The 144,179-nt window shown below is 36.2% G+C and overlaps 6 protein-coding genes across 10 annotated transcripts; 3 read left to right on the forward strand and 3 right to left on the reverse strand.

Moving 5' to 3' along the window:
- Positions 1 to 15,057: 15,057 nt before the first annotated feature.
- Positions 15,058 to 18,897, reverse strand: LOC130047346 (uncharacterized). The gene has a single exon (XM_056142034.1). The coding sequence runs from the start codon at positions 18,895 to 18,897 to the stop codon at positions 15,058 to 15,060; it is 3,840 nt and encodes a 1,279-aa protein (XP_055998009.1).
- A 4,236-nt stretch (positions 18,898 to 23,133) lies between these two features.
- LOC130046493 (interleukin enhancer-binding factor 3-like) lies at positions 23,134 to 28,163 on the reverse strand. Of its 2 annotated transcripts, none has more exons than XM_056142502.1 (4): positions 28,049 to 28,163; positions 26,017 to 26,223; positions 24,805 to 25,077; positions 23,134 to 23,729 (listed from the first exon to the last, which is right to left on the reverse strand). In XM_056142502.1, the coding sequence occupies exons 2-4, from the start codon at positions 26,213 to 26,215 to the stop codon at positions 23,413 to 23,415; spliced, it is 789 nt and encodes a 262-aa protein (XP_055998477.1). In that variant the 5' UTR covers positions 26,216 to 26,223; positions 28,049 to 28,163; the 3' UTR covers positions 23,134 to 23,412. The 2 variants fall into 2 exon arrangements, with proteins under 2 accessions (XP_055998477.1, XP_055998478.1); XM_056142503.1 differs by having other exon boundaries at positions 27,696 to 28,152.
- A 13,320-nt stretch (positions 28,164 to 41,483) lies between these two features.
- On the reverse strand, positions 41,484 to 48,420 carry LOC125647456 (uncharacterized). The gene is made up of 5 exons (XM_056142035.1): positions 47,682 to 48,420; positions 47,452 to 47,573; positions 43,594 to 46,268; positions 43,215 to 43,463; positions 41,484 to 41,556 (listed from the first exon to the last, which is right to left on the reverse strand). The coding sequence occupies exons 1-5, from the start codon at positions 48,418 to 48,420 to the stop codon at positions 41,484 to 41,486; spliced, it is 3,858 nt and encodes a 1,285-aa protein (XP_055998010.1).
- Positions 48,421 to 52,194: 3,774 nt separating this feature from the next.
- LOC125646369 (uncharacterized) lies at positions 52,195 to 88,464 on the forward strand. Of its 2 annotated transcripts, XM_048872614.2 has the most exons (29): positions 52,195 to 52,395; positions 53,360 to 53,514; positions 53,804 to 53,998; positions 54,247 to 54,671; positions 56,700 to 56,838; positions 63,734 to 63,832; positions 64,070 to 64,138; positions 64,350 to 66,330; positions 67,373 to 67,472; positions 68,312 to 68,433; positions 71,292 to 71,554; positions 72,886 to 73,056; positions 73,447 to 73,593; positions 74,990 to 75,143; positions 75,512 to 75,737; positions 76,371 to 76,530; positions 76,689 to 76,805; positions 76,934 to 77,047; positions 78,704 to 78,922; positions 79,729 to 79,865; positions 80,166 to 80,313; positions 80,759 to 80,848; positions 81,120 to 81,315; positions 82,004 to 82,186; positions 82,323 to 82,499; positions 82,592 to 83,761; positions 83,918 to 84,685; positions 84,811 to 84,907; positions 86,733 to 88,464. In XM_048872614.2, exons 2-29 carry the CDS (start codon positions 53,371 to 53,373, stop codon positions 87,277 to 87,279), a joined length of 8,358 nt encoding a protein of 2,785 aa, XP_048728571.2. In that variant the 5' UTR covers positions 52,195 to 52,395; positions 53,360 to 53,370; the 3' UTR covers positions 87,280 to 88,464. The 2 variants fall into 2 exon arrangements, with proteins under 2 accessions (XP_048728571.2, XP_055998480.1); XM_056142505.1 differs by lacking the exon at positions 82,323 to 82,499 and having other exon boundaries at positions 52,218 to 52,395.
- A 2,847-nt stretch (positions 88,465 to 91,311) lies between these two features.
- Positions 91,312 to 108,088, forward strand: LOC125646374 (phospholipid scramblase 3-like). Of its 2 annotated transcripts, XM_048872621.2 has the most exons (11): positions 91,315 to 91,569; positions 91,997 to 92,133; positions 92,460 to 92,671; positions 93,059 to 93,172; positions 97,534 to 97,611; positions 99,362 to 99,438; positions 99,654 to 99,784; positions 100,626 to 100,746; positions 102,591 to 102,690; positions 103,643 to 103,701; positions 107,231 to 108,084. In XM_048872621.2, exons 2-11 carry the CDS (start codon positions 92,054 to 92,056, stop codon positions 107,273 to 107,275), a joined length of 1,017 nt encoding a protein of 338 aa, XP_048728578.1. In that variant the 5' UTR covers positions 91,315 to 91,569; positions 91,997 to 92,053; the 3' UTR covers positions 107,276 to 108,084. The 2 variants fall into 2 exon arrangements, with proteins under 2 accessions (XP_048728579.1, XP_048728578.1); XM_048872622.2 differs by lacking the exon at positions 103,643 to 103,701 and having other exon boundaries at positions 91,312 to 91,569; positions 107,231 to 108,088.
- Positions 108,089 to 118,555: 10,467 nt separating this feature from the next.
- On the forward strand, positions 118,556 to 132,407 carry LOC125646370 (uncharacterized). 2 transcript variants are annotated; one of them, XM_056142506.1, is made up of 4 exons: positions 118,556 to 118,725; positions 124,670 to 124,855; positions 125,828 to 126,227; positions 126,332 to 132,407. In XM_056142506.1, the coding sequence occupies exons 2-4, from the start codon at positions 124,685 to 124,687 to the stop codon at positions 131,737 to 131,739; spliced, it is 5,979 nt and encodes a 1,992-aa protein (XP_055998481.1). In that variant the 5' UTR covers positions 118,556 to 118,725; positions 124,670 to 124,684; the 3' UTR covers positions 131,740 to 132,407. The 2 variants fall into 2 exon arrangements, with proteins under 2 accessions (XP_055998481.1, XP_055998482.1); XM_056142507.1 differs by lacking the exon at positions 118,556 to 118,725 and having other exon boundaries at positions 124,588 to 124,855.
- Positions 132,408 to 144,179: the final 11,772 nt, after the last annotated feature.

A 144,179-nucleotide genomic window follows, 5' to 3' on the forward strand; every position in this document is an offset into this window, starting at 1 on the left:
TTAGAAATAAACCTAGATAATTAATTATCGTAATTATCTCGAAACAATGAAACCCATAGTTACCAATAACAATGGATTTTCTCCCTTGATACAGGTGTACACGAGGAAAATTCTGGTTAGAAAATTATGATATTGGGTATAGTGGTGTTTTGTGTGTGGCTCTCAAAATTTACAATGTAATGTTATTTCTATTTACCATCATGATTTTTGGATTAGTCAAGAAATTCTTGTTTTCCCAGTGAGTGTTTTATTTACACAAACAAGTATCCCCGTAGCTACACATATATATGTATAATGAATGGCCGAAGTATTAAAGGCTGAGCTAGAACTTAGAAAAACAGTGGTAAACAGTACTTATAGTTCATGAAAATGATCAGTCTAGGTCACTGTGAGTTGTAATCAGGTAACTACAAGTTGTAATCACATGAGTTGTAACAAGGTCTCTGCAAAAGGTGAAGATAACGAACAGTGATCAATCTCATAACTCCTATAACCAATACAAAATAGAGAGTTGGGCAAACACGGACACCTGGATATACCAGAGGTGGGATCAGATGTCTAGTAGGAGTAGCCATCCACTGTTGACCGGTCACACCTGCCGTGAGCCCTATATCTTGATCAGGTAAACGGATTATCCGTAGTCGAAATCAGTGTGCCAAGAACGGCTCAACAATCGGTATGAGGCAGAATTTGGCCCAATAATAGATTGTATTGACAAACTAGATCTTTATAACGACCATAAAATTTGCGAAATGCCGACTTTCAACGAGGATTTTAAAACCCGTTGCATTAACTTATTTGTCAGTAGCCTGCCTCGATTTAAAAACTGGTCCGTTGCGATTAGTAAACCAGAAGCGATGATTAGATAGGTTACATGAGGGATATGTATTGATTCCAGCTGACAAAACTTGTAATAACGTTTTCTTCACTTATTACAAGTGCATTTCAAACGAACTTGCTTTAAATACACATTAGTTAATCCAACTTATGTAATTTGGGTTCCCTTTCCACAGACGAAATTCTTCAAAACCATGGTGACGTCTCCATATGAGTAAAAGATTATCAAGAGGGACACTAAACAATATACAATCGATCAAAACACGGCGGGTGTGACCGGTCGACAGGGGATGCTTACTCCTCCTAGGCACCTGATCCCACCTCTGGTGTGACCAGGGGTCCGTGTTTGCCCAACTATCTATTTTGTATTGCTTGTAGGAGTTTTGAGATTGATCGCTGTTCGTTATCATCATCTTTTCATATTGTTCATTGCTTAAATTTGTTTAACTTAAATTCCGACTCAGAACTAGGAACTATACTGTAAATGTATAACATTTGGCTGTGTATTCTATTTAGCGCCTTTGGCGGAACGCAGCTTCCGCTAAATCAAGTACGTCGCTAAATGCCATCCGTAAATCTAGATGATTAAAGTAATTCAGGAATGCGCTAAATCAAATCTACGCTAACTTGTTGAAAAAACGATTTCCGCCAAATATCGTACACGCCAAATATAATACGTTTACAGTATTTTACATGTCTGGTTTCGTCCAAATGTAAGACAATGTACATGATACCACTACACAAGAGGAAGCACCAGCATACTGTCCAGTAAAGGGTGACTGAATCACTACGAAAAGATATTTGAATTATCACTAATAAAGATCTTTCCAGCCAGTTCTCCAAGTATTTTCAGTAATCATTCAGTTTAACTTAATGGCAGGAGCATTTCTGTATTATCATTCAGTTACTGTTTACTCGTTTAGTGACCATTTACTAGTATTATCATACAGTTACTGTTTACTCGTTTAGTGACCATTTACTAGTATTATCATACAGTTACTGTTTACTCGTTTAGTGACCATTTACTAGTATTATCATACAGGTACTGTTTACTCGTTTAGTGACCATTTACTAGTATTATCATACAGTTACTGTTTACTCGTTTAGTGACCATTTACTAGTATTATCATACAGTTACTGTTTACTCGTTTAGTGACCATTTACTAGTATTATCATACAGTTACTGTTTACTCGTTTAGTGACCATTTACTAGTATTATCATACAGGTACTGTTTACTCGTTTAGTGACCATTTACTAGTATTATCATACAGTTACTGTTTACTCGTTTAGTGACCATTTACTAGTATTATCATACAGTTACTGTTTACTCGTTTAGTGACCATTTACTAGTATTATCATACAGTTACTGTTTACTCGTTTAGTGACCATTTACTAGTATTATCATACAGTTACTGTTTACTCGTTTAGTGACCATTTACTAGTATTATCATTCAGTTACTGTTTACTCGTTTAGTGACCTTTCAGTCACCTTTTCGTTTTCATTCAATCACAGGGTCTATAGTGAGCACTCTGTCAGATTTCATGACCATTCAGTCGAGTGATCATTGAGTCATCTTTTAACAATTATTCAAATTAATTGATTGTTCGATTACTTTTGAAACGCTATTCATCGACCTTTAATGCCTTTTTGAATGACCTTTTGCTGATACTTCAAACATATATTTATTCAATCAGTTGTCATTCAGAAACCTTTACATGGCTATCAGTAGTTAAAATATTTATGGACTAAATGCTACATAACCGTAATGTCATTACGTCACCTACGCATCATGAATCCCCTTGTTGAAATCTACTTTAAAAAGAAGATAGGCTGGGGCTATTAAAGACAGGCCAGACCCAAGTTCATAACAATGGATTTTTTTAATCGTAACGAAAGAGGGGGAAAATAAAGTATATTATAAGTAGCTCAACAATTTCTCGGCCCAACTATTTTATTTTTATTAAAGATAGCCAAAATATATTCTTTAGATATTGAAGTAATTATCAGACGCACCATTGTACACGTACAGTCTAACATACAAAAGGAGACAAACATGGTTCCGTGACAATTTCTTCAAAAATCAAATTTCACTTAAGTTTGTCAAACCAAAAAGCATGATTCTATAATTATTAATGCCACTCATGAATTGGATTTTAATTACCAAAGATATCACTATGTACATAACTATTAAACTTTCCGTTATGTTTCTAAATTAAGTGAATTCAACCAAAACATTAATAAATTAGAATAACGTTTGGTCATAAGTCGTGGGTTGCATTCTCTCAATATTTGAAATCAAAATTGATGAATTTGTAGTCAAGTTTATTAATTCAGTTTGAAAATTGGTGAATGTTTAGACGTTACCTTTGAAAGTTTTTTTTTTTTTTTCTAAACCAGTTGCTGTTAATTGCTAGGAACTGCTCCTCAAGTGAGCGATGTGGCCCATGGGCCTCTCGTTTGATCTGGCGGGTACTTTTAAGTTCGACCTCTCCAGAACTTTGAATTGAATGTAGTTTGACTATGGCATAATGTAAGTCAAATGAAAAGAGAAATTATAAGCATACAAACTCCCAACAAACTGCAATCATGTTTTCTTTCATTACAATGAAAAGATGAAGATGACGAACAATGATCAATTTCATAACTCCTGTAAGGAATAAAAAATTAAGAGAAGGTAAGCACAAATCCCTAGACATACCGGAGGAGGAATTGGGTACCTAGGAGGAGTAAGCATCCCCTGTCGACCGGTCACTCCAGTCGTGAGCCCTATATCTCGATCAGGTAAACGGAGTAATCCGTAGTCAATTAAAATCAGTCGGTAAAGAACGGCCTCATTTGGTATAAAACATATCAGACAGCAATTAAACAATGACAGGTTGTATTAGTAAACTAGATTGTTATAACGACCATATAATTTACGATTGCAATGCTGATTTTAAACGAGATTGTTGAAACTCCTTTACATCGATCAACTTATCTGTCAGTAGTCTGCCCCGATTCAAAATTGACCATATACAGAATAGGCTCTTGCATATCGAATCTTAAAATGCTGACCCAATAACGAAATAACAATAAGAAGTGAAGATAACAAAATTTACTGTAAGACATAAAGTCAAAATGTTCAAAGTAATAGAGACGTATCATAAATAGAATTGATCAAAGTAAATTAATTTATTAAAGTCTGTTATGCATTTCTTACAACAGCTTACACTCAGTCAAAACTTGCCCCCTGCACCCAATCACTCACTTATTCACAACTTCGATACCCCTTCCATTGGCTTCCATTCGAACTCAATCGGTCTCCACGAAACTCACTCACGCTTCATAAAATCTTCTCTCACAACAAACTTCGGACAGCCTTGTGGTGCTGGTGTCATCAACGGTACCTTCAATAATTAACTCTTAAAGGGAGGGTTCATTCATAACATCAAAATAGTTTTAAATGGATAAAGCGTAGCCAAACCACGACCTCCTATGAATGATTTGAATAGAAAAAAATATACGAACCCTCTTTCCCTGTGGAGCCCTGTCCTAGACCCTAAATCAATGACACAGAAGATTTTACAATTTTTGTAGAGGGCTACATGCTCTTTGTAATCATGCATATAGTAATCACATACAATAGAGAGAAGTAGGTAACCACTTTGCAAGATTAGATGCTTCGTCACTATATATCCATGTCGCCCTTGTCCTTAAGCTTGTACCCCCGGCCCAGGAGTAGTGAATTTTACAAGCTTGAAGCCCTGGCCCAGGGGTAGTGAATTATACAAGCTTGAAGCCCTGGCCCAGGGGTAGTGAATTTTACAAGCTTAAACCCCCGGCCCAGGAGTAGTGAATTTTACAAGCTTGAAGCCCTGGCCCAGGAGTAGTGAATTTTACAAGCTTGAAGCTCTGGCCCAGGGGTAGTGAATTTTACAAGCTTGAAGCCCTGGCCCAGGGCATTTTACAAGCTTGAAGCCCTGGTCCAGGGGTAGTGAATTTTACAAGCTTGAAGCCCTGGCCCAGGGGTAGTGAATTTTACAAGCTTGAAGCCCTGGCCCAGGGGTAGTGAATTATACAAGCTTGAAGCCCTGGCCCAGGGGTAGTGAATTTTACAAGCTTAAACCCCCGGCCCAGGAGTAGTGAATTTTACAAGCTTGAAGCCCTGGCCCAGGAGTAGTGAATTTTACAAGCTTGAAGCTCTGGCCCAGGGGTAGTGAATTTTACAAGCTTGAAGCCCTGGCCCAGGGCATTTTACAAGCTTGAAGCCCTGGTCCAGGGGTAGTGAATTTTACAAGCTTGAAGCCCCGACCCAGGGGTAGTGAATTTTACAAGCTTGAAGCCCCAACCCAGGGGTAGTGAATTTTACAAGCTTGAAACCCCGACCCAGGGGTTGTGAATTTTACAAGCTTGAAGCCCTGGCCCAGGAGTAGTGAAATTTACAAGCTTGAAGCCCTGGCCCAGGGGTAGTGAATTTTACAAGCTTGAAGCCCCGACCCAGGGGTAGTGAATTTTACAAGCTTGAAGCCCTGGCCCGGGAGTAGTGAATTTTACAAGCTTGAAGCCCTGGCCCAGGGGTAGTGAATTTTACAAGCTTGAAGCCCTGGCCCAGGAGTAGTGAATTTTACAAGCTTGAAACCCTGGCCCAGGGGTAGTGAATTTTACAAGCTTGAAGCCCCAACCCAGGGGTAGTGAAATTTACAAGCTTGAAGCCCTGGCCCAGGGGTAGTGAATTTTACAAGCTTGAAGCCCCGACCCAGGGGTAGTGAATTTTACAAGCTTGAAGCCCTGGCCCGGGAGTAGTGAATTTTACAAGCTTGAAGCCCTGGCCCAGGGGTAGTGAATTTTACAAGCTTGAAGCCCTGGCCCAGGAGTAGTGAATTTTACAAGCTTGAAACCCTGGCCCAGGGGTAGTGAATTTTACAAGCTTGAAGCCCCAACCCAGGGGTAGTGAATTTTACAAGCTTGAAGCCCTGGCCCGGGAGTAGTGAAATTTACAAGCTTGAAGCCATGGCCCAGGGGTAGTGAATTTTACAAGCTTGAAGCCCCGACCCAGGGGCAGTGAATTTTACAAGCTTGAAGCCCTGGCCCGGGAGTAGTGAAATTTACAAGCTTGAAGCCCTGGCCCAGGGGTAGTGATTTTTACAAGCTTGAAGCCCTGGCCCAGGGAATTTTACAAGCTTGAAGCCCTGGCCCAGGGAATTTTACAACTTTGATAAACAGCCACAGGCTTATTCTAACCACTTTTATAATACCATGTACGTTATGTTCATCCTGCACACAATGGACAGTGTAAAACGACAATTTTCAAAGTATTGATCTGTTTTCATTTATACCATTTCTCAAATAGTCAGATTAGCCGACCTAGCTCTATTGTGGTTTTTAAAAAAAATCTTAGAGTTTGTGTAGAATTTGTAAGTTCTTGCATGTATTTTAGCAATAGATAATTAAAAGTGAGTAATCTTATTTCGCGAGTGATGCATTTCGCGATATTAAGTGATAATAAATTCCTCGCGTATATTTAGGAATCTACAGTCTGCAAGATACACACTGGTAAAATCATTGTCCAGGTAGTCCCTAGGAATACATTCTGGTGCAGGTTTTGATATCATAAGCTGTTTCGCGAATTTTTCAAAATCCCGAACAATCTACGTCCAACTTTACCAGACGACAGAGCGAAATTGAAAGTTTCTAGCAGTTTACGCGGAACGTAAGACTGTTGGGGATTCAGTAGCACGCTTCAGGGTCCGAACAAGTCTAGTAAATATTGTAAAATCCGTCTTGGAATTTAGAAAGCTGCTTTCCCAGCACATATCTGTGTCATGTTGAAAGATGATAGAATAAGGAATGAAAAATAAATGAATGGTAAGCGCTAATCAAATTTGGACTAAATGGTCACTGGTATGTCCCTGCCTCTCAGTTCCATTCACTGAACGTAAGTTTTACACTTTTACTGAAAAGTCTGAGTCAGTTACTCCCGTGCATACCAATACATTTTATTGAATCATAACAAACCAATTGTTAGATCATTCTTTACATAATGATGTTGACCACGGATTACTCCGTTTACATGATAAAGTTATACGGCTCAGGGCGGGTGTAACCGATCAACGGGGAATGAATATTCCTCCTTGGCAACTGATCCCACCCCTGGTGTTTGCCTTCTCTTCATTTTGTATTTTTTATGTGAGATTGATTACTGTTCGTAATCTTCACTGTTGCATGAAAAACTTTAGAAAAACAAAGTTTATGAGCTATTGTGAGGTTATTTTAGAATGCAAAACAAAGATATATCATTAACTTCTAAATCACTTTATCGGAGTAAATACATCTGTATTAAAGCATATAATTATCGAGGACGTACAAATGGATTGTTACAGGGCCCCACAGCAGATGCAGTTTCAGTGAATCCCTAGCAAGTCTAAAGAGACGTGTTAATCATCATGAAAAATAATCATCATTTGTTTTCAAAAGTTTGCATAAAACACTTAATGTGAAAAATTCTGTAAAATAGCGTTGTCGAGACAAAATCATATTCCCAAAGGTGAGGATGGAATTGTTGTTGATTTATGATCTTTGAGTTTGTTTGAAGTAAATTGTATGACAGGGAAGCTCAATCTAACGGGTATTCTGGCACTTGGCGTCAAAAACAACATTTCATTCCAGAAATCTGAATCTCACCAGCATTTCAATTTACTACAAAGTCTAACGCATCATTAGCCAGCGCGGCACATACAATGCTAATAGCAACATTTTGGAGCTGGTCTTATTGACGATTTCCAATAGGGCAATGAATTGGAATATTTACATAAATTTGAGCGCTCATTTTACAGCATGTTTGGAAAAGCTTCACAACGTGCACCTTGCAATATTTTTATAAACATTATATGATTTTACCAGAAACCCTTAATAGACGTCATTTCCCATTTCAATAGAAGACAAAACAATCCATACTTTTGACTGATAATCAATCGATAGGTTTTAACACATTTTGTAATGTCAAAATTGATTCTTGAATAGAGTGCGAATTCCTGGGTCGGCTCGTGATTTATATAAAATTGGTACATGCAGCTATCACGTCACTGAAGCATGAACTAGGCTAAGTATGTTGTCATACCATCTTTCGAAACCAGTATGATCCAGTAGCAGTGAAGAGCTTGGGTCAAGTTAATAATGGCGTCAAAAAGAGTCACCGTCAGGAGTACAACGTTGAAAGGACGCCGATCTGCATGTATGCGCAGGCGCATGAAAATATATGCGGAATTTGTAAATGACGTTGATTTGAAGAATAGTAACGTTACTACCGCTTCCGCATCTGTAGCAAAATCAGCGGGCACGACGTAGAAGAATATACACGTACACGTTATCACAAACACCATGTATATATACACAAAAGGCCAGAATGTTAATTTGTTGACCAAAACAACGGATACAAACTGCAGGAAGTCCAGACAGTAGCCATAACTCAGTCGAACCAGGAAAAATCCTCCGCTGTTCCCGTCATACGGCACGTTGCTCCAGTAAGACATTGCCTGCATTGTCATGTCCATGATCCGAGCGCTCGGTATCTCATAAGACAGCCTATACAAGATTTACCACGTTCATTGTGTACTGGCGTGTCCTGTTCACGGAACAAATACAATGAACAGGAAAAGTATTTAATTGTAGACAGTCAATGTAAAATCCGCATTGTGGGTCATTCTCCGAATATATCGCTATTGTCTCAACTCTTTAAATTTTAGAAAATTAGAAAAAGATGTTTAACACTTTTTAAATCAGGGGATGAATGTCTAGTTAATAACTATCGGCCTGTATCCATTTTACCTTGTGTGAGCAAAATTTTAGAAAGGCATGTTTTTAATTCATTTTATGAGTATTTGTCAGTAAATTCTCTAATTACAGATTGTCAGTCTGGTTTTAGGCCAAAACACTCATGTGAAAGTACTCTTATTTCTCTAGTAGATAGATGGCTTAAAAATATTGATGAAGGTAAACTTACTGGTGTAATTTTTATAGACTTACGGAAAGCATTTGACACTATAAATCACAAGGTTTTATTACACAAACTCAAGTCATTTGGCATATGCAATGATACTTTTGAATGGTTTAAATCATATCTAACAAATCGTACACAGAGAGTTATTTGGAAAGGCAATTTATCGGAGGAAAGAAATGTAACCATTGGAGTTCCGCAAGGCTCTATTTTAGGCCCATTGTTTTTTATCCTGTATATTAATGACTATCCACAAGCACTGAAACATTCTCATGTAAATATGTATGCAGATGATACTTCACAAGATGTAACAGATAAGTCAGTGGAAAATATTGAGTCAAAGATGTATGAAGATCTTCAGCGCAGTATAATGTGGATTAAGGAAAATAAATTAAGCTTAAACCTGTCTAAAACTCAATGTATGCTTATTGGATCGGCACAAAAATTATCAAAGTATCGAAAATTAAATTTAGTGATAAATAACCATGTCATAGAATGTGTTCAGGAGTCAAAATTACTTGGTATTATTATTGATGAAACTTTGTCCTGGAAAAGTCATATAGAATCACTTATGAACAAGATTTCCAAGAGAATTGGCATTTTAAGAAGAATAAGATATTTTATGCCAAACGATGCGCTGCTGAAGATTTTTAATACTATGATTTTTCCACATTTTACATATTGTTGAACTATATGGAGCAATCCAAGAAATGCTGAAAATGTGAATAAGCTTTTTATATTGCAAAAACGAGCTGCAAGGGTAATTCTTAACATCAGAAATTTTGAAACACCATCTAATGTCATGTTTACAGAACTTAACTGGTTGCCTCTATCAGATTACTTTGTCTATAGAAAAGTCAATTTAGTGTATAAAGTTTTACATGGTTTAATGCCATATTATTTAAATGTTTTTAAATATGTATCAGAAGTCAGTCAGAGGCAAACTAGAAATTCTTATTCAAATATTTTGTATATACCCAGGGCAAAAACAGAATATTATAGAAGATCTTTCAGCATTTCAGGGAGCACAGTGTGGAATGCCTTGAGTCAAAACATAAGAAACTCAACGAGTGTTGCGTGTTTTAAGAGAAATTATCTTAGAGATTATCACCATACTTTTTAAGCTTCATTTTGTATTCTATTTATCTTACATTCATAATTATTTCTTAAGTTTATATGTATTCTACTTCTTTTAATCTCTGTTTATTTTACTAATATCTGTCTGTATGTATGTTATATGCAGGACCATATTGAAAACTAGCGTTATCGCTAAATATGTAATCCTGGTTAAATAAAGGTCTTATTATATATTATTATTATGAATTTGACGGCTATGATACTAGTGATTATTGGCCATGTGAGAAATTCATTGTAACATTTTATCCGTGTTTAATTGTTCACAATGGAAGCATTTTTTCTGAGGATCCTGATGCTCTTCATGGTCAATGGTCACGGAAGAAAAGTTTACCGCTTGATGTTAATGTTAGGGGATAACTGTATACGATAACAAAAGGTCCATAGGCCACATCGCTCTCCGGAGCATATACATTTCCCCGTGTTATACTTAAAATACCCCCACCCACCCCCGAGGCCTCACCATTGTCATTGAACAAACGCTAACCCTGTGGTCATTATGATATTTTAGATTTAAAAACAAACAATAACCTGTAAATTGCAAGGTAAGAATTCAAATCCTATTGTGTCACCGTATGACCTCAAGGATTGTGGTTTGAAAAAAGAATCACGCGGGGATGCTTAGAAATTCATTCAACCAGTGAAACACCATAAAAGGAAGATTTTGATTACGTTCTGACTCTCCTGGTACTTTACAAGTAGTTGTTTAGGTGGGTCAGACAATGCTGAAAATAAGTGCATGAGCTTTGGGGGAGCTAAAGTTTTAATAATTGTGATTTTGCCTATTGGAATTAAATCTCGTTTAGTCCACAAACCTGGCAATTTTTTTTTTAAAGCCATCGAATTTAGATTGATGTTTTGTAAATACTATTCCGAGAAGCTTAAAATTGCTATTTTCCCATTTTATTTTCATATCATTACACAAAGTTTCAGTCGAACCTGATTTGCTGCACAACCAAATTGCTTGTGATTTTGAAATATTTAAACGTAGTCCGGAAATCATTCTAAACATATCAATAACTCTCATAGATTCTCTCAGTGATTTTTCACTGCCATCTAACGTTAAAAAAGAGTCCTCCGTATTCTAGCCTAATTTGTTTTCTCTTCCAGACACAGTTATACCCGTAATATTTCGCTTTTTTAAAGTGCTATTGCCAACAGTTCTACTGTAATGATAAAGATACTGTATATAGTGCCAATGGATCTCCTTGTCTACAGCCTCCTTCAAGACTGAAGAATTGAGATAAATTTCCATTGTTAATGTAACTGGTACTAGAGGTGTAGAGAGTAAACCATTTTACAATAGATTCCCCAAAATTGATGCCTTTACAACTAGAGATTGTTTTTATGAAAAGCAAATGTCTCCCCAGCTCCCCAAATTGGAAGTGCTCCAAATGAAACCTCCTCCCCTTAATGTATTGCATGGTGTGGAGGACAAAGCATGAGCATGAACTCCGATAAACCACATAGGAGAAGTGTTCACAAACTATTTTACACCCTCCAGATCTACTATAACTTTAAGGATACCAATTGGACCCCCTGTCCTTACAATATGCACATCTACAAATGGCATTGAACTATTGTACAAAATGTCAGGTCTATCGGAAAAGCCATATAGGAGAAGCGTTCACAACCTATTTTAACATCCTCCACCCATCTTAGATCCACTATAACTTTTAGGAAAATAACTGGATTCTCCTGTCCCGACAATATGTACATCTAACAATGGCAATGAAGCATTGTACAAAGTTTCAAATCTACATGTATCTGATAAGCCACATAGGGGAAGTGTTCACAAGCTATTTTACATCCTTCACCCTCTTAGATCCACTATAAATTTTAGGTAAATAATTGGATCCTCCTGTCCCACCAATATGCATATCTACAAATGACAATGAAGCATTGTACAAAGTATCAAGTCTATCCAATAAGCCATATAGGAGAAGTGTTCACAAGATTTTGTGACTGACAGACAGACGGACGGAATTTTAGGAAAATAATTGGATCCTCCTTTCCTGACAGTAAGCACATCTACAAATGGCAATGAAGCATTGTACAAAGTTTCAAATCTATTCGACAAGCTATATAAGAAAAGAGTTCACAAGATATTGTGACAGACACACGGACGAAAAGTACAAAAACCAATATATCTCCCCCTGAAAGAGTGGAGACATAATAAAATCCCATTCAAATGAATCTAATGCTTTTCAAAATCTAATAATAACAGCCCTGGCTGATTTTGCTTTTTTAGATAATCAATCAAATCATACAAAACCCTAGTGTTTTCACCAATAAAATGTCCCTTTATAAAACCCTACTGAGCGTCACTTATAATAGTTGTTAGTTCTTTCTTTAAACCATTCGCTATGGCACTAGAACCAATTGTGTAGTCGACATTCAATAATGATATGGGTCGCCAATTGTTTACATAGTGTCTATCTTTTTCAACTGGCGCCCCCCCCCCCCTTCTAAAATTTTCAAATTTAAAGTAAATCGTGGTCTCTTGTTTAGAAAAATGTAAACGATAAAAGAAGCAATAATTTCTTCCACTCTCGGAGAAATAAATGACATTTTTTCCAAAAACCCTTAAAATTTGCGTCATTTTAATTATTTTACCTTATCAAAAATGTCAGAAAATAGTAAAAATTACTACATAAGAGAGATATTTCAAGCCTTATAAAATCCAGGAGCTTCCGAGGGCTTCTCCCCTGGACCCTCACCAGGGCTTTGCCATGGAGTCACTGCTTCATAAAAAGTTGCGCCCCCTAACTACAATTCCTGGATCCGACCCTGCTCATCAATATACATCTGCATACAAAAAATCAGTTAAATATCTCAAGGCTTTTAGAAAAAAAAAAGTCCGGAAAACTAGCTGCAACAGTAATTTTTCTACATTAAAGGGGCACAACACCATCAACAATCAATGAACCGGAACAAAATTCAATCACTATCTGTAACTCATCAATATACAACCGCATATCAAAACTCAATTCAATATCTCAAGGCGTTTAGAAAAAAAAGTCTGGAAAACATGGCGTTGCGGAAGAACAAAAAAAAATGGAAGCGACCACTTTCTGGCGGGGGCACAAGAAGTTAATGGATACTGCATGTTATCATATTGCCATACAAGCTCACAGAGCAAAAGTCTAAGGTGATCCTAAAACTACCTGTTCCAAGTTATAACAAGCTTCACTGCCATGTCACTAAATACATTTCCAAATTTAACCACAGCCATGTCACTAAATACAACATGTATAAATTTAACCACAGCCATGTCACTAAATACAACATGTCGAAACTTAACCACTGTCATGTCACTAAATACAACATGTTGAAACTTAACCACAGCCATGTCACTAAATACAACATGTCGAAACTTAACCACAGCCATGTCACTAAATACAACATGTCCAAACTTAATCACAGTCATGTCACTAAATAAAACATGTCCAAACTTAACCACAGCCATGTCACTAAATACAAAATGTATAAACTTAACCACAGCCATGTCACTAAATACAACATGTCCAAACTTAATCACAGCCATGTCACTAAATAAAACATGTTCAAACTTAACCACAGCCATGTCACTAAATACAAAATGTATAAACTTAATCACAGCTGTGTCACTAAATACGACATGTTAAACTTATAACCACAGCCATGTCACTACATACGACATGTCCAAATTTAACCACAGCCATGTCACTAAATACAACATGTCCAAACTTAACCACAGCCATGTGACTAAATACAACATGTCCAAAGTTAACCACAACCATGTCACTAAATACAACATGTTCAAACTTAACCACAGCCATGTCACTGAATACAATATGTTCAAACTTAACCACAGCCATGTCACTGAATACAATATGTTCAAACTTAACCACAGCCATGTCATTAAATACAACATGTTCAAAGTTAACCACAACCATGTCACTAAATACAAAATGTATAAACTTAACCACAGCCATGTCACTAAATACAACATGTCCAAAGTTAACCACAGCCATGTCATTAAATACAACATGTTCAAACTTAACCACAGCCATGTCACTGAATGCAATATGTTCAAACTTAACCACAGCCATGTCATTAAATACAACATGTTCAAACTTAACCAAAGCCATGTCACTAAATACAACATGTATAAACTTAACCACTGCCATGTCACTAAATACGACATGTTCAAACTTAACCACAGCCATGTCACTAAATACAACATGTATAAACTTAACCACAGACATGTCACTAAATACAACATGTTCAAACTTAACCACAGCCATGTCATTAAATACAACATATCCAAACTTAACCACAGCCATGTCACTAAATACAACATGTCCAAACTTAACCACAGCCATGTCACTAAATACAACATATCCAAATCATGTCACTAAATACAAAATGTATAAACTTAACCACAACCATGTCACTAAATACAACATGTATAAACTTAACCACAGCCATGTCACTGAATACAATATGTTGAAACTTAACCACAGCCACGTCACTAAATACAACATGTTCAAACTTAACCACACCATGTCACTAAATACAAAATGTATAAACTTAACCACAGCCATGTCACTAAATACAACATGTTCAAACTTAACCACAGCCATGTGACTAAATACAACATGTTCAAACTTACCCACAGCCATGTCACTGAATACAATATGTTCAAACTTAACCACAGCCATGTCATTAAATACAACATGTTCAAACTTAACCACAGCCATGTCACTAAATACAACATGTTCAAACTTAACGACAGCGATGTCACTAAATACGACATGTCCAAAGTTAACCACAACCATGTCACTAAATACAACATGTCCAAACTTAATCAGCCACGTCACTAAATACAACATGTTCAAACTTAACTAAACCCATGCCACTAAATACGACATGTTCAAACTTAACTAAACCCATGCCAATAAATACGACATGTTCAAACTTAACTAAACCCATGTCACTAAATACGACATGTTCAAACTTAACTAAACCCATGCCACTAAATATGACATGTTCAAACTTAACTAAACCCATGTCACTAAATACAACATGTTGAAACTTAACCACAGCCATGTCACTAAATACAACATGTCAAAACTTAACCACTGCCATGTCACTAAATACAACATGTTGAAACTTAACCACAGCCATGTCACTAAATACAACATGTTCAAACTTAACCACTGCCATGTCACTAAATACAACATGTTCAAACTTAACCACAGCCATGTGACTAAATACAACATGTCCAAACTTAACCACAGCCATGTCACTAAATACAACATGTTCAAACTTAACCACAGCCATGTCACTAAATACAACATGTCCAAACTTAACCACAGCCATGTCACTAACTACAACATGTTCAAACTTAACCACAGCCATGTCACTGAATACAACATGTTCAAACTTAACCACAGCGATGTCACTAAATATAACATGTTCAAACTTAACCACAGCCATATCACTAAATACAACATGTCCAAACTTAACCACAGCCATGTCACTAAATACGACATGTTCAAACTTAACTAAACCCATGTCACTAAATACAACATGTTCAAACTTAACCACAGCCATGTCACTAAATACAACATGTCCAAAGTTAACCACAGCCATATCACTAAATACAACATGTTCAAACTTAACCACAGCCATGTCACTAAATACAACATGTCCAAAGTTAACCACAGCCATGTCACTAAATACAACATGTTCAAACTTAACTAAACCCATGTCACTAAATACGACATGTTCAAACTTAACTAAACCCATGCCACTAAATACGACATGTTCAAACTTAACTAAACCCATGCCACTAAATACGACGTGTTCAAACTTAACTAAACCCATGCCACTAAATACGACATGTTCAAACTTAACTAAACCCATGTCACTAAATACGACATGTTCAAACTTAACTAAACCCATGCCACTAAATACGACATGTTCAAACTTAACTAAACCCATGTCACTAAATACAACATGTTGAAAGTTAACCACAGCCATGTCACTAAATACAACATGTCGAAACTTAACCACTGCCATGTCACTAAATACAACATGTTGAAACTTAACCACAGCCATGTCACTAAATACATGTTCAAACTTAACCACAGCCATGTCACTAAATACAACATGTTCAAACTTAACCACAGCCATGTGACTAAATACAACATGTCCAAACTTAACCACAGCCATGTCACTAAATACAACATGTTCAAACTTAACCACAGCCATGTCACTAAATACAACATGTCCAAACTTAACCACAGCCATGTCACTAAATACAACATGTTCAAACTTAACCACAGCCATGTCACTGAATACAACATGTTCAAACTTAACCACAGCCATGTCACTAAATATAACATGTTCAAACTTAACCACAGCCATATCACTAAATACAACATGTCCAAACTTAACCACAGCCATGTCACTAAATACGACATGTTCAAACTTAACTAAACCCATGTCACTAAATACAACATGTTCAAACTTAACCACAGCCATGTCACTAAATACAACATGTCCAAAGTTAACCACAGCCATGTCACTAAATACAACATGTTCAAACTTAACCACAGCCATGTGACTAAATACAACATGTCCAAAGTTAACCACAGCCATGTCACTAAATACAACATGTTCAAACTTAACTAAACCCATGTCACTAAATACGACATGTTCAAACTTAACCACAGCCATGTCACTAAATACAACATGTCCAAAGTTAACCACAGCCATGTCACTAAATACAACATGTTCAAACTTAACTAAACCCATGTCACTAAATACAACATGTTCAAACTTAACTAAACCCATGCCACTAAATACGACATGTTCAAACTTAACCACAGCCATGTTACTAAATACAACATGTCCAAAGTTAACCACAGCCATGTCACTAAATACAACATGTTCAAACTTAACTAAACCGATGCCACTAAATACAGCATGTCGAAACTTAACAACAGCCATGTCACTAAATACAACATGTTCAAACTTAACAACAGCCATGTCACTAAATACAACATGTCCAAACTTAATCACAGCCATGTCACTAAATATGACATGTCCAAACTTAACTAAACCGATGCCACTAAATACAGCATGTCCAAAGTTAACCACAGCCATGTCACTAAATACAACATGTTCAAACTTAACCACAGCCATGTCACTAAATATGACATGTCCAAACTTAACCACAGCCATGTCACTAAATACAACATGTCGAAATTTAACCACAGCCAGGTCACTAAATACGACGTGTTCAAACTTAACTAAACCCATGCCACTAAATACGACATGTTCAAACTTAACTAAACCCATGTCACTAAATATGACATGTTCAAACTTAACTAAACCCATGTCACTAAATACAACATGTTGAAACTTAACCACAGCCATGTCACTAAATACAACATGTTCAAACTTAACCACAGCCATGTCACTAAATACAACATGTTCAAACTTAACCACAGCCATGTGACTAAATACAACATGTCCAAACTTAACCACAGCCATGTCACTAAATACAACATGTTCAAACTTAACCACAGCCATGTCACTAAATACAACATGTCCAAACTTAACCACAGCCATGTCACTAAATACAACATGTTCAAACTTAACCACAGCCATGTCACTGAATACAACATGTTCAAACTTAACCACAGCCATGTCACTAAATATAACATGTTCAAACTTAACCACAGCCATATCACTAAATACAACATGTCCAAACTTAACCACAGCCATGTCACTAAATACGACATGTTCAAACTTAACTAAACCCATGTCACTAAATACAACATGTTCAAACTTAACCACAGCCATGTCACTAAATACAACATGTCCAAAGTTAACCACAGCCATGTCACTAAATACAACATGTTCAAACTTAACCACAACCATGTGACTAAATACAACATGTCCAAAGTTAACCACAGCCATGTCACTAAATACAACATGTTCAAACTTAACTAAACCCATGTCACTAAATACGACATGTTCAAACTTAACCACAGCCATGTCACTAAATACAACATGTCCAAAGTTAACCACAGCCATGTCACTAAATACAACATGTTCAAACTTAACTAAACCCATGTCACTAAATACAACATGTTCAAACTTAACTAAACCCATGCCACTAAATACGACATGTTCAAACTTAACCACAGCCATGTTACTAAATACAACATGTCCAAAGTTAACCACAGCCATGTCACTAAATACAACATGTTCAAACTTAACTAAACCGATGCCACTAAATACAGCATGTCGAAACTTAACAACAGCCATGTCACTAAATACAACATGTTCAAACTTAACAACAGCCATGTCACTAAATACAACATGTCCAAACTTAATCACAGCCATGTCACTAAATATGACATGTCCAAACTTAACTAAACCGATGCCACTAAATACAGCATGTCCAAAGTTAACCACAGCCATGTCACTAAATACAACATGTTCAAACTTAACCACAGCCATGTCACTAAATATGACATGTCCAAACTTAACCACAGCCATGTCACTAAATACAACATGTCGAAATTTAACCACAGCCAGGTCACTAAATACGACGTGTTCAAACTTAACTAAACCCATGCCACTAAATACGACATGTTCAAACTTAACTAAACCCATGTCACTAAATATGACATGTTCAAACTTAACTAAACCCATGTCACTAAATACAACATGTTGAAACTTAACCACAGCCATGTCACTAAATACAACATGTTCAAACTTAACCACAGCCATGTCACTAAATACAACATGTTCAAACTTAACCACAGCCATGTGACTAAATACAACATGTCCAAACTTAACAACAGCCATGTCACTAAATACAACATGTTCAAACTTAACCACAGCCATGTCACTAAATACAACATGTCCAAACTTAACCACAGCCATGTCACTAAATACAACATGTCCAAACTTAACCACTGTGAGCCATGTCACTGAATACAACATGTTCAAACTTAACCACAGCGATGTCACTAAATATAACATGTTCAAACTTAACCACAGCCATATCACTAAATACAACATGTCCAAACTTAACCACAGCCATGTCACTAAATACGACATGTTCAAACTTAACTAAACCCATGTCACTAAATACAACATGTTCAAACTTAACCACAGCCATGTCACTAAATACAACATGTCCAAAGTTAACCACAGCCATGTCACTAAATACAACATGTTCAAACTTAACCACAGCCATGTGACTAAATACAACATGTCCAAAGTAAACCACAGCCATGTCACTAAATACAACATGTTCAAACTTAACTAAACCCATGTCACTAAATACGACATGTTCAAACTTAACCACAGCCATGTCACTAAATACAACATGTCCAAAGTTAACCACAGCCATGTCACTAAATACAACATGTTCAAACTTAACTAAACCCATGTCATTAAATACAACATGTTCAAACTTAACTAAACCCATGCCACTAAATACGACATGTTCAAACTTAACCACAGCCATGTCACTAAATACAACATGTCCAAAGTTAACCACAGCCATGTCACTAAATACAACATGTTCAAACTTAACTGAACCCATGCCACTAAATACAGCATGTCGAAACTTAACAACAGCCATGTCACTAAATACAACATGTTCAAACTTAACAACAGCCATGTCACTAAATACAACATGTCCAAACTTAATCACAGCCATGTCACTAAATATGACATGTCCAAACTTAACTAAACCGATGCCACTAAATACAGCATGTCCAAAGTTAACCACAGCCATGTCACTAAATACAACATGTTCAAACTTAACCACAGCCATGTCACTAAATATGACATGTCCAAACTTAACCACAGCCATGTCACTAAATACAACATGTCGAAATTTAACCACAGCCAGGTCACTAAATACGACGTGTTCAAACTTAACTAAACCCATGCCACTAAATACGACATGTTCAAACTTAACTAAACCCATGTCACTAAATACGACATGTTCAAACTTAACTAAACCCATGTCACTAAATACGACATGTTCAAACTTAACCACAACCTTGTCACTAAATACGACATGTCCAAACTTAACCACAGCCATGTCACTAAATACATGTTCAAGCTTACATGTACAACTGTTGTGTCAAAACAAGAATTATCAGTAAAACTGAACTGCACCTAACCAATGAACTACTTGATATGACTAGCGACTAGCACACTGGTAAATAACTGTTAAAATGTTGAGTTTTTTTTTCATACACAAGGTGGTGAGTAACACTTATCTTTATAAAATGACTGACCTATTTACGCATTACTTATTTGTGTGATTAACATATACATATACCTGTTCAAAAACTGTTGAAATAAGGAACTTTTTCCTCATATAAGGTATATGTTCTGAGTGACCTTGACCTTTCTAGTCCCAGGGAATATTTGTGATCATTTACATCAATTTCTGATGAAAGGTTTACGAGATATGAGCTCGGGTGGACAGACAGGAATGACGGCGACTGTATGCTCCCCCCAAAAACTAGACCTAACAATATATTGCAAAATTAACTTTAAATTTCTCTCATTAGAAAAGTAGCAGTTGAAAGTTTTATGAAATACCAAGATGTCATTTGAGAATTGTGTAACAAATGAAATTCTGATACACCTTTATTTTGTCATACACCATGAACTAAAATTCATTTCAAGCTAATAGCAATTGTGATCCATTGAATCATACCTACTATCAATCTCTTGTGTACACAATTTGTCACAAACCATATAAAACTGCTTAATCTGTTCTGATCCTACTGTACATACATTATATACCACCAGCACTCCAAACTCAAAAGATATACATGTACACAAAATGAAACATTGTTTATCAAAATTTACATCAAGTAGTACATATGCTACAAACCTCATTGTGATTGATTAAATATTGTTTAACATCCCTCTCTAGAATATTTCACTTATATCGAGACATCACCATTGTCATTGAAGGGCTTGGTGCTTACAGACTGAGCAGGGAGGGAACTCTATCGTGCCACACCTACTGTAACACGAGACATCAGTTTTTGCCGTCTCATCCGAAACACCGCCCCATTTAGTCGCCTCTTACGACAAGCAAGGGGTTCTGAGGTTCCAACCTGGATCCCCAAGTTGTGTATATACATGTACATCTGACACTAATATATCAGTTAGAAATCTAACCTATCAGTGACAGAATTCAAATCAGGGTTGGCCGGTTAAAACCACCCCAAGTTTTAACCAGTGGTTTTAATTGTCCCGGTCAATACTCCCCAAGTGGTCACTTGTGATTTAACTGTCCACTTTCCTATTTTTGTACATTTCTTGCAGAGATAAAGATAAATTAAGTCTTTTCATTATATGGATCAATTACTGATTAATAATTTTCATTAGATTCACGAGTTTAATACATTTGGTTTGCTGAAACTGTGACCGAAATATCTTCAGTACTATACAAGGGTCACAGATAGCATAGCTTAACAATTGGAGACAGACCCGTTTTGCATGTACCTGGACAGAATGAGAATAAAAGGTAGCTGGACATTACCTGAGCATAGTTGACAGGTGTTAATTGGCATACTGGGGGACCACGGATGACCAGTGTGACAGTTAGTGTTATGAAAACATCACCAACCCACCTCCTCAAATGTTTATCTAACAGTTAAAATGAAGATTTGAAACAATAGGTAGTTCTAGTTAAACTAATGAATTTGAACACAAACCTTTACATCTTCCCCAATTCAACAGAGTCATTTACAATATTTAATATTACTCCATTTTTCCCAATGCCAAAAAAACCACAATGAAAACCTGATTATTTTCCGTTGAAAGCAGCGTCCTATTCACCTATGCTGTCGTCTGATAATAAACTCAATGTTGTGTTCTAAAAATAGATAAGCCTCTCTTTGGGTGAACTATCGGTTCAAGAGAACAGTATGGAAACGCATTATAGTTATATTACCATACGTTTTTAAAAAAAAAATCTGTTTTCAAATTTGTTTTTATTGATTTCTTGTTTATTTCTTTGCAGATATTTTCCATCCAGAGAGGAAATTATAAGAATGATGATCCAGAGGCCTTGGGCAATGCTTTCCAGTCGGTAAAATATGGAATGAGTGTCCATGGTGAATTGTTACTGCCAAATGTTTCCAAGTCCCCTAGACAAATTTAAAATATGATGAATGGGTGTAATAACATTGGGCGTGTGTCTTCAGGACCTTCACCACTATTTAAAATTGTTTGAAGTTGCTTTATTTGTTCATTATTTAATGTAATCAATTTGGTCGAAAAAATAAGAATAAAAGAATCATTCTATTTAATGTTGTTTTAACACTAACAGCGCGCCATACTTACTATCGAAAATAGGTGACGTCAGTCAAAACAAATTTGATTATGGCGGATCTAACGAAAGTTGAAATGCTACCTAGATTTTGATAGTTTTAAACAAAAATCAACATATATGTATTAGATAGAGTAAATTGATTAGAACAGATAAAATTCAGGTGAGAAATAAATTGCTGAATATATTAAATATGTAAAAATAGTACTGCACTATCGAAAACCGGTGACACCAGGATATATCATATAAAACTGATAGTGTATGTTATGAATCCCAGTATTTACCATAATTAAGATAATGGCCACTTAAATATTTAAAATAACCAATAACACAGACTATAATGACCAAATAATTTTCAATCGACCAGTATGGAATGGTTTTAACCAGTATTGACCACCGGACTGGTCAATACTCATATTGACCACTTTTTTGCCAACCCTGATTCAAGTATCAGAAATAGGGCACCACTAAACCAATACATGATACGCTGAATACATTATTGACCCAGGAATCTGAACAAGAAAGAATTATCCACAAAAGGATTTCGTCGGAACTGCTATAACAATGTATTTTGCATTAAATAAATCCAAGTCCAAGAGCTGTAACTCCTTCAAAAATAGTGGGACAGCATTCCCCGTTGTAATATGCACGTCTACACATTGTGATCTTTCTTTGTTCAAAGGGTTTAGGAGGAGTTGCGAAGACAAAGTTAAAGGGACAGATGGACAGACAGACGGACAAAAGCGCTGTAGCATAATACACCCAAATTTTTATGCAGGTGTATAAAAACACCAGACTAGCTTTCATAAAGTAATTTACTTTTTTATTCACTGTACTGTTGTTCATGACAAAGACAAAACAACAAATCTTGCTTAATATTTCGATACAAAATGTCTCCTTAACAACAAAGTAGCTAAACCACACCGCATCTGGATGAAATTGGAAAACACATTAAATTACGGGTAAAATCGCTACACTGTCTGTGCTACCGCAGGACCACATAATTCGAGATTCCAATGTATTAGACATGCATGTAGAATTCCTACAGACACAATGCCTTAAAAATATAAAATGTATCATTTTCATTATGACACAAACTCCAAGCTCAGAGCATTACATGCATTTTGTGCTGCTTCTAGTCTAGCTGCCTTTTTGGACGTGCCACTACCCGTAAAAGTCTGTCCTTCGATTTCCACGGAGATCACAAAGGTCGGGGCGTGCACGGGCCCTGACTGAGACGTCACATTGTAGCTGAGTCCCGGTTTCTTCTCATTCAGCACCATTAGCGCATTCTTGGGAATACTGGCTTTTTGTTTTTTGGGAGAAGGTCCATTGGGTTGTCCCTGCTTCTTCCTCTTTGTCCCGGAGAAGATGTTGGCATCATCACTGATGTTTTCATAACCTGTGCAATAAGGTAATGATGATTTAATACATACATCACACATGTATGTGAAGTTATACTGCATATAGCTTTGATTTCATTGGTGCTTAATTCATGGTCTCTGAAAAAAATTTCATTACCATGGTACATTAAGGTAACTCAACACACCCAAAGTTTATTTAATGGCTTGTAAAAGTTGCTAAAACATCTTTTAAGAAGTATGATTTCACCATTAAAAGAGTGATAAAAGCTCTCAATTATCTTATATGAATTTTTTGTGATTTTTTTTCTAGAATGATAAAAAGGGGGTATTTTGTTTGCAAATAAGAGATTTGAAATGAAGCCGTATACTGTATTTTGTGCAATAAAATCATTAACAATTATTCACATCACCATGATTGATTATATATTGTTTAACGTCCCTCTCGAGTATTTTTCACTCATATGGAGACGTCACCATTGTCGGTGAAGGGCTGCAAAATTTAGGCCTATGCTTGGCGCTTATGGACATTAAGCAGGGAGGGACCTTTATCGTGCCACACCTGCTGTGACACGAGATCTCAGTTTTTGCGGTCTCATCCAAAAGACCGCCCCATTAAGTCGCCTCTTACGACAAGCAATGGATATTGAGGACCTCTTCTTACCCGAATCCTCATGGGACAATATCATTATGAAAATCAGAATATTGCTTAAACCTCAAAAGTTATGCCAGCTAAATAACCAGTTGATCGGAACAAACACTAAAAATAATCATACGTGCACAAAGAATTGCTAGCATCTTTAAGAATCATGCCACAATTGCCATTCTCATACTGATCCAAGTGACAACCTGAATTTAAGGACTAAAGCATGTCACAGTAGCAGATAAGTCAATTAATTTGGTCGCCTGTTGTAAGTAACGTATGTGAATGGACTGGTCTATCTACATGGACCGGCTTTAAAGTAACCATATAAGGAAAACATGCATTGTGGACTGAATGAAATGACAAGTTGGCAATTGTGACATATTTTGACAGCCATCACTGGTTCAGACTAATCATGGTAGCCCTGAAATGATTCTATTTGAAATCAAGACGTAGACAGAAAATAAACATACCTGGTACATAGAGTATGTTAAACTTCTTTAACAGCGCATACTTGCAGGCCTCCTGTTTTGCAAGTTTTTGTGATCTGCCTGTTCCCATGAAGACTTCATCATCAACCTTCACATGACAGCTGTATGCTGTGTCCTGTCTCTTTTTCTTCTTGTTGGCATTCTCTGGTGTGATAGCCATCGTCTCTTCGGAACCGTTCCCTGACGGGGTCGTTTCTGTTTTCACCACCACATTTTCCTCTGTAGTAGTAACAGTGGTGATGTCGAAAACAAGGCCTAAATTGAAAGATTTCTATTAATACCCGCATGTTATTGAAACATATATGACAATGTATTAACTAGTTCTACTAACTCTGCTTGTTCTTCCTCTCCTGTAGTAGAGTTCATTAGAGAAGCCTCATTATGTCTTCACTGAATACTGTAGATTCCTTATTTTACGCGAGTAATTAATATGGCGAAATAACTCGTTTATGTCAAATCACATGAACATGAATTTGTGTGTCGTTTGTTAATCAAGCATTCTTACATGTATTTCAGCAACAGAAAATTAAAAGCGAGTAATTTCATTTTGTGATGCCTCTTGCGAAATTATGCGATAATTAATTTCTCGTGTATATTAAGGAATCCACAGTACTGAACATTATGCATGTTGCTTTGTCATCTAAATAAACACTGTCTGCATTAAATACCCATCAGATTTAAGAAAATGAAATTATAAGACAAGTTTTCAGTTCTCAGCGGTTTTCTTCTTTCTACCCACTGGTACTGGTACCATTCAATTGGGAAAAATAGCATCAAAATTGAACAAATTGGAAATTTTCTACCAATGTATCGGCAAATTATTTCAACTAAGAGAAAGAAAAAAAAAGAACCAAACAATTTTTTACGGTAATATTTGCTGTTGTCAGACATCAGGAATCGTCATAGGCTTGTTCTAGAGTCGTCGTAGCTCTACAATATTTGCACTGCCATGATCTGTACTTTCGATTTAATACTGGAAGTGAACATTTTAGTTAACTCGTACGTTTCAGACTAAGTAAATTACGATATCAGCGGTCTACTTTTCCGCAAGTGAATTGGGAATTTTTAGTCTCAAAATTGGGAAAAATCAATGGTTTTTTTGGAATTGGGAATGTACCGTTTATCGGTACCAGTTACATAAGGGGGGGGGGGGGGGGGGGGGGATAACGCTGGTTCTACATTTTGTCTCGTTACCTTTCCTGAGTTCATTCAGGTGCATGACTGGGTTTTTGTTGGACAGTTTGGGTTGGTTGGTGGGCGCTGCTTGCTGCTGACTGGGTATGTGACCTGTGGGGTACTGGACATACGACTGGTATACTGAGTTAATGTTCTCCGCTTTCACTTTGCTGGGGTCTGTCCAGGGTTGCTCAGTCTTAATGGCCTGTTCCATCATTCAAACACCTTGGAAATTTACAGCATTATAATTAAAACAGATCAACCTCTTGCTATTGACAATTATAAATAATATATATCAGAATGATCCACATCTCCTCTCCTTAAAACACTTGGCCTAAAGTTCAGGACTTTGAGTTGCACTCAATGAGTGGGATGGGAGGATTCCTTCTAACCCTTCACTCTCTCTCTCCCTCCTTTTTTCTCTCTTCTCTCTCCTACAATTCTTCTCAATCCTTTTTTTTTTCCCAACCAACCAACCCTTATTTTTGGGTGCATAGAATCACTGAAATTACCGCTAATCACCGAAATTACCAATGAAGGGGCCGAAATTACCTCATTATATGTTCATCTGTATACCATCTAGTCACACATCAAATTTCATGAAGATTAGTAATGATTTGAAGGAATTGTTTCCATAAAACCGATTATTGTGACGTGTGAATCTGAGTTAATTCCCTTTACCGATAGGTACTCAGTAAGCGAACTATGAATAACCAGTAAGTTCCAAATGGCAATATAAAATTCAGGGCAAATATTTTATTTTATCTATTTATCACACATTGTATAAATCAATACCATGAATATGATATATATAACATGAGAAATAACTCGTATAAATTTACGCTTCACATTAATCGGTTTAATGACCATAACTCCTTTAAATTGTTACCAATCTTCATAATATTTGATGTGTGACTAGATAGTATATAGATAAACATACATTGAGGTAATTTCGGCCCCTTTATTGGTAATTTCGGTCATTTCTTTGGTAATTTCGGTGATTAGCGGTAATTTCGGTGATTCTATGTACCGCTTATTTTTACTTTGCCTATTCCCACCCCACACATTTTTACACATAAAATGTTTCAGCTATCAATGTTAAACACTCACAACGGGATCTAGTGAAAAAAATAACACTAAAGTAAGGCTCCACTCGAAACATCAATAACTGAAATCTACAAATGTAGAATCACCATCATTTTCAGTAATTTAAACATATTATTTGCTCATTTCTCTATAATGATGAAAGACAAATCACAATGTTTTTAAAAATCTCCAAGAAACAAAATATTATGGACAACATAATAGTTTCCATTACAATACAAGGTACGTTTTAATACTAGTTTCAGAATTTGTAATTCTATGTACACACGAAAATCCCTATCTATCAAGAACATACTTCATGGATTTTAATTACTCTAAAATTGATTAGACTAACAAATTAGATTTCATAAAATCATAACCTTAATTAAAAAGCAATAGGTAAAAGGTATGTCTCAGAGAGTAAACTGTTAACTGCACCAAATAAAAAAAATAACACAATATTATTGATTTTGAGCCATTAATAATAAACCGCCGAGAACAGATTCTCATCTCTGTGGAGTATTTAGTAATCGAATGCTCAGCTTTGGTTATTACACTAACCATCACTTTAATTACACAAGTAATTTTTTTTCCCACTGCCATCTTTATGTTACCTTTGAGCAGATACCGATGCAAATCAGAACAACTTTACAAGCATTCCCCGAGTATCACGTCTCCACGATTCTACACGTGTGCATATTTAATGAGCCCCCGCCCTCCTAAAGACCAAATCAGGACTTAGCATCCGAATGTACTATCTCAAATTTACATAGTAACCACATGATTATCTCATTCTTGTTATGCATAATCATGTAGATACTTTGAAAATTGGAAACTACTTATGCGGCATGCGAAATCCTCAAATGGCCCACTGCACAAAAAATGCCTTCCACTCTTTGTACATTGGACAAATTCATGTGTGGCCATTCCAAAGTTTAATAATTGACAATTACAACAACAAGAATACCTAGTGGCACGAAGAAATTGTCAATTATTAGGTGCTTTGTTTCTTAAAAACCACCACGATTTGCAAACCGGCCTCCAGAATCCAACGCCAAATAAGATTACACTAATCAGAGCAAAGCATTGCTACATGTTCGAATACACCAAAGTTAATGAAATAAAAGGAAATTACTGTCACAAATATAAATTGTATTATACATCATTACTTGAAATCATAATTCAATCATAATTTTCAACACCGTAAGCAAATTATGATATTTATAATTTAAACACTATTCTGTACTGTCCCCACCCTTTCCGTTTAATAGTGCACCAAAAACATACCCTAAAATCTAGACCCAAAATTCCGGAATAACTGGAAATTACTGAGCAATAGCACGAGAAAAGGAAAATATTTTGGCCTAAATATATAAATGGCTCTGAAATGTATTTTGTGATAATGATGTAACAGGGTTTTTTCTGTAATATTTAGGAGAGAGGAGAAAAATCTGTAGCTGGACCGGGACGCCATTTACAAAACACGGACAAGTCACGGACGCACGGATGCACGGAAATAGAAAAAAATAGTACAAATCACGGATTCATTTTTTCATTTTGCACGGATAATAAAATTGTCCGTGCATTTTTTAATTTATAAAATCAGTTGATTTGTGACTTTGAATATACTTTGAATTGTTTTGTGTACACCCCAGGGAATATGTATAGTTAGAATCTATCAGTCACGGAAATTTTCAGTGCATTGTGACGTCACCGTAATTGTTTCGTCACAAACATTTGTCCGTGATTTGTATGCAATATTTCCGTGATTCCTTCATTACATTATAATAAACATGTAAAAACTATATATTTTTTTCATAATACAAGCATTTTATTATTATTTCATATAAATTCTTCAATTTACAGAATTTCCGTAAACTTTGGTATCCGTGACTGAAAAAAAAATATCTGTCCGTGATTTGATAATTGATACAAATCACGGATTCATTTTGCAAGATGAAGATAATTTCCATAAATTAAAAAAAAAAATGTCTTACATGTGTACTGACTTGTATTTGACTTCCTAATTTGTTTAGTACTAAGTGTTGAATTTTGACATCGTGGGTGAAACATGGAGGGAATTTACGGAAAATTTTGTTGTTTATGAAATCCATTAAATGGGGTCTCATTGCTTCTGTACTAAACGTAATGTGTTCTGGGAGTCCACCAAAATACAACTCCACTGCGATTGCAATTGCAAAAACACCACAGTCACTTCCATTTTTCTGAACATCTGAATTCATAAAGTGAACAGTAATATTTTGTTCCGGAGGATGCATTATATTTACAATGCTCATTTGAACAGCGGACGAAATCGAATTTGACATTGCACTGTCATAAAATTTTACAGATAAAGATATGAAATTGACATTCCGTTTTTAACAAAATTAAACTGAAAACTAGAAACACATTTATTATTATTTATTACATTCGTAAACACATAAAATCACGGAAATTGCATAAACAAAAACAAAAAGTCACGGACGATTTTTAAGTGACGGATTCACGGACGATTTTAAAGTCACGGACGGATTTTTTTAGTCACGGGTTCCAAAGTTACGGAAATTCTGTAAATTGTTCTTATTGAAGAATTATAAGAAATTACGATTAAAATAAAATATTATTCTTGTATTATGAAAGAAATATAGTCTTCTGTTGGTAATTTAGTGTAAATTTCGCATGTTTATAACAATTACAATGACGTCACAATGCACGGAAAATATCCGTGACTAGTAGATTCTACCTACATATATCCCCTACCTACATGCATAAAAAAAAATTCAATGTATGTTCGAAGTCACAAATCAATAGCATATTCTATATTTAAAAAATGCACGGAAATTTTTATCATCCGTGCAAAATGAATCCGTGATTTGTACTATTTTTATCTATTTCCGTGCATCCGTGCGTCCGTGACTGTCCGTGTTTTGTCAACCTCCGGACCGGGAATCGAACACAGGACCCCTGGCAGCATTATTACTAGTCAGGTGCTCTAACCACTGAGCTATCCAGGCCGATATCCCCTATCCATATAGCCCTAATTACTACCTCTTTAAATAGTCTTCGCCCCCGAAGACACACACAACGCAGGTTCTTTTCGCCCCTGGAGGCGCAACCTGCAAATTCAGGGATGATCAACAGCACAAGTGTAGTATATATAGGAGAGAGGAGAAAATCTTTGGCTGGACCGGAAATCGAACCCGGGACCTCTGCATTACTAGTCAGGTGCTCTAACAACTGAGCTATGCAGGCCGATATCCACGGTCCGTATAGCCCTAATCACTACACTTCCAACCAGAATAACTGATGAAACGCCTGCAGGGTTTATTTACACAGTGATGAAATAGACAATATATCTCTAAAGATAGCTCCTTCTATGGGAAGAAGCTTCCCTCAGAAAATTTACAGCTCGGACAATATATCAGGATTGACCCAGAAATCAAGGATTTTTCAGTCTGCTGTCAGTAGTAAAAGCTCTTTCTAACTGTCTAAAAATCACGTCAATTCAAATGGGTTGTGTCTACCTAGCTACTGAATAATATCAATACTGCTCAAAACTGGCGGTAAAACTATAGAACCGAGAAAACCAACCAAATGCAACTTGACAATTACTGAAATTTCATACAAAATGACCACACTCAGACCCATGATCAAAGCCCCCAAGGTATATAAATTGTAAGTGTACCTTTGTGTAGTGGTGTAAATAAAGGGGTGGATCTAAGACGTAAATTGTTGCACCAAAATGACACTACGGCTCATCTTGCGCAAAAATTTTAAAACGAGAATTTTATTGCAACTTTCTCATTTGTTGTATAGTTGAACTTTGCGAAAATATTTCACTTTTAAAGTTGAAAATTCTTTTTCTGTTAATCTCAAATTCATGTAGGCCTACATGTACAAATAAAATGATGAAATTCGAGAAATCATGATTTTTCAATGAATATTATAGATTAAGTACGTATTTGATTCTACATATTTCACTGGAGTTACGGGGCTTTTGTTCTTCAACTTTTTGCGGCGGTGGGGGACATAAAGCTATGCATAGCAATCTTGTCAACGTTGAAAATTTATCAAAATCCGTTGAAAAATGACCCCTGTGGTTGATTTTCAACGGGGTCACTAATTAATGTTACACCGGCAAACTGCTCACGAAACACTGCTTCTCTTGAAGCTCTAATGCGCCACTTAGCCATGTAATGATGTTAAATAGGAAATTGCTCAAAAGGAGTAATGTTTCATAAAGAAACCCCGATCAACCGAATAAACAAAATTAAAAGATAATAGAATTAAAACACCGTTACAATATATTTCTGAAGTACATACATGTATACGTTTGTCATTAAGTTACGGGAATGAGGACGTAGTAATCTCGGCAGAGATTTGGCTCGGCTGAATATTTCGACTGGCACCTTCCCCGAATCTCGGAGCAGTTCTTCACAATTCATGCCTGGAAATTTACATTCACTTTCGGCCGGTTCAATCAATTTTAAAATGTGCACCTAGGTAACATTGTCGCTCGCTTCGATTAAGGTAGATCTATACTCAGCCTTAAATGAAGTGAACATGAAAATGTGACAAAGGGTTTAGATTTGTCATTTTGATGTATATAATGAATTCTGAAAATCACTAAGATGTAGCTTTCTTCAGTAGGGAGATATTTTATAAAGATTAACTAATCTTTTCAATCCTTGGGAGCTGCCATATTGAAAAAAAATATTACCTCCCTGCTGGGTTATCTCTTAGCATCCACTAGAGGGCAGCACTGATGCTGACATCAGTAGGACACATTGTGTGTATTTTTGGCACATTGTTAGCATCAACGTTAAAATGTCATTAGCAGAGAGTGAATTAGATATGGGATATCAGGTTGAAATTGTTTCTCAGAATAATGCTTCTTTACAGCAGAAAAAGTTTATGGATTTATATTACAATTGATGGATAAGATTTTGATTTCAATTCCTTTTGCTCCAAAACCTTATCCATCAATTGCAATATGAATCCATAAACGTTTTCTGCTGTATAACAGTGACCCAGTCAACAGCAATGTGTCTCATCTACGTCAGAGCACAGATGCATACTGGGAAATAATGGATGACCTCCATAAACCTTTAACTTAGAGTGTTCAATTGATCAAATCTCGTAATAGAAACAAGCAAATTAGATTTAGGCCACACTATTCAGTTTCAGGAGGTCTTTTAAGTTTATTATGCAACAAATATCTTTTTCATGTTCACTTCCTTTAAATGGACTCAATCATGAAAAAATTGCCTTTACACAATAAATATACATTCCAGTAATAGATAGACATTGAAAAATATATATGTTGACATGCTATTTTCATTGTTATTGCTTCTCAAAAGTAAGCACCCCATCAACATTAAGGAAAATGCACTCCTCCTTCTTTATTTTTCTCATTATTATTTTCCCAAACAAATGTGCTGTAATAAGCAACATAGACTACATACCCTTCATTTATTTTAATGAATTGGAATAAATATTTTCACAATGTATACTTTGTGAGCCCAAACATATTAAAGGAAACTATAAGTATTATAAGATACATGTGGTCTACAATTAAATTTTACATTTTATCTGAAAAAAATATTCTAGAAAGACTTTGCACAATGTAATTGTAAAACGAAAGTAACAAACAGAATTTTGATGATTTTGCTTATATGATTAATGTATACGTGTAATGTGTGATATATCTTATATCCTGAGACAAAGTTTTATATGAATCTCTACAGGTCATGAAATCATTTGTACATGTACATAAATTGGATGTATGTACATGTACACGTACACCACTTACGCCGGTCAAAGTGGATGCAATCTCAATAAGGAACTAATAGATGCCGCCCCAATAATTTTGAAAAAGGAGAGAGGATGAGGAAAAAATGACAAATTCATGACGGTCGGTGAAATAAAACAAATTATTTGCAGCTGATCTTTGAAGCTTGCGTCAATATCTGTAACATTGTAGCAGCGAACACAACTACGATATCTGTGGTCACTGGAGCAGCGAAATGTTAAGTTTTCTTTTTTACACGAGCGTACCATGTATTTGTTGATGATAATTTGGAACCTATTCTAACCCGGATCCTCACAAAAGAAATATTATCATGATGCTCGTGGAAATCTGAATTGGTACCCCTTTCCCATCTGTCTCCCCCACTTTCTGATGCCCCGCAATTCCATGTTGAACATTTGTATCATAGTAAAACTTTTACATGAATAGTCAATGTACACTGAATGCCTCACGGACATGTACTATGTAATTGACACACCCTCATCCACCAAAATGTTGTTTGTTCTCCAACCGATTTTTTTTTCTAAAGCTATAATCATCTCTATCTCCCCCTTTAAAAAACACACACCACAAAATCTCAACTTAAGATTTGACTGATAAGAAGATAAGAACACCCAGGAAGGAATTGATATCGGATATTCATATCTCGTATCGCCATGTAAAAATCAAATGGATATCGTTAAAATATCACATTTCGGAAAACGGAAACGTGGTTCCGCATTTACATTTGATTGTGACGTAGGCCAAGTATAGATCTACTTTAATTTATCTGACTGCTAAACTATCTCTCTACCACTATTTGTACCAGTGGCGGATTTAGAGCCCCCCCCCCCCCCCCCCCCCCTAAAATTTTCAAATTTAAGGTAAATCGCGGCATCTTGTTTCGGAAAATGTACTAAACGATAAAAGAATCAATAGTTTTTTCCACGCCCGGAGAAATAAATTACAAAATCTTTTGATTTCTTGAATTACTTTATTGGGAGAACTTAATTCCCCCCCCCCCCCCCCCAAAAAAACCCCTAAAATTTGGGTCATTTTCTTAATTTCACCTTTAAAAAAATGATAGAAAATAGTACAAATGACTAAATAGGAGAACTATTTCAAGCCCCATAAAATCTGTAAAATCCAGGAGCTTCCGGAGGTTTCGCCCTGGACCCACTGCTTCATAAAGTGCTCCCCCCCCCCCCCCGTAACCGCAATTCCTGGATCCGCACCTGTATACTGCATTACTTACTAACTACTTATGTAAATTCCATAAAAAAAATGTAAAACTTATACAGTACCAATTTTGATGCACCAGATGCGCATTTCGACAAATAATGTCTCTTCAGTGATGCTCAACCTAATTTTTTGAAATCCGAAATAACAGTAAACTTGTAAGAGCTATTTTAGGGAAAATCAGAGTGCCAAAAAGTGGAGTCAAATTCGTCCAAGGATAAGAGCTATGCATGAGGGAGATAATCCTTAATTTTGAAAGGAATTTCTAAATTTTATCACAGCAATTAAATATACATCCGTATTTTTATGGAATCTAATGGCACACTATGGAATACCACAAAAGTTCATTAACATCATCAGGAACTCCTATAACAACATGAAATGTAGAGTTATACATGAAGGTCAACTTACCGAAAGTTTTGATGTCAAGACTGGAGTCAAGCAAGGTTGTTGCTATCTCCTCTTCTCTTCCTCCTGGCAATTGACTTTATCATGAGAGAAACAACTGAAGGGAAAAGAAATGGAATCCAATGGACAATGTGGCAACAACTGGATGACCTGGATTTTGCTGATGACATTGACCTCATCTCCAGTACCTAACAACAAATGCAAGACAAAACATCTCTCCTAGCAGCAACATCAGTTAGACTAGGATTGAAACCCAATGAAAGCAAGACAAAAATTATGAAAATTAATGCAAAGAGTAAACAGCCTATCAAAATAAGGGAAACCATCCTGGAAGAAGTTGAGGAGTTTACTTACCTAGGAAGCATTGTGAGTGTGGATGGAGGTACCGATGCTGATGTTAAGACCAGAATAAACAAGGCTAGGGTCATCTTCAACATTCTTGGGAAAGTATGGAATGCAAAGAACATCTCGAGAAACACTAAAATCAAGATTTTTAATTCAAATGTAAAGTCTGTGCTTCTGTACGAGGCAGAAACATGGAAAACAACAAATGCCACGATTTCAAAAATTCAAAGATTCATCAATTACTGCCTGCGCAGAATAATGAACATCAGATGGTTTGATAAAGTAAGAAGCGAGGATCTCTGGAAAAGAGCAAATCAAGCCCCCATAGATATCCAAATCAAAAAAGCAAATGGTCATGGATTGGAAACACATTGCGAAAACCACCAAGCAGCATCACAAAACAAGCCCTCAAATGGAACCCCCAAGGAAAAAGAAACAGAGGAAGACCATGGAGCAGCTGGCGCAGAGTTACGGAGACAGAATTAAAAGAGCAAGGCTACACCTGGAACTCAGCAGAAAGATTAGCGCCAAACAGAGTCAGATGGAGAGAGTTAGTCAGTGGCCTATGTTCCCTAGAGGAGCAAACGGCTAAGTAAGTAAGTAATGAGGGAGATAATCCTTAATTTTCAAAGGAATTTCTAAATTTTATCACAGCAATTAAATATACATTCGTATTTTCAAGCTAGTAACGAAGTACTTAGCTACAGGGCTAAAAACTAACACTAAATTTTCCGTTCAAATGATAAAAATTACTTTGTTAAACACCACTCTGATTCCACGCACACGTACTCTGAAGTTGAAATAAAAAATAGGCTGGAGTTCCTCATTGAGGAGAGTGTCTTCGCAGTCGTTGGTGATCCAGGTCTTCCAACAGTGTGTTGGAATTCCCATGAAGACGAATTGTCCTCCTTTGTTAGCTGACCTGTTTTTATGTTCACATGAAGAATTCATTCCAAAACTTCTACATGAGAAGAAAAAAATTCTTGCTGTGGCCTTCAATTCGACATTTAGATATATCGACGACGTTTTGTCTATTAGCAATGATAACTTTCATTCATATATCGATTCGATATATCCCTGTGAGCTCGAAATAAAGGACACCAGAGTCGTCCACTTCTGCTTCATACTTGGATATCTTATTGAAAGTAGATATTATCAGTAAACTAACAAATAAACTTTAGGATGAACGGGATATCACCTTCTCCATCGTCAACTTCCCATATATCGTATGTAGCAATATTCCATTATCACCTCATCTGGTGTTTTTATCTCTCAACTGATTCAATACGCCAGAGCTTGTTCTGCGTATAGTCAGTTTTTAAATCGAGGCAAGCTACTGACAAACAAATTGATGGTAGAGGGGTTTCAACAATCTCGATTGAAGTCAGCATTTCGCAAATTCTATGGTCGTTATAACAGTATCAGGACAACTCACCCCCTCTTTGGGACAACTCGACCCCTCTCTTAAGATAACTCTCCCCTTTTAAATCGAGGCAGGCTATTAACAAACAAGTTCATGTTTTAGGGGTTTCAACAGTCTCGATTGAAGTTGGCATTTCGCAAATTCTATGGTCGTTATAACGTAGATCGTCAATACAACATATCATTGGGTCAAGTGCTGTCTGACGTGTTTCATGCCGATTGTTAGGCCGTTCTTGGTACACTGATTTTGACTACGGATAACTCCGTTTACCTGATCAAGATATAGGGCTCATGGCGGGTGTGACCGGTCGACAGGGGATGCTTGTATTTCCTAGGCACCTTATCCCACCTCTGGTATATCCAGGGGTCCGTGTTTGTCCAACTCTATTTTCTATAGATTGTTAGGCCGTTCTTGGTACACTGATTTTGATTACGGATAACTCAGTTTACCTGATCAGGATATAGGGCTCACGGCGGGTGTGACCGGTCGACAGGGGGTGCTTACTCCTCCTAGGAACCTGATCTCACCTCTCGTGTGTCCAAGTGTCTGTGTTTGCCCAACTATCTACATGTATTTTGTATTGCTTAAAGGAGTTATGAGATTAATCACGGTTCGTTATCTTCGCCTTTCATTTCACAAATTATATGGTCGTGATAACAATCAAGTTTGCCAATAACATATCATCGGGTCAAATATTGTCTGACTTGTTTCATACCGATTGTTAGGCCGTTCTTTGCACACAAACTTTGACTACGGATAATTCCGTTTACCTGATCAAGATATAGGGTTCATGGCAGGTGTGACCGGTAGACAAGGGATGCTTACTCCTCCTAGGCACCTGATCCCACCTCTGGTATATCCATGGGTCCGTGATTTCAAAACTCTCTATCTTTTATTGCTTATAGGAGTTTAATATGAAATTGTTCACTGTTCGTTATCTTCATCTCTCATATGCAAGTTTCATGGTATATTTCATCCAAATGACCGTGTCTTCTTTTTATTGTTGTTAATGTTTATGTACAATAGCTAGACAACACTTTATTGTACAAACGGACGTTAGATAGACTACACTTTATTGTACAGACGGACGTCAGATAGGCAACAATTCATTGTATAGAATGACGTCAGATAGAAAACACTTTATTGTACAAACGGACGTTATATAGACAATTGATTGTACAAACGGACGTCAGATAGACAACATTTTATTGTACAAACGGACGTTATATAGACAATTGATTGTACAAACAGACGTCAGATAGACTACACTTTATTGTACAGATGGACGTCAGATAGACAACACTTTATTGTACAGATGGACGTCAGATAGACTACACTTTATTGTACAAACGGACGTTATATAGACAATTGATTGTACAGATGGACGTCAGATAGACAACACTTTATTGTACAGATGGACGTCAGATAGACTACACTTTATTGTACAAACGGGCGTCAGATAGACAACATTTGATTGTACAGACGTCAGTCAGATAGACAACAATTGATTGTAGAGACGGACGTCAGATAGACAACAATTGATTGTAGAGACGGACGTCAGATAGACAACAATTGATTGTAGAGACGGACGTCAGATAGACAACACTTTATTGTACAAACGGACGTTATATAGACAATTGATTGTACAAACAGACGTCATATAGACAACACTTTATTGTACAGACTGACGTCAGATAGACAACACATTAATTGTACAGACGGACGTCAGATAGACAACATTTGATTGTACAGACGGACGTTAGTTAGACTACACTTTTTTGTACAGACTGACGTCAGATAGACAACAATTGATTGTAGAGACGGACGTCAGATAGACTACATTTTATTGCACAGACGGACGTCAGATAAACTATATTTTATTGTACAGACGGACGTCAGATAGACTACATTTTATTGTACAAACGGACGTCAGATAGACTACATTTCATTGTACAGACGGACGTCAGATAGACTACATTTTATTGTACAGACGGACGTCAGATAGACAACACTTTATTGTACAGAATGACGTCAGATAGACAACAATTGATTGTAGAGACGGACGTCAGATAGACTACATTTTATTGTACAAACGGACGTCAGATAGACTACATTTTATTGTACAGACGGATGCAGGAGTTTATCAGAATTGAATAATCATAATCACATTACAGTACTTAGGAACACTACTAACTAGTTCTAGATATTAGCACATGTACATTGTACATTTATGTGTAAAAATGTAAACAATTCATCACATAGACATTTGAATATATAAATACATACACTCATAACAATAGCATTCTAAAACAAATTCACGTTTGCAATAAACAATGCACATAGTTAGCTATTCAATATGAACATTTATGCTTGGCATCTTTTGAATGTCTCTGATACAAAGCACAGAACAAATCATGGTAACGACTGATCAACACGTCAAACCTTATCAGGGGATCCCCTGTCATCAGCTTCCGTCCCTTGGCATAGAAGATCAGGTCCAATACATAAAGCTGAAAAGTGGTAAATATCAAAAGAACAGTGGGCGTACGTAAATCATTGTTTTCTTGATGAACTCGCGTTTGAATTCAACTTTTTAGCACGGAATCAAGGTATCACGAACTTCCTAGTATTTATTAGCAAATCATGAAAACTCGACCCCATGAAACAAATTTACAGGATATTATCTATTACGTCATAATGGTTATCACTCTCCTAAAGAAGATCTGCGCTGACGTTCTTATTTTCTTCATTACAGTAAATGAATTAGAAACAAATGAAATAGCCCTCTTGATCTCTAAATTTTACTTCAATAGATCTGTTAATAGGGTAAACATCTCATAACTCTTCATCATATATTGCATCACTGATATCTCAAAGTTGTTCATCATATAATAAGTATCTGATATCTCAAAGCTGTTCATATAACACGTTACTGATAATTCATTGTTCGTCATATACTACAGGTACAGTGTTGGCCATAAGTATTTTCCCAAAATGCCCGACGTTCTTCTATCGCTTGTTGAATTCTCATATATAAATGCTTTATAGAAACTCCACGTTTGTTTTTGTTTTTTTTTCCCTTTAAAATAAACATTTGCGATATAATACACCAAATGATAGCGGTTTGAAATAAGTCTCCTTATTATATACCCATCAATGTATCGTTCGTTGATACTGTGGATTTCACAACGTGTGATCCGGTTTTCCGGATCACCACACTGTGGTTTTCTGATTCCGTATCAGTATCCTCTGAAACTGATGCCGTCACAATGCATCAACGCAACGTTATTTGTGGAAAATATTGACCGCGTCACAAAACAAAACTGCGTACACAAAACATAATTTCATGGTATGTCTGTTTTTGATAATTTGGATTACATTTATCATCTTATAAATGTGGATTTAAAATGCAGAAGGGGGTATATAATAAATTTATCATTACTACAGTAACTTGATCCGAAGAGTTGGATCACGTCTCGTTGACAGGCGCGGATCATCAGATCAAACTCGACGCTTCGCGTCTCGTGTGATCTGATGATCCGCGCCTGTCAACTCGACGTGATCCGACTCTTCGGATCAAGTTACTGTAGTAATAATATATATTTATCTTACTTCCAGTTCATTGTTTACATATCGTCTGCTTAGAAATACGAGTCGGCAAGGAAAAGAGTTGTGACAAGGAGTTAAAAACGTAATCGTAAGTTTATCAAACACCACCATTCTAGTTACAAAAGTTCGGAAATTACCGGCTTAAATTGAAGACCAGTTAGCAGTTTCGTAAAGCGGTTTCATGAGCGGGAAAATACAGAAAACTTGTCGAGAAGCGGCAGGCAAAAGAAACTCGACGACTCGTTCGCAGGGTTTGGGACATTAGCAGATCTTACAAGTAAATTTAGCAATACATCAGTTGTTAGCGTATCACCTAGGACTGTGAAGAGAAGATTATTTGGGGAAAAAATACAAACGACATGTTGTTTCTAAAACGATTACGACGAAAGAGGTGAGCCGTTCTCGTCGCATGAGTTTTTGTCAGCAAAAGTGGCAATGGAATGTGCTGAATAATTGGAATAAGGTGATTTTCAGTGATGAGACGAAGATTGTTGTAGACCAGGATAAGAAAATCTATGTATGGAGGAAATCTAATGAAAGCTTGATGAGGAATGTGCGGGAATGCGTCTGGACAAAGAATGGTGTCAGTTATGTTCTGGGACTGTATAACATACAATGGTGAGGGGACCCTTACAACTATTGATGGAAATATGAACCCAGATGTTTATATTGAAACTCTACACAATACATTTATTGCATGATAGCGCGGGAGATATGAATATTTATTCACCCATGAAAAATCATATTCCCCGAGGGCAACATTCATGCAATAAATTGTTTATCATACCGAAACAAAGCAAGACTACAAAAATGCAAAGTCCGCTTCTATACATTGTTTGTAGCTGAGATTGCCTTAACAGTAACACCGCGATGTCAACGTATTAGAAAGTAAAAACAACGAAATACAGTGATCTATGATAACCAGTTTTTGTATTTCCATTCTCCGTGAAAGCTGATTTACTTGCTTGTTTTTTTTATCAACCAAAACCAAGCGATTTTATATCAGAGACTCGCATATTTTGTGCCTTATTATGAATGCAAACTTCCACCAGAGTTCGTTTGCTCACAAACCAAACTCTTCCATTTGGGCATTATGGGATAGCAATTTCTTAGGCCGCGTATACTGTGACGTCACTGTAGAATGACGAAAAAACATAACGTCAAACGTAAACAACTTTCAAAACAAGAACGTAAACATCAAGTTCATTACTTTACACAATAATTTGAACAGAGTCTCCCTAGTTTTTAATGATCTTTTGATCATGTTATGTTTAAAATAAAATCCATTCTTTTATATTAATGCTCTTAATATCAATATCTTCAAACTTTTAACTGCGAACTACTTCTTTAGTGTTATTTGCCTACGTGATAATTGCGGACTCACAATATACAAATCTGTATATTGTGCTGCGTCACATAGGAGAGGTCTATTCGTAGGTGACGTAATGAGGCCTCGACGGGGAGTTTGACTATGAATGTATAATGACTCGGACTTATTGTGACGTCACAATAAACTTCGTTTACCTTGACATTAAATTTATGGAAAATGCACGAGGCTGCTTATGTTTGCCCTGTTGTCGTCTGCATCATTCAGGCCTGGATTTCTCGAAAAGAACTTAAGTCGAAATTAGGACTTAAGTCTGAGATTTTACTCAAATCGTGACTGATCAAATAGAAGAAAACTCAAACTTAAGTTTGAGATTTTTTCGAGAAATCCAAGCCAGAACATCAAAGCTCAAACATTGATGTAATAGAATTTTTGGAGAGTCTTGAAAATACGTATTAAAAGACGCTTACATGACATTACAACAAAGTCGACCTGGGGGAGCATTGTTCAAGAAATCTGAACCTTTCTATCTCTACACTATATAAGAAGTTTATATAAGAAGTGTATATCAAAGTTTGGCAAAGCCAATAAGGGATGTTTTGAAAGCAAAAGAACATATTACAAAACATTAGTCATTCCAGGTAAGTTTATGCCGTTATTTGCAAGAAATCTCAGTTCTGCTTTTTGTTATGTAGGCCTACGTAGATCTATCAAGAACGTCGACAATTTTAGGAAAATACTTTTAGCTAACTACTGTACATAACTGATATCTAACGTTTCATCATGTACTGAATGACTATTATTATACCTCAGTATGAGAAACGCTTAATCTGATTGGTCTAGACAATCACGTGCCAGGGATGATAAAACTTCATATCTCCCGATCATATTTACCCCTTGGGTAACCTCGTGCATTTTCCATATATTTTACGGCAAAGTAAACGTAGTTTAATGTGACGTCACAATAAGTCTGTGTCGTTGTACTTTCTTAGTTCATAAGGCACAAAATATGCGGGTCTCTGATACACAGTTTAAAAATCGCGTGGTTTTGGTTGATACAAAAACAAGCAAGTAAATCAGCATTCAAAGAGAATGGAAATACAAAAACGTTCATATCACTGTATTTCGTTGTTTGTACCTTCTACCTTAATACGTTGACAGCGCGGTGTTACCGTTACAGGGCGATCTCAGCTACATACAATGTATAGATGAGTGGACTCCAATTTCAAATGCAATTTTGTAGTCTTGCTTTGTTTTGGTATAATAAATAATTCATTGCATAAATGTTCGGGAGATATAAAGATTTATTCACCCAAGAAAAACCATATTCTCTTCGGGCGTTGCCCTCGGGGAATATGGTTTTCTTGGGTGAATAAATCTTCATATCTCCCTCCTATCATGCAATAAAAGTATATTATTATATAGCTTATAAATAGTTTAATATAAAATCTGCGTAAAATCTAGAGAATGTTAGCGTTCAATATCCTGAGAATTTATTGAACGCTAACTTTGCATTGCGTAAATTGTATGCGCCCGAAACATTCCGAGTATGAGCGTTCAATATTGACGTTACCGTAACGACGTAAACAAGCCAAAATGTCAAACGACGGTCCTCCGAATCTGACAGAGCCGGTATTTGATATTTACTTAAGCAAAATGTTTTACTGTACATAAATTATGATGTCCCCATTTACAAAATCAGTTTGCTTCATGCATTAATGACGGGTTAAATATTGAACAGTTAAGAAATGCATGCTGTTATTGCACACTGCCAATATTGATGAATTCTCGTCTATTTTGGAGTAGTTTGAGTGAAAAGGGATATAATTTAACAACTAAATACTTTAGCTATATAATAAAAGGGTTATTGAACTTATATAGGTGAATATTGGCACTCGTTGGCTGTCAAAATGCACTCGCAAGCTCGTGCATTTTTACAGCCAACTCGTGCCAATATTCACCAATATAAGTTCAATAACCCTATAATATCGCACCTGTTCATCATACTACCAGAATGACGTCTTACCTGTTCCCATGTACAGTAGGTAAGCTGTAAACCATGCTCAGTCTTCAATACATTCCGTAATATCTTGCAATTCTTCTTGCATCCGGCAAACAACTTGTGAGCGTCCGCAAGGGCGATGTACCGGAAACCATTGACAAGGACGTAAGGAAGAACAAACTTGGGATGGAGCACCAGTCCCCCGATCTCTATTTCAGAGTCATCACGGAACACGTCATATCTAAAGGACAACACAATATTGAATGTATAGAAATCAATTTCTGACAAATAATTAGCATCACTTATTTCAACGGACTACTTTTATGTAAAAAAAAAAAATCTAATCTGATAGTCTGAAATATTTTACCTACCCTATGTCGAATATGTCAATTTCAAGTGCTGGATTCGCAGTTCTTATAGATGTAATGCCAGCTTGTCCTGTTGGGTTTCTCCTTGATTCTTCTTTTATTTCGACTGCTTCTTGTCTGAGTTCTATTTTATTCTTTCTTTTAATCCGTATATCCTTCTTCCTCCCCGAGTCGTCGATTTGTTCAACTTTCTCCAAGAGTTGAGTTGGTGTCGAAACGGAAGCGCCCCTTGAAAAACTTGCCTTAATATCGATAAGCTCATTTTCGTTGACGCGTTTGCATTTTCTGTTCTTTTCATGACTTCTCGATAATTCGTGTTCCTTTTTTGTTAATATATTGAGAATCCTCGTCTGCTCGTCGATAATATTTTGTATTCTTACAGCTTTCTGTTCGTCCCCCTCGTCCAAATCAACCGAACACGCGCTTGTACTGCTTGCTGTTTTTGGTTTCCTTCGTCTGCTTTTCCTCGCTTTCTTACTCTTGTCATTCTTTTTTATTTTCTTAGTTTTCTTTCTATCGTGATTTAAATAATCCAAACAATCAGATTTTGTCTCTACAATGCCTAAACTTTCTGAATTTATTTCAACATCTGTATCTTTAGTTTTTAATGTCTCTATAACGGTGTTCTTTTTTGGTTTATCTATCGTAGTTAAACTGGTTAACTTTGGATCGCAAGGCCCAAATGCAGTAATATTTACAGAGCATCCTTCATTACTCTTTTCTTTGTTTTTGCTTGTTTTCACATTGTCTGTATTCACATTCTCCTCCACAAATGCATCCGCTCCACTTTCAGCTTCGGATTGATCAGATACAAAATATACATCCTGTGAACATAAAGAAAGACCCGACGGAATCGTCTCAACAGTCCCTTTGGACGGTTTTTGATCAACAACTTCTTCGTGGTCAATATTCATATCCTTCAAATGATATATTTCTGTAACATGCTCTTTGACGCTTGGTACAATTGGCACTGTATCATGAACGAATACAGCATTTTCTGTAACTTCCTTCTTCACCTCCTCGCTAAATTGTATTGCTTCGCTTTGTTGTGGCATTTTGTTTGCTGAGTCATTCTGTAGAATGTCTACCACTTCTGATTTCTGCTCAGTATTCATAGCGAGGAAATGCTTGGTCCATCTCTTCTTTGGGTGAAAACTGTCACAATCCTTTTGTGCATCAAATTTGTCGACCATGAAATTTTTCGTTTCATCTACAGCTTTCCCTAAACGTATAGCGTCGTCTACATTTCTGCAAACCTCGACGGAATACAAACCATTACATGCTGAAGTACCTTGATCATTCCCTAGTGCAGACATAATCTGTGGTCCTGTGTTATCCTGTGCATTCTCCACCGTACTTACAGTATCTTTTCTTTCATTTGTACGTACAGGTTCTCTTGAAGAATCTACCCCATCGCATGGTACATCATTCTCACATCTCCGAAGATTTTGTTCGAATATTCCATCACCTTCCAACGACATAATTTTCCTGCTAGTAATACTCTGTAAATATGTCTGATCTTCATGAGTACTTGTACTTTTATAAGAGTTATTTCTCAAACTTCTTGCTAAATCGGTCGTTATTTCCAAATCATTTCTTTTTATTTTTCCGTATGATCTGTGATTAGAAGATTGTGGTGCACCAGAGTTTTTAATAGTCTTTCCACTTGGTGACTTTTCTTTTGGATACGTATCAATAAAATTAGACGTAAGAGTTGTTTTATTTTCACAAGATGATTTAATGGAGGGCATGATTGTTGTGCCATCTGAATTCAACATTTTAACACCGGTTGTTGTCTTGCAACTTTGCATGTATGTTTTGTTCATATCATCTTTCAACACCGTCTTATTAAGTAAAGAGCGGTATTCCTTTTTCTCATGCAAGTTGTTCGTCACGTCAAACCATCCAGATGAATTGTTTTTCTCATTGGCGTCCTTCGATGTCATCGCCGATGTCCTTGCTCTTGTAATGACAGGTAGGATGATGGCTGCATTTTTCTTTGTCCTACTCATAACCTCAGCAATGTCGTTTACGTCTCCTGTCCTTGCTGCATTATTCTTTTGTCTAGATCCTTTCTCCTCTGTGTTAATGCTTCGTATGGCTTTCAATGCCTCTATGCTGTGTTTAAAGGGATTAGAAGAAACAAGCTTCATCAATGTCTTATCATCGACGATTTTAGTGAAAGATACACAAATTCTCTGCTTAGTTCTGGTGTGTTCTTTATCATTCTGGTTAGTGATACGATGATCAGGAATTTGTATAGTAGCAGAGTTCCTCTGTTGTTGTGTACATGTAGCATGATACGGTTTAGGTATCATAGTTTCTGAAATACCTGATGTGATTTGTGAAATAGGTCCTGTAAACCTGGTCGAGTCTTCTACATCTTTCTTTGATGTATTTATCGCTGTCCCTGTGCTGGTAGTGTCGGCCAAATTTCCTTTAACATTTGTATCTTCTCTAGGACTTCTGATTCTTTGCCGCTTTTTCTCGAGAACGTCCTTATATTTTGTTTCTGTCAGAATCGATCCGATAACAGTAGCGTTGGGAGTTTCCTTTTGATAATTACTACACAGATTTGGAAACAATTGGGATAATTTGTAAGACTTTGTTTTAACTTCTTTGAATTTCACTTCAAAAGCTCCGATATCACCTACTTTTTCACCATTCTCCATATCAATCTGCATGACAAAGAAAGTCACAATTAATGAAAGTTATCAAACATTTTCCATTAAAATGTGTTTGAATTCTTGAATGTTTTATGAAAATGTAGAGATAACAAACAGTGATTAATATAAAGAATACAAAGTAGAGAGTAGGGTCAACGCATGTGGTGAGATCAGGTGCCTAGAAGGAATAAGAATACATTGTTGACCAGCCACACCCACCATGAGTCCTGCATATTGCATATCCGTGCCGTTATCTAAGGAAAACACTATGGGGAATATAATTCTGCATAGTTAACCTCCATGTTTTCATTAACGGCAGACTGACAACTTAACTTTATGATAAACGGAATAATTTCAGCTTCACCATCGTCAAATTCCCATGTTTATGTAGCAATATTCCATTATCACCTGCATATGGTGTTTATAAATCTCTCAACTGATTCGATACGCAAGAGAATGTTCTGCATATGATCATTTTCTAAATCGAGACAGGCTACTGACAAAAAAGTTGATGGTGCAGGGGTTTCAGCAGTCTCGTTTAAAGTAAGCATTTAGCAAATTCTATGGTCGTTATAACAATCTAGTACAACCTATCATTGGGTCAAATGCTGTCTGACTTTTTTCATACCGATTGTTCGGCCATCCTTGTCACACTGATTTTGGCTACGGGTAACTTCGTTTACCTGATCAAGATATAGGGCGAATGTAACCGGTCGACAGGAGATGCTTATTCCTCCTAGGCACCTGATCCCACCTCTGGTATATCCAGGGGTCCGTGTTTGCCCAACTCTCTATTTTGTATTGCTTATAGGAGTTATGAGATTGATCACTGTTCGTTATATTCATCTTTCATCTATATCCTTATAACATATACCACTTGATTCATCGTTTTTTTTTTTATAAACATCTAAAGGTTTTTATTTAAGTTATATGATCAATTTATCAACCCTACCTTCCACATACATGTATATTAAATGTCTACTACAGAGTGTGTTACTTTTCGTTTTTTACTTTGAATTTTGTTGTTAACTACATGCAATGAAACATCCAAGGGTGTTAATATTGGAATAGAAACAACAAACTACAATCCGTTCTTGTAAAGTGTACAGACGTGTAAATGTAATGAAGATACCGAAGGAAAGAATGCATTCACTGCAATAATCATAAAGTAAAATGTATAATAAGTTGATCCAACCTTTACGGCGCCCTCAGCTGTCTGGGTGATGTTGATATCCTTGCAATGTGACTTGAGATGATTCATACAGCTTTCAAACGAAACCAATAAATCGCGGGTTGTTAGATGTCGCCAATAACCTTCTGTCAAAATAGATTCTTATCAGAAAATATTTCTCTCTAGTATTAGTATTTTGTTATACATATATGACTATCTGCAGTATCGTGCTACATGGAACATGAAATACCTACCCCAGCCGCTAAATTTATTGAACTGCCATATTGTGAACTGTCTTGCCTCTTCAACAGAGCAGCATCGAACCATGGGGTCGTCGAACTTAGCGATATGACGACCGCAAAAGTCCACCATTTCTTTACGAATATTGGGTACATTATTTCCCAAAATGTGCAATGGAATATATTGTATAGTGTTTCCGGTTGGGTGTTGTTTGCTTCTAATGGCTGGGACCAGAAATTCTTGCGATCCAATGCAAGTTTTTTGGAATTTCAAAACTGTTAAGCTGGTCTCCTCTTGACTAGTTGATTGGCTCTTGGTCGCGGGCAAACAACAAAACTGTGTGCTGTTTTCGGATATATGCCGTTTTAAAACTCTTTCCCACAAAACTTGGTTACCATCAATTTTGTTGATTTGAACCAAAAGAGTTCCCATGGAGACATACCGGAACTGTCTGAGGAAAGCAACGTGATCACTTGGTGTACAGGGGTACATGTACTTCTCGCTTTTAGGATAATTAAGGATCAATTTCATTTCTTCAAGAACAAGTTCACAGTTTTTATTACAAGACGGGAAGAAGATTTCCTTTACATCTGTCCAAACAGCCATTTTTTTATGTCTTCTGTTTGGGATATAGGGCATGCGCGATAGGTGTTTCCTGGTGAGATCTTGTCTTTTAGCATCATTGTAATTGTTAGTGTTCCAGTCCACAGAGAAATTATTGTAATTGTTTTCTGTCTGTGCAGTGATTGTCATGGTGAAGCTGTGAGTTTGAGATGTATTCTTCAAACATTTGATGAATACCTGAAAGAAGAGATATGTTCAATGTGGGGTGCACTGGTCATCGTTTTATCGTACACAAATGGGGTAAAATAACATACGGAGAGGGTTCCAAGGACAGGTTCAATACCTGCAGCTAACTTGATTAATCTCAATAACTATGTTTCTTTTATCTATCAATTACTTACTAAAATTTTAGGAACAAGCAAATCTAGCAATTTTTTTCTACTTTAATATATTTGATTTTACTTTTAAATACAATGGTAGAAATATCAACGAGAGACATTTTTACTTTATGTAAATTTGTTACCTTGACCTTTGACCGTTCGATCTCAAAACTGATCGAAGTCATCCATTTTGTAATGAACATTCTTCATGTGAAATCATGTTGCGAAATCTTATAAAATAGTGCATGTATCTGCAAATGATTTAGTATGATCCAGTGACTTACCGTTTGACTTAAAACGAGGCTGACATTCTTCATGCCATGAATCATTGATATATTTTACACTATTCGAACTCATCAATAAACAAATTTGAATCATTTGTGACTAGGTGACCTTGGCCTCTGCATAAAATTCATGGGGTCATTCTTATATCTTTTATCCTCCAACCTGAAAGGTTTAAGTCACAGCGACTGCTTTGGGGGGGGGGGGGGGAGGGGGAGGGGGTTCGAAAGATATATTCGTAGGACTCAAATGGTACTATTATTTTTTTTTTAGATACGAAAGTCATATATCACAATATCTGGCCGAATGGTATGTACCTTGGAACAACAACAGTCATGAATACTCTAGATGGGAAGTTTTACTATTACTCATCATTTAAAACATCGAAAATCGGCTGCTAGAATATACGAAACGATATCTGGTGATCATTTTTGTGTACAGATAAAATGTAAGACCTATTAAATTGAAAGTGATTGTCTAAAGTGTTAAGACTCATAGGACGACCAAACAATAACCAATCGTATGAATTTGGGAATTCCTTATTTCTATTTTGAGTCCGATGTTGGAAGATTCAGATGGTATAATTGCCTCCTAGACATGTGAAGATAACGCAGGGTTTTCCACAACGGTTCTTACCATGAAGGCCCATCATGGTCGAACTGTGCCATAGTCAAAATCGGCGACCGCCATGATTAACACATTTTATATTGCGCGCATCATTCAGTGATGTTCATATGAAAAATGTGACGCAAAGAATGCATAAAATTTCATCCAATTTCATTGTTGGCATAAAAAAAAAAACATGCTGCATGTTATGCACGAATGATTCCAAAGTGACGATGGCAGATTGTGCTTGTGATATCAGAAATCATTTTAAATACAGTATCTCGGTACCTATTCATGCTTTAAACAAAACATTCTATAGTTTCAAATGGTATTGAATCTTTTGATTAATTATTTGAAATGATCTCATTTTCAAACCTTCATTAAAAATGCATTTCAGGGCATTCATAGACAAAAAAACAACATGATGTGGTCTTTAAAATTCCACAAGTTTGAAGTTCTTCTATCCAAAGTGTTATTACCAGGCCAAAAAGAATTAATCTTTGGATTCTCAGATCCCGCCGCATTACTCTGAAAGTTGCCGCATTGATGTAGCGGGCCGACATGATGGAAGGCGGCATTACTCAATTTTCTTTTTCAACCATTCAATGCAGAAAAGTTTTATAAAATTAAAAGTTCATTTTTTGGACAAAATAATTACTTTATGAATATTCTATTATAAGCAGGTGTTAAAACAGATTATTTAATTGCTCTTTATATAGTTATTGATTGGTATACATGAAAATACATTGCAATGTATCTAAAACATATTCACGTGAAAAAGATAGGTAACTCGTGGTACATCTAGGAATAACAATACCATGATTGATTGCATTTATAAATATATTTTCACTCATATAGAGTTCACCATTTCCGGAGAAGGGCTGCAAAATTTAGGCCTATGCTCGGCGCTTCCAGCCTTTTTAAGTGCAGGGAAGGATCTTTATCGTGCCACACCTGCTGTGACATGTACGGGGCCTCGGTTTCTGCAGTCGCCTCTTCTACGACAAGCAACAGGTACTGAGACCTATTCTTACCCGGATCCCCATGCACGGCAAAATAATAATATTAATAAGAATTATAAAAATCCTGTCTCTCATTAAAAGCTTGAGAAACTATAAGATAATAATTAATAGGCCTATATTTTTTTTTTATTTTTTTTTTTTTTTTTTGCCCCAAGGATATGTAATTTCCGTGCAATGTTTAATCTTCTTAGAATTCTTGTTCTTGCCTTGCATGTTCATATATTTTTTAAACGTAACTATTAAGATCAAGAAATAGGGCCTATTAAAAACAGGATTTATTCAGTCGGTTATATATTAAAGGGACTGATTCACGATTTCCCCCAAAATGTTGTTTTTCACTTTTAATGATCAAGATCTACTGTCTAATATGTTTAAAAGATTTCACATAAAAATTAAGGTTATACACTAGCACAGAAGCTCATTTTAGGGAGTTTATTATTTGTATTGTAAACAAAGACTGTGGCATGTTATTGTTTACGAAATTTTCAAAAGAAATGGATATTGATCAAAGTTTATCATATCTTTCACATTTCAGCCATTTTGGGGGTAAAATGTGTCATCTAAAAGTTAAAATTTGTAACTCTGCAGAATAGATGGTTTTCCATCGAAGCGATTACGCAAGAGTTATTTCCCATTGGCCGCCATATTGTAGGTTAACATGTCCGGATTCCTTCATTATTCAACCAAAATCAGCCTTGTTATTCTGGTCACTGAGGTGGAGATAAACTGTTTTTCTTATTAATATACATTTGTTGATGCCTCTTTTACTTCATAATTGCAATATTGCAAAGATTTCCCCCCATATATTTCTGCCTTACATGTTTCAAATTGGTTGCCCAAAGAGGAAAATCCACAAGTTTGACCTACAAAATGGCGGCCAAGGGGAATAACTCGGGGTCAAAATACGTCATAGGAAAACCATCTATTAAGATGCTTTACATTACAAAATTATTGTTTCACTGGTTTGTTTGTATACAAGACTCGAGTCTTTGTTTACATAACACAGATTTAAGGCTAAAATGTAGCTTTTATTCTTGCATTCAGAAAGTAAAAATTTTGGCTGTCAACATTAAATGAGTTATATTTTTAATGTTTAACATCAAAAATGAAAAATATTTTTCTAAAAAATCGTCCCTTTAATATAGCATGGCCAGGAACATCGCATTTCTGGGGGAAAGGATTAATTTACGAACTTACCAAGAATAGGGTTCTGCTTCTTCTAGAATTCTTCAACAAAGCAAAATATTCGTTGTTTTGAATCGAAACCCTAGCTGTGGTCTCGCCTCGAGAAAGTGTTCTACGCGAGTGATTAAATTTCGCGCCATTTTTTCATGACAGATTATTATGCATTATCCGAGATAGATGCATTTGAATTTTTGGGACTGGATATTCATGCTTTGTATAAAAATTTGTATATGAAAATGATAATATAAATGATAAAGATAATAATAAAAAGTGCTTTTTCATTAATAAACACTATAACAATATCACGTGGTTGTTGAAAAATATGGTGAACATATGTGGACAAATTATTTCAGAATTATTAATAATAATCGTTTATGAAAAAATAGACCCAATTGGGGAATGAAAATAAGAAACCGTGTCATCTTGCTTTTTATTTTACTACGAGTGATTTGATGTGGCATTTAATAACCTATTAGTCCCCGCTATAAGGTCCAGCCATTTTCTACACTTATTGCATACCGTACTTTAAACATGGCGACTGGAAGCACTGTTGAATCGAATGTGATTATTGAATGACACGCATTAATTACTGATATTTCGTTTTCTTTTTTATCTGCATTATTCCATTATCTTGTAAAAACACTGGACAAACGATAGGATATCTTCAAACAGTCGCTGGAATGCAAAAGGTAACCGAAATCAGTCGTGAAAACGAGGTTTGTGTAATGTAGCTTCATTATGCAGACATCTGAACATGTGGTCGATGTGTCACAGTGTGCTGCCCAGGTTTCTGATGACATCAGCGCCCAACTCTAAAGAAATGTGTATAGCTATATATGTACGAAAATGATTACTGATTATTTATGAAAGTCTCGTAAACTTAAAACTTGGTACATAGATAGATTTCGAGTCTTGATTTTCAGAGATCTGTTTTGCATACTCAGGGCAGAATGCAGATCACATTATATAAAAAGAAGTTTTTGCTATTTATAAAATTATGATGGTTGCAGGTGTATGACATGTGGTTTGATGATTGGTACTGCATTCGTCAATGGAGAATGCCTGTTCATTGCTTGTGAGACTTATCCTTTACGAGGGCCATCAGCTAGTAGCCAAGTTCCAAAGTTTTTGAAAATGCTGAATCTTAACGTTTTGCTTGACAAAGTTTTTTTGGAACTGGCAGAAATTCACAGTACATTTCGATGTTTTGACTGTTAAATAAAGTTAATTGGAAATTCCATCATGCATTTGGTGTAAATGTTGAATCAGGCACGTATACAGGGGGTTAGGGTGGGTAGGGAGGCTGGTCTGCTCTCCCAACTTTTTTGACAATTTACTTTTTTTCGTTCTAAAGCTGTGGACAACACTAAAAATAACCTAACAGAGAGTTGAATGTTATTCCGAATGCAGTGATGCTGCCCAATAATATTGAATTCATTTTTCTAAAGCCGAAAGGCCTTAATATTGCAAAACAATTTATTGTGCAGTTCAGATGTTACTGTTTTAAAACTCATAAATGACATAACATGCTTCCTTAGGAAAACTATGCAATGACTCTTTAGCTGTTTAAATGGAGCTTTTGAATGGACTTCTACTGTTTTAACAATGTAAATGTACACGTGCAGTATATTGATGCAGTCATGTGTGTTGTAGGTAGAAAGTAAATGGAGATGTCGACTAAAAACAATGATACCTCAAGCACTTCCGGTCCCGAAGTAGCTCCAACTGTGTCAGAAAGTAACAGTGTGTCCAGGTCTGAACCCCCAGCCAATGGTGTGGAACCCACCGATATCAGCTGGCCGGTAGAGGTTTGTTTATAGCAGTGTTTAAAATCAGCTGGACTTGCATGGCTGACTGCTAGCAAAAGTTGTCAGCCTTGCCAAAAGTGTACTAAGAAAATACGAGGTGTACTAATTCTTAAGAAAATACAGTGAAGTTGCCTATTATTAACATTTTACATGTTTTTATATGAATTTGTATTAGAATGTGAATTAGCCAGTTACAACTGTTTCCTTCTACTGCTAGTTGTGAGTAAGTAATCTGTCAGATATAACCACAGAAGATTTCTGAACATTATTGTGAAGAAAAAAATTTCAGGACAAGAATCCTTTCAGTGGATTTTCTGAGGAGCACCTTAGCAAACTGGACGAATTTCTCTCATCAGAAGAGGCTAAGAAAATCCTACAGCAGACGACAGAGGGTGATTTCTCCAGCACAATGGCTGAACTCGAATCAGCACCACCATCTGATGCTGACCAAGTCTTGGGAGAAGACATCCTGAAAATGCTAGATGTAAAAATAATTTTTTTAGTATAATTTGTGTGCCAGAAACTTTGAATAGTAAAGTGATTTATTTCAACAGTTCAGCTCTTTACAGTTATCAAGAGAAATTGATGAAATAAATTTGTAACTTTTTATGTATGAGAGTTAAGAAATTAATAAACATTGTACAACAGTGTTAACATTGATTTGATCAAAGTTTCTCTGAGCAAGTCTTCCTAATGCTGTCATGATTAATCTCCATGTTGTCTTGAATACAGAATGGAAATATGCATTCCACCAACTTGGATCATCCGTACTGTGTGAAAGTGCCCAAGATGAACATTTCAAATGTAGTGATAACTAACTCTAAGGTAGTGGTTGTGGCAAATCCGGGAGCACAGTCGCCTGTGGTGCCCTCTCTCACTGCAGACACCACAGAAACCACCACCACCCCCATCACTTCCCCGAGGAAGTCGGCCAGAATTTCTCTCCGACGAGAACCAGAGGGAGACACAAAAGCAGAGAGCGAGGGAGGATCTCCTAGTACAGGGTTTGTTGGAGCAGTGCACCCTGGGATTGTTCAGCCAGGATTTGTGGGAGCAGTGCATCCTGGGATTGTTCAGCCTGAGCATGCTGGTGTAGGGAGAGGAAGGGGTCGTGGCAGGAAAAGCCTAATTCCTGAAGAAACACAGACCAATATCAGGTACAATGTACAGTTTATTTGCAAAGGTATTAGAAAAATGATCAGAGAGTAGAATTGTATACTGTTCATCTGATGCTCTCTGTTTACTGGGGGGGGGGGGGGGGGGGGGTAGAACCCTCTTATTTTATACGCTCTAGACATATTTAATTTTGTTTTGGATTAAACTTCATTATTTTTGTGTCTAAGAAAAAACGAAATTAAATCCAACACAAAGTTTTAATTTCAGGAAATGTTTATCTTAATGTCACAGTGTTCGAAATTAGTTTAAAACTTGGTATAGAGCACGGGTCTATGCCAAAACAAGATGACAGACCTTATAAAATTGGCATAGACCGCAACATTGAAAAAAATAACACAAATTTAAAACATTGTTATTTACTTCTAATGTGCTTAGAAAACATATTTTCTTTCCATTCCCATAACAATGTCCTCCTTTCCTCATAACATTTATCAGACGTCAACTTTTAGGATATGGTCTATCCCAATTACAATTGACATAGACCAGTGTCATTTGACATAGACTCGGCCTATGGTTAATTTCGAACACTGATGTCAGAAACATCCGTCTCTGTTATTGTCGTCAATTTATGATTCACATATTTTGCCAGTACCGTAATCATCAGCATTGTACATATTCATTATGAGAAGATGTACCTGCACTTTCAACACATCACAGAAACACACAGGTGCAAATAAAAAAAGTTCAATGTAACACATATATCAGGGATTTTCACAGACACACACACATATCAGAGATTTTCACTCACACACACACACACATATCAGGGATAAGGAAAAAAATGTAAAATCCGCCATGAGCCTTAACTCCAAATGATTTATAAATTTTTTTACTTAAGTGAAGGGTAACTAAAGACGTTGACCCAATACAATTATATAATGGGTTATTTGGGAGTTAACAAATTTATGGTCCCCAGAGACAAAAAAAAGCTGTATCCAGAGCCAGCAAATTCTCAGAGATTTTGGGGGGTGGGTGGTGGTGGTCATAGATTTGCTTATTACTCGTTTCATAACTGTTTTGATGTGCTGAAACAATTTAAATTAAAAGATAAATGAGTGTGAATTTTCATTTTTGTGAAGGAATGTTTGGCTTGGTGATTTTTTTGTTAGCTCACCTGAGCTGAAAGCTCAAGTGAGCTTTTCTGATCGCCTTCTGTCCGTAAACTTTTCGCATTTTCGACTTCTTCTCCAGAACCACTGGGCCAATTTCAACCAAACTTGGCATAAAGCATCCTTGGGTGAAAGGCTTTCAAGTTTGGCTAAAGAGGGGGAGATAATCACAAAAATAGGGAGGGGTCATTTGAAAATCTTGAAAAAGAAGAGCTGAAATTTATATGAAAGATTCCTGTTATAGTGGAGAATGAAGTTTGTTAAAATCATCCCACCCCCCACCCCTGAAAATCTTTTAAGAATCTTCTTCTCAAGAAGCACTGGGCCAGAAAATCTGAAATTTACATGAAAGCCTCCTTACATAGTGCAGGTTCATGTTTGTTGAAATCATGACCCCCTGGGCTAGAATGGGGCCACAATAGGGGATCAAAGTTTTACATACAAATATATATGGAAAATCTTTATTATAAATCTTCTTTTCAAGAACCATTGGGCTAGGAAATACAAATTTACATGAAAGCTTCCTGACATAATGCAGATTTAAGTTTGTTAAAATCATGACTGAGTGATGTGGCCCATGGGCCTCTTGTTTTTAATTGTTTTCCTATTCAAAGAATTTGTTCATTGAATAGATAAATGAAAATTCTTGATTTTCAGATAATTCATATTTTGAATTTTGCAATCCATCACAGTATCCTGTTAAAATATTGCAAAACATTGCTCTGACTTTAAAATAAGATTTTCTCATCTTTATTTTATATTTGCGGGCTATTTGATATATCCAGCTCCTTTCATAATAGAGAAATTTCTAAATTGATTGAATTATGAAATATTTATAAAATGTAAATCTTCACTTGTTTGGTGCTTTATTTGAGTAACGAGGTTTTGTGTGATTTTTAGGAGGTCGAGTCGCGTCAGTGATAAGGAGCAGAGAGACCTGGCAGAGAAGATTAGACAAGAGAATCTACTCCAGGAGAAGGCAGCATTAGAAGCTCTGAAAAAGCAGGACAAGCCAGAACAGGAGGAGGAGCCTGCTAAGGTTTTTATAGACATGCTTTAGTATACTATCAGTGATGGGCCTACTAAGGTTTTTATAGACATGCTTTAGTACTGTCAGTGATGGGCCTACTAAGGTTTTTATAGACATGCTTTAGTACTGTCAGTGATGGGCCTACTAAGGTTTTTATAGACATGCTTTAGTACTGTCAGTGATGGGCCTACTAAGGTTTTTATAGACATGCTTTAGTACTGTCAGTGATGGGCCTACTAAGGTTTTTATAGACATGCTTTAGTACTGTCAGTGATGGGCCTACTAAGGTTTTTATAGACATGCTTTAGTACTGTCAGTGATGAACCTGCTAAGGTTTTTATAGACATGCTTTAGTACTGTCAGTGAGGAACCTGCTAAGGTTTTTATAGACATGCTTTAGTATACTATCAGTGATGGGCCTACTAAGGTTTTTATAGACATGCTTTAGTACTGTCAGTGATGGGCCTGCTAAGGTTTTTATAGACATGCTTTAGTACTGTCAGTGGTAGCCTTTTAATCTTGTTTTATGCAATTGAGTAATAAAATCCATGTTTTGGGGAGCTCTATATTGCAATCACTGGGTCACTCTGTCAGCACTTTTTTTGCAGCATCATATCTACAGTATTTTTCATATTGCATGCTCAGTATGTAGGTGTGAAGTCAAAGGTCGAGGTCACAATGAGATATTGACTTAGTTAGAAGTCCAAATAAGCATGCATAATTCAAATACTAGAAAACAGGAAAGGGCGCACATGTACATACAGAATTTAGAGATATGTTACAGTGGCACTTATCATTGACATGTATGATAATAAAACCCCAGGAAACGCGTTTATTATTGTAGACTAATCAAAGACTCATTATCAAATAAATATCACAGAAAGAGTCCCATTATATGGATACATTTATATATACTGTAACACAATATTAGTGTCACTGACAACATATGTAGCCTGTACTGATAGTATATTAATAACTAGAACAATTTATAGACTGTACTATATTGATAACTAGAACAATCTATAGACTGTACTACCACTATATTGATAACTAGAACAATTTATAGACTGTACTATATTGATAACTAGAACAATCTATAGACTGTACTACCACTATATTGATAACTAGAACAATTTATAGACTGCACTATATTGATAACTAGAACAATCTATAGACTGTACTACCACTATATTGATAACTAGAACAATTTATAGACTGTACTATATTGATAACTAGAACAATCTATAGACTGTACTACCACTATATTGATAACTAGAACAATTTATAGACTGTACTATATTGATAACTAGAACAATCTATAGACTGTACTACCACTATATTGATAACTAGAACAATTTATAGACTGTACTATATTGATAACTAGAACAATCTATAAACTGTACTACCACTATATTGATAACTAGAACAATCTATAGACTGTACTATATTAATAACTAGAACAATCTATAGACTGTACTACCACTATATTGATAACTAGAACAATTTATAGACTGTACTATATTGATAACTAGAACAATCTATAGACTGTACTACCACTATATTGATAACTAGAACAATTTATAGACTGCACTATATTAATAACTAGAACAATTTATAGACTGCACTATATTAATAACTAGAACAATTTATAGACTGCACTATATTAATAACTAGAACAATTTATAGACTGCACTATATTAATAACTAGAAGAATCTATAAACTGTACTACCACTATATTGATAACTAGAACAATCTATAGACTGTATTACCACTATATTAATAACTAGAACAATTTATAGACTGTACTATATTAATAACTAGAACAATTTATAGACTGCACTATATTAATAACTAGAACAATCTATAGATTGTACTACCACTATATTGATAACTAGAACAATTTATAGACTGTACTATGTTAATAACTAGAACAATCTATAGACTGTACTACCACTATATTGATAACTAGAACAATTTATAGACTGTACTACCACTATATTAATAACTAGAACAATCTATAAACTACTATATTGATAACTAGAACAATTTATAGACTGTACTACCACTATATTAATAACTAGAACAATCTATAGACTGTACTATATTGATAACTAGAACAATCTATAGACTGTACTACCACTATATTAATAACTAGAACAATCTATAGACTGTACTACCACTATATTAATAACTAGAACAATTTATAGACTGTACTATATTGATAACTAGAACAATTTATAGACTGTACTATATTAATAACTAGAACAATCTATAGACTGTACTACCACTATATTAATAACTAGAACAATCTATAGACTGTACTATATTGATAACTAGAACAATCTATAGACTGTACTATCTTAATAACTAGAACAATCTATAGACTGTACTATATTGATAACTAGAACAATCTATAGACTGTACTATATTAATAACTAGAACAATTTATAGACTGTACTACCACTATATTAATAACTAGAACAATTTATAGACTGCACTATATTAATAACTAGAACAATTTATAGACTGTACTATGTTAATAACTAGAACAATCTATAGACTGTACAACCACTATATTAATAACTAGAACAATTTATAGACTGTACTATATTAATAACTAGAACAATTTATAGACTGTACTATATTGATAACTAGAACAATTTATAGACTGTACTATATTGATAACTAGAACAATTTATAGACTGTACTACCACTATATTAATAACTAGAACAATTTATAGACTGTACTATGTTAATAACTAGAACAATATATAGACTGCACTACCACTATATTAATAACTAGAACAATTTATAGACTGTACTATATTAATAACTAGAACAATTTATAGACTGTACTATATTGATAACTAGAACAATTTATAGACTGTACTATATTAATAACTAGAACAATTTATAGACTGTACTATGTTAATAACTAGAACAATATATAGACTGTACTATATTAATAACTAGAACAATTTATAGACTGTACTATATTAATAACTAGAACAATTTATAGACTGCACTATATTAATAACTAGAACAATCTATAGACTGCACTACCACTATATTAATAACTAGAACAATTTATAGACTGTACTATATTAATAACTAGAACAATTTATAGACTGTACTATATTGATAACTAGAACAATTTATAGACTGTACTATATTAATAACTAGAACAATTTATAGACTGTACTATGTTAATAACTAGAACAATATATAGACTGTACTATATTAATAACTAGAACAATTTATAGACTGTACTATATTAATAACTAGAACAATTTATAGACTGCACTATATTAATAACTAGAACAATCTATAGACTGCACTACCACTATATTAATAACTAGAACAATTTATAGACTGTACTATATTAATAACTAGAACAATCTATAGACTGTACTACCACTATATTAATAACTAGAACAATTTATAGACTGTACTATATTAATAACTAGAACAATTTATAGACTGCACTATATTGATAACTAGAACAATTTATAGACTGTACTATGTTAATAACTAGAACAATCTATAGACTGTACTACCACTATATTAATAACTAGAACAATTTATAGACTGTACTATATTAATAACAAGAACAATTTATAGACTGCACTATATGAATAACTAGAACAATTTATAGACTGCACTATATTAATAACTAGAACAATCTATAGACTGTACTACCACTATATTGATAACTAGAACAATTTATAGACTGTACTACCACTATATTGATAACTAGAACAATTTATAGACTGTACTATATTGATAACTAAAACAATTTATAGACTGTACTATATTGATAACTAGAACAATTTATAGACTGTACTACCACTATATTGATAACTAGAACAATTTATAGACTGTACTATATTGATAACTAGAACAATCTATAGACTGTACTACCACTATATTGATAACTAGAACAATTTATAGACTGCACTATATTAATAACTAGAACAATCTATAGACTGTACTACCACTATATTAATAACTAGAACAATCTATAGACTGTACTATATTAATAACTAGAACAATTTATAGACTGTACTATGTTAATAACTAGAACAATTTATAGACTGCACTATATTAATAACTAGAACAATCTATAGACTGTACTACCACTATATTAATAACTAGAACAATCTATAGACTGTACTACCACTATATTAATAACTAGAACAATTTATAGACTGTACTATATTAATAACTAGAACAATTTATAGACTGTACTATGTTAATAACTAGAACAATCTATAGACTGCACTACCACTATATTAATAACTAGAACAATTTATAGACTGTACTATATTAATAACTAGAACAATCTATAGACTGCACTACCACTATATTAATAACTAGAACAATCTATAGACTGTACTATATTAATAACTAGAACAATTTATAGACTGCACTATATTAATAACTAGAACAATCTATAGACTGTACTACCACTATATTGATAACTAGAACAATTTATAGACTGTACTATGTTAATAACTAGAACAATCTATAGACTGTACTACCACTATATTAATAACTAGAACAATTTATAGACTGTACTATATTAATAACTAGAACAATTTATAGACTGTACTATATTAATAACTAGAACAATTTATAGACTGCACTACCACTATATTAATAACTAGAACAATTTATAGACTGTACTATATTAATAACTAGAACAATTTATAGACTGTACTATATTAATAACTAGAACAATTTATAGACTGTACTATATTAATAACTAAAACAATTTATAGACTGTACTATATTGATAACTAGAACAATTTATAGACTGTACTATATTGATAACTAGAACAATTTATAGACTGCACTACCACTATATTAATAACTAGAACAATTTATAGACTGTACTATATTGATAACTAGAACAATTTATAGACTGTACTACCACTATATTGATAACTAGAACAATTTATAGACTGTACTATATTAATAACTAGAACAATTTATAGACTGTACTATGTTAATAACTAGAACAATCTATAGACTGTACTACCACTATATTAATAACTAGAACAATTTATAGACTGTACTATATTAATAACTAGAACAATTTATAGACTGTACTATATTAATAACTAGAACAATTTATAGACTGCACTACCACTATATTAATAACTAGAACAATTTATAGACTGTACTATATTAATAACTAGAACAATTTATAGACTGTACTATATTAATAACTAAAACAATTTATAGACTGTACTATATTGATAACTAGAACAATTTATAGACTGTACTATATTGATAACTAGAACAATTTATAGACTGCACTACCACTATATTAATAACTAGAACAATTTATAGACTGTACTATATTGATAACTAGAACAATTTATAGACTGTACTACCACTATATTGATAACTAGAACAATTTATAGACTGTACTATATTAATAACTAGAACAATTTATAGACTGTACTATGTTAATAACTAGAACAATATATAGACTGTACAACCACTATATTAATAACTAGAACAATTTATAGACTGTACTATATTAATAACTAGAACAATTTATAGACTGCACTATATTGATAACTAGAACAATTTATAGACTGTACTACCACTATGTTAATAACTAGAACAATCTATAGACTGTACTACCACTATATTAATAACTAGAACAATATATAGACTGTACAACCACTATATTGATAACTAGAACAATTTATAGACTGCACTATATTGATAACTAGAACAATCTATAGACTGTACTACCACTATATTAATAACTAGAACAATTTATAGACTGTACTATATTGATAACTAGAACAATTTATAGACTGTACTACCACTATATTGATAACTAGAACAATTTATAGACTGTACTATATTAATAACTAGAACAATTTATAGACTGTACTATGTTAATAACTAGAACAATATATAGACTGTACAACCACTATATTAATAACTAGAACAATTTATAGACTGTACTATATTAATAACTAGAACAATTTATAGACTGCACTATATTAATAACTAGAACAATCTATAGACTGTACTACCACTATATTGATAACTAGAACAATTTATAGACTGCACTATATTGATAACTAGAACAATTTATAGACTGCACTATATTGATAACTAGAACAATTTATAGACTGTACTACCACTATATTAATAACTAGAACAATCTATAGACTGTACTATATTAATAACTAGAACAATTTATAGACTGTACTATGTTAATAACTAGAACAATCTATAGACTGTACTACCACTATATTAATAACTAGAACAATCTATAGACTGTACTATATTAATAACTAGAACAATCTATAAACTGTACTACCACTATATTAATAACTAGAACAATCTATAAACTGTACTACCACTATATTAATAACTAGAACAATCTATAGACTGCACTACCCCTGTTAGTAAGTTTAAACATGACAATCTATAGACTGTACCACCCCTGTTAGTAAGTTTAAACATGACGATTTATAGACTGCACTACCCCTGTTAGTAAGTTTAAACATGACAATCTATAGACTGTACCACCCCTGTTAGTAAGTTTAAACGTGACAATTTATAGACTGCACTACCCCTGTTAGTAAGTTTAAACATGACAATTGTAGACTGTACCACCCCTGTTAGTAAGTTTAAACATGACAATCTATATAGACTGTACTACCCCTGTTAGTAAGTTTAAACGTGACAATTTATAGACTGCACTACCCCTGTTAGTAAGTTTAAACATGACAATCTATAGACTGCACTACCACTGTAAGTAAGTTTAAACATGACAATCTATAGACTGTACTACCCCTGTTAGTAAGTTTAAACATGACAATCTATAGACTGCACTACCCCTGTTAGTAAGTTTAAACATGAAAATTGTAGACTGTACCAAGAAGAGGAAGGCCCCCGAAGACTGAGCCTCTAGACACACCCGAATCGGCACCCAGAGGAATCAAAGCCTCTGTAGCAAAGAAAAAGAGGGTGGGTACATCTTGGATATACAGATAATGGTCTAATGGCCAAGTGAAAAGAAATTGTCTAAATGATGTAACTTGTAATGTCTGTGTGCTGTGTATTTTAATGTCTGTGTGCTGTGTATTTAAATATCTGTGTGCTGTGTATTTTAATGTCTGTGTGCTGTGTATTTAAATGTCTGTGTGCTGTGTATTTAAATGTCTGTGTGCTATGTATTTTAATGTCTATGCTGTGTAATTTTAGGGAAAGAAGTCTCAAGATGAATCTCAGAATGAGGAAGAGAGCAGTGAAGAAGAAAGCCTTACTCCTAAAGTAAATATGATAAGAAAACCAAAATGGATTGGTTGTCTGTCTATTTTTGCTTTAAATTGCGTATTTACTTTCCGAGACCCTTATAAAGCAATCTAAGGATAGACATTATATGAAAACTCTTTACAATTCATTAATTGTTATGAAAGAAGAAAAACCCCACATCATTTAACTTTTGTAAATACTTACTTGTTTTCTTTATTTTTGTTACCAGGGACAGAGAAATTCTCCAAGAACCTCAGCCAGAACTACGAAGGGGAAGAAAGGGAAAAGGGGTGAGGAGGAACTGGAAGAATCTTCAGCAACTGACACAGAAAAGAAGGGGGCAGGGAAAAACAAGGAAGATTCGGAACTGGAAGAAACTCCAGTGAGGAGGAGTGGAAGACGGAAGAAGGAGATGACGGACAGTGAAAGTGAGTCACCAAAGGATTCGGGGAAGAGGCTGACGAGGAGTGGACTGAAGGAGTCCTCTGATGCAGACGCTTCCCCTCCAAAGGGGAAGAAAGGGGGAAAGAAGGGGAAGGGGAAAAAAGAAGATGTGAAGGAGGATGAGAGTGGAAAGGGGAAGAAGAAAGGCAAAGGGAAAAAGGTGGAAGATTCAGAAAGTGAAGATGATGTACCACTCCAGGATATTAAAAAGAAAGCAAGTCCAAATGAACAGTTACCAAAAAAGAAAGGTAAAGGAAAGGAGGAAGATGACGGAAAGTCGGACCATGTCCAGAAAGCTTCAGCCCTGCAAACTCCGGTGCGAAAATTAACTCAAGATAAAAACTCCGATGACTCTCCAAGGAGCATTTTTAAAATGTTTGAAAGCGGATTGATTCAGGAGGATCAACAGGTGACCACAGAAACCGACCAACCTGCTGTGTCTTCTTTAGTGACTGAGGTTCTAGAACTACCCATTACCTCTGGGAAGAAATCAGAAGAAGATGAAGGCCTTCCTTTATCAGATCCTGGCACGACTGGACAGAGTGATCAAATAAGTGTAATTGTTTCTAAAGATTCTGACCAAGTGATAGTGGAGTGTGAAGCCAAAGTGGAGGAAGTTAATTATGAGGATTTCATTACAGCAATAGGAGAGCCCAAAGTGATAGCAAAAAAAGAAACCGTGGAGGGTGAAACGAAGCCCGCGAAACCTGTGAAAAAGAAAACAAAGAAGTCAGAAGAAATCAAGGTGGATCAGAGTATGCTGGATTTGTTCAAACCTGATGTTGATGTGTCTAGCAAGAAAAAGGGTGGTGTTGGTGGGAAGAAGGGTGCCCCTTCAGCTCCAGATCCTGCTAAATTAGGGGAAAAGCCAGGTGACACCAAGCAAAAGTTGACAGAATTTGAAAAAGTTTCCTGTCACAAATCCTCAGATCCTGGCAAATCAGTGAAAGTGACCGGGGGTGAAAAGACTAGAAAAGATTCAGAGAAGGAAACATCACCTCATGGAAGGATTCGTCGAGATTCTGAAAAGGATAAGATAAAGAAGGATGTCAAGAAAAGTGAGACTCATGATAAATCTGAGAAAGATAAGCAAGATAGAAGTGAAAGTGACGTAAAACATGATAAAAAGGGAGCTAAGGATGTGAAAGTTAAGGTAGGTAAGGAAAGGAAGAAAGTGAAATCTGATCAAGAATCCGACGTAGTGGAGAAGGCTTCCACAAAGAATGAAAATTCAATAACCATGACAACTGAAGACACAGAGAAAACTGAACAAAAACAATTAAAAACAGATACGAAAGAGGAGAAGGTTAACAAAGAAAGTGAGAGTGTGGAGGTGAAAGATTCTGAATTGGAAAGTGAAAGCAGAAGTATAGGCATAGAAAAGAAAGAAGTGATAGGAAGTGAGATGTCGGAAAGTGAAGTGAAAGTAGAAAACAAGGAGGACACAAAATCAGAAAGCGCGATTATCCCTGAGGATAAAAGTGATGTTCACGACAAGAAAGAAACCAGCAAAGAAAAGGTCAAAGAAAAGTTGGAAAAAGAAGAAACAGTTTCTCAAAGTTCTAAGAAAGCAGAGGAGAACGATGGGAAAGAACATGAAGAAGTGAAGGTCACTCCAGGAAGCAGGGGTCAAAGAAAAGCTAAACTGAAGTTCCTGAAGGAAAAACTGCCAGAAATGACTGAAAAAGAGAAAAGACCAAAGAAGAAGAAACTAGTTAAAGACAAAAAACCAGCTGTGGAGGTAGAGGGAAAAGAAATGGACAGTGGTCAGTTTAATTTTCATGCATAATATACCCGTATTGTAGAACCACTTGTCCTGGGATGAACATTTTGGTTTGAGGAGAAGTAGAGCATTTATGGGGTCTTATCTTTACTGCAGAAACAGTCTCCTGATTATTCTTAGATTTATACATGTTCATCCGTATCACTAGAACAATGAAAATCTAACCCCAGTCTGTAATCAAACCCTGGTCTGTAATCGAACCCCGGTCTGTAATCAAACCCCAGTCTGTAATTAAACCCCGGTCTGTAATCTAACCCCAGTCTGTAATCAAACCCCGGTCTGTAATCAAACCCCGGTCTGTAATCTAACCCCGGTCTGTAATCGAACCCCGGTCTGTAATCAAACCCCAGTCTGTAATTAAACCCCGGTCTGTAATCTAACCCCAGTCTGTAATCAAACCCCGGTCTGTAATCAAACCCCGGTCTGTAATCGAACCCCGGTCTGTAATCTAACCCCGGTCTGTAATTGAACCCCGGTCTGTAATCTAACCCCAGTCTGTAATCGAACCCCGGTCTGTTTTAATTACTGAAACAACTTAAGTTTAACCCCAGTCCATAACACTCAAATCCCAGTACGTATCACTAGAACAATGAAAATCTAATCCCAGTACGTATTACGGGAACAATGAAAATCTAATCCCAGTATGTATTACGGGAACAATGAAAATCTAATCCCAGTATGTATTACGGGAACAATGAAAATCTAATACCAGTACGTATTACGGGAACAATGAAAATCTAATCCCAGTATGTATTACGGGAACAATGAAAATCTAATCCCAGTATGTATTACGGGAACAATGAAAATCTAATCCCAGTATGTATTACGGGAACAATGAAAATCTAATACCAGTACGTATTACGGGAACAATGAAAATCTAATCCCGGTGAAACTGAATGATGTTACTGTTTATTTTGTAAATATATTTTGATAGATACACTTTTGTATGGAATCATATAAATCTGACACGTGGAATTAATGATTGATCACTAATTTTTTGACATGCACATTTCATTCATATGTAGATGAGAGTGACGAGCTGGTTTTTAAGGACGATGAAAATGACTCTGACTATGAGGCACCAAATCAAAAGTACTGCATATGTAAACAGCCTTATGGCAAAAGGTGAGAAAAGTGACAATTTTGTCGGATGATATTTCATGTTAATTACTGAGAAATTACGTATGGGGATCATTTGTGTATCATCGATTGACTGTTACATGGTATTTTTTGTTGTTATACTTTCATGTAAATTAAATGAAAAGAAAGCGTCTGTTTTTACCAAAGTGGAAAGAAGGGGAGAATATGTTTCGATAACGGTGAAAAGGGGACAGCATGAATGAAATGAGAGAGAGAGAGAGAATTGAAACAATTAAGGAAATGGAAACAGAAATTGAATAAATTATATTGATATTTTGATTTTTTTTAAATGAATTGCAATGTGACCTGGTGTTTCTTTTTTCTTGTAAAAAAAAACCCATGTTATTCAATTTCATGTGGGCTAAAATGATTTCTTATTCAGGGTCCCACATGGCCCCTAAGGTACTTAGTCGAAGTTGGAACCCTGACAGCTTTATGATATATTATAATTCGTGTATCTTTGACAGTTTTATGATATGTTCTGATTCATGTATCATTGACAGTTTTATGATATGTTGTAATTTTTGTATCATTGACAGTTTTATGATATGTTGTAATTCGTGTATCATTGACAGTTTTATGATATGTTGTAATTCGTGTATCATTGACAGTTTTATGATAAATTGTGACTTGTGTATCATTGACAGTTTTATGATGTTGTAATTTGTGTATCATTGACAGTTTTATGATATGTTGTAATTCGTGTATCATTGACAGTTTTATGATAAATTGTGACTCGTGTATTATTGACAGGTTTATGATATGTTGTAATTCATATATCATTGACAGTTTATGATATGTTGTAATTCATGTATCATTGACAGGTTTATGATATGTTGCGACTCTTGTGAGAACTGGTATCATGGTTCGTGTGTTGGCATTACGAAAGCGAAGGGCAAGGAAATGGACAAGAACAACGAAGAGTACATGTGCCCCCCATGTAAAGGTCAGCAACCGGTGTTCATTGTTCTTACATGTTCCCCCCGTGTAAAGGTCAGCAACCAGTGTTCATTGTTCTTACATGTGCCCCCTGTGTAAAGGTCAGCAATCGGTGCTCATTGTTCTTTCAATCATGCATTCACTAATCAAAGCTTAAGTAAGCAGTGTCTCTACTCCAAAATTCAAATCTTCTCGGAACTTCTGCTGAACGTTGATCTATATATTCAGATTAAGTGTCGCCACTGACTTGAGTTGTAGCGTCAACAAAACTTTCTAGATTTATTGTATGCATGTATGTGTATCCATCTGTCAGTGTGTATGTCTGATAACTACCGACAAGTAAGAGCTGCATTGAACCTCGGGGTTGGGGTGGAACCACAAAAGGGGTCAAAGATATATATGCACATAGGAATGATTAGGAAAACGCTGTAAAAGTACACTCACGTGATGTTCACACCCCGACCACTGAGACCACGAGAAAACTTTCTAGCCTTACAGAGAGAGAGAAAATCTTTTTCTCCGAAATGGCATTGACACAAGTTATTGTCAGTGTGCTCCTATCGCATAAATTCATGTCAATTGATCTCCGACCTGGAGTGACTGACAGTGCTCCCACTGGACCAGAATTCCCTTTCGCCACTTTTTCGGGGAGTGGCGCGGCACAAATAATCACATGCTTTACAATTATTTCCATCATATTATATATTATTTTCTTCATTACACTTATTTTAGCATTTTTAATCAGTTACATTACTTAATCATATCCAGCTACCATACCTAAACATTTCTTTCTGAAATAATAAGAAGTTGATTTGTTTGATAAATTCTATTATGGAAATCAAAATTCAGGTAATAAATCATATAAATATAAAGCTTCATGATGCTACACCCCTCAGTGAAAACATTGTGTACATTGGCCAAAATGCAGATGTCACAAAACATCAAGCCCAATTTAGAGTCGTATCTCAACCATTCCCTATCAAATTTCCGTTTTTGTATGGAAGATTTTGCAATTTGGACAGAATCAGATGTTTGAGCAGGTGGGGTTGACTGTAAAGCCAAACATAGATATTTTTTTAAATTTTAGACTGACTAGGGTCAGAAGCTACAAGTTTAGTATCAAAATAGAATGGGGTGCATAGTCTTATGAGATTAGCATTTTTATACTGTTGTCTGTTGCGCACCGAACTTCAAAGAAAATTATTTATTAAAATTGCTATGTCCATATGAATGGTGACCGACCGCATTGTTTAAGAAATATTCGAACTAAAATCAAACACATTAAAATCTTGTAATCAACGAGTTTGGCCGCAAAAACAAACAATTGATGTATTCATATATACATTATAGACAATAATACGGCCAATTTAATTACCGGTCGGTTCTCTGGTTAAGAATTGACATTAATGTGGAGATGATAACACGATAATGAATAAGACTAAATGTTAAACAATTGACCACAGCAGGGTAAACAGCTGTCCGATGTACTTTATTACATAATCACCGACTTTTTTGCAGCCATAAATTACCTGAGGCTGTGACCAGCTCTGTCAATCTCTACCCAGAGTTATCGTTCCCGCTACGCTCCACTGCACCCTCTGGTGAGAGATTGCAGCTCTGTGTGCACTGGAGCGACGCGAGATTTCCGGTCGCACACGTTGACTGAATAAACTGATTTTTTTGACTGCATAAACAAACAGGCGATAATGTGTCATTGACAAAGGATTAAAAATACAATTTATTGCAAAAAGGGATTTTCGCCACTTTCAATTTTTTTTCGCCATTTTTGAAAAAAAATTCGCCATTGGCGAAAATGGCGAAGTCCAGCTCGAGCACTGGCGACTAATGCATTTTCAGGGTTTTGAGGTGCAACGACAATTTTAGTGTTGTTATCACCCTGCAGTTTATTGTTTAAGAGGATGCAGTAAGTTGTAACGGGACAGTTGTGTGTGTGGTTAACACTGAGCTTGTAGACACTTAACAAAAGGTGTTTGCTTGATTGTTTTGATACTCCTTATATACAATAGCTGTGTTATCAAGTAAGGAAGAATCCCTATTTTATTATGTTCCCCGAAATTATATAGTCACTGTCATATATCTCAGAAATAAGTAACAGGCAAATGGCTTTCAGACAAGGATCATTTTTGAAAGGTCAAGATCAATCAGAATATATACGTTTTATAAGGAAAAAGTTCCTTATTTCAACAGTTTTTGCACAGGTATTGATCACACAAATAAGGACCAGGTAAATGGCTTTCAGACAATGGTCACTCAAGGTCATTTTGTAACTCAACATATGCCTTATATATTGTATTTTTTAAAAGTCGTCATTTCAATGGTATTTTCACATTTATTGATCATTGTGCGAGTCGTATGAAGTAGTTCATTAGTTAGCTGCAGTTTGGGGAGCATCCATCAGTTTTACTGATCTTGGGGGGGGGGGGGGGGTCAAAAGGATCAATATTGGCTCAAGTGGCTTAATAAGAAAAATGCTTGTAATTACTCTAGAGGTCACAGTTTTTGCTCAATTGATTCAATACTTTACATGTAATTGTTTTATTAAGAGAGGGACTTTATAGAAAAAGCTTGTAGACACTCTAGACACTGTTTCTTTATTTAACTAGATACTTATATTTACTGATCACCAGTATTGTGAGGGGATGCACCACCTTTCAGAACTCTTGTTAATGTTTGTGACAATGCCCTGTGGTGATCCTGTATGTACTTGTATGCTGTGCTTGCCAAGCTTTGAAAATTTCCATAGGAAATTTCACATGTATAGACAATTTGCTCTAATTTCTGATCAGCCAAATGACTGAATTTCTAATCATCTTGAATTGGACCTCACATGTTTTATTAAAATAGAGAAGCAGACGTCTGGTAAAGGGAAGACAATTCAACATGCAGATAGCACAGTGTCTAGTGATAAAGAGGAGAAGCAGAGGAAGATGTCTAAAGGAGACAGACCAGGAAGTGCGGATAAGAGAAAGGAAGGGGAGCCGGAAAAACACGGAAAGGGAGAGCACCAGGAGAAATCGGGGAGGAAAAACTCAGAAAGGTCAGATGGGGAGAAGTCCAAGAGGAAGACGGAGCATCACGCAGAGACGCCTCACAAAAAGAAGAAGGAGGTGAGTTAGCTTAAACAGGAAGTAGATATAATGCATACTAAAGATACACTAGAAAAACAAAGCCACACTAGAAAACCAAAACCACACTAGAAAACCAAAACCATAAGAGAACAACAAAATCACACGAGAATAACGAAATCACACGAGAACAACAAAATCACACGAGAACAACAAAATCACACTAGAACAACAAAATCACACAAGAACAACAAAATCGCACGAGAACAACGAAACCACATGAGAACAACGAAATCACATGAGAACATCAAAATCACACGAGAACAACAAAATCACACAAGAACAACAAAATCGCACGAGAACATCAAAATCACACGAGAACAACAAAATCGCACGAGAACATCAAAATCACACGAGAACAACAAAATCACACAAGAACAACAAAATCGCACGAGAACAACGAAATCACACGAGAACAACAAAATCGCACGAGAACAACGAGAACAACAAAATCACACGAGAACATCAAAATCGCACGAGAACATCAAAATCACACGAGAACAACAAAATCTCACAAGAACAACAAAATCGCACGAGAACAACGAAATCACACGAGAACAACAAAATCACACAAGTGTTAATTTACACAAGACCATGAGGTTCCCTCCATTTAATATAACGCTAAAACTAACTCCCCAAACTGAAGAGTTACATAAACACAAAAGAAAGAGTTATCTAACTTAGCATAGAATTAACAATGAGAACATCAAAAGCACACGAGAACAACAAAATCACACGAGAACAACGAAATCATGCAAGAACATCAAAATCACACCAGAACAACAAAATCACACCAGAACAACAAAATTACACTAGAACATCAAAATCACAAGAGAACAGCAAAATCGCACAAGAACATCAAAATCAAAAGACAACATCAAAATCACAAGAGAACAACAAAATCACACGAGAATAAGAAAACCACACAAGAATTAAGTGTGGGGCCCAAATGAGAATGTAGTGAAAATGCATTTAATTCTAGATGTCCTAGATATCTTTTTCCCATCTGTGTATTGTGGATAAAATGCATGTTTTCTTCTATCAAAATTTTCAAGTTCCCTGACCCTGTGTCAGGGTTTTAGACTTTAGGGCAGAATACAAAAAGTTAATGCCATTTTGTAGATTGCATCTCTTTACTTTGATGCAATTTGACAAAATACTGTGTTATTAAAAGTGTTACGACTACCACCAAAATTGTGGAATTCATGACGCCTGGAATAGTTACTGAGTTATTAAAAGTGTTACGACTACCACAAAATTGTGGAATTCATGACCTGTTTAGAACCATTCATGTGCATTTATATTTGATCTAGGATAAATCCAATGGAAGCAGTCCTTTCACAAAAGTTCGACCTGGTGATGAAAAAAGAAAACATTCTCTTGACTCGAGAACATCAGAATCGCACTCCAAGAACAGGCACGACAGAGAGAGATCTCATTCTGTGTCTAAAGAACGAAGACGTGGGGATTCCACCTCAGGAAAAGTATTGTCATTTTAATTTGTCATTTAGTGTATATATACAAGTATTTAGAAATGTGTAATAATGTTTTCTGCATTTGAGGGACATTGTGTATGTTTTATGTTAGGAAGCATCGACACTCCAAGTAAAACGTAACTAAATGTCTCGTCATCTTTACAAGTGGAGGGTTATTGATTCGTTACCTCGGAGATGGGTGATAAAAAGTTTCATATCACTGAATCATTCGATGTTTATTACCGAAGGACAGATTACTCTAATTGTAAAAAAGGTGGATTTTATCTGTGTGCAGTGCACAAAGGTCTCTTGATAATATGATTATTATAATATTTGTAATATTTTCCTATTGAGTTGACATTGAACTAATGATAGAAACATTACTGAATTCTGTAACAGGACGTGACCTCTCAGAGATGTGTGAATTCTAACTGTAACAAGTACGCTAAGCAAGAATCTGTATATTGCTGCACAGACTGCATTCACCAGCACGCCAAAGACTCCCTCAGAGTTCTCAACAGATACGACGCAAAACGGGGCAAAACAGTGAGTAACAGAACAAGTACAGAAATAGTATGTACAGGTGACTCTAGAGGGCTTGAGCTTCAATATCTCATGGGTTTTTTATCTCTTGAAGTGAAAGCACGGTCTCGAAGTGAACAAGTCCGTGTAGTACATCTATGCACGATAAAGCTCTGTGTGTTGTTGAAATCAAGTTGATTACTGAAAAATATGGAGGATAACGTGTCAAAACAATTCCAGGATGTTGTAGATATTCACTTAAAATCTGAACCGTTATGATCAGACCTTTGGCAGATTTTTCTCAACCTTCAATTTCTCAATCTCTTGAAGTCAAAAGAGTTTTATCAAGGTCCCTTGAACTTCGAGTTATTGAGAGTCTCCTGTATACACGTATGTACATGTAACAGAACAAAGATTATATAAAATACCTCAGTATATCAGTTTAGAGAATTTGAAATGCAAATAATTTGGAAATGCTGAAAATTCTTCTCAAATATAGAAAATTTATCACTGAAATGATATTCGATTATATATTATGATATTCAACCAAAAAACTCCAAAACACTTCTGATAACAGTTTATTGCTGGTTTTGTTGAACATGAATTCACCATGATAATAGTTAAACTGATTCACGATTTTCCCTCAAAATTTGTTTTTCACTTTAAATGATCAAAATCTACTGTCTAATGTGTTCAAAGTATTTCACCAAATAATTAAGGTTATATATCATGATAGAAGCTCATTTTAGAGAGTTTATTATTTGTTTTGAAAAGAAAGATTGTTTTATACAAAGTTTTCAAAATAAATGGATATCGATCCTAGTTTATTATATATACAATGTATCACATTTCAAGTATACTAGATAAATTATGTCATTTAAAAGTTAAATTATGACTGTACAAAATTAATGAAGATGCTTTAAATTACAAAATAATCATTTCACTGGTTTGTTTGTAAGCATAAAAAGACTCGAGTCTTTGTCTGCATAACACAGAGTTGAGGCTAAAATATTGCTTTTATTCTTGCATTCATAAGGTCCAAATTCTGGTTGTCAACATTAAATGAGTTATATTTTTTATGTCCAACATTATATTAAAAACGGAAAATATTTTTTTCAAAAAATGTGAGCCAATCCCGTTTATTGCTGGTTTTGTTGAACATGAATTCACCATGGTAACAGTTAATGGCTGGTTTTGTTGAATATAAATTCACCATGGTAACAGTTAATGGCTAGTTTTGTTGAATATGAATTCACCATGGTAACAGTTAATGGCTGGTTTTGTTGAACATGAATTCACCATGGTAACAGTTAATGGCTGGTTTTGTTGAATATGAATGCACCATGGTAACAGTTAATGGCTGGTTTTGTTGAATATAAATTCACCATGGTAACAGTTAATGGCTGGTTTTGTTGAACAGCATGGTCCCCTCTGGCGTGTTCCTGTCAGAGAGAGGAAGACTGGACGGACTTATACGGGATCCAGTGCCCCACTTGAGAGTGTTCTGGTCACCTGGTTGTTACAGCACCCCACATTTGAAGTGTTACGACCCAAACTCTCCAGCACTGGCGGAAGTGAGTTTATATTGAAAGAAATACCTTATGAAATCTTGTTAAGTTATGATGCTGTATGTATCGGGTAAAAGTGCATACTCTACTGTCTTGATCTTAAATAAAATGGTAAAGACTACTGTCTTGATCGTAAATAAAATGGTAAGGGCCTCCGTGGCTGAGTGGTTAGAGCATCGCGCTCAAAATCACACGGCCCTCTCACCTCTGGTCGACGTGGGTTCGAATCCCGCTCGCGCCGGTAAGTGAATCTGGGTTCTCTCTTCCACCAATAAAAACTGGGCGCCACCAAATAACTGAAAAATTGTTGAGTGTGGCGGAAAACGGCAAAGCAATCAATCAATTAAATAAAATGGTGACACTTTTCTTTACAGATCATGATAAATCTAGAGATTCTCACCACAAGGAGAAATCTAAACATCACAAGTCCCCCTCCCATCATGACAGCAAGGACAGGCATGGCGACAGCAAAGATAAACCTAGCTATCGAGGACCAGCCCTAGACAAGGTGTCAGAGGAGGCAAAAGGCAAGAAAGAGGACGGGCCAGACGTCGTCCGACTCAATGTCAGGAAGTCCCTCAGAGATGGACTCCTAAACAGGTAAAGGAAGGTCCTAGCAATATGTGACACGGTATTCTTTTGAATGTTGCTTTGTGCTTCAACTTGGGGTAACACCTTAATGAGATGTGGTTAGATGTTTTAATGAGATGTGATTAGATATTGTTTTAATGAGATGTGATTAGATATTGTTTTAATGAGATGTGGTTAGATGTTTTAATGAGATGTGATTAGATAATGTTTTAATGAGATGTGATTAGATATTGTTTTAATGAGATGTGGTTAGATGTTTTAATGAGATGTGATTAGATAATGTTTTAATGGGATGTGATTAGATAATGTTTTAATGAGATGTGATTAGATATTGTTTTAATGAGATGTGATTAGATAATGTTTTAATGAGATGTGATCTGATTAGATAATGTTTTAATGAGATGTGATTAGATGTTGTCTTTACCTATAAAGTGTGATTCATGATTAATGTGTGGTAACAAAAATTGCCTCCTACATGTTCATGTCTAAAATCTAATTGTCTTAATGGTATTCAACACAACATCACTGTCATTAGATTCCTGTCTCTGAATAGCTTTATGGTATTCAGTCATTTTCTGCTGAGCAGTTGTATGTGATGCAAGTTGGTAAAGTTGAGAGTTGATGTTTGATTTGATTTTCTAGGGCTGAGGGAGCCGATGATGTCATGTTGTCCACCATTGAGATAAGAACGATAGCCCTGAAGATCGAGGAGGAACTATATTCAGTGTTCCAGGAGACGAGCCATAAATACAAAGCCAAATACCGAACTCTCATCTTCAACATCAAGGACTCCAGAAACCAGGTAATTATCTAAACACATTCTGTGTAGAACCGCTAGACTGAAGAGAAATGTACCAAAAAAAACCCACATCAAAATAGGCTCTGTATCTATTACACTAATAGATTTACTGTGCTGTCAGGATCTTGTGTCCAATAATTTTTTCTCTTTTTCGTATTTAGGGTCTGTTTCGTAAGATTCTGAATGGCCACATCAAGCCAAGTGACTTGGTGAAGATGTCTCCAGATGAGCTGGCCTCAAAGGAATTAGCAAGATGGAGAGAATTCGAAACAAAACATGTAAGATCGAATTCCAAACTTTTGACTAATACTGCCATTCGAAATTTACTTTGAAAATTGAGTATGTTCCATTTAAGTTCTGTAAAACATATTGTACCATTAGAAATGTGTAAAACTTTACTCACCAGCAACTGGAGATGATCGAGGCTGTTGAGAAGGAACACATGCTTGAGGGGCAACACATTGTGAAGAAAACACATAAAGGAGAAATCGATATGGATGAAGATCTCAGCACTTTAGAAGTAGGCTTTTAGTGACAAGAATATTTTATATCGAGAATCCACAGATTCAAAGTTTGAATACATGTGTGTATTTGTTATCAGAGGTTAATGTTTTTTCAGCTCATCCAGAGAATGAATTGGGGGATTATGATTGCAATCTGTCTGTTGGAAACTTTTCACATTTCGATGTGATCTCATGAACCACAGAACTAGCTTTCAACCAAACTGGGTACAAAGTTTGTTTTAGTGTTAAAAGGACTCAGTTTTCTTTAAATGAAGAATTGCATTTCCTTACAAGGGAAGGGATTAGGAATTAGGAGATGGTTAAAATGGAATTTTGGCAAATTGACAAAACTGTTTGAAGATTTTCCATAAAATATCATGCATTTTGTCCTACATTGAATTTTAGAAATTTGCACACCCATTTCAAAAATTTTTGAGAAAGTTTTTTTCAAGAAGTTTTCCAAAATAGGTGGCATGCTCTAAACGCAAGTGTGCACTATGCACAATACTGTATATGTATTTTTATGTAGGTATACACAACTAGGTTAAGGGCTTCCATAGTAAAATGCACAATATCCATGGGGTGAAATTGCACCTCAAATTCACAGGTATCATTATACTTGTTACGGATAAACACCGAAACGATACTACCCATACATGTATGTTGACTGTGACTGAGCTACCGTAAATTCCCCTCATGGTAATTTCACGTTACGTCAGTTAAATATCACGTAACACTTTATTTTTGGAAAACAGCAAGAGGCCCTACTCGTGAACAAAATTCAGGATTATGCGGGTAACCAGCTGAATTTTTATTGATATACTCAGAAATAAATAAAAATCCTTAACATCCGATTAATCTGAACTTTGCCACTGTTTCTGTAGTATGAGATTATTTATGTACATGAGGGAATTTTTAAACACATCAGTCATTCAGATTAGGGGCGATTTCAAGGTCACAATATATTATGAATCTCGCCTTTGTGCATACTACATGTATATATTAAAAATGGAGAATGGTTTGATATCATAAAGGAATAATATATATAATCATTTGACAAGAAATGTTATCACGTGTACAGCTTATCACTTGATAACAGTAGTAAATAGTGACAAAATATTATGACACTTTCCCCGCAGTACAACTATCAGAACATGTACGCTGTGACGTCCTTTTTCATTGTGACGTCATATGGTGCGAAGTGCACAGAGGTACATTTATAACAACACTGATTTTTCTCGGATAGCCTTAACTGAGCTGTGTAAATTTTATTGTTTCTATTCTTGGCCCCATCATCCATGTGTGTTTAAATCAAAAAGACATTAAAGACATTTTTTTCAAGATTAGGAGAACTGCAGTTTCTGAAATTAAAGCTATGTAAACATTGTCATAGACAGCAAGTTCCCATTTGTTTCCAGTTGTCCCTTTGTTTAGTTTGAAGCACAGGGATTTGTTCCAAGTTTTTGAGACGTGTTTCTTTTCATGGAAGAGTGAATCAGAAGACCATTATAGCCTGTGTACTGCATCTGTAGATTTAAAAAAGAGTTGGTTGTGAAAAGTACATTGTACATGTAGATATAAACAGATAATTTTGTTGAATTCCCTAGGATAAAGGAGTTGGATGTGGAAAGTACTGTACATGTAGATATAAACAATTTCATTGAATTCCCTAGGATAAAGGAGTAGGAAGAGAGAAGAAAGTCGACATGTCTCAAGAAGAAGAGGCTAATGTGGAGTCTTCGGACGTTACCATGGATACCACTGGTCAGCACAAGCTACACGTGTTTGACCTCAATTGTAGGATCTGTACGGGGAAAGTCGCACCACCAGTTGAGGAGTTGACGCCTAAAAAGGAGGTGATGGTGGCCAAACAGGTGGCAGAATCGCCCAAGGTAACTATACTTATAGGCCAAACAGGTGGCAGAATCGCCCAAGGTAACTATTCTTGGTAGATAAGGCCAATCAAAATTAATTGATAGATTAATTAATTGATAGATTATCATCCTCGCCCGCCCCATTTTTTTTTATTATCTTAAAAATTACGATTTCAAACAAACTTGCTTCCCAGTGGCATGAGTGAATGATTAAAGTCACAGAATGTTGGTTTTATATCTTCTACCTAGGGTTCTTTGAATGTTAACTTGATTAACACTTTGTGATGCCTTTTGTCATTAATTTTTTTTTCTCAGGAAATAAAAATTTTAAAATAAAATCCTCCCACCTGCCCCATAATTTTTTTGTGACCCCTGATGATAATCCACTAATTAAGTTGAATTGGCCTAATGCACTGTAAAATCGCATCATTTCATGGGGTTGAATTTTTTTTTGGTTTGTGGGAAATCAACATTGTCATGGAATCAAAATTGAAGGAATTAACATATTCAGGAGAACTACCTGCAAATTTCATTGATAATGAGTTGACATTCCATGGATAATGAAGTATTGAATTTAACCAGAGAAAGTAGATTAACAAAAATTTGTTATTTTACATATTGTTTATTGTTTACAGCTGGTAGTAGTGATTTCAGTGATGATAAAACTCTATGTTTGGTAGGGGCCTATAGCAGATTAATAAACATGCATATACATACATGTATATTGGGAGTATCTTATGAATAAGTAGAATATGTAAATTATTGAAATGAGTAAGTACACGGTATGAAATGTGAGAATTATAAGTGTATTTTGATATTCATAGAAAACAAAGGAGAAACAGCAGCACAAGAAATCTGAGGAGGAGCAGAAGAAAGCGGAGCTTGTGGTGAAGGAAGTCCTAAAGGCCATCCAGAAGGCCAAGGCAGAAGTTCCGCTGGCCGATTCCACGGTCACCGTCAGGTAAGGCAGATCCCGGGGCTCTTCTCTGTGGAATATTTTACATGTTGCGTATTCTATTCGAAACAAATTTTCTTGTGTAGCCATTTTGTTAAACTCTTCCCATAACCTTGTATTTGTTGTAATTCCTTAATGTTGATAGAATAACAAGGATTTGGTAGTGCGATATAGATGTGGAGTTTGTAGGTTTCAAACTCCCATGTGTCCTCTTGGTAAACTTTGTTCCCATAACAATATTGTGCAGTCGTATCATTTGAAGAATTGAAAATAGAAATAGGTTATTTAAGAGGATTTCACCGACAGGTCTCCAGATTCCGCCTTGCAGTCGGGCCTAGAGAAACCAAAGTTTACTCCATCAGGGCCCCAGTTGTGGAAGGGTTTTATCCAGATGCAGGATGTTGCCAAGTTTGTGACCACTGCCTATGCTGTGTCAGGACCTGCAGCCAAACTGGTAATTATCACGTCTTACCAAGTGATTAAGATTCCACTTGTTTGACTGAGTCAGAGTTACAGGGAACTCAGATACTTCCCCCTCCCCACCCAGGAATCCATAATACAAGGAACTGTTACGGGTACTGTGGAATCATTCAAATTCCTCAGGAGGGGGGAGGGGGGATTTTCGTCGTTAGCGGAGATTTTACAGTCTCATTTAGATGTAAATTCGTGGGTATGGTTTCTGTACATTGATTAGAAATTTTATGAATAGTGTATTTCGTTTCGTTGTGGTTTGAAATACTTGGGATATAAGTACTCACAAAATCCACGGATATTAAGCCCCCACCCCCATGATTCCACAGTAGTTGGTAGTTGATTTGGTATCGCAAAAAGTGTATGAGCTAAATATCCAGTTTGGCCTTTGAGTATATTCAGGAGGCATAATTTTTGTTCCATGACAGGATTTACCAGACACGATCCATGTGTGTGGAAGGATCGGGCCGGAACAGATCTGGGATTATTTGGCAAAGATGAAGAAGATAGGATCAAAAGTATGTAGTGCTACACAATCAAAGGTGCTACATGATTATCAGTTGTCAGATTATCAGTGATCAAATTCCTAATTGCAAATCCTTACATCTTTCCCAGAGTTTTTTAATCTGCTAATTACCCTTGGACTTTGAAATAAAATCTGAATCTAAAAAGCTAATTTATTTTCTTCTTTTTAAAAGTAATTAACACCTTGTTTGATTGAGTTGCTGCATCTGACTAAATTTGTCCTGGAATTAAGGGTTTGAGACATTTTGATTGGTTGTAATGTAGGACATTGTGATCATGAGGTTCATTCCCGGCGGAGATGAGGAGAAAACTCACTACATCAACCTGTACTCCTACCTGAACAGCCGAGCCAGGTGTGGCGTGGTGGGAAACAAGGCTAAACACATCAAAGATTTCTACATCCTCCCGTTGGCTTCCCACAGTCAAATTCCATCAGTACTCATGCCGTTTGATGGCCCAGGTACAGTATACTCCTGAATGGATTGTTAAGAAATGCTGCACTGAATTCTGGAGTGAATAGATAACATAGTATTTCATATCAAGCGTCTTGTGAAAATGAAGATGTTTTTCGTTGGAGTCAGTCTTTTTCCATTCCCTTAGTTTAAATTTGTTAGAAATTAGGATGTAATGAATTTCAAATCAAAGAATTACTGTACATTAAAATACTATTAGTTTGTTAGTGATAATCCTAGGATGTTTCAACTCGTTAGATTTCATGATAAAAGCATTTGCCTTTGAATTTAACATGAAGAATGTGAATTACAAAATGTGTTAAAGATGTAGAGATAGAAGGCAGGAATTACAAAATATGTGATAAATTTACGTAATATGTAAGGTAGGAATGTTTTGTGGTTTGTATATTGGAGAATGTAAAACAATGGGAGCTTAATGTCTTATTATCAGCTTTGTCCTGTGATTTCAAAGTACAAGCATTATAAATGTCAAATGACTTGTTGTTGGTAGATGTGTTTAAGTCTGCGATTATTATGGTTTTGTACTACTTTGGACATTCATAGTGTTTTTGTAAAGCATTTTGCCGTTATTTTTGCGAAAAATTGTCACAAAGAAACTTTTTGTGAGGCATTGTCGAACAGAAACTCTTTTGCATGGCATTGTTAAACAAAGTCAGGGATTTTTTTTTTTAACAGGACTTGAGGATAATCGACCCCATATGCTATTAGCAGTCATCGTCAAACAAAAACAGAAACGTCACAGTGACCATGATCATCGCCATGACAGCAAGAAATCCAAACATGATTACGAACATCATCGCAGTAAAAGCAGCACGAGTAAAGCATACGTTCCCCCCAGCTCCAAAAGTTCATCGAAAGGTATGCTATGTAGTCATTGGTTAACCAGCACCAATAGCACAGTTTCTCATGTTGTACTGTTAAAGCTTTGCATGCTCTGTTGTGCAAGTTCATAAGGGTGGAAGTACATGTTCACAGCAGCTTTGTTATTTATCAGATTTGTCCAGACCTACTAATAAGTCACAATATGATTCTTCATCATCTGAAACAAGTACCCCAGCATCAGGGGGTGGCACTCCTAAAGTTCCCCCCGTTCCTGGAGCCTCGATGGAGAAAAGTGACCCCATCATAAAGGCGTACGGAAAAGGGGCGGGACTTGTTGATGATGATCACGGTAAATGGGCAGCAAAAGGAAATTACTTTGTATGTAAAATTCATTTATTTACATTTTGTGTTAAGACTGATTTCCTTCTTTTGATTTTTCAGAGCAAGAGAGTAGAACATCCCCAGATGATATCCCGTATGATCCGGAGGACGACTCTCAACTTCCCTACAAGAAAGTCAAGATGGAGCGACATGACACCCCCGAAGAAAAACCCCTGCCAACATCTGTGGCAGACCTGATAGCCAGGATTTCAAAGTGCAATACCCCTACAGAGTCCACCTCTCTAACTGTGGCAGCTCTGTCCACGCTCAAGTCAACGCAGGAAAAAAGGCGGTTCCTTCTGGATCTTACTTCCAAGGTGGAGGAACAAAAGAAACTGTTAGAGAAAAAGCAAGTGGCCAAATTAACCGCCAGAACTTTAGTGTCTGCTATTTATGCCATCAGTGCTGCGTCTAAAGCCTTGGTTCCAACAGCCAAAGCTGCTGCTACCAAAACAAATTCTCCAACTGTGTCACAAACTTCAACCTCCACTGCTGAATCTCCAACAGTGTCCAAGCCGGCTACTGTGACACAGACATCTAGCGAGGAAGACAGTGTGATGGTCTCCTCGAGTTCAGACTCGACTCAGACTACCAGTACAGTCAAAGAGACAAAATCTGTTTCATTTTCTTCTGAAGTGACAGTGACTCGCGTGGCACCGGTGGAATATCCTGCAGAGGAGTTAAATTCAGGCCAGGATGTAGACATGAGGATAGGCACCCAGCCACCTCTGTCTAGTAACCCCAGTGGAGAAAGTAGTGCAGCTTCAATAGCAAGTGTGACTCCACCAAACTTTTACCTGGAGAACTCTGCCCTAACAAAGCAGGGCACTCCGGCTGAAGAAGCTAGTAAACCCATGAATCCATCGGAGATGCCCGAGGCTCTAAAATCTCTATTCTCGATAATTCCTAGTGTGAACTACAGTTACATGAGCAACATTAAGGACAAAAATGAAAAGGACACAAATGACCCTAACAAGATAGAAACCTTCCCCACCTCTTCTGGGCAATCCACAGTCATGCAGAAAGAGGAAAAACTGGAGGAGAGTTTGACAAAGGAAAAGAATATGTTTAATGTGTCTCTGTTGGACTTTGACTATGGGGACTCCGACAGTGATGGTGAAGAGTCCACAAAAACTCCACAGAGAAAACAAGGGGACGTAAAACGGGACAGCCTCAGTGTTTCTGTGGACGAGAGCAATACAGAAGAAAAATCTAGGACAGAATCTATAGGTGGATAGTCTATTTAACTGTACAATGTACTTTCATTTGCACCCGTTTATTTAGAATTCAAAAATTATATCTTTGCTATGTTAATTTTGCATGTATAATATGTACAGTATGTAGTCTCTTTACCACTCACCACATCAATAATGAATATTTTTTTAGGTGAAACAGCGAAAGAAAGGGACAGGGAATTGATGCCTCCACCCCCTCTACCAGTTGCTTTACTGAAGGATAATGGAACTCCACCCCCACCAGAATCAGAGTTACCTCCCTTACCCCCTGAGCCTCCTCCCCCACTCCCAGAACATGAACCAGAGGAGGAGATCCAGGAAGACAATAAAAAGAAGAAAAAGAAGGCTCCCAAGCCCCCACCAGAAATTGTTCTTACTCCTACCAACCCAGTGGGCAAAGCAATATTGGAAGCTACTTACCAGAAACTAGAATATCAGAAAATCCATCATATGAATGTTCCCCCACCTCCCTTACCCCCTCTGCCACTTCCACCAACAGGTGTTCCTCCTCCTACAGGTGTACCTCCACCTACAGGAATCCCACCCCCTACTCTACCCCCATTGTCATCAAGTGTCCAGAACATGTCTGGGCCACCAACAACATCAATTATGCCCATGCCGGGGCCGCCTCCTCCTTGCATGCCTATGCCAAGGCCACAATCAGGAATGCCCCCCATATCAGGGCCTCCTCCAATGTCCGGTACCACACAGACTATGCCCATGCCAGGGCCTCCACAATCAGGTATGCCTCTCCTGGGGCCTCCTCCAATGCCTATCCAGGGCATGCCACCACAATCCATGCCATTGCCCATGCATATGGGTCCGGGTTCAGAGGGACCACCCCCAATCCAGGGACCCTCTCAGATAACGCCCATGGAGGACCAGCGGCATAGACCACACAGACAATACCCAGACAAAGGTCAGTTTAATTTCACTCTCTTAGAATTTAAATCTCTTTTTTTCAAAATAAATTTTTAACATTTTGTATGTATACTGTTCCTCTTGTTGACCCTCTTCCTCCATGCTGATCTTTGTGCATTATAGGATATGCTGGCAAGGCCCATTGGGAGGATACAAGTTTGGTAGATGAGGCCTTGACCTTGCCATTAGAGGACCAGGATTTCAGAGATCGTGACTTCAGGTAACCGACATGTTGGATGGGGAAATTTTTTTGTGGCTAAAGAGTTGTCTTTCTTTACTACAGATTTTCGCAGAGTGTTTGAATTTTTGAGTATGTCTATATCAGGAAAACATTGTAAGATTCTCTCTCTCCCCCTCCGCTTAATGATTTTTCTGCACATTGATTTAAAAAGTTTTAATTCTTACTGTAGCAGACCTTTGTCTATATCTGTTTTAGCTCACCCGAGGTAATAGTAAGTGAGCATTACGGATCACCTGTTTGGTGTTCCTCCATCTTGGCGTTAACTTTACACATGATTTTTGACCTTGTATCCTTTTGGGCTATGTTAGGACCACAATATGGGGTCAAAAATTTTCATGGAGATATAGATTGAAATCTGTTTTTAAATCGCAACAACTGAACAGCATCAGTGCTAAAGTGACTCAGGTGAGCCATTTTGACCATGAACCTCTTGTTTTTAAACTGAGGGATCCGTGGGGGGGGCAACAGTTCAACGCATCAGCATGCTTGTCAAAAGATGTCAATTTTATCTCTTAAATATTTGAATTATAGGACAATTTTCTTCCCAGCTTCCCCTCCTTAAGTTAATAAATGCAATTAAATATTAAGTCATTTGTAAGCTAAATTTATCAAGCAGTTTAAATGCCATTAGATATTAAAGCTTGACATGGGCATTTGTGTTATTGTTAATATATACATGTATGTATGTGATGTTATTGTTAATATATGTATATATATGTATATGATGTTATATATAATTCTTTTAATGATTTTCTTAATATCAATAAAACTTGAATAAAAACATTCAACAAATAACTGATTTAATTAAATAAGTGATAATTTTCCAGGTGATGAATAACAATCTCATCCCTCTATACACAGATTTATAATTATATTTGTACAGTTATTTTATAATTTTCAGGTTTATTTCGGGTGATCAGATCCAGTTTTTAAAGAATTTTTGATAGTTGATATACTGTACATATGTACTGTGTTAGAGACCAGAATAATTCAAGATTGTTTTGGCTAATCGTCACATTTATGAAAAATATCGTAAAATATCAGCTTGATACTGACTACCCATTTTCCCAACTTCAGAAATAAGCAATCCCCAGAAAATCTGAGAAGTAAACAATCCCCAGAAAATCGAAATCCCTGCATATGTCAGCAGACGTTTCACAGCAATTATTTATCAGTCTGTCAGAAACATAATCTTAAATTTTCAATTCAATTGGTTAAGTAATTACAAGGAAAATTGAAAAACCTGGGTTAACAATTTGCCCCGGCTTGGTTTTGCCTACCCATTTTACCAACACTCCTTATCAGTAATTGAAGTCTGTTCGGCTTTCATTTGATCAGGATGTGCAAATTTTTAATATAAGTGTAGTTAAGATTTCCAATGCATCTCGCAGAAGTTCGATTTGTTTGTATCTAGTGTCCTTCATTCTTAAAATCTTAAATACTGTAAATGGGGAAATGATTGCGATGGTTTTAATTTTGCTATGTTTGTGGTCAGGGATTTTTCCGTGAAATTAAAACAACCGCAATCATTTTGCAAGTGTGACACAAGATGTTTTGGACAGTTACCAGTAATCCATTTGTAGCCAAATTTCCGTGAAAATAAAACCACCACAATTAGACCAATATGAAAAACCGCAAACTTTTAGCACCGCGAAATTAAAATCATTTACAGTATGATGATAAATTCAAAATACACCGCTATTAGTCATTCACTGATTCAAAATGACATTGCATGTACAGGTATGTTACACGTGATGCAGAATCATTTGCTTTAAAACAAAACATTCTGATTGTTATTTTCAAGACATGGGGAGGATGTAGATGAAAGGAAACGACCATGGAAAGGCCATAGACAGAAGTTTCCCCCACCCTGGGCCCAGGATGTGGACCACAGACACCCGAAGGACACGGGTCCCCCTCCCGTGATGTCGGAGGACAGGGACTTCCGACACTACTCCCACAGCAGAGACAGTGATTACAGAGACTATACTGACGACAGCAGACTAGAATACACGGAAGACCAAGACTACAGGGCACAGGAACGAGGGCATCATCGGAGGCGGAAAAAACGACGGGGAGGCAGCCCAGAGACGTCGTCCTACAAAAAATCCCGGCAACAAGAGAGAGACGGGCACTATCACGGCAAAGGTGGTGACACTGACAAAGTAAAGACAGAGGAGGAACAGGGTTCTCAAGAAAAAGTGGGAAATGAATTACCCAAACCTGTTCCTCCACCGGGAGTGGTTTCTACGGAAGAGGACCCACCTGTGGGAAAGCCGGGGTCCTCTCATCAGAAATCCGCCCCTCCCAGGGTCCAGCCTGCCCCTCCCGGGGTAGATGACTGGAAATAATGGCCATTGTCTCTGTATAATGTTTGTTCTTTTTAATTGTTGTGAAAGCTGTTTTGAACAACTGTGCATATAGTATTATTTTTAATTCTACCTAATTATAAATGTATTTAATGATCTGGAAGACTAGCATCGTTTTGGATCTTTTTAGCCATACAAGTGCAATTTTTTGTGCAACTCCAGGTTTTTGTGTCGGGAGAAGCAAATTTGGGGAAATTCTATTTGAAAGCTTGTGTCTTACAACCTGTGCACAGTTTGTGTTTTTTGAGGTCTGTCATGAATGAGCTCTTCTGACAGCGGTTTGATACAATCATGAGACTATATTTTTACTGTCGGTATCAGTCACCTGTTGTGATGCCCCTGCTATCTTTATAACATACTCCTGTAAGGGTGAACACTTATATACTCCATCATTGTGGTTTTTTGTTTTTTTGTTGTTTTTTTTTTTTTAAATCTGCTCGTATGGTGAACTCGTACTCTGCATTTGGTGTTGAGTTTTAAATGCTCTGTGACTGGAGCAATGGGATAGCAATGAAAGGTAAGATTCATTCATGTGGAAATTTTACTGGCATCAGCATTCTCTGGTCCTGATAGGCAATCTATGAGCAGACGTCACTGGTGGAATGCCTTTAACACGGCTGCTGTGGTGTTCATTTTGTGCTGCTCCCTAGTTGCAGCTGAAGAATGGAATAGAATGTATTTTGTTTAAAATGACCTTGGAGCCTTCTTGATGTGAAATATTGGTGTTCTCTCATTAAAACTCTTATGTAATACCCCGATATATTATGATTTGCCCAACAGCAATGTATATGTATTTGAATGTAAAACCTTCATAAGAAAAATCAATGATTAAAACTTGGCTTTTTTCAACATTCATGTAAAGTCAAATCAATATTGCCTATTGTCTCATTAGCCATAATTGTTTACCATTTGCATAGAACTTGTTGTCCTTTCAGTTCTATACGTGGTAATGGATAAGAATTATCACTTTGTAGGATTAAACCAGCATGGACTCCCATCCTGCTAATGTATGCCTACTACCTTACCCCCTACAATCAGTTGTGTCCAAGGCTTTGTTTTCTGTTTATTGTTGTTGATGAATTAGTTTCAATATTGAATGGAGTAATTGTTACGATATTTTTAGTTGCAGTGATTGGTTTGAATGGAATAAAAACCAGTCTTCTGTTATTTAGTTGTTGTATTTAAAATAGGGAGTTTTATTAACCATTTTCCTGCTATTCAATCTGAGTTCATCTTGTGAGGAGACTAAAACCAGAGTCCTCTTTTCCCTCCAGCAGTAATTATTTGGGCAACAAAACACTTTTGCACGTATCAGTTTATTGTGGTGCTGGGTATGTTATTGGTTGTCTTTGTAAATAACTATTTGGTCCACGGGAATTATTTTGTGAAGGGGTTGGAGAAGGGTAATACGACAGAGCGGCATCATTTGTCTGTCCATCTAGTAGCACATTGTGTATCCAAAAAATAAAAAGGGAATATAAAGCCAAGGGTTAATGAGAAGTAGAGCAGATCGTAAACCCTTGGCTAGCGAAGATGACTTGGTACACATTTCCAATGATAAGAAGAAGAAGCCTGTTATTTTCCAAGGTCGGATGTCGTGCTCCAACCAATTTTATAGGCACATAATAGAAATGGTACTATAAGGGCTAGGATATTAATCAAACCTGATGCACGGTCATTCATCGTAGTTGTGAGTCTGTTACCGCCTTGTGGGTCTGATGAAAACGTTGCACAATTTTCCAATTATTTAAAAAGGAGAAAATCGTTTGTTTTCAAAGGTCAAGGTCAAACTTGCATTTTAATTTTATCAGCAAACAAGAACAGTACTATTAGGCTAGGTGTACTGGTAATCAAATTTTAAGCACACATTCAATCACCACAGACCTTTTTAACTACGATGAATGAACTTGCATCAGGTTTGATTAGTATCCTAGCCCTAATAGTACCATTTCTATCTTTTATGTGCCAATAGAATTGGTGTGTGTCTGTCCATCGACACCATGTGGGGTGTGTTTACATATGGTGAGAGAAGGGTAACTTGTTTCTCAAGGATAGGGCGATACTTCTTTTTTAAGTCGTGAATTAAAATCTACGAACAAGACTAGGATCATCAAACTTGATACACAACTAGAACATGGTCTTGGTGGCCAGGATATTTTGATAAGTTAAAAGTTTTGCTTCTCGAGTTATACTTCATTATTAGAATGAAATCTTTCTTCATTTTGATGTGTAATAACACCGTTTTCATGATACTCGCCCACATTAGTGTGAGTCTTCAAAGAACACTCAAAAACTACTTTTTAACCAAAGAATGCTTTATCTGGATGTCAGTAATTCTTTCATCGTCGGAAACCCTCGGGTCGGTCGCACTTCTGTTACCTCTACAACTGGGTTTTTTCTCCTGAATATATTGTACGGGAGTATTTTTGCAGTGTGAGTGTTGCGGTGATGTCTTGATCTGAATTAGAAATATTACGTAGCTGCAGGTCGGTATATCTCTGCGATAGACTGTCCCCACATTTCACCGGAGAGCTACGGATCACGGGAGACGGACGGGGAATATATCAAGTAGACAAGGGAAAGTTTCTTGTAAAGCAGAATTCATTAAGCCATCCCTTTATGTGTTCACCATGGGAAATACAGTGATGGACAGTATTTTGTTGCAGTCTTATTGGTGTTGCTTGTTGCACGTGGTCCTTACGAAAGTACTGGATTCCCGCAGTGCACATGCCTTTAGTCGTGAGGCGTACAGGAAACAACAAACGGGTGTATGTATATGTAGGAAGAACAAAACATCTCGAGGGGGCTTATGACTTCGCTAATTGACATTTTCATTTTATCCTGTTGGTAAACAATATTTCCCATATCCTGCCAGATGTATTTGAATCACTCCCCGGTCTGATGGTGGCTTGATTAATATAATTCAGTAGGAGTTGGAAATTTTTATTCCATCGATGTAAATGAAATTTGCCATCCAGTATCAGACTCACACTGGCGGATTTAGAAGGGGCGTTGCCCCCCCCCCCCCCCCCCCCCCCCCCCCCCCCCATAAAATTATCAAAGTTTAGGTTACAAATCAGTGCGTACTATGAAAAGAGGGAAAATCCAATGATATCTTTAATAATTGATTCTAAAAGGTGAAAGTCCCTAATCCGTCACAAACAAAACCGAACGTACAACAGCAAGAAAACCTCTCTTTTGCTCAAACGTCGAGGCGTTGGTCCTTCACTGACTCATTTCATCAGTTCAAGCTAGCCTTCTTACATTTTCATTAGATACCATTCACTTTTGTTATATAAATCAGTAATTCAGTATGTGGAAATAACTATATTTGCATACCGAAATAATGGAAAATGTACATGAACATTGTCAAAACAAGGAGGTATGCCCACCCGGCCCCCACCCCCGCCTTTGCTATATGGCTGAAATATATATCTAACAATATTTGTGTATATGACATGTACATGTGTATATTGTATCATGTACATGTAGTTATAATGTTTAATTATATATGGATGTGTGTGTGTTGAACTACTCGGGTTGTTCAGTAACAACGGGGATCTTGAGGGTGGATTTTCAAATTTAAGGTAAATCGTGGTCTCTTGTTTAGAAATATGTTCTAAACGATAAAAGAAGCAATAATTTCTTCCACTCCCGGAGAAATAAATGACAAAATCTTTTAATTTCTTGGAGAACTTCAGTAATATTTTTTCCCCAAACCCTTAAAATGTGCGTCATTTTATAAATTTTACCTTATTAAAAATGATAGAAAATAGTACAAATGACTAAATAGGAGACATATTTCAAACCCTATAAAATCCCAGACCCCCTGCCTCCTAAAGTTACGCCCCCCCGTAACCGCAATTCCTGGATCCGCCTCTGTAAGGCCCCTTTTTGGTGACCAAAATTTAAAAAAAAAAATTGTAAAACGGCAAGAATATAAGATGTGACAATATACATACAAACAAGTGCCGATAAAAACATATTCACAGTATAGCTATACAATCTATTTTCAAGAAACTAACCTAAAAAGCCTCAAAACCCTGCAACCCCCAGACCCTCCCTTTTAACAAATCTTGGATTTGCCAGTATACTTAGGTCAGCATATGATACGCTCATAGATTTAGTCTAGATCCGCTCCTTAAATGTAAGGCGTTGACACGGGTGGATTACAAAACAGCGCGTTCTGCAAGTTCAATATCAAGCTCTTTGTGGTGATGTTTGGAAACAGAAGTCGGCAAATTCAGGATGTGTGCCATTGTACCTTAACATGTAAGTCACATTTATGTAGATTTCCTATTTCATGAAAATCCACGATATTAAATTAAAAGCGATTTGTTATGCACAATAGATTTCTCAATGACACGAGAAATTTGTTGATCGTGCCACATTTTCGGAGTCGCGCTGTGCTGTTTTATGCATTCAGACGTGTCTGTTGATTGGATTCAGATCCACAAACTACGATTAAAATGTTTTCTGTATCGGATTGAACCCTAAGTCACTGTTGATTAAAGTCTGTATATTGTCCTCAGTTTGTCAATATTTACGTTCACCAGTACGGAATAACGCACTGTAGTGTGTGCAGTTAGGGACATAAATCAAAAGTTTATTTGGTAAATATGATTACCCCTACTCCTTTTAAAGCAATGTCCCCCGATCCGATACTCTTATCACAAAACCTTTTGTTTTATGTTGGCAGGAAAATAGAACCCCAGGACACAATATTATTGGATTGTTTATAATCTGACAATTCAAAATGACTGACATTGAGATTCAAAATAGACAACAGCCAATGGAAGGGGAAATAACTGAACAACCAGAGGCTGAAAAGACAAGGTATTCATTCTTCTCATAAACCAATAGCTACACGGCATAGAGATAATTTTACAATAGTTTATACAAACATTTTTTGTTCAAAGCAAGGCGTACATATAATAAAATATATAGGCCCTATGTAGATAAAACAGGCCTATACAATGCATACATATGTAGGTGTCATTCAGGAGGACACACCTTTGTATTAATCATGTTAATAACTCTCATAACTGCACAAATTTCTCAAATTCTTTACATTGTGCGATTGAAACAAATTTTTATACTTTATAATATTTGCGCCCATGCTCTGTCTTAAAAAAATTTATTACAAAAATCCATTCGTTTAGGACTCAACGTCAGCCACCAATGGAAGGAGCAATAATAAAACGCCCAGCAATGCAGGGGGCAGTTATCCAACGTCAACCCCAAATGCAGGGGGCAATTATACAACGTCAGCCCCAAATGCAGGGGGCGATTATTCAACGTCAGCCCCAAATGCAGGGGGCGATTATTCAACGTCAGCCCGGACGGCGGCAGCCCATGGAAGGGGCAATTATCAGTAGGTTTACATTTGGAAGGGCATGCGTTATTTTTGCAAATGCATGTAGGCCTATGTATGAAGATCCCACCCATCCCCCACCCACACCACCCACTCACCAAAAAAAAAAAAAAAAAAAAAAAAACAGGAAAGATGACCTTTTTTGAGTTCCATTTCGGTTTTTTTTAAAATTATATTTTCAGAACAACCCACCCCCTAAAAACCCACTCTTTTAATTTCCTCAATACAACCATGCATTAACTGTTGTTTCATTTGACGAGAGAGAGAGAGATAGATAGATAGAGAGAGAGAGAGAGAGAGAGAGAGAGAGAGAGAGAACTAATGCTGTTGTTGTGATACGTTGTCCTTTTCCTCTGATTCTATTTTGGCGATTTTTTTTAAATATAGAAATGAGAAAATGGATGGAACACCCTGGGGCAATTGAAGGCGTACCCCCGGGCATGGAACCTCTTGTTGGACTGGATCACGTCCTTGTCAAACAGATCATGGAATATAACGAAAGTATGCAACTCTCACATGTTCTGTAATGTATGTGTACTAGTATAACTTCAAACGAATGAATCAGATTTTTTTTCAGAAAAAAATGAAGACTGCGAATTACGCTGATTTTAAAAGTTCTATATGATACTTTCGAATATTTCTGTCCTATTGTTTTCATTATATTTACGTTATTTTTGTGATTTGGAGATACTGTAGTTCTGATTATTAGGGTTATTCATTTAATGTAATGTTTGTTTAGAAGTGCATGTACATGAAGGTAGAAAAAAATCTTGTAAAAAAACCAAGCACATGTATGTTCAAACTTTTTTTTCATAGATTCGTCGCCCACTCCGAACTCTTGAAAATGGAGAGCTAAAAGATTAATTGCGAGTGATTAGTGAGTTTTTAAAGGGGCATGGTCACGATTTGAGATGAACATTTTATTTTCCCACTTTTAATGTTTACAAGGTTATTTCTAATGATCATCAGCAAATTGTATTTCACGAGAGAGTTATGTAAACAAGCCTGTGTCCTGTTTTTTGATTATTTTTTTTTTCAAGTTACAAGTTAACTCTGAACGCAATTGTTCATCAAGTGATTACTTGGGCTGTATTTTTTCACAGGTGACTATAATATTTACCTTATTTGTTGTTGGTCTTTATGTTTCTTAAATGACTACTATAAAGTCTGTAATCTTATCTACAACCAAGTAACTACCAAGTCATTTAATCTACAATCACGTGACTATACCAAGTCTGTCATTTAATCTACAATCACGTGACTATACCAAGTCTGTAAGCTTATCTACAACCAAGTGACTATACCAATTCTGTATTTTATCTACAATCACGAGGCTATACCAAGTCTCTAATTTATCTACGATCATGTGACTATACCAAGTCTCTAATTTATCTACAATCACGTGACTATACCAAGTCTCTAATTTATCTACAACCAAGTGACTATACCAATTCTGTATTTTATCTACAATCACGAGGCTATACCAAGTCTCTAATTTAACTACAATCACGTGACTATACCAAGTCTCTAATTTATCTACAATCACGTGACTATACAAGGTCTGTAATTTTATCTACAATCACGTGACTATATCCAGTATGTAATTAATCTACAATCATGTGACTATACCAAGTCTGTATTGACTACCAAGTCTGTAATTTTATCTACAATCACGTGACTATATCCAGTATGTAATTCATCTACAATCATGTGACTATACCAAGTCTGTATTGACTACCAAGTCTGTAATTTTAAGAAGTGAATATCTATTGGATCTCTATTTTTATCTATATTCAAGTGACTGTTTTAAAAGTCTGTATTATTTTTAAAATTGGCTAATAAGTCTGTTGGGTCTGATTTTTCTTTTAAATTTCTGTTTTACAAGTGACCACGCAATATTCTGTGTCTAGGTTTTTAGGTCTAGGTGGGATTTTTCAATAGTGACCACGCATTAGGTTTTTTGTAAGTTTAAGTGTGTGTGGTTGTGGGTTTTTGGTTTTACAAGTGACCACGCATTAGGTTTTTTGTAAGTTTAAGTGTGTGTGGTTGTGGGTTTTTGGTTTTACAAGTGACCACGCATTAGGTTTTTTGTAAGTTTAAGTGTGTGTGGTTGTGGGTTTTTGGTTTTACAAGTGACCACGCATTAGGTTTTTTGTAAGTTTAAGTGTGTGTGGTTGTGGGTTTTTGGTTTTACAAGTGACCACGCATTAGGTTTTTTGTAAGTTTAAGTGTGTGTGGTTGTGGGTTTTTGGTTTTACAAGTGACCACGCATTAGGTTTTTTGTAAGTTTAAGTGTGTGTGGTTGTGGGTTTTTGGTTTTACAAGTGACCACGCATTAGGTTTTTTTGTAAGTTTAAGTGTGTGTGGTTGTGGGTTTTTGGTTTTACAAGTGACCACGCATTAGGTTTTTTTGTAAGTTTAAGTGTGTGTGGTTGTGGGTTTTTGGTTTTACAAGTGACCACGCATTAGGTTTTTTGTAAGTTTAAGTGTGTGTGGTTGTGGGTTTTTGGTTTTACAAGTGACCACGCATTAGGTTTTTTGTAAGTTTAAGTGTGTGTGGTTGTGGGTTTTTGGTTTTACAAGTGACCACGCATTAGGTTTTTTGTAAGTTTAAGTGTGTGTGGTTGTGGGTTTTTGGTTTTACAAGTGACCACGCATTAGGTTTTTTGTAAGTTTAAGTGTGTGTGGTTGTGGGTTTTTGGTTTTACAAGTGACCACGCATTAGGTTTTTTGTAAGTTTAAGTGTGTGTGGTTGTGGGTTTTTGGTTTTACAAGTGACCACGCATTAGGTTTTTTGTAAGTTTAAGTGTGTGTGGTTGTGGGTTTTTGGTTTTACAAGTGACCACGCATTAGGTTTTTTGTAAGTTTAAGTGTGTGTGGTTGTGGGTTTTTGGTTTTACAAGTGACCACGCATTAGGTTTTTTGTAAGTTTAAGTGTGTGTGGTTGTGGGTTTTTGGTTTTACAAGTGACCACGCATTAGGTTTTTTGTAAGTTTAAGTGTGTGTGGTTGTGGGTTTTTGGTTTTACAAGTGACCACGCATTAGGTTTTTTTGTAAGTTTAAGTGTGTGTGGTTGTGGGTTTTTGGTTTTACAAGTGACCACGCATTAGGTTTTTTTGTAAGTTTAAGTGTGTGTGGTTGTGGGTTTTTGGTTTTACAAGTGACCACGCATTAGGTTTTTTGTAAGTTTAAGTGTGTGTGGTTGTGGGTTTTTGGTTTTACAAGTGACCACGCATTAGGTTTTTTGTAAGTTTAAGTGTGTGTGGTTGTGGGTTTTTGGTTTTACAAGTGACCACGCATTAGGTTTTTTGTAAGTTTAAGTGTGTGTGGTTGTGGGTTTTTGGTTTTACAAGTGACCACGCATTAGGTTTTTTGTAAGTTTAAGTGTGTGTGGTTGTGGGTTTTTGGTTTTACAAGTGACCACGCATTAGGTTTTTTTGTAAGTTTAAGTGTGTGTGGTTGTGGGTTTTTGGTTTTACAAGTGACCACGCATTAGGTTTTTTTGTAAGTTTAAGTGTGTGTGGTTGTGGGTTTTTGGTTTTACAAGTGACCACGCATTAGGTTTTTTGTAAGTTTAAGTGTGTGTGGTTGTGGGTTTTTGGTTTTACAAGTGACCACGCATTAGGTTTTTTGTAAGTTTAAGTGTGTGTGGTTGTGGGTTTTTGGTTTTACAAGTGACCACGCATTAGGTTTTTTTGTAAGTTTAAGTGTGTGTGGTTGTGGGTTTTTGGTTTTACAAGTGACCACGCATTAGGTTTTTTTGTAAGTTTAAGTGTGTGTGGTTGTGGGTTTTTGGTTTTACAAGTGACCACGCATTAGGTTTTTTGTAAGTTTAAGTGTGTGTGGTTGTGGGTTTTTGGTTTTACAAGTGACCACGCATTAGGTTTTTTGTAAGTTTAAGTGTGTGTGGTTGTGGGTTTTTGGTTTTACAAGTGACCACGCATTAGGTTTTTTGTAAGTTTAAGTGTGTGTGGTTGTGGGTTTTTGGTTTTACAAGTGACCACGCATTAGGTTTTTTGTAAGTTTAAGTGTGTGTGGTTGTGGGTTTTTGGTTTTACAAGTGACCACGCATTAGGTTTTTTGTAAGTTTAAGTGTGTGTGGTTGTGGGTTTTTGGTTTTACAAGTGACCACGCATTAGGTTTTTTGTAAGTTTAAGTGTGTGTGGTTGTGGGTTTTTGGTTTTACAAGTGACCACGCATTAGGTTTTTTGTAAGTTTAAGTGTGTGTGGTTGTGGGTTTTTGGTTTTACAAGTGACCACGCATTAGGTTTTTTGTAAGTTTAAGTGTGTGTGGTTGTGGGTTTTTGGTTTTACAAGTGACCACGCATTAGGTTTTTTTGTAAGTTTAAGTGTGTGTGGTTGTGGGTTTTTGGTTTTACAAGTGACCACGCATTAGGTTTTTTGTAAGTTTAAGTGTGTGTGGTTGTGGGTTTTTGGTTTTACAAGTGACCACGCATTAGGTTTTTTTGTAAGTTTAAGTGTGTGTGGTTGTGGGTTTTTGGTTTTACAAGTGACCACGCATTAGGTTTTTTCTAAGTTTAAGTGTGTGTGGTTGTGGGTTTTTGGTTTTACAAGTGACCACGCATTAGGTTTTTTTGTAAGTTTAAGTGTGTGTGGTTGTGGGTTTTTGGTTTTACAAGTGACCACGCATTAGGTTTTTTTGTAAGTTTAAGTGTGTGTGGTTGTGGGTTTTTGGTTTTACAAGTGACCACGCATTATTCTTATTTTAGGTACAGGTCTTAGGTCTAGGTGTTTTTGTTTATTAAGTCTGTATTTTGTTTACAGGTGACCACATATTAAGTCTGTATTTTTTTGTATTACTGTCAAACGACTGCTAAGTCTGTATTTTTTGTTTTATCAAGTGACTTCAGGGTCTGAGGGAAGAAACGAGTACGACATTCTGAATAAGTTGGGGGAGCAGATCTACAAGATTAAGGAGCGTAAGTACAAAGGACAATAGGGACCAGTTGCACAAAACGTCAGTTAAGTGTTGCCGACAGTTAACTTCAAGTTAACGCTATATAAATATTCAAGTAACTGTCGGTTAAAGTTAACTAACCTTGTACAACTGAGCCCAGAGGAATTGGACTTTAAAGTGTAGTAAGAGGGTTCAGTCAGGAAGTTACAGTGTAGTACGAGGGTTCAGTTGGAGACCTTCAGGAAGTTACAGTGTAGTACGAGGGTTCAGTTGGAGACCTTCAGGAAGTTACAGTGTAGTAAGAGGGTTCAGTTGGAGACCTTCAGGAAGTTACAGTGTAGTACGAGGGTTCAGTTGGAGACCTTCAGGAAGTTACAGTGTAGTAAGAGGGTTCAGTTGGAGACCTTAAGAAAGTTACAGTGTAGTAAGAGGGTTCAGTTGATGATGTGTAGATATTTTTAATGATATTATAGGCGCTTTTCAGAAATGCTATTGGAATTTTAGCAGACGAGGTTTGGATGACACTTTTTATGTCACAACAGCAAATCAAACACAATAACTTGTTTTCTGAATTCATGACGTCAACAAATGTTTGCTACTGTTTTGGGGAGAGTGCTGGTGTTGTACAGCGTAGAGTTCTCCCTTCTGCATTGTAACCCCCCCCCCCCCCCCCGCCCGAAAAAACCAGACCCAGTAAAGACATTATACTGTAAGGGGGTGTCCTAGTATTAATGGATTTCCCTCCTCTATTTGAAGTCAGAAAAACCGCCATGGGATAGAATTTTCTCCATCTCCTTTCCGGATTTTTATTAAGCTTGTGTTTCCGAACCACTTTTGGTATGTCATAGAATCCCTCCTTGATTCTGTCATCCAATGTTGAAGTGAGGACATGCTACTACTCGGAAACACTATTGATAAGGACGATACATCTGAACTGTAAATATTCAGGATACATGAACAGGATATAAAGATTAATTTAGACGAGTCATTTCTCAGTAGCAATACCATGTTTGTTGTTCAAATTTGGATGAAACCGCTAAAAATTCGGAAGATGCATTTGACCTACATGTTCTGAATGAGTGATAGGTAAAGTTTTATATCTGAGCCATTACTCAGTGGCTGTATTTCCTACATGTTTATGGTTTAAACTTGCACGAATGATGCACCTTCGATAATATATGTTATGTGTATCTGACGTACATTTTCTGGACGAGCAATTAGGTTAACGTTTTTAATCACTTCAGTGGCTAACCAGATGAAATCAATCGAACACGCACGCTACATCTCTTTCTCCACAGACCCCCGACCCCCGGGGCGAGCTCTGTTGCTTTCTGACTGTTAGAATACCAACCCCGGGCGAGCTCTGTTGTCTCCTGACATTTAGAATATTCCCTGGGCGAGCTGTGCTGTCTCCTGACAATTGGAATATTCCCCGGGCGAGCTGTGCTGTCTCCTGATATTTAGAATATCCCTTGGGCGAGCTCTGCTGACTCCTGACATTTAGAATATCCCGGGGCGAGCCCTGCTGACTCCTGACATTTAGAATATCCAGGGGCGAGCCCTGCTGACATTTAGAATATCCCGGGGCGAGCCCTGCTGACTCCTGACATTTAGAATACCCCCCCCCCCCCCCCCGGGGCGAGCTCTGCTGTATCCTGACATTTAGAATATCCCTCCCCGGGCGAGCTCTGTTGTTTCCAACAATAATGGATTATCTCCCTCTTTACTGCTGTTCTGTTCTGTACTGCCAGAGTTGTTTCTTACGTTTGCAGGGTCTGAGGAGTTACAGAGAATAATGTACGGAAACTGCCGAGCCTTCATTTTCCCAGTCCGTGATAGGTCGGGACAGGTATTTATTTTTGGGTAGCCCAAATTTTTATCTTTGAAAGGTAATTCAAATTTTAGATGGATAAAGAGAAATTCAGAGATACAGTATCCCCATGCCTTTTGTCTGCGCTTTTCAAACGTTAAATATCGTCTTGTATATTTTAACTATTTACGGTTCCGGGTGTAAGAGTCAAAGTAGAATTTTGCAGACGATTTTGATTTCCATTACAATTAAAGGAGGTGATGCGACTCAGTCATGAGAAATGCCAAGGTTGCACATGTTCCTGTATTCAAACAACGCCTGATTGGGGATTCGAAATTCCAATCGAAGCGCCACCTGGTGTAGTATTAGGTTATTCCAAGGAATGGTAAACGTTACTTTGAATTTTTTAATTTTGCGTGATATAAACATCAAAAATCTAAACGATTCTTGTGATATTTAGGTAAAAGAACGACAATGTGTACCTCCGCTTTACTCCATCCTTGAACACTCTAAAAATAGAAGAAAAAAAATAATAGAAAACTCATCGTTATAGACTTGCCTGACATAGTGTTGACCAGATATAATATATATTTTCCGTATGGAGGCTAATTCTTCATGAAGACTTCGATAAACACTTTTTATCATAACTTTATTCTGTTTAACACACATTTCTGGAAAATATGAAATATTACTGTTTAAAATATTTTCATCACATACAAAAATGTATCTGGGGCTGTCATCAATATCACATCCTGTGGGGACCTGGGTTAGAATAGGTCCTCAGTACCCCTTGCTTGTAGTATGAGGCGAATAAATGGGGCTGTCCTTCGGATGAAACCGCGAAAACCGAGGTCCCGTGTCGCAGTAGGTGTGGCACGATAAAGATCCCATGCTCAATGGCCATAAACGCCGAGCATAGGCCTAAATTTTGCAGCCCTTCACCGGCAATGGTGACATCTCCATATGAATGAAAGATTCTCTCGAGAGGGATGTCAAACAGTATACAACCAATCAACATTATAAATCCTTATATTTTTTATGTTTTGATTTTGTTTATTGCTTTTTAAAGTGGCACAAATCAAACCTTAAAACACCCACCCCCCACCCCCACCCCCACCCCAGTAATTTCGTGCTATACAAATGATGTAGATATTAGATAATGATGATAATTTTACTCACATAAAAAAGAGCACGTGAATGTACGGGATTTTGGATAAAATTTACAGGCACGAGGGCTCCGGATTTAATGTGAAGATTATGGACGCTGATCGGCAACATCTTTACATGTTAAATGGTGACACGTGTGCTTGTCAGGGATCGTGCTGTCCTAATGATCTGGAGTACCCGGTAAGTCAATCCTATATCCCAAGACATGAAATCTACATAAAACAAGGGCGTGAAATGAAATCTACATAATACAGGGGGCGGGACATGAAATCTACATAATACAGGGGGCGGGACATGAAATCTAAATAATACAGGGGGCGGGACATGAAATCTACATAATACAGGGGGCGGGACATGAAATCTACATAATACAGGGGGCGGGACATGAAATCTACATAAAACAGGGGGCGGGACATGAAATCTACATACAGTAAAACGGAACGGATAGGGTTTTTAAAAAAGGGGGGTGCAAGTCTCGACCATCTGTATTTTATCTATCCTGTACAAATTTGAAGAACGGTTATGATGCTAGATTTTGAACAAATGATACATGTACATGTAGTTTACACGTAGAAATTAATGGGTGTTGAACATGAATAGTGGGTGCATAGCGATCAGGGGGTAGGAAGTGCACATAATTATATCAGTTTTCTAAAATCTTATTTTAAAAACTATTGGTAAATTAGGTAGGTGTATGTTTACGCCGTGGGTAAATATTAACACAACACCCCCCCCCCCCCCCCCCCCCCCCCCCCCCCCCCCCCCCCCCCACGAGTACAGTACTCGCAATAGAGTACACCCCATTCCTCGCAATGAAGTACACCCCATTCTCTACAATAGAGTGCAACTTCGCAATAGAGTATAGATCATTCCTTGCTATCATTTAGCCCCATTCCTTGCTAAAGAGTGTAACTATTCCTCGCAGTGGAGTACAATTATTCCTCGTAATTCAGTACAGCTATTCCTCGCAGTGAAGTACAATTATCCTCGTAATTCAGTACAGCTATTCCTCGCAGTGGAGTACAATTATTCCTCGTAATTCAGTACAGCTATTCCTCGCAGTGGAGTACAATTATTCCTCGTAATTCAGTACAGCTATTCCTCACGATCGAGTACAGTTCATTCCCCGCAACCGAATCGAACTATTTCTCGCGATCGAATACAGCTAATTCTTCGCGATGAGTATAGCTCATGCCTCGTAATCGATTAGTTACAGAGGTGTATTCCTCGTAATTGAGTAGTTATTCCTCGCGATTGAATATAGTCATGCTCGCGGATTTGGTATTGTTTTAACGGGAGAAAGAGCGAGTTTACCACCATATTTACGTGTTACATGTATCTTGTAAATAAAGCCATGTCCGTGAAGTGTCATGCATATCGCCGAGTTCAGTCATGCATAATAAGCCGATAGTCTTTGAATAAATAAATGTTTATTCGATACATGTATTTACATACATACAAATATACATACATAAATACCGAAGCTCGAAAGCTTATTTCTAATGGGATCCTGGCGCTACAGGGTCATTATGTGGGAGGAAACCGGAATACCCGTGGGAAACCCACGTGTCCAAGTGGGCGACCACCATACACTCTCACCTACAACCACCGCTGATCATGGGGATCGAACTCGCGTCGAAGAGATACATCGTCTAAAAGTTTTGACAAGCAACAAAAAACAAACCAAAAAAACATTACATTCTCACCATTCATTATTACTATAAAGAAGTGGGGAGGGGGCATTCGCCCAATATAATTACTTTGTTTGCAGTAATAACCAATTTTACATAAATGAACGTTGTCAAAAGACCCCCCCCCCGAAATTATACGTGCCTGTAATGTATGCATTGTGTCCGTGTATTCATTTATGTATATATATATATCTTAATAGACATTTCCCTTTGTTGCCAATATTAGAGTTTGTGTATATGAATATTACTATGAATACTTCCGAATACAACTAGATAACTGTATATGGATCTTGGTATATCAATATTACTATGAATACTTCTGAATACAACTAGATAACTGACGGAGATGGCAACCAAGTGGCCAATATTTACAAACGATGGGCTGGATCATTCCAGGAGTCTATGTCCGATGCCGACACTTTTGGACTTACATGTAAGTTAGGGAAGACGGTATATATATATATATATATAATCCAAATAGAAAGAGTTGATATCACACAGTCAAAATTATTCAATAAAAAAATCAGGAAAATATACAGTTCCAAAATATATTTAAATCACTAGCGCTTTCTGGATTTTAACATCCATCCTCAGGTGAATACAAATTTTAAAAATCATTTTTAAAATTTGTATTCACCTGAGGATGGATGTTAAAATCCAGAAAGCGCTAGTGATTTAAATATATTTTGGAACTGTATATTTTCCTGATTTTTTTATTGAATTATATATATATATATATATATATATATATATATATATATACATGTATCTTTTAACTCATTAATATGATGATGTTTTATATGAATGGTTGCATTTAGATTTAAGAAATAAATTTCATTTTTAAAAGACTATATTAGGCTTCATCCGCGCATTGTTTACTTAATGGAGAACTAAATAAATGATAAATAATCTTTACTTTTAAAGTCGGATATACATAATTACCGTGTTCGAATGGTCGATCATCATACCCTCTCATATACAACCACTGCCGATCACTGGAATCGCACTCTGGTCGCAGCGGCGAGAAACAAAGCGAGTGCGTTAACCACTACGCTACCCGGACACCCAAATGGCAACCATTACAATTCGTAAAGATACCGATGGCCTAAACCATTGGAAATGTAAAGATTTACAATTTGACGAGTTTTGTGCTGTTCGTTTGAATTTAACATCAACAAATCGCGTTATTCAATAAACACTGCAGTTATCATTGAAAATGCTTTTGCACCCTGTCCACAATGTCGAAGTCCATGATTGACAATGACGTTAAGTTAGAATTCTCTACTGAGAGACACACAAGCTCGCGAATTTTTAAACCCAACAATGCGCCAACATTTTTACAAAATAAATTCAGTAACCCAATATGTATCAACTTTTCTTTTCAGTTCCTAAAGACATGATCATTAATCACAAGATTCTTCTATTTGGAACTATATTCCTGGTGGTGAGTAATAGGGTTTTATTAGATTAGGATTTTATTAGATTAGCTCATCATGGACCGAAACAAATTGTCCCGTGGGGATCCGGATTAGAATGGGTCCTCAGTACCCCTTGCTTGTAGTAAGAGGCGACTAAATGAGGCGGTCCTTCGGATGAGACCGCAAAAACCGAGGTCCTGTGTCACAGCAGATGTGGCACGATAAAGATCCCTCCCTGTCTAAAGACCGTAAGCGCCAAGCATAGGCCTAAATGTTGCAGCCCTTCACCGGCAATGTTGACGTCTCCACATGAGTGAAAAATTATTGAGAAAGACGTTAAACTATATACAACTAACCAACCCAAAAAACTTATTATTTAGTAAACCACATCATGCCTGTCTTAAAATTAGCATCAGTTTTAACATATGATTTATTTCAAGTTAACGGGATGGTCGCAAAGTTATTCGAAAGTTCCGAATATCCTCATCTTCGGTCAAAAATTTATACATTTGATGCACGTGTTGCTTAAGAAAATATCGAGCACACACTGGTATACCTCTCAAACTTGCATATTTTGTAGACCGGTTTCAGCTGCACCATAGTTATAGAAATGGTATATGTACATAGATAAACGTGCGCTTAGTGTTTTTCAAAGCAAAATGTACCATGTAGAATTTCAAAAAGAAAAAAGTATGTTATTTACTCCTGAAATTCTAAAAAAAAAAAAAACAACAAGAGGTACTGTGAGCAATGCTCACTAAGAATACCCCCGCTTACCCCAATCTCCCAAAGGGTGTTTTTAATAGATATAAATTACCTCTTTCCTGATTGTAAAAATATGGTAAGCCTTTGTAGAAGAAAATGGAAGATATAGTCTGAACACAAATCCATGGCATAAACCTATAATTCTGACCTTGAAATCAGAGGTCAAGGTCATAAAGAGGTCATGAATGTACATGACACATAGTCTCATGGTGATACACCCATGTCTTATGACATGACTATGTCAAAACCCTATAATCAATTTTGACCTTGAGGTCAAAGTTCAAGGTCATATAGAGATCATGAAGGTACCCGACACATCGTCTGATGGTGATAAACTCATGTGTCAAATATGGTATGCCTATGTCAAAGAACAAAGAAGTCATGGCCCTGACACGAATCCATTGTAAAAACCTTTAATTTTGACCTTGAGGTCAAGGTCATATGGAGGTCATGAAGGTAAATGACACATCGTCTCATGGTGATACACTCATGTGTCAAATATGGTATGCCTATGTCAAAGAACAAAGAAGGTATGGCCCGGACACGAATCCATTGTAAAAAAAAAAAAAAAACTTTAATTTTGACCTTGAAATCAAGGGTCAAGGTCATATAGAGGTCATGAAGGTACTCGACACATCGTCTCATGGTGATCCACCTGTGTGCCAAATATGGTATGTCTAAATCAAAGAACAAAGAAGTTATGGCCCAGACACGAATCTGCACAGACAGACAGAGGAAGGACAGACAGACAGAGTGATTCCTATATAACCCCCTGAACTTCGTTCTATTATGGTGATAAAATATGATAAAGACATCATCTTGAAACAACTTTGCACTAGGTCTCATAGTTTTAAGTTTAATTTGAAGTTTCATGGAAAATGCTCTTTGGTTTTATATATAACGCCGTCATTTCACACTGGCTGTTTCATACAGATTCTACGTGTACACATGTAAGTATTGCCGTGCGCAGAATCACTGGTAAATAGTGATGATTAATAAATAAAATGCAAAAACTACGCTGGCGAGTCAATAAGTAGCCAGCCTGTCCTATTTCCGATTGACCGAGACGATGACGATTTTCATGCCTTGTTTCAATACATGTTTTATACCTGGGTACGAAATTTCATGCATATCGAGTCATTCTTTAATAAGATATTGAATGTCAAACATGGCTAGTGATGCAAAGGCATGCTTATCATCTAAAGTTGAGTACCGTGCTATAATTCGGTACTTGTATTTAAAAGGTAAAACAGGCAAGGAAATACACGGCGAGCTAGCCGATGTTTATGGGTCTTCTGCACCATCTTATGCTCAGGTTAAATTCTGGGTAGAGGAATTCAAACGCGGTAGAACGTCTTTAGAAGATGAAGTCAGGTCTGGACGCCCACTGGATGCCACCGACAAAGAAATGTGTAAGAAAGTTCGGGATATGGTATACTCTGAATTCAGGTGGAAGAAATAGCACAGGCATTAGGCATTTCACATGGTAGCGTTTTAACAATCTTACATGATCGTTTAGGTATGACAAACTAAACAGCCGTTGGATCCCCAAATCCCTTAGCAATGAGTAAATGGCAACCCGAGCATCAGTATGCAGCACCTTGTTGAAGCGTTTTAGGTCAAAAGATGATTTGCTTTTGCGTCTGGTGACTGTGAATGAGACTTGGGTTCATTATTATGAGCCAGAGAATAAAGCTCAGAGTCGTCAGTGGGTAGGGCTTGGGTGAGGCCAAAGAATATCAAGACGCAACCATCTGATGGCCACCGTATTTTGAGACGCAAAAGGCGTTATTGTGTTGAACTGTTTTACCCAACACAAGTACAATAACTGGGGTGTACTATATATGCAAATTTGCTAGACCAGCTGAGAACCACCATCTGTGAAAAATGTTGAGGTAAACTCTCTAAAAGTGCTGCAAAAGGACAACGCGAGAGTCCACACTTGCGAAGTTGCAATAGGATGCTGTAGAGCGAAATGGGTTTGAATTAATACCACATTCTGCTTATTCGCCTGACCTAGCTCCTAGCGACTTCAACCGTCACTTCTTCCTATCCCCAGACTTGAAAAAGGATATCTGTGGACGTCATTTCCGGTCTGACGAAAAAGTCGTGACGGCAGTTGAGGAGTGGGTCAATGGAAAGGACCCTGACTTTTTCGGTTCTGGGCTGATGGCACTTGAACAGTGTTGGTCTAAGTGCATCACACTAGAGGGCAATTATATCGAAAAAGAAGAGGTGGATCTCCACCGGAAATAAGTTAGGCTCGTTACTTATTGACTCGCCCTCGTAGAATTTGATGCAATGAGCATGTTGTTAGGCATACCAGTATGACTGTCAGTAAATACAGTTGTATGTCCCGGGGGAAATGCCTACACTCATAAAAGAAACCAAAAAAACTTCTTTTGAAGTTTTTTTTAAATTTTCTTCAAAATGAATTATGTGATAATTTTCATTCAATCGGCATCTTTTTCTGACGCCTTTTTGTAGATGACGTAATGATATGCTTAATGAATTTCAACGTCATAGTGCTAGGACCAATATATGAACGGCTATAATGGGCTACATTTTTTTTAATTTACTCCCCTTACACCGGAAGTTGGGGGATGCTAGTTTACAACACAAAAAAGTCGGGGCCAAAGGTCAGCGCTGTAGAGCGTGATGCATGTAAAGTTGTAGGGGCCCGGGCCAAAATTCAGCAATAGCAGTCGAGCGGACTTTATTTGCTTTAGTACAAAAGTATTAGCGAAATCCGCCATCCGATTGGGCTAAGAATCTCCTTGTTCTTGACAGGACTTTTTGAGACATGAGAAATCTGGAGGCGGTGGTGGACGTTAAACACGGGAAGACTCGGAGATCATGAACACATCGAGGCATCAGGTGAACTCTGGATAGACAGGGAGGGGGGTACCTGCGTAACATCGTAGATTCATTTTCATTGATATTTAACGCAATCCCTAATATTATACGATTTTGATTACAGATTATTCGATTGATTGTTTTCTCCTTAAGTGAGGAGAACAAATTTTTTTCACAACAGAATATGATTTGTGTAAAACTATTAATTTTCTTTCAGTATATACATTGTATTTTACCATGTCACTGTATCGAGGGTAAAAGAATTTTAATTTAATTTAAATTTTTTATATATATATGTATTTTGCTTTTTTGTTGTTGTTGATAAACTGGATTTCAGTTTCAAAATTATTTGCTTCGAAGTGTTTAGCGAGAGGGAATATATGACTAGAGTCAAACTTTCTACACCGGATTTTGATCCATTTGCAGAGCTACTGAGTTTTCACTCGTTCTTTTATGTACTTATTAATATCAACATTGAAATAAACCAGATATTAACATACAGTGCATGTGAAGATATTAGCGGATCTCTATTGCTGATTTTTTACATATAATGTTTTAAATGTAACTTGTTCGTTGTGCCATTTGGTGGAGGGGGGGGGGGGGTAAATAGTTGTGTATTAACGTTATGTTTGTTTATATTTCTTTCCATGTTGTACAACTTTTAATAAATTTCTGGAAATTATTTTGTGTACTATAGTTATGATTCAAACATGTGGTTGTAATTATTCATGAGGAAGACAAAGTCCTTCAAAGTACAAGACTGTTTTTGTTTTATCGACATGAAAGTAAAGCACATGAATATATAAATATATATATATATATATAAAAGCACTAAAGTTCCAACAACACCCGATACCTCAGAGTGTCGGATCCACAACATGGATACAAGGTCAATACAAAAAATTCTGAAGAAGGGACGGGGCGTCCCGAAAATTTGACAATCTCGTTGTTCGTGTCGTTGGTCATTTTAGTGCTTTGTATATACAATGTATGTGTATATATATATATATATATATATATATATATATATATATATATATATATATATATAAATTGGCTCTGTGTTCAGAAATCAATCTATACTCTTCCGTTTTTTTGGGTTTTTTTTTTCTTATATCGACAATACCACATTTATTCATCATATCAATCTTTGATCCTACACATGATTTGTTTAACTATGTCGATCTATTTCACCGAACGTGCAATTAAAATCACCCAATACAAAAAGTCTTAATGAAGGAATCGTTTCTGACAGATTTTTAAAAATAAACATCTATCTTTTGCATTGTTCGAATATTAATGATATCAGAATATTTATCTTTTTTATATCAATATGCAAAAATCTTCCATCTTTTCATTAACATATTCAACATTTGATCAAAGGCATAGGCTATTTCTAATTTAAAATACAGTCGCTTCCGATGCGGTTTCAAATTGTTATGATAAATATCTCCGTTGCATAAGTGTTTGTAATTTTCAATGAAATCGTCTTAAATATTCCGGTGTTTCTCGTTTTTTCCTGTAATGAACTAAACTCCAAATTTTGTTTCCACCACACAAACCGTTTCAATTCTATGAAAACATATGACTATTGTTATGTTTAGTAGAAAATAATATTGATTTTCTATCCGTTTTATTTGTTATTTTGTTTTATTCTTTTCCCCACCTTTCTTTTGTTTTGTTTTCCCGGTATCTGTCATTTCAATCTCGGCTCTGTCTCAGTCTTGTCTCCCTTTGCAAAGTTACCAGAAACATTTTCTATGTCTTGTTTTAACTTTGTCATCATTTCGTTTTAATCTTCGTCACCAGTATGTTTAACTCCATGTGTGTATTTTGTACACCAGTTTCTTTGATTAGCATCTTTGGAATCTTTTCGAAATTGTATTCTAAAAAATATTGTTTTCTGGAATCATGCATTTCCGTATCATTCTCTTTATTTTGATCTGTATGTAAGTAAGTAAGTAAGTAATTTTATTTATTATAGTGGCATGTGTACATATACATGTATTCATACATCCAATTTCATCACAATATACAAATCAATAAACACCCGGCCCGTCGGGCCTATATGCCACTTTAAACGTTGATATAATAATATATAATGCATATAATTGCGCATAATAACATTTTCTATAATTATATATACATACATGTGTATACATGTATAATAAGTATATAATGTATAAATAGCTCAGTTGTTGATTTTTCCAAATGTAATAGATTGTCTAAGAGAAAAGGAGGAGTACAAGTATTTTGCTAATTGTCTTGGGTAGTTTGTTATTAACATTCGAAGAACCTCTACATCTGACATTGACATTTGATCAAATCCCATGTTTTCAAAAAAAGTTGTTCTGAGTTTAGAATACAATGGACAATAGAGTAAAAAATGAATTTCGTCTTCCACACAATTTAATGAACACAATGAGCATATTTTTTCAACAGCAGGTTCCCCATAATATCTTCCCGTCTCTATTCTTAAAGGTAAAATACCACATCTAAACTGCGACATAATTGACCTAAAGTATTTTGGCATATCCAATGTTACATAATTTTCTCGACCAAAGGTTGATTTTATAGACACAAGTTCGTAATTTAGGTACTTTAAATACTTCATTTTTCCAGATATTTGAGTAATAGTAATGCATATTTGTTTGAAGAACATTCATGTCTATTAACAATTTTGAGTCAAAATAACTTTCCAGTTCCAAATTTTGCGAAATTTCTTTGAGAGCACTACACCAGTTGTTTCTACATATATCACAATCCATTTCAAACACTTTTCTAGTAATGCGTTCACTGTCAAATAACAATACTATATTCCAAAATCTTATCATATTAATCCATCGACGATATTGACTGGGTATCCACCCCGTATCTCCATAGATTGCCAATAAAGGCGCAAAACGATGTACTCCCAAAAAATATCTAATGGCTCGATTTTGAACATTATCTATTGACTGGAATTTTCTGAACCCCCAAACACTGGACGAATAGTCTAATATAGGTAAAACGCAAGAGTAAAATAATTTTTCGTAAGCAGTGAATCCAAATTCTTTATTATTGTGTATTGTAGAGTTAATTTTTCTAAGTGTCCGTCCTCCAGCTTTAGCAAGATTTTCTGCATTTTTTGTAAAATTTCCAGTGTAAGTAAATATGATTCCAAGATATTTATAGCTATCTACTATTTCTAATGTATTTGTTCCAATAGTGAATTCAAACTCTGTTCCTCTTGTTCTAGTTTTACGATTCGGCTTTCTCCATTCCAACTTGAGTATTCTTGTTCACTCATCCGATTCGAACACTCGCATTCACAGCAATCTAGATCTGTGTACATGCTCTTTTAAAAATGTTATTGGAAAGGGTAGTTTGTAAAAATTAATCGTTCACTTCAGAGGTTCCCTGTTTATCTCCCTTTGCTGATGATGTCAGTTACACCCAAGTTTTCGTCACTCTGAACTCCTCGCGAGGCTCGTACCTCACACAGTTTGGGAAGTGTAGCCGAAGCGTAACGAAATCATCCGAGGATTGCCGATTGAGTTTCCATTGACCTGTCAAACGTCTCTCACAATACCTCTGTGTGTCGTATGAATGGTGAAGATAACGAACAGTGATCGATCTCATAATTCCTATAAGCAATACAAAATTAAGAGTTGGGTAAACACGGACCCCTGGATATACCAGAGGTGGGGCCAGGCGCCTAAGAGGAGTAAGCATCCCCTGTCGACCGGTTACGCCTGCCATGAGCCCTATATCTTGATCAGGTAAACGGAGTTATCTCATTCTATAGTCAAAATCAGTGTGTCAAGAACGGCCTAACAATCGCTTTTGAATAAGCTCTGCTAAACAGGTCACCTAACAAAGTAGCACAATTCGTCTCCATGAGAATTCCAACAAAGTAATTGTGGATGACTGATCATTAGATACGAATATTTCCTTTTTCTATTTTTGTTGAAGCAATTGTCTATAATGTCAAAAGGTCTAAATTTACTAAACGTACTTTAGAATTTTTTTAGAATCCACATTTGATTTACACCACTTCTTGCTTATGTTGTGCCACAGTACGTTTGCAGTTCCTCATTCACAGCTGTTGAAATTTTCGTGATGAGCAACGATAGGGGCTTGGTAGAACATTTACTGGATCCAGCAATGTATTTTTGTAAGGTTTTTTTTGGTGAAGTTTAGGAATCCAGTATAGGTACGGTAACTCATATCCATCCACAATATTGACTGGGTCGTTGAATGTGTCTAAAACTGAATCATGCTTTTGAAGAATTTCATCTTTTGAAAGGGCATTAGGAGTATACATATATACGTACGATTATCAAATGTGGCATTAATGCCGAGTTCGTTTAAAATACAGTTGTGGTAATGAGTTTTACAAAGACAATGATGTTACAAACTTTTTCACCTGGAACCAAATATTCCTCATGTAACTTGATATGACTAATCAAGGTACTGTTCGTGAGAAGAAAGACTTTAAAGTATTTTTCCCTACATGTCTCCATGTAAAACTTCGATCACATATTGTGGCCCCACCCTACCTCAGGGGGCCATGACTTGAACATTTTTAAACATGCCCTCTTTAAAGGGATATTGGCACGATATGAGCTGAAATTTTTGGAATTCTATTTTTCCATTCTTATTGTCGACAATGCTTAACTAAAGTATTTGTAGTGATCAACCAAAATTTTGAATATCACTTGTTGAGTTACAAGTGAGATCCATCACTCACAATTCTTTTTTATGTACACAAGGCTCGTGCCATGTTTTTGTTTACATAGAGATAGCTTACGTGTAATACAAAATAGCATGTTTAAAACAAAATGAGATGTGCCAAACACTGGGAACTACCTAACTGTGTTCATAATTGACTTGTAAATTGCAAAATCTGCTTTAAACGAAACTTTTACTAGTATATTTGACCTATGTAAACAAACACATGGCACGAGCCTTGTTTACATAACAAAGAATTGTGAGCTTTGTATCTCCCACGCACATCCACAACTCACATTAAAAATTTTGCTGACTATTAGAAATACCTTAGTTAGGCATGCTAAACATTAAAAATAATAAAAAATAGAATTTGAAAATTTTCAGTTCAAATTCTGTCCATGCAGGGATTACACGCTTTGAACATTACTATTACCGACAAAAACGGTCTAACTGAAAGCACAAATGAGGTGTCTGTCTGTTTGTCTCTCCGGAAACTTTAAAACAGCTCCATCCTCTTCTCCAGAGCCGCTGGGCCAGTGTCATCCAATCTTGGCACAAAGCATCCTTTTGTAAAGGAATTACAAAATTGTTCATTTCAGGATCCATCCCCGCTTGCAAGCATATTTCTTAAAATAAAGTAGGGGTAATTCTTGAAGGAAATGTATATAAGTGAATTAATCATAAATCTTTATAGAATGATAAATATGGGCCTAGTCAAAACTATTTTAAGATTACTAACACTGAACACCCACACACTTTTATGCTGATCATGTTAACCAATCGCAACTTCTCGGCTTGCCGGAGAGTGGTAGAGTGTGGGATTGGTTGTAGACCTATAGAAGCGTACATATGTATATAGCCTTGTTGATACGGCTAGCTTTACTCATATGCAAATAACGTGCATATACATGTATGTAAATGTACTTATGTAAGCATACCTCGCAGTTTAAACGCACTTGTATATTTTAAAAAATACTCATGTAAACATCAGGGGCAGGTGCAAACCTGTTTACTCTTGAGAGTAAAAGCAAATTTGAAGATGCAAGCCAATATATAGCAATGACCACTTTCTTCGGTACGTTAAGAAGTTTTTCCACGGTGTTTCTTGATGGAGATAGTTTTTCACTAAACCTTCTACAGATAAAAAGATACGTGTCTTTTTTCATTCTAAAATTCTCCAACCATTGTTAATCATTGAACTTTTTCAGAACATCATTCTCAAACCAGACGCTTGATCGTGGTTTTCTTGGATTATCCTGGTCATTGGACCACCCTACTGTAATTCCAATGTTTAATACATGTGAAAGAATTCTCTTTCTTCTGAATGAAGCCATTCTTATGGAAGTCATGATTACAAATGAATAAAATACTAGATTATAATTACACACTGATTTACGCACGTTACCTAAAATCACCCCGGAACGGGTAGTAAATTTACTTTTGCACACATGAGCAAGTTGCTCATGAGTAAATATACTTATGAGTAAATTTCTCGCCGTATAAACAAGGCTTATGATGTTGCCTCGTTCTGGGCGCTACGTTCTGGAAATTCCTTCACTTACATCTCTGTCTCAACGCTTGGAATCACGTGTCAATATAATCACATGATTTAAACAATCATTCTCGGTTTCCTTTCCCTTTAAAGGTTCTGGCAACAGGTGATACATCAGGCTCTTTTCATAGCCCACTGGCACTTTGATAAGTACATTTTTACCATTTAGCGGTTTGTCTCTTATTTTACAAGTTTTATAGTATTTCTACAGCCTTTTTTACTTTTGATTCCATGTTTACATTAAATTTCCACCACGTGAATGCTCTACATTCCTACGCATATTACCAAGTAGTTTAAAAAAAACCCAGCGAATTTAAACAATTTACAGTAAGCATCAATTTAATTGCACCAAAAGCATTTCATATATTCATTTCTTTACGTTTTACATTTCGTCATTTTTCGTTATTTTCCGTAAATACATTTTGCGAGTTTTTGAGCTCGTGCACGAGCGCTTTTGCGCTTAGTATATATATACTACTACTGGTCAGTGTTCGGGCAGTGCGAGGTTCGTTACAAGCAACAAAGGTCGCTTTCGTATTTCTGTGCCTTAGCCTTCCCTCCCACCCAGCCCATTTTCAGTTTTGAATTCATCTGTTTTCATTGGTGATTTTTCAGCTTTGTCGATTTGATGTTTGCTTAATAAAAGCGATCTTGTAACGAACGCAAACAACCTATTCACTTTTTCTATTTTATTATCAAATAATCAAGAAAATATTTATTTTCGGACGAGGGCACTGAAGGAGAAAATAAGACTAAATATTTTGTCAAAAATATAAATGTTGGATATTAGAAACTTTCTACAGGATTTCTGTAAAAAGCCGTTGACAGAAGTATAGTGCGAGTAGCGCACGGAACTCTGGGTAGATAATAGAAATATCCATACGGCTAATTCAAGACTAAAATTACGGATTGAAGAAACGAGCAGACATGTTTATTCATTCAACAATTATCAAAATTTATTTCTTCTATAAGATCAAATAAGATCGATAAACAACGGATTTACTTCATATCGTATATGTCATTTTAAAAATTGGCTTAGATTTGCCAAAGTGTGTCTCAACCACTTTACTTTCATTTTTTGCTTTTACAGGGCAGTTTATCAAAAACGAAAGTAGGTTTTTGATTAATTTTACGATATTTAGTAATCAAGAACGATTCTATTATAGCTTACTGACTTCACCTCACATATGAAACAATATTGAAGGTACGATCAGTTCCTATGGTGCAATCGTTTCGGAGTTTATTGGCAAAATTTGTAAATTTATATGTATACAGATATTGACAAACTATTCTATTCAACAGCATTTCTGTGTGAAGACTGTTTTTATGAGAGAGAGAGAGAGAGAGAGAGAGAGAGAGAGAGAACTTCTGTACGATGAATTACAGAGCGTGCAGTTGCGGTACATGAACTTCAAGGTAATGATTCATAACGATTGGAATATTTGTAGCCATTGCATGTGGTTTTGTATTGGCCATTTTAAAATCCCAAGACGATTTACACTGCATTTAATGTATTGCTTTGCATTTACATGTATTTGATATACTAAAAACCACGCAGACTGAATTATTCCGGAAAAAACATGACAATCTGAAATGAGAAGTTAAACACCAATATTTTATCATAATTTCTGTATTTCTGAATATGATTTCTTGTCATTAACATTTAGATTTTGGTATTTAATTTGTACTTAGTATTTATGTAATTCAGCATGACAACAATTGACAAGTAGTAGTCGATCTTATCTTAATATGTTCTTTTCATTAACATAAACGTTTTACAAATAATTACCATTTTATTGTTTTGTTCAGTATGGCGCATTTCGTTGAATCCCACCACGAGTTTTTATAGAGGCTGAAATGGTAGGTATCAAAGAATCCACAACTAGACCCCACGTGACAAAAGATTAATAATCCATGAAAAATCACCCTTCAGAATGTGTAATTGTAAATAAATTGTAGCGATATTATCATAACCTTAGTTTGTATGCTTGTATCGCAAGGCATTTAGGAAATATTAATGAAGCACTCTTAGATATGTAAATTGCAATAAATTATTGTTATTTGTATGGGTTGTCAAAGATTTACCAGATTAATATTCATGCAATATTGGAAGTCTCTTTTTTTTCAGAGGAGAGTGGATAAAACATGGACGGGGTTTTGCCGTGTCCGTCTGTGCTGTGTTTCATGCTTCTGTTCAAAGTAACGGTAAGTGATCCACGCAATATTCTTTTGTTCATCATTGGGTAACCTATTGCATTGTGGCGTAACCTTTGACACTCAATGCCAAACATAAAATGCCTGAGCGAACAACTCCATCATACTTGATTTGATATAACGACCAGTGACGAAAACGAGAATGCCGAAAGGTCGAACGTTTAAGAGCCGATTTCTCATTACTGAAATATTTCATAATTAATCAAAATTTTCATATTTAATGTTATACGAACGGTATAGTGATACAGTCTATAAATAGTAAACTAGTCAAGTACTACGGGACATTACCTATGCTGTGATAGACAGTAGTTTATCTGCTAGTCTGTATCATCCGGACAGCAGACGACACCTTTATATAAAATGATAATTCATTTCACGGATCCTACTGTCTGTACTAAGTAATGATCTACTCAGGTTTGTCAAGTAATCACATACACAGAGATATGTAAGAAATATGAATATGATATACTGCCTTGAAGCAATGATAAACTTTAGGGACCTAAACTGACACTCAACCGTAAAGCACGTTAGATGTTTGTATACAATAATTTTGTTAATATACATAAAGCCTATTTTTATACTGTTTTAGTTGTATGTTATTATTATTATTATCATCATTATTATAATCAGTATTTATTCAGGCAATAACAACATATAAGCAGTAGTTAAATTATCCTAATATCACATATTGCCCCAATAATATATCACAATTTGTATCACATTTAGTATCACATCAACTGACTCGGTATGCAAGAGCTTGTTCTGCTTATAGTCAGTTTTTAAATCCACGTAAGCTACTGACAAACAAGTTGATGGTACAGGGGTTTCAACAGTCTCGATTGAAGTCAGCATTTTGCAAATTATATGGTCGTTATAACGATCTAGTTCTTCAATACAACCTCGCATTGGGTGAAATGCTGTCTGACGTGTTTCATATCGATTGTTAAGCCGTTCTTGGCACACTGATTTTTACTGCGGATAACTCCGTTTACCTGATCAGAATATAGGGCTCATGGCGGGTGTGACCGGTCAACAGGGGATGCTTACTCCTCCTAGTCACCTGATCCCACATCTGGTGTGTCCAGGGGTCCGTGTTTGCCCAACTATCTATTTTATATTGCTTATAGGAGTTATGAGATTGATCACTGTTCGTTATCTTCACCTTGCATTATAAGTCAGATGGTATCTCGCAATTGTATATTTCAAATATTATGAAAGATAATAAATCTCTTAACTCTTATTTGGAATACAAAATTAACAGTTGGGCAAACACAGACCCACAAACACACCAGAGGTGGGATGAGGTGCCTAGGAGAAGTAAGGATCCCCTGTCGACCGGTCACACCCGCCGTGAGCACTATATCTTGATCAGGTAAACGGAGTAATCCGTAGTCAAAATCATTGTATAAAGAACGGTCTAACAGTAGGTATGATCTGCAAACTAGATCATTATAATGACCATAGAATTTGCGAAATGCTGACTTTAAACGAGACTATTGAAACCCCTGTAACATAAACTTGTTTGTCAGTAGCCTCCCTCGATTTGAAAACTGATTATACGTAGAACAAACTCTTGCGTATCGAATCAGTTGAGAGATATAAACACCGTAATTATGCAGGAGATAATGGAATATTGCTATATAAGTATGGGAAATTGACGATGAAGAAGCTGAAATAATCCCGACTGTCATAGTTTTTTAGTTTGCCGTTAGCATCTGTGTTCAATAAAATAGCTAAGTACGAAGCAGATTTGGACAACTTTGTGGTGACTTTTGTTGTGAGTTCACTGGGATACGTCGAATGGACATATGAATGAGAATGAGTATTGCTAATAGATATAACGTCGTCGATATTTCTAAATGTTGTGTTGAAGGCCACAGCTAGATATTTTTTCGTCTCATGTAGAAGCTTTTGAATAAATTTTGCCTGATAAGAATATTAAAATAAAAACCAACAACAGGTCAGCTAACAAAAGAGTGCAATTTGTGCCCATGGGATTTCCAACAGACAGTTGGAAGACCTGATCACCAAAAACTACAAAGATTTTGTCAATGAGCAACTCAAGCATCTTTTATATATCAACTTCAGAGTACTTGTGCGCAGATCTTCATCTTTATTATTATACTTTCTTTTTTATCTCCGAAGTCAGAAATCAGGGTGGAGTTCCATTCGTGTTTTTGTTTATCCGCAACTTTGACCTTGGTTATAATTTTCAATCGAAAAGGCATAAATTAAGGATATATGAGTTATTTGATATGAAGAAATCTTTACATCCAAATTCATCCTCCTCCACCAACCAGGGGTTACGATCCACCTCTTCCCTCTTCACGTTAAACGGATTGTAAACCTTCGCTAGCCCAGACGCTCCGAAGTAGACGTGCGCATACTTACGTCACGAGCAGACGTAAAGAAACCTACACGGATGTAGGTACCTGTTAACGCTACGTACAAATTTTAATTGTCACTTTACCTATCTTCCTCTCACAATTCATTAATTATCATACATCGTCATTAAAAGAACATTAAGTTTCAGGTCACATACTAAATTGATCATGCTTTGTGCTAAATGCCTATTCTTAGATTTCATCATTATCAATTGTTCCCTCTCGTCTCTGTTCTAAGAAGAGGGGGGTGTGCAGTTCAGGAAAAATTAAAGAAAAAAGTTTATTTAACAAACACTGGAATATGTAATTGTTGTTTGATGGATGATATACATACATGTATCGGTTTGATCAAGCATTTGATTTTCGATGTCGTCACGACTGAACGGTTTCATCGCCAGTCTGTTCGAGGAGCGCGGATCGGGAGGTTGGATTTCTGAGCTTGAGCAATGGTAGAAATCAGGGACTGAGTTTACCCGATTTAATTCCACTGAGCAGCTCGTTCCAAGGGGAGATTAATCTTGTTGGATTTATATGTCCGTGATATCTCTTTGGTAGTGAAATCCACGGTAGGTTTATCTGTGCGTTCACAAAATCTTGTGTATCATTTAAAACGCAGTATTTTGCAACATATATGATACAGATATTTGTTGTGATGACAAAATAAAAAAACCAGTAGATCGGCGCCTTGTGTCTCTTGTGGAGTTCACTGGTTTGTTTCAGCATGGACCCACAGGTATGAGCGAGAGACACAGCCAGTACTGAAATTAATCAGATTTGAGGGGTTCTTCTAAATAGTCAGTTCTAATGTATTCTGTTATTATCTTTAGGTCTGAAAAAAAATATAAAAGGTGTTAATTCAAATTTCTTTTCGTAAATGTTTTCGGGTGCTAAAAAAATCTATTGAGGTAAGTTTTCAGGTGTGAATGCGTACCTGGAAATTACCAACTTTCTCCGGTGTTCATGAGTCATCAAAATATTAATTCTAAAACCATATTTATGAAAAATTACACAAGGTATTTTTAATTTCAGTTTTTTGATATAGTTGATATGTACCATTAAAACATTTCACGCTTGTCTGTTTCTCAACATCATATGTGGTTTCCTCCACTTACTGTCAATTTGTTAATTCATCGCTCTCCGTACATGACATTCTTAACGAGCGTTGTAGGACGCCATTTTTTCATTATGCGCATAAATTCAACAATTGTCAAAAAATGTTAATTAATATTCAATAATACGATCCCGCCTATCGATTTGGTTGGGGCTGACTCGACCTAGAATCTAATATAATTGATCAATGTAATCGGTTTTCTCGTTTGTTAGGGATGAATCCGTTTCATAATAAGGGCTTTAGAAAACAAGCTAATTTAATTTCAAATATTAGTGATTCAATAATAGAAGTTTTTAATTAATATTTTGTGCGTTAATATTACGTTATGATATCAATACGCGTGAGAATGCAGTTTAATTAATCTAAATAAAATTTAATTAATAATTAAACTAACATGGCATGCAAGCCAGGTCGAGCAAATGGAAGGATGCGGAAATCTGTTCAACTTTTAAATTCAACTTTTGTGTGAAAGGTCATTAATCAAAAAACTTTGATGGTTCCTTTTAGCAAAAGAGAACGCACCAGTCTTGTGCTTTCGGTCTTTTTTTTTCAAATTAGTTCAATTATTCATATTTAATAAAATTCGTTCTTTCTTTCGTTCTTCTTTATTTCTTTTGGTCTTTATTCTTTTTTTTTTTTTTGTCCTGTACATTACATTCTTAAACTAGCACTAATTATTTCTTCATTTGATATGTATAGAATTTTCAATATGAAGTGTAGAACAAATTTTCAACAGGCTTATATCATTTTAAATTGTACAGTGGCCCTTTTCACACACACAAAAACATACGATTTGATAAGATGAAAATTTTAGAACACTGTAATTCTTTTATAATTCTTCATTGATATATTTCTGACTACATACATGTAGGTATAAAACTAGCTTTCTTATTCAGTGTTTAGTCGCACTCAGTTGAAGACATGTATACGGCAAACACAAAATTTTCGTCTTTTTTTTTGTTGTTGTTGTGAAATTGGTCTCTAGTATTGGTCATAGGGAAACACATACTGAAATTCAATTTATCTCTGAATGTCTGATTTCTTACTGTATTTTAGTAGCCTAGATCTGCATACTGTAACTGCTTTTGATGTATCTTGATTTGTTGTCTTTGAATCAACGACCACCGTCCATTGCCCGCCAAGAATTGCCACTTCGATTAATGAGCATTAGTTGCTACTTCTTTATATCTATCCTAGGAATTATATTCACATTTTTTCCTGATTGTTAAGTCCCCTCTCCTTTCTATAATGCAGAGGTCCTCCTTGATTTAGGTCACCCCTTTCATCTGCTGACTGATACAAAGTTGCTTTAGGAGGTACAAGTCCTACTTGTTTAGGTCATTCCTTTCCTTCACACTTATTTTTGGTTCTAGACCGGATCATTAGGCAAGAGGTTGCCTGAGAAGAGAAGTGGAATACTTTATAACCATCGTCCCACTATTTCACAACCCTAAACCCAAAATTATACTTAAATCTACACGACCTTAAGCTTAGTTATAACTTAGGTCTAATCTTTACTTCAGTCTATCTCTAAATCTAACCTTAACCCTAAGTTTAAATATAACTCTAATCCTAACTTTGACCATGATTTCAAATACAAACCAAATTCTAACATGAAAAGTGATTCTCACTCGACACAAAAATTTAACACTAACCCAAGCATAACAATAACCCTAGCAAAACTTTAACACTAATCTAAGCAAAACTTTAACACTTACCCAAGCATAACTTTAACAATAACCCTATAATAGCTTTTATGAATTAACAATGACCCTAGCATAACTTTAACAATAACCCTATCTTAACTTTAACTATAACCCTATCATAACTTTAACAATAACCCTAGCATAACTTTAACAATAACCCTATCTTAACTTTAACTATAACCCTAGCATAATTTTAACAATAACCCTAGCATAACTTTAACTCTACCCCTATCTTAACTTTAACTATGACCATATCAAAACTTTAACAATAACCCTAGCATAACTTTAACAATAACCCTAGCATAACTTTAACTCTATCCCTAGCATAATTTTAACAATAACCCTAGCATAACTTTAACAATAACCCTAGCATAACTTTAACAATAACCCTAGCATAATTTTAACAATAACCCTTTCATAATTCTAACAATAACCCTAGCATAACTTTAACAATAACCCTAGCATAACTTTAACAATAACCCTAGCATAACTTTAACACTTTCCCTAGGATAATTGAAACTGGATGTTTTTACATGCGGATCGTTTTCACTCGAGTGCTTTGGACAGAACACAAATTAATCTGCATTTACATTTGCCGTTTATAAGGTATGCATGACTAAAGATAAAGAATACCCATAATTTAATAATCGGACATACTACATTCGCGTCATACACAGTAATTGCGTCCCTAAGCTGGGCAGGCTCCTGCAACACCAACACGATATTCAAGCTGGAAAGGCTATATCTGATTAATATCACTTTGACACCTTGACCTTTCGACCTACGTGTATAAATCTATAAGAATATCTGCTTTTTTATATAACAGTGTCTGCAGAATGTGTACGCCGTTCTGTCAGGTATCAATCAATTCAGGTTTTAAATTTCCATTTCAATCACAGCTTCATGTCACTTACAGTTATTAATACCATAAAATTAGAACGTTTATAATTAAACTGTTACGAACTTAACGAATCTGAAAGTTGGAACAGCTATACTTCTGACGTTTTAATCGTAATGAATATACAAAACCTAGATCGTATTGAATGTTCTGTTTTTTTATCTTAATGAATATAAAAAAAAAAAACTATCAGAAACAAATCGTAAGGCAATTTATCTTAGACATAGAAGTAAATATTTTGATCTTATTCTGGTACACTGATTTGAACCTGGTTACTATAATAAATATATATTATTACTACAGTAACTTGATCCGAAGAGTCGGATCACGTCGAGTTGACAGGCGCGGATCATCAGATCACACGAGACGCGCCTGTCAACGAGACGTGATCCAACTCTTCGGATCAAGTTACTGTAGTAATGATAAATTTATTATATACCCCCTTGTGCATTTTAAATCCACATTTATAAGATAATAAATGTAATCCAAATGATCAAAAACACAGACATACCATGAAATTATGTTTTGTATACGCAGGTTCGTTTGTGACACGGTCAATATTTCCCACAAATAACATTGCGTTGTTGCATTGTGACGTCATTGTGACGGCATCAGTTTCAGAGGATACTGATACAGAATCAGAAAACCACAGTGTGGTGATCCGGAAAACCGGATCACACACTGTGAAATCCACAGTATCAAAGAACGATACATTGATGGGTATATAATAAAAGTGTTTATGAGATCATGTGAGGAGTTGCAGATCACACGGCTCATAAATTTTAAAATTCTATTTCTGGCGTTATTTCCAGTCATTAAAATAGACGTACTATATTCATCAAGATTCATACGCGCAATGATAACAACTTGAGTACGTTCATAAAGAAATGGCTATCATTACAATTTGTAAAAATATCAAAACGCAAAATCATCGGAAATGTAAACATTTCGTACTGAATGTGGAAAGTGTACATTGATCCCAACGCATAATGTGCAAATTATACAATGGATTAAGTAACGATGGCCGAGACAGTTTCACACTTTTCTGAATATATTCTTATAACATTCTTTACACAAGGGAATTTTGACTCGGAATGCAATGCATGCATGATGTGAGTACGTCAAAAAATGTGTGATTGTTCTGATGTAATTTGCACTTTCAAAATCCGAAAAGGCGTAAATTACGTAAACCATTTTAAAACAATTCATATTTCGGTATAATATATCAAGTTGGCACCTTATCTCTCCGCCTTTCAAACTTTACTTAAAAATATACATTTAAATTATAATGAAATGGGTCGGAAGTTGGGCGTTTGATATCAAATCATTCTGAATGAGGCTTTGGCGTCAAAATTTGTTCGGTAGCAACTTGACATGTGCATTTGTATCATTTGACCTAACATTGAGTGTTAAATAAAGTACATTTTTGTAGTTGTCAAAAATATAGGCAGTGGGTGGCTTTATTTTGCTTGTTTACTTGTTTCACATGCACCCTTCGAGAAATATTCATTCATATTGAGACGTCACCAGCCAAAGGTGAAAGTCCACAAATTTAGTCCGTAGCAATGATAACAATTTACCTTATGTCATTCAATAAATGACATATTCGACAAAACTGCATTACAGTGTAGGGTTATTTGTTACTGCTTGGACGGTTTCTTCTCATAGGAGGCATAAATGAGTGTTCTTTAAAGATGTATGCTACACCAGAGAAATTTGATGTAGATGAAAAGTGGAAGATATGTACAACAATATTTTGAAGTTGAAAAATTACATATTTACTTTATTTTGTCAAAAAATACAGTTTTAGTAGAAGGTAATCTGAAAAAAATTAAAACCCCTGCTGGACTCGAACCTGCGGTCGGTATGCTAACCTAATGAACTACTCGCCTGGGTATTTGAATTGAAAAGGAAAAGTCAAATATTGGTGATATTGATTTTTTTTATCCATGTTTTTAAAGGAAGTAAGCCATTATGACGATGTAGAGTACATCCTTAACGTGGTAATGTCTGCCGTGACACAGAACCTCGGATTTTAAAGTCTCGTCCAAAAATCACACAACTCTTACTTATAAATGCTGATCATTTAGTGAAGGCGCATCCACTACTTAGTTTTACGTCTTAGGCCGGACGCAGCCCAGTCTGGAACCCAGGACCTCCGGGACACGAAGTCAACGTTAACGCCCTAATCAAGGAACCACCGAGACCGGGTGGCGTGAATGAAATATGACCTCTTCATCCCTGTAAAAATGATCATTACCTACCTGTATCAGGCCTGTAATAGCACGAAACGTGTTGTACACCCCATCGCTGTAGCGCACAGATAACTTACAATTCTTAAAGATTATTTTTGGCATCTTTTGAATTATAAAATTTTGATCACCATGTTTAAATATAATCTGTTTAATTTGGTATAATCTGAATAATGTATCGTTTTTACACTTGATAGTTATATATACACACCTCTGACGTAATTGAGGATTTGCAATATCACATATTGTACTTCATATACCGTTTATAAGTGGTTTGAGTGGAATAAATAGTGATCTTGAACTCGGAACTTGGTAAATGTATTTAAAATAGTTAAAAATAGTTACAGACCTCCTAGGGAATTTATTTAAATGACACAATTATTAATGCAACATTATTCTCTAATTTACAACATTACAAAAACTATATCCTTATGACAACTGAAGAATCCTGTTCAACAAACACATACAGTGAAAACCACAGTCGTATTCATCTCTCTTTAACAGCTTTCACCATTCCTAACTGGATATTTGGCTTTCTTGTAGTTCTCCGCAGGCAACATGAATAGACGGTCCCTGCTGGTGTTGGTCATACTGTCCATCCTGGTACAGGGCAGTCTGCAGCAGTACGGGCACATGGAGGATCCCCCCGCGCGCGGATCTATGTGGCGGTACGGTTTCAACACGCCTGTTAATACTGACGACAATTCTATGAATTGTGGAGGTAAACAGGTAAGAATATCTAGTGATTTATATTTACTTTTAAAAATTATTTTGGATTGATTCCACTGAATTTTGTAGGCGTGGTAAATTGCATATGTATGTATATTTGAAACTATTTTTTTTTTTCAAGTGAAAAATAAGTATTAGGGCCAAATGAAAATAAGGAATTCATATTATGCCATTGCAGTATAATGTAGCTGAATTTAAAAATAAAATCCAGGTTTAAAGTCAATTAGAGAGAGAGAGAGAGAGAGAGAGAGAGATTATTTGAAGATGGATGGTAGTGATGTAAGACATAACAAATAACTCGTTGTCCTAGTATTGTTTTGTGGTCTTTATTCTAAGGCACATATATTTTATAAATAATTAATACTGGATGGAGAATGAATCGGCCTTTTATGATTACGTTTTAGAAAAATTAGCATTTATCAGAATGTGAAATGTTCAACGGTTCTTAGATCTTCCAATGAATAAAACGGGAAACGTCAAAATATATATAATTCTAACAATTTATGGATGCTCCGCTTAAGCGTTTTATATGTCATTCCATATTAAGCAAGCATTTATATCTGGATCACCCATAGGTCATGCATATATTCTCATCAATTTAATCCTGAATGTAATTATGTATTTATATAGTAAATTTATCCTGTCTATTAATTATTTCTCCAGCAGCAGGTGTTACAGAGAAAGATAAGAAATCTAATTCACACACACACACACACACACACACGCACACACATGAGTGACAGAAATCTCTAAATTAGTGAAATATTCTCGAGAGGGACGTTAAACAATATACAATCAATCAATCAATACTTTCGGAAAAAGAAACAAAATGACAACTATCGTTGGGAACAGAAATACTAGTTTTTCATGCAAAAACGAAATTCTCGTAAAATAATAAATTGACTGATTTTATGATTAAAATCAACTTACATCATGCATCAATTGAGCAATACCATACCTTTTTGTTTTCAGGTTCATATGAAAAACAACGGGCGATGTGGAGTTTGTGGGGACGCATATGACGGAGCTCGTGCCCACGAATATGGAGGGACATATGCAACTGGTCTCATGTCCAAATTCTTTCCTCTTGGGACTGATCAAATTCAGATCACCGTTCGAACGATCAGCCCACAAATGGGGAGCTACGAATTTCGGATTTGTTCTATGGATAACCTTCATGGAGCCGTTAAACAGTCATGTCTTGATCAGAACGTGCTCCTTGTTAAAGACAACACTGCTGTGAACTCGTTTTTCCGAGCGAGATATTATGTGACTCCGTCGATACGAAATATGCTTAGTCATAAAATCATTGCCAAGATTCCCAAAGGATTTACGTGTGCACATTGTGTACTGCAATGGAAGTTTATTTCAGGTAAGGGAACGCTATGTTAAATCATTGTTCTTCTCCATTTGTCTTTCTTGTAAGAACCATGATCTTGAATTATTTTGTTAAGAACTCCTTGTGATCCATTGTAGTGCCAGACAGAGACGGACGCAGGGATGAATACGTTAACTGTGCTGATATAAGCATTGGAAAGAGACCACATATGACTGGAGCGGGGACTACTTTTCAGGAGCCAGTAACGGCAGGCTCCAATACATCAGCAAATGCATCTACTGCCGAAATGACAAATTCGGAACTTCTGGAGGCTTTGCTTGTTTTAGCTGACGTGAATCCCGTCGCAGACAAAGTCATGCCCCTCTCTACTCCTTCTACTGTTGCCGCGCAACCCCAAGGGGATGTACCGAAACACGAACAATTGATACAAGAACTACAACAGCTGGGTGTCCTTGTGCCAGTTGATACGCCGAATCAAGGAAATGGTATGGCAGTAGAGACAATGTTTACATCGCCAGATGCTCATACGAACCCCGACTATTTCTTAGAACAATTACAGAATCTCGGAGTATTAGTACCAGTAGACCCTAGCCCATCGTCTTCAAATACCGCAACACAGCAGGCACCGAATACTCCTTCCGGACAAAGTACGTCGTCTGCTAATACAATGCAATCCGTTATTCCAAATACTCAATCTCCAGTCTTACCTATTGTTATGCAATCAACCCCTTCAGAGAAGCAGCTAGTTGACCAATTAAAAGACATAGGAGTTTTGGTTCCTGTTGACCAAGCTCTAAACTCGGGACAACAATCCAACCAAAACATTTTCAAAGCACAAGAATCCAAAATTAAGAGAATGCGTGAAAACGAACTAGCAAGACAATTGCATGGCTTAGGCGTCATTGTGCCAGTTGGACATGTTGTTCAGTCTCAGGATAGCTCCGCAGCTAAGGACACATCAACTGTTAATAACTTTGATCCATTCAAAGCTCCCAGAGCAACTAATATACAACCGACAAATACATTTTCATCTCAATCCAATATTCTTCAGTCTAATGGTATTCATTCGTCCAGATCTTCCCAAAATACACAAGTTCAACGTCGAACTTCTCAGCTTGGTGATATATTCAATACTAATACCGTAAGTCAAAATCAAGTAAGAAAATCACAACAAACGCACCAAAGTAGATCCACATTTACCTCTTCTCAGGGTGACATGTCGTCGTTATTATCGCCGACAAGAACACAAACTCACATGGAATCATCCAGGACGATATTTACATCTTCATCATCAGTCAGTAGCAGAGGACAAATTGTTTCAAGTGGGAGTCAGATGGTTGCTGGAAATCCTCCACAAGTTAATTCTCAGTTTGGAAACTTTGGAAGAGTACAGAATAGAAACGAACAAAATGTTCAATCCAGCAATAATGGACGAGTTTCTTCCTCTCACCAAGCGCAACAGGCAGTTGGTAGACAAAACACTTTTGGATCTCGAAACATATTAAACAGATTCCACACGAGCAAAATATCAAGTTCCTCTAATTTTCAGCAAGGTCGCAATGTAAACACTTTCTCTTCTAATGGTCTTCCAAACAACTTATCCCCACCAACTTGGCAACGGCAACACACACAACATTCGTTGTCTCAAAATGCCCAGAACAACGTTAAATCAAGCGGCTTTGGACTAAGCGGAAATAATCAAATTACTTTGTCTCAAGGCGGAGCTTTTCTGGGAGATGTTGTTCAAGGGTCAGATAAAAGGAAAAGCGGAAAGCAAAGTTTATCTCGGTTTGACCAAGGTCTCTCTAGCCCTGCCGGTTCACTAAGTTCAAATAGCGTATCACGATCAACTGGGTTTCAAACTCAAAGTTCTCAAACATCTCAAACTGTTTTTAAAACTGATACAGCAGGAAATACTAAGAGTGAAAGTGTGGCAGTTTCAGCAAAAAATACTAACAGTGGTTCATCACTGACGAGATTAGAAAAAGACCCAATGGGCAAAGTTGTTCATAAAGCAACATCGATGTCTGTCCTCAATAGAGACCAAGAACAGTCTCGATCCAAATCATCATCGGCAATGGATGCGTTTGGAAATATTGTAAAATCAACAGACACGGGATCAGTGAGTACTTCTGATTTACAACAGACATTATCAAATACTGGTGCACTGAACTTGGCTGGTCAACATGAAAGTAAGACAACGTCGGTTTCGTCTAAAATATCTGATAAAAGCAGTGTAATTACAAACACACAGGCGAAGGAGGACGCACTAGGAAATACTGTTTCCAAAACAATATCCAAGCAAAGTTCATCGGCGGACAAAACGAAATCTTTTGCTAACACAAATTCTAAGAGGGACCCTTTAGGAAATAAAGTCAATAAATCTTTTGCTAAATCCTCCTCAACAATGGATAGCAATGTAGGCATTACAAAGACAGCAACAGATGTTGACAGGATGGGAAATAAGGTTAGTAAAACCATTTCCAAAATCTCCACCATAAAAGACCAAAGCCAGGCAGCATCAAGAACAATTAAAAAACAGGACAAATTGGGGACGCTTAAAAGCGATGTATTAACAAAATCGTCATCTCTAATTAAGGCGAACAATGCAAACACTGTAAATGTTGTTAAGGAGGATCCGACTGGATATCAGGTAATTGATTCCCATACTAAAGCATCATCACATACCAGAAAGAATGCTGAAATAGCACAGTCATCGACTAATGAGGGACGTTTTGGTAACAAAGAAGGCGAGACACACCTCAAATCATCCAATGATGTACAACAATCAAACACAAATACAAATACCCTATCTGAAACTGACTTATTCGGAAATTCTGAGAGCCACACACAGTCAGTTTCCAATACAATTAAGGAAAAGGAGAAGACTGTTTCAAATGTCGATCTCAAAATCAATACAGAAGGGGAAGTGTCTAAAAGAGTGATAGACACGGCTCTCAAAAATCAGCTGACCGAGACAGTGAAAAAGAATATACAGAAGCATACAAAAGTAAATTTACATGATAACAGTGTAAAAACGGACACCACGGGATCTATTTTCAAGGATATATCTACGTCTGATAAAAAAGAGGTTTTAACAGAAAGTAGGCATTTAGATCCTGCTGGAGAAATGAATAAAAACGTTGCCTTGGTTTCAAGTTCTGTTAAAAAACAAGAGCAACAAATACACAAAATTCATGACTCCAGAGTTCAAAATTCAGAAGGAACTTTGGTCAAAAACTCTGTCAACGACACATTGAAATTTATGGATATTGCAAATACTAGAAATAAAACAGTTGAAAACTTGCATATGGATAGAAGTGGAAATGTGGCCAGTAAAATGAAACAATCTGGTCAAAGATATGCGAATAAAACCATATCAGTTCAGAGACAAGAACAACAATCTGTGACACCGGTTGTGAATTTGGAGGTCACTCCGGCCCCAACAACTTCCACATACCAAAAAGAAACACTGACTATCCAAGTACCGTCGATGGATCTACTACTACCGATCCAACTTACTACACCGCCTCTTGATTCTCATAATTACATAATGACAACAACTCCAGAAACAATAGATGCTATAAAAACAGATACTTTTTATCCCTCATCCCTCTCCACGGTCAGTCCATCCTTCCGCCAGGTGCCTTTAGAGTCCATTCAGAACTCTCCTGCTTTTCCTTCTGATACATCTAAACGAACATCAGTCCATGTACCGAACATAGGTAACACAACTTGGGGCTCCAAGGAAAAACTTATTGATCAGCAAGGCAGAGAGAGCATATGGGTTTCACCAAATGAGGCCCCTAAGATTGGTATAAATTCTTCAAATAAATCTTCAACAAATTATGCAGCTCTCGACCCGTCATTTGACCCAAATGCACTTGTACAGAGTTCTACTGAAAGCAGTGTAAAAGAATTGCCACCTTTAGGCGGAGTGATAATGAGAAACAGTAATAACGCCAGGCAAAGCGCACAGCATAGATTAGATCCCTTCTTATTTGGAATTGGGGCAACGCCAAAATTCGCTCCGCAAGGTCCATTAATGGGGAGGGCTGGTCAGCAAACACCTCATTCTAAAACTTTACAGCAAAACCGCCCACAGATCGGACGATCACCAGTGTCATTCAAAAGAAATGGTTTGATCATCCAGAAATCATCTGTTGTTCAAAATCAAGCAATTCAAAGATCATCCTCTGTACCTCTTCAAAATCAAGGAAGTTCATTTGTTACCCAGAGACCAGCAACGATAAACGTACAGCAACACCAAGCAACTTCAAGAAGACAACCGACGACTTCTCGTCCCAATCAAAGAAACCTAACACAAAGACGTACAGGGAATAATCTACGAACTCAGTCACAGATGCCAGAGAGGACCGCACGGGTCGAAGTGGTTGTTCGAAACCCAGCAGATTCCGTGAGATTCTTTTCCACCATAAATAATTTTCCTCCGGCACAGAGACAGAGAATACTAGAATTGCTCAGACGTAACCGTATTACAAATTTACAGTTTGCCAACCCTCATATGCTTGCTCATCTCGCAAACATGCAAATACGCCCTTCCACTCCTCCACGTCCAACAGCAGCGCAGATATCTCATTTCATGCGCAGACTTTCCACAACCCCAAATGGTCGACGCTTATTGAATCAATGGCGACGGAGAATGATTGGTGAATTTCAACAACCTCAGAGATCAGAAACAGTTGCGCCACCAACAATAGTCCAAGCTACAGCAATTCCTCAAAGAGAAAATACAACACAAAGTACCTCAAGGGCAACCGATGCTGAAAATGGTGCCCCGACTTTGGCAACTTTTCTTCAACAAGAGGTACCTACTGAAAATGTTCGACAGCAATTCAGCTCGGCGATAAATCTAGTTCGACAACTTCAGCGTGAACAGCAAGCCGAGGAATTACTGCAACAACACTTACAAGAATACACCAGAAATAGACAATTTTCCTTAGCAAGAACAGTTTTAAATACTTTACAACTAATCCAAGAAAGACGAAGTGGATTGCTTCAACAGATTCAGGAGCTGAGACGTGAGATACATGCGTCTAATAACAAATTACAGGCAGAATTAACAGAAACTCCTAACCAAAGAATCCCGGTGCCACAAGCAAACACATTATCTCCGAGTAGATCCCAAACACCTCCACCTCCGCCGCCTCAAACACAACAATCATCATCTCCATCTTTACCGCGTCAACAGTTGCGACGACAGGTTTCACGACAACAGCAGCCGGTGCAGGTACAACGTCAACGGAACCAATTTCCACGACAACAAATGTTTGGTAACAGATTTCAGCAAATACTAGCAAACATGCAGCGGGCGTCTCGAAATAGACAACGGCCGCCTGTTAACAGTCAACAAATGCCTAATGCTGGCAGTCTTTCAACACAACCTAGAACATTTAATAACAGGAATAACCGTCTCCGAAATTTGTTAAGAAGGGCCCAGAGCAATCCGTTTGGTGGATTGAATATGAATAGAAGCCACAATAGACCACGGTTACCAGTAAATAATGGACTGTTTTTAGGCTGAATATATTATTCATGCCACTTGCTTAGATCAGGAAATGACGAAATCTGAGAGATTGCAGACTGGAGGATATTATGTTGATTCCGTGCCAAAACTTTCGTTGTCCACACTCAAAAAAGGCAATGCATTTTACACATGCACCCTTTATAAAGTAGAAGCTGAGCTCGTGATGACAATGAAGAAGACATTGATCTATGATAAGGAGGACGTGGCGTTCTTAGAACTCAGGAACTTGTGCAATATCACCAGTTGATTGTTGTGTTGTGTTGATATGTTATTTCACAGTATTTATTTAATCATTCCATTTTCGTGTACATAAACTTCTCACGCCACATTCAACTAATCATGCGATTATTACGCATACTGTATGTAAGACAATAACAACGAAACAAGGGAAGACATGAACTTGTTACATATTGATGAGAGCGTTGACTCAACCCTAAGTTTTGTGACAGTGTACCGTACGTGTCATTCTGATATTGCCATTATTCATTTAGTATTGAGCTAAACCAAGGGGAAAACATTCATGCTGAACGTTTCCTATTTTTGATTTTGACAATACATCCATATAGTGTTCTGATGGAGGTAAAACATGCCAATATGATATGATTGACGACTTTTGTTTAACTTGATGAACGTGATGTACATGAATAAAGTATATAAAACTTGCATTGAGGTGGATGTTTCTGATAGGTTGAAATAAATGTTTATATTAAAACGAATTTCTGATAGTAATTACAGTAGATTTAGATCATACATTAAGAAATAATATAAATCTATTTTTCTATTTATTTTCTGCATAACCATTGATTTTATGGCAATCACATTGTAATGTAATATACAAGAATAGCTAAAATGACTAATACGGCTTTACTCAAACGTGGCGGATCTATAAAATAGATACAGGGTCAATAGAAAAATAAATGAATAACTAAAATGGCCAACAACACGGACAATGAAAATGTTCGGTGTGACCTGTCTCTTCCTCCAGGCAAAGATGTTAATCACATGTGGATTTAAAAATGTAAAAGAAAAAAGGTACCATTTCTACACCACACTATCTAAAGATAATCTCTACAGTGAACAACATGATTGTTTTAGGGTGGGGCATAGACCTATATAATACACGTCCAATCAGTCGGACGTATTAATTGTACCATGATGCGAAACTCAAATGACCTGACCTATTTAAGGATCAAATCAGTCGCAAGAGCTGCATATGATCAGTTTTTAAATCGAGGCAGGCTATTGACGAACAAGTTCATGTTATAGGGGTTTCAACAGTCTCGATTGAAGTCAGCATTTCGCAAATTATATGGTCGCTATAACGACCTAGTTCGTCAATACAACCCATCATTGGGTCAAATGCTGTTTGACGTGTTTCATACCGATTGTTAGGCCGTTCTTGGCACACTGATTTTGACTACGGATAACTCCATTTACCTGATCGGGATATATAGCTCACGGCGGGTGTGACTGGTCGACAGGGGATGCTTACTCCTCCTAGACACATGATCCTACCTCTGGTGTGTCCAGGGGTCCGTGTTTGCTCAACTATCTATTTTGTATTGCTTATAGGAGTTATGAGATTGATCACTGTTCGTTATCTTCACCTTTCATGCTGTTGAAAAGACACTGGTCCATGATGAGTACTTTCCACTTTTCGGCGTGGGGAATCGTTTACCTTTAATACAGGAATGAAGAGTAGCAGACAGTTTTAAAAGATATAAAATTCTACCAAATTGTGTTATAATGCATAAAACACACCTAAGGGATGACGATAAGATACATTTCCATGAATGAAAAAAAGCATTTGGCAAACAAACTGTAGATAAGGAAATGAAGTTGACGTCCTACAGTAGTACAACACCTAAGGACAGCACAGCAGCCTCTTCTCAGAATTCCAAAAGTCAGATCAGGTCTCAGTATTCCAAAAGTCAGATCAGGTCTCAGAATTCCAAAAGTCAGACCAGGTCTCAGTATTCCAAAACTCAGATCAGGTCTCAGAATTCCAAAAGTCAGATCAGGTTTCAGTATTCCAAAACTCAGATCAGGTCTCAGTATTCCAAAAGTCAGATCAGGTCTCAGAATTCCAAAAGTCAGATCAGGTTTCAGTATTCCAAAACTCAGATCAGGTCTCAGAATTCCAAAGGTCAGATCAGGAATCTAACGTGAGAAATCAAGCTTTAAATGACCACAAGTCAGCATAAACAACACAATATATGAAAGAATCCATGCATAGAAATGAGATACAGCAGCATCTGTCCTTGAGTAAAGAAATTACCTGTGTTGGTGTAAAGAGCTCGCGCTTGCCTGTTCTCGAGTACAGAGCTTACCTATTCTGTAGTTCATCGATTTATAAAGAGCTTACCTGCTCAGGAATACAGAGCAAAATTGCAAAGCGGGATCACATGTAGGAGGCGCAAGCAGTATCACCCCACCCCCACCCCCACTAATTACAGGGACAACTTACCATGGTATAAATAAACAATTCTAATTGTGGCTGTAATTAATGTACTGAGGTTGTTTAGATTGTTAGCTGTCAAATAAATAAGACAAATAAAGTACATATTTAGTAACAGAATGATAGAACATAGATAAACACTATATCTAGATGTAATAAATTCATGATGTATTGAATAATCAACAAAATCACTAGATAAACACCGTGTAAGCACGGTGAAATAATTTGATAATAAAATACGTCAAATTTCGTATGTGCTGGAATACGGAATGACAAAATTATTAAGTGTATCTAATGCATTGCAATATTAATCGTTTGAAACATATTAAAATATATGCATGGTGTGTTCTGATTCGGGGGGTATTATTCTGTTCCCTGGGGGTTGTGCTGTTTCCCAGGTGTTGTGCTGTTTCCTAGGTGTTATGCTGTTTCCTAGGTGCTGTGCTGTTTCCTAGGTGTTATGCTGTTTCCTAGGTGTTGTGCTGTTTCCTAGGTGTTATGCTGTTTCCTAGGTGTTATGCTGTTTCCTAGGTGCTGTGCTGTTTCCTAGGTGTTATGCTGTTTCCTAGGTGTTATACTGTTTCCTAGGTGTTGTGCTGTTTCCTAAGTGTTATGATGTTTCCTAGGTGCTGTGCTGTTTCCTAGGTGTTGTGCTGTTTCCTAGGTGTTATGCTGTTTCCTAGGTGTTATACTGTTTCCTAGGTGTTGTGCTGTTTCCTAGGTGTTATGCTGTTTCCTAGGTGTTATGCTGTTTCCTAGGTGTTATGCTGTTTCCTAGGTGTTATGCTGTTTCCTAGGTATTGTGCTGTTTCCTAGGTATTGTGCTGTTTCCTGGGGGTTGCTGGTTAAGATATTATTTCATGCTAAAATACTCACAATTTACAGGGCTTCTAATATGTACATGTAAGTATATGTTTAGTCGGAAGCAGTTGCCCTACGTCCAAAAGTCAATCAAGTTTGCTAAGCTCCTCCTCCTTCTCAGATTCATATGAAGGATTTTGATATGTACAAAAACAGAGTTTGATATAAGTATTGAGTTGGCTTTCTTTTGTTTAAGATTCACCACTACAAAAGTGGATCCAGCACAAAATGTCAAAGTGGGATGTTGCAACTCAGATGTCAAGTTTTCTGCCACAAAAGGGAGACGATTCTCCTATTATGACACAAAATAGGGACTGGTTCACGATTTTTTATAAAAATAGTTTTCATTTTTGATCTTAAACATTAAAAATATAATTCATTTTTTGTTGACAGCCAAAATGTTGACCTTCTGAATGCAAGAATAAAAGCATCATTTTAGCCTTGAATCTGTGTTATGTAAACAAAGACTCGAGTCTTTATATGTATACAAACAAACAAGTGAAATATTGATTTTGTAATATAAAGCATCTTAATTTTGCAGAGTCACAAATTTTAACTTTTAGATGACACATTTTACCCCAAAATACTTCAAATGTTAAAGATATAATAAACTTTGATCGATATTTATTTCTGTTGAAAATTTCGTAAACAATACCGCAATCTTCGTTTACAAAACAAATAAAGAACTCGCTAAAATGAGCTTCTGTGATAATATATAACCTTAATTTTTATGTGAAATCTTTTAAACACATTAGACTTTGATCATTAAAAGTTAAAAAGAAAATTTTGTGGAAAATCGTAAATCAGTCCCTTTAAGATTTGGGGAGGAATGAGGAGTGAAAAGTCCGTAATTCTTTCCAGCATGCTCCTTCTGTACTCATTTAGAAATTTGGAAGATCTCAAAATTTTAAACGCTACATGTACATGTATGAAGGACTGGACCTTATATTTTTAGCGAAGATAAATACATTGGACCAGTTCTTTTACATTGAAAAAAGAGATACTTTTCTTGCTGTCGCGATAGTGCAGAATGTTAACTTTTGGGGAAGTCGGGATAGACTTGCAGATCCACCCGTCAATATAAAAGTCTTCCATTTACAAAAAGCCATATTAGGAAATTCGCTGGCGTCCAAGTGGCTTAGTAATTAACGCACTTGCTGCTCATCGAATTTGATTCAAAGGATTGGCAGTGATAATATATGAGAACGTACATGTATTGTGGTCGCCAAGGATCGGCGGTGATTATAGGTGAGAGGGTAGTGTGGTCGCCCATTCTTGCAAGTGGGTTTCTCCTTGTTACGCTGGTTCCCTTCCACATCGATGGTCTCTTCGTGCCAATATCCGAGTCGACGAGAAGCATTAAGGAGGGATAACACCCCAGAGAAATCTGATAGGGATGGAAAGTGGAGGATATGTACAGCAATATTTTAACATTAAAAAGTTTCAAATTTACCTTATTAAATGAAACAAACATGCAGTTTTAGCAGAAAGTAATCCAAATTAAAAATTAAAACCCCTGCTAAGCTCAATCGCATGGTCTACACATGAGCAGTCGACACGTAAACCTACTGAGCTACCGAACTACGCGATTAGATGGGAAAAGATATATAAATATTACTGATATATATGTACATATTTTCATTCAATTTTCAAAAAGAAAGTCAGTCATTATGACGATGTATTTTCCTCCTAAATACAAGTTCATTTACTAATCGTTGTAAAATAAATGAAGTTTTAAAAAATTGAGACGGCGAGATATGACTCCCGAATCGGATGTACATGTGGAACAGGTTGTGATTAAAATAAGCAGATAACGAGTGGATGTTTTGCTCTCTCATATATCCTATTTCCCTCTGCAAAATCGTAAATCAAGCTCCGGTCAGCTCAGTATATTCCGTTTCGCTACAACTCCAATATCATTATTCGGAGGGGAAAGAAGTTCCGGAGAACTGACATTGTACGGAGTTTAGATCGTAAATATGTTCTATAATATCCAGACCATACCGGAGTAATATCCGGAAAAGTTAATTATCTTTAATGTATAAAGTATAGGTATGGACGGAAAGCTTTACGATATATTGGATACAGAAGGCATTGCTCCGATGTTTGTTTGTTGTTTTTTTTTAAATCTGCAAAAAATAAGGTATGATGACATGTGTGTGTCCAGGGGTCCGTGTTTGCCCGACTATCTATTTTGTATTGCTTGTAGGAGTTATGAGATTGATCACTGTTCGTTATCTTCACCTTGTATCAATGCGTAGACGACAGTGTGCGTGAGGAACTTGTATTAACAATGCTAATAAATTAAAATAAGATAACTAAGAAGAAGAATCGTAAGATACATGTAGCTTGGTTGTGGTTTTCGATATGATATGATGCATTTATGATGCATTGTTTGAAAAAAAAAAAAAAGGTTTTCTGTGTAAAGTACTTTTTTGCCAGAATCAATTTGGGTTGTTTTTAACATCATCCAGTATAAATGTCATCTCTGAGAGAGAGAGAGAAAGAGAGAGAGAGAGAGAGAGAGAGAGAGAGAGAGAGAGAGAGAGAGAGAGAGAGAGAGAGAGAGAGAGAGAGAGAGAGATCTACACCGATGTATGAGTTACAAGGGATGGACGATGTACTTGCTATTGATAAGGGAGTTGCGATTTTTGACACGTTTACTGTCCATAAATGTGTCATCTTTAGTATTCTATTAATGACGGACAGTGGTGACCGTTATCATTCAGCGCATATGCATTGATTCGTCATCCAAGCGTGACGGACGATCTGCTTACGGAAACTCTCTCCATATGGAAGTGGTTAGACGGAATGGTTCCGGAGTCATAGAGAAAATGGATATTATATAGAGAAAATCTGAGGTATATATGATATATATTATGGAGTTTAGCATACTTCAAGGAATTAAGATACCGTATAAATGGTTTTTAGCGATTTTCCCCCATACAATATGGGTATATATATTTAGCGAGAGCTAATTTTAGTGACTTCATAATTCCAAAAAAAGATATGGCTAAATGCTTACGATGTGGAATGAATAATAGCGATATTGAATTTTAGCGATTCCAACACTCGCTAATAATGCCAAATTTAAATCCTCGCTAAACATTCTGCTTATACGGTGTATATGAAGTTTAAGATGGAGCATAGATTCAGGAAATACAACGTAGAAACTTGGCTATATTGATAATTCGCAAATGTTCAATCGCATCTTGGTACAGCAGGCATCGTTCACCGCAATTATTAGAATAATGTGTAATATGAACATACATGTTAATTATTAGAATAATGTGTAATATGAACATACATGTTAATTATTAGAATAATGTGTAATATGAACATGCATGTTAGTACGGGTTATTCCGGTAAATTGAAAAATCTGAATATCCATAATATGATCATTAATACTATCTAATTAGAAACAAGATAAAGGAAATATATTTATAGGTTATAGACTTTGTATGGGAAAAATATGACGACCGAGTTTTTGGCACGTAGACGGACCGAGCTTGCGAGGTCCGTCCGCGACAAAAAACGAGGTCGTCATATTTTCCCATACAAAGTCTATAACCTTTTTATTATATACTTTCAATTTCATTTAGAAACTAATAATAATTCTATTTTAACAATTTCTTTATTGGTTTAAATGATTAAAAGATGAAAAATTTGAAAATTAACGGCGTAGAAATTTGATTGTGACGTAATGTTTGCGGGCCGGAATGTTTCCGGGCATATATCGTGTGATATATGCCCGCAAACTTTTAAAGAAAAAAGAAGAGATGAAATTGAAAGTATATAATAATGTAGCTTATCTCTCTCTCTTTTCGCTTATGATTAATATTTTTCAAATAGACTTTGCAATCACTGTATCAAAAATCTAAATCTGAGCTGAGTGGTCACTGTTAGAATTGTATCAATTCATTCTATATAAGGTTTCATGAGTAACATGTTTCAAAGTTCCAAAAAAAAAAAAAAAAAAGAACAATAAAAAGACCTAATAACAACCAAAATTGAAATTAAGAATGCGCTTAAAGTGGTAGATCTAATGAATTAAAAACAAAGAGACAATTAGCAACTTACATTCCTGTGTCAGAAAGAATTTGTTTTTCGCCAGAATAAATTATACCCGCAATTGTATTAGAAGCAGATATATTCCAATACTGTAAAGCGATGTATCTTCCATTTACATTTATCTTTTACTCCGAGAGATATATATTTCACTTAGAGAAATGTTTCTTTGACATTTAGAGATATCTCAAATGTATTTCACTTAATAAGAAGATATCTTCTCCTTTGAAATATCTACTTTACTTAGAAAGATATCTATGATACTTCTATGAGTTAAAGAGATAGCTTTATAGAATTTGAATAAGAGATATATTTAAAGGCAGAAAAACGTGTGAAGGAGTTCTCTCTTCAAGTTAAAGCTATATCTCTTTAGATTATTTCACTTTTGGTCGAATGCACACTGGATGATCCGAAAAGCGAAAACCCGTCAAAATGGTGTACAGATTCCGAGACAGAGGAATCTAAGTCATAATAACAACCCATATTGAACTTGACGCTATACAACCAGCTAGTGAAGCAAGTTCTCGTAGTTGTAGATATGGTGGTTCAAAATGGACAATGCTGAAGTACAGCTTGATGTGGTAATATTAATGTCTCTACAATATCTATAAATAGATTCAAATACTGTAACAATGAATAGTTCATTTTATTTTTGAATTTATGGTTATTCCCCCTTTTTGTCAAGGAATATAGCGTATAACATTATAAAGTTACTTTCCCATCAGTTCCTATAAAGGAATCGAAATTCCTCCCATCAGTTCCTATAAAGGAATCGAAATTCCGAAGTTGTGATATTACAATTCATTAACCTCAACCTGGCGGCAAGTGGTTTATGCCGTCCCAACGACCTCCTCAAAACTTTCTGCCATTTTTGCATTACATTATTCCGTCACATAAATCGCGAAGGTAACTTACGAGAAAATCATTGCAGTTAAATGGCAAATATCTTTCTTTAGCTTTAAATGATATCTCTCAAAGTTAGAGATATATCTCTTTAAAATTCTGTAAGAGATATCTTTTTCACTTTAAGAGTTATCTCTTTTACATTTTAAAAATATATCTTTATGGTAAGGAGATACCCCAAAACACAAAGAGATCTTTCTAGGTTAGCATGATATCTCTCTAACCTTAAAAGTGATCTCTTTTCACTCAGAGAAATTTTTCCTCATTGAGAGTTATCTCTGTTTTCAATAATTAGTCAATCGGCTTAAAAAGGTCTAATGGTTTACTGAGTTAAAAATACTTCATGATGAATCTCTTTATCAGTTGTTTACGACTATGAACTGTTGTCTATAGTTGTATGACCGATCGTGGTAGCTAAGTGGTAGATCAGTCGCTCCGTAACTGGGAGATCGTGAGTCGTACCAGGCCGCATCACACATAGGTAGCAATTACTCCTCCGCCAAACACTCGGCATTCAGAGGTGAGAATCACGCGTCCGCCGGATATAACCTTAAAAACTTAGATCCCTTGTCGCAACATGCGTTGGCACGTTAATTCTCAGACTATTCTTTATTGTGACATTAAATGAAATTTAAAGGGCAGTGGTTTAAATACGATATTGACCTCACACAGTCAAAAGTAAAGGGCAGTGGTTTAAATACGATACAGACCTCACACAGTCAAAAGTAAAGGGCAGTGGTTTAAATACGATATTGACCTCACACAGTCAAAAGTAAAGGGCAGTGGTTTAAATACGATATTGACCTCATACAGTTAAAAGTTTGCCCTTTGAATTTCATTTGTTGATTCAGCTGACGCCGTGAGATTTTGATGGATATCAGTAGTACTGAGGCAATTGATATCAAACTATTCACTGATATCGAACAACCAAAGGTAAATTCTTACACTGAACGAACAAAGGAGTGACGTCACAGTGATATTTTAATTTTTCATACATAACTGTATTCAGTCTATATCCAATGCAGAACCCTCATTGCTACGACCCTAAGCGCTACGTACAAGTCTAAATTTGTGGTACTTCACCTACAGCTGGTGACGTCTCAATATGAGTGGAAAATTCTCGACCGGACATAAAACAAAGAAATTTAAACAAAATATGAAACATCTGAATTGCACCATGATTTGATTTCGTTTCCCTTATTTCGGTGACATCTGAAAATTCCTAATCTGCGGAGTAAGATATCAAAACACATCGTATTTACGTTTGCAGAGTTTTTGCCTTGGATATATCTTTAGCAAATTTTGGTGAAAGACATTTTCTTATGAACGCGCTGCAGTTGTAAACAATGCACAATGCGCGTATGAATACAGAACTACTTGATACATGTAACTATAGTATGCCTACTCAAACGACTGGGAATTCCAAACGAAATGAAAGTAGAATGTATTTTGAAAATACATGAAGGCATGCGTATTAACCGGCGTGAATTGCCACAGTTCATAACGTCATGTATTTTCAAAAATGAAATTCATTTGTTTTGAAATATATGCATCTATATACAGCCATATCTTTATCTCAGGAAAGGGAAATAAAACGTAGTATGGGATAAATAAACTTGTGAGTATTTACACAATTATTCAACTCTTTAGATAAAGCAAACATCAACCCCCGCTATATAGAATCCCTCTATATAAACTGTACTGAAATAGACATTAAAATACTAGAACATCTGCAGTGTATATACAAATACATCTTTTTAATACCTCTTTTTGCTATGACATCTTTTCCTTAAGTTATAGACAGAATTTTAGATAGAATAAAGACAGAGGGACATTTTTCAGGACCAACTGAATGATTACCCACACTTATTCGTGGTAAATGTCATAGTACGCGGCGCGGTCTTTGATGACGTTTATAACATTTGCAGATATAAAAAGTGAATGATGATTCAGGTATGACGTTTATCGCAATAAATGGAGGCCATTTCTTTTACGTATATGAATTCTAATAACGTGTTATCTACGAAATAATATGATGCGTTGTTAATCATTAGTTTTAAACACAAACTTTTTGCCAGAGAGAGAGAGAGAGAGAGAGAGAGAGAGAGAGAGAGAGAGAGAGAGAAACAAAAGAAATTTCATTAAATGTAAATATACATTTCTTTGTTTTAACCAACATTTTTTATCTTTATCAGATCCTATTAAAAGCTTTCAGTTGCGTATCTAAACTTTATTTAAACATTCATTCTTGAAAAATTGAAAATTGGGGAGGGTTTACGAAATCGAAAGTTGACTATATATACAAAGCTTTTTCAAATATACAATATATTAGCGAGACCAAATATTCACTGTATTCATACTGAAACATTGAATGTCTCCTTCCTTTCGTTGAGTTCGCACTCCACCATTCTAACCCTTTCCAGACTACTTTTATAACAGTGGACTGCAGGGTTCTAGCTTATTTCTAAAGTCGTCACATTCGACTGGGTTTATGTCTGAATTGATTATCATGATAATGATGACCGTTATGTTGCTTTATGACGTGTTGACCGATGTTAGTAGCACATATCTACACGAGCTGGGTTTTTTTGTTACACCGTGCGTTGACCAAATTTGGTCTTATACTATTTTTGTAGAGCATATGACCGCTACAATGTCAATTTGTTTATCCATACCGCAAAGACGTGTGTATGGAGAGTTGAATAACGCAATTATAAGAACACGCGCAAATCTATATCAAAGGTATAAACAATACTATGCAATCTATATCTCATGAAGTCACATTGAAATCCTGAAATATGTGTCGGAAGAAATCATCCATTTGCAATATTGTTTCTGCGAAAGGTACATGTATGATTAAAGACTAAATAGAAAATGGGTTTAATGAGAATTAGCCACCAATATATATATATATATATATATATATATATATATATATATATATATATATATATATATATATATCTTCATTATTCACAGACAAAAGTATAATTTATAAAATCTGCTTATCAACTGTCTGGTAATGTCAATAGTTTATTTCCAGTGAATGGAAACTCCACCAAGATGTTTGTCAAGCTTTGCCTCCTCTTGAATCTGTTAGGTCACGTGATCTCACATGGATACCTGGACTCGCCACCTCAGCGCTCATCGTTATGGAGACATGGATTTCACACCCCTAAAAACTACAATGATAATTCTTTATACTGTGGAGGAAGACAGGTTAATATACGCGCTAATTAAACCAATCAGTCATTATCAATGTTTATAATAAATAGTGCGAAACGACTCACGTAACCCCAGAGACATATAAAATGTTAATACATGTATATATTTCTCTGGTTACACCGTGCGTTGACCAAATTTGGTTTTATACTATTTTTATAAAGCATATGACCGCTACAACCCTTGGTGTATTAGGAGTTAATATGGTACAGGCACGTGGGGTACCCTCCCACTTTTTTCCATCTATATTTACATGCAAAGTTTGGTTATTTTCACATGAAAGAGCCAGTAAAATACATTGGCTAATTTGCCCCACCTCCTTTGTAGTACATGTAGTATTGAGCTTGAACCGATGAATTGAACCCATGTAACGAAGGACGACCTTTCCGGAAGATCTCGGATTTCAAGGTTTTGGCAAAAAAGCATTTGTTTCCTGTTTTAGTTTAGATTATGTGATATCTTATTATTACTATCATTTTATCATTAAAACTTTTGCTTGTCAAGAATTTTTGACAATAGTGAAGCCAATTCTTTTATTGACTGGCTTCCGTACTTTGGAAAACAATGCTACGTGCCCGATATAATATTAGAGAGCAATGTATTCTGATCCGAAAATGTGTCTACATCAAAACGAAGATGCATATAGTTCATTCGACTAGTTACTATACTCTATCTATCTATCTATTTAATCTGCCTATCAGGCTGATCAGTAATCCATTTTGCATCAACATTGCAGACGTAATGACTTTAAGACATTACAGCACAGCGATGGTGTAAGTAAACTATACAATGCCCGAAAGTTTGATTCGAAAAGAATATACACATAGATGTATGCTAATGCGAACCTGCGTTTTCTTTAACCTAAATTGATTTGAACTAATTCGGTATTCGGAGTTAAAACAGGTAATTGGGGTATGTGATGTAG

The sequence above is a fragment of the Ostrea edulis genome, chromosome 6 (assembly GCF_947568905.1).
Source record: "Ostrea edulis chromosome 6, xbOstEdul1.1, whole genome shotgun sequence".
NCBI lineage: Eukaryota > Metazoa > Mollusca > Bivalvia > Ostreida > Ostreidae > Ostrea > Ostrea edulis.

Bases quoted from the DNA above. Each gene is read 5' to 3' on its own strand.
- LOC125646370 (XM_056142506.1), top strand. From the start codon at position 124,685: ATGAATAGACGGTCCCTGCTGGTGTTGGTCATACTGTCCATCCTGGTA. The intron at 124,856-125,827 runs GTAAGAATATCT...TTTTGTTTTCAG, and splicing joins TGAATTGTGGAGGTAAACAG to GTTCATATGAAAAACAACGG. The intron at 126,228-126,331 runs GTAAGGGAACGC...GATCCATTGTAG, and splicing joins GCAATGGAAGTTTATTTCAG to TGCCAGACAGAGACGGACGC.
- LOC130046493 (XM_056142502.1), bottom strand. From the start codon at position 26,215: ATGATGGAACAGGCCATTAAGACTGAGCAACCCTGGACAGACCCCAGC. The intron at 25,078-26,016 runs GTAACGAGACAA...CTTTCAATTTAG, and splicing joins CCTGAATGAACTCAGGAAAG to GCCTTGTTTTCGACATCACC. The intron at 23,730-24,804 runs GTATGTTTATTT...CTTATTGCACAG, and splicing joins TAACATACTCTATGTACCAG to GTTATGAAAACATCAGTGAT.
- LOC125646374 (XM_048872621.2), top strand. From the start codon at position 92,054: ATGACTGACATTGAGATTCAAAATAGACAACAGCCAATGGAAGGGGAA. The intron at 100,747-102,590 runs GTAAGTCAATCC...GAATACAACTAG, and splicing joins CTAATGATCTGGAGTACCCG to ATAACTGACGGAGATGGCAA. The intron at 102,691-103,642 runs GTAAGTTAGGGA...TTTTCTTTTCAG, and splicing joins CGACACTTTTGGACTTACAT to TTCCTAAAGACATGATCATT.
- LOC130047346 (XM_056142034.1), bottom strand. From the start codon at position 18,897: ATGGCTGTGGTTAAGTTTGGACATGTTGTATTTAGTGACATGGCTGTG.
- LOC125646369 (XM_048872614.2), top strand. From the start codon at position 53,371: ATGGAGATGTCGACTAAAAACAATGATACCTCAAGCACTTCCGGTCCC. The intron at 68,434-71,291 runs GTCAGCAACCGG...TTATTAAAATAG, and splicing joins CATGTGCCCCCCATGTAAAG to AGAAGCAGACGTCTGGTAAA. The intron at 84,686-84,810 runs GTCAGTTTAATT...TGTGCATTATAG, and splicing joins CAGACAATACCCAGACAAAG to GATATGCTGGCAAGGCCCAT.
- LOC125647456 (XM_056142035.1), bottom strand. From the start codon at position 48,420: ATGACAATCACTGCACAGACAGAAAACAATTACAATAATTTCTCTGTG. The intron at 47,574-47,681 runs GTAGGTATTTCA...CTATTTTGACAG, and splicing joins CAATAAATTTAGCGGCTGGG to AAGGTTATTGGCGACATCTA. The intron at 43,464-43,593 runs GTAGGTAAAATA...GTTGTCCTTTAG, and splicing joins ATTGACATATTCGACATAGG to ATATGACGTGTTCCGTGATG.